This window comes from Nesoenas mayeri (assembly GCF_963082525.1).
Source record: "Nesoenas mayeri genome assembly, chromosome: 4".
Taxonomy (NCBI): Eukaryota; Metazoa; Chordata; class Aves; order Columbiformes; family Columbidae; genus Nesoenas; species Nesoenas mayeri.
Genome location: NC_137540.1, coordinates 5,773,579 through 5,917,757, shown reverse-complemented (window position 1 = coordinate 5,917,757; position 144,179 = coordinate 5,773,579). Strand labels below are relative to the sequence as shown.

At 44.0% G+C, this 144,179-nt stretch overlaps 1 protein-coding gene across 1 annotated transcript; it reads right to left on the bottom strand.

Annotated features, from left to right (window-relative positions):
* Positions 1–31,224: 31,224 nt before the first annotated feature.
* Positions 31,225–99,690, bottom strand: TET2 (tet methylcytosine dioxygenase 2; the record flags this gene model as incomplete). The annotated part of the gene is made up of 10 exons (XM_080343375.1): positions 31,225–32,636; positions 33,926–34,286; positions 35,749–35,886; positions 38,388–38,477; positions 40,605–40,755; positions 41,560–41,768; positions 42,908–43,001; positions 46,262–46,352; positions 48,532–51,906; positions 99,651–99,690. The coding sequence occupies 10 exons, from the start codon at positions 99,688–99,690 to the stop codon at positions 31,225–31,227; spliced, it is 5,961 nt and encodes a 1,986-aa protein (XP_080199501.1).
* Between the last annotated feature and the right edge of the window lie 44,489 nt (positions 99,691–144,179).

The window sequence follows — 144,179 nt, the reverse complement described above, 5'->3', positions numbered from 1 at the left end:
AAGAGGATTAGGCCGATGGGACAAGAGAAACTAGAATATGTTTTTCAGATCTTCTCAGGAAAAAACAGTCTGTGCAATAAACACATTTTTAATTTTATTTTGACTTTTTTTGCAGGCTTGGTCTTCTGTTTGGCTGCATTTATATGCCTATATTGTGTTTAAAATTGGTTTCATTGTAGTGGGAAGCTTAGCATAGCAGTGTTCACTTCTCAGTAGTTGAATGAAAACAACTCTTTTGTATCTGATACTAATACCTCCTGGAAAGAAGTCTTGAAGGGAAATAAGTTTGGGTTTTTTTTTTTAGTTTTCCATAGGAAATAAATCATCTGAACTGTATTTTCTGTGTTCAATATATATCTTTCAAGGATAACTTTAACTTTGGATCTTGATTTCCTCTTTTTGTCTGTTTTGGAGAGAAAGGAGAGGTTGCTTCTCCCTGCCCCGCCTGCTATTGTGATGGTGAAGGTTCTTTTTACATATATAAATCATTAGCTGCTGCTTAAAATAGTACATATTACTGACATAGAGTCCATACTCTAGTCCCCCTAGTCAAAAATGGGGTTTGAATTTTACTTAGGTGGAAATAATGTTTATTATTCTTTAAAGTGTGAAAATAAAAGGATTGTGAAAATAGTATGCGATTGTCACTGTCAGGATGTTATTTCATGCTGTTAGTAACAACAGACAGTCTCTGAAAACCCCTAAAAGAATAGAAAGTAATTCTGAAGTGTGTTTGGGAGAACTGTTCATAGATGTTATGCAAGGAGAGTGCCTCACCATAACTTGCCTGGGGTTGCCGCTTATTTTAACACTTGAGAGCTATGGCATGAAGTGATCCTAAACTGACCAAACTATGATTCCATGCTTCTCTTTGCTTTTACTGGGACTGAGTCTTCTAATGGGTTGTAGTTCTGTTTTAGTCCAGTTAAAAGGCAAAACCAATATGAAGTCATTGGGTTGAAAATGGTTTGGGTGGGTTTTTTTCATTAGTTTGCGGGTTGTTGCGGTTTTGTTTGTTAGTTTTCTGCCCTTGCTGTAAAGCTTAAAGTGGTTTCTTACCAGGTTTGATAACCTGGGTTCCACCCTCTGAGGACAAGAGATCTGGGATTTACAGAAGCAGAGGTGAAAAAGTTAGCTGGAAGAATGGAAGTCAGATCTAGGAGGTTCAGGCATATTAATAGTAATATTAATAGTAATAGTAATATCAATATTAATATTAATATTAATTAGCAGTGACTGAAATGCTTTAAAACAATTTTGCCTAAATACTACAGCAATATTTATTGATGCTGATTTCACATGACTGGAGAGGTCAATAGGATGCATTTGCAAGGAAGAAGATGCTGTATCTACCACACAGAAGCTGGGATTGCATCCCTGAGCTCCTGGAAGCCGCGTAATACTTTAATCTTTGGTCTCTTGTGTGGGGAAGTACAATGTAAAGCAGCAGTTATATTTATTGCTGAGTTGACTTTCTGGGTATTGTTTGGGTTGTGCAGCCACGACCTGGGTGCTCAGCAAACCTTGACTGTCTGATGCGGGCGCAGCCTTTGATGTCTTGCAGCTCCCTGTTCTGTGCAGAGGATGCTGGGTGTACACGGTGCTCTGCTGCTCCATCTACACATGGGGTCTAGAGGGTAGACCGAAAAAAGTCAAGCTCACTGCAGGAGGTTGTTGCTTTGTGATTATTTGTTGGCTTTGGCTAATTCATTCATTCATTCCTAATTCTTGCAGCAGTAGCCTTTAAGAGTTACGGGCAGAATTCAGATACTGCTGCATGTTTTCTGTCATTTATCTGATGTTACAACTGAAAGTCTTACCGGTGATTCAGTATGCTAAGTCAAATGTAAGATTTTTGTTGATGGGTTGGTCTACTGGAAGGATCAACAAAGGGTTTCCCTTTGTAAAATGCAGAAGCTAAAAAGAATTGCACTATTCTGGGCATGAAGATTATATCTTCTGTGCCAGAACACTGCTGCTCATTAGCTTTTTCCCTTGGAACATCCTCAAAGTTTTTAGATTCTTCACAGATGTCACGAAGTTTAATACTAACTTTTTTGTTTATTACCTTTGGAAGAATAATACTTGCATTATGTGGGTGTTACAGCACACATGCAAAATGTTTGTGTTTGGTTGTACTTGTGATTTGCTTCTGTATATGCATGAATGCTTGCCTGGAAATTAAGGGATTTTTTTCAGACCTGAAGATAAGGGTTTGTGTGCAGTGTTCCGTGCCAGTGGATCACTGGATGGTCACAGTATGTTCTGGATTGGAAGGGACCTCAAAAGATCATCTAGTCCAATCCCCCTGCTGGAGCAGGAACGCCTAAGTGAGGTTGCACAGGAACATGTCCAGGTGGGTCTTGAATGTCTCCAGAGAAGGAGACTCCACAACCCCCCTGGGCAGCCTGTTCCAGTGCTCTGTCACCCTTACTGAGAAGAAGTTTTTTCTCAAATTTAAGTGGAACCTCTTGTGTTCCAGCTTGATCCCATTGCCCCTTGTCCTCTAAGCTTTTCTTGTGGGATGAAGAGAGTAAATGTAGTCACTGAAATAGCTGCGCTTCATAGCCATAATTAGCTTTATGCTCATTTATTGGTTGCTTACATTAGGACAGGGATATTGGAGCGTTATGAAACTGGTTTATCAGTGTATCTGACTGCTGTCTGCTACTGTTATACCAGCTACAGAGGTTTTTCTAAAGCATCTTGTATTTCACATTTTAAATATGCTGAAGAGTAAACATCTAGCTGGTGTCAAAAGCCCTGGGTTGGAATACAAAAAATTAACTTCAAATTCTGCTTTTCTGTAGTGTACCTTGTGGACTTGGACAGACCATGTAATCTTCATGCAACCTGTAAAATGGGTAGAAAGATTTCTTCCGTGAGTAGTCTGATTTCTACCACACAGAGACCTGACACTTCCGCAACATTGAGAAGGGAACTCCTTCAGCGTTTAGGAAAACGCAGGATGCATTCAGCTTTGTGTACAGTGAGAAGGTTGGCTACACTGCCAGGCTTTCTGAAGGACTTCAGATGGAGACTGATCTGCCCGAGGGTTGTCTGATGGCGTAATTATCTTAAGAGTGAAAAGAGCATCAATGGTAGTGAAAGTGCAAGGTGTAAATTGGCATCTTTGTCCTTGTGAGTTGTGCAGGAGACTAGACTCAATTCTTAAGCAGGTCTTTAAGTGCCCTAATGGCCTGTGCGTGGTGTTTTGGGAGCACAGAAAAGACAATTTCAAGGTGTAACTTGTGACCACCTGGGAGATTTGAGCGTTTCAACTCTAAATCGTAGAAGGCCTGAGAACAAAGCTGATTTAAGAATCAAAGTGAAAATAACCTGCTAGTTCCTGCTATTCAGAAGACCTACTATGTGATAAAAAGTTGGGTTTGGCAGCCTGCTTTCCCTGGAGGTCTGGGAGCAGAGGGAAGGTGCAGTCAGGTGAGGACAAAATTCCCCTGACAGAGCTATTCACTGAAATTTACTTCTTGCATCATTATTGCCTTACTTTAATTAGATTATTTATTCCCTGGATGTGATAATTTGGGAATCAAAAATTTAGGAATTCCTAGGCCTTTACCTGGACAGTTTTCTGACTTGGACAAACCATATACATCTCTTTTTGTGTTTGTCTATAAATAGGAACAGTGTCTGTTTATGTTACAGTAATGGTGTGAGCGTTAGTTGCTTTAAAAACTTAAACATCAAGGAAGCCTTATTACTAACAGATGTTGCTCTGACCCTACAGGTTGGCAGCAGAAAGCTTCTGAGTGTTCAGATGAAGAGTTTTGGAATCCTGTCAAAGTTCCTATAGCTGTGTGAGCACGGAAGGGAAATCCTGCAAGAGAAAAGGAGTCAGGGTAAGAGCAGGGCAGCTGAGCAAGGGTCATTGTGAAGTGTATGTGAAAAGTTGTAGCTTGTCATGCAGCTGACTGGGTGAACAAGAGGAGAATGAGGGAAAGGGAAATGGCATCTTCTGTCCAAATACGAGATTTGAGATTCGTGTTTCTGTGGACCTAAGTGCCATCAGAACATCTTTGTTATCTACAAACCTTGTACAGGTGTTGCTGCCTGGTTATGACAATCTGCTTTATAAAAGTAGCTCTCTTGATTACTTAGCTGGAACTGAGCTGTCTTGAGCCGGAATGGTTTGTGGGACCTCCAACTAAAATTAAAATGCAAATTAGTTTTAGATGCCTCTTTTCAATTCACGCTTCTTGGAAGAAGTGACACAATTCTTGAAAATACCATAATGATGTTTCTGTGACGTGCAAGCTCTTGATTATATATGTAGCTCATCTGAATCATACCAGTATGCTTATGGTCTGCCTGAAAGTGTAATGTATGCAAGTTGCACAGCGGGTGATATTTGTCACTGAATGCATGATCTGGTGATCTCACATAACAAACCAGAAGTGATTTTTTCAAAGAAGGGAGAAAAATGGGGGAAGTGCCCTTTAGCAGGAAGGGACCAAGTCAACTGTAGCTATTAATGCACATCAGCTCCTGAAACTTCAGGATCTTTTTTCCTTGTCACTTTAAAGTCTGATCCCTTTCTAAATAAAGGTTTATTAAAATAAGTGTAGCAAAAATTGTTTCTTTATGATGATTAGTTGCATAGTGAATAGGAATAGCTGACTCATTTCCAGTTCTCTTTTGTAATAATTGAGTTTTACATTCTGAATGCTCCAATTGTAAATTTTTCGATTTAAAAATGCCTATTTTAAAATGCTTGATTTTGAAACAGTGTTACACTGAAGTCTTCTGACCCATTGAGCGATACAGAGTATCCATAAAAATGAAATACTCATTCCGTTTTACAACTAGGAAGCTATTTTTTCTGATTTTAAAGATGCTGTTTTCCAAAATACAAATAATGAAAAAAACAAAACAAAACAAATTTTGCAGCCATAACCATTTTATTCATCTATTAAAACTCGGAATCATGATCAGGAGCTTTGTAGTAGGTATGTTGAAATACACTTAGCACCTCAAAGAGCTGACAATCTAAACAGGAGAGACAGATAAGAGATGGGACAAGAATAAAATGCAATTCCTGTTCTGCTATAGAGAGAACTAGAGGGGAGCAATGAACATTAGTGGGTTACTTACATAGGGGCAGTGGCTGATATGTGAAGGGAGGGAACTCTACAGAGGCTTATCCTGACTCTTCAACCTCTGTACTGTAATATCACAGTGTTATTGTTTGACAAACAGCTATATATTATATGGAGCGATAATGGCTGTTTGTAACACAAAGCAGTCGCGGAAGCGGGACCAAAGTTTAAGTGATAAATGTAGCATACTCTAAATAGTAAAAATGTAGGATATTGGAACCTTAAATCCATGGTGTTGTATCTCAGTGTGTTGATGGCCTATGTACCACATGTTGCTGAGGCCCAGAAAAGGCAGCCTTGTATTCACAAAGGAGGCAAAAGTAAATGAAACATGACTCACCTTGAGGAAGTACTTTTCCCTGGACTAAAACCTGTCTATTGTGTCCTTTTGCCAACTGAATCCTAGAGCTTCCACAAATGACACCGACCAACATGTATTTCTCTAATGTGCCACCAAACTATGATGAGTTGCTGCCTTTCGGGAGTTAAGCCGGCATCACTTGGGTTGTTTTCACAAACTCTTTGAGCTGGCATTTGGAGATTACTGACCTACACTATGTTACTGCAGAACACTTCTACAGTGTTGACAGAGACCTGTCACCTCACAGCTGGTGCCAGGGACGGGAGGTTAAAATCCTTTATTACATGAAGGAACTTCTGCATCTAATGCAGACCTGCCGAGGTCTTGTCTTTCTGCTTATTTCCAATCTTGTCACTAGAGACAATGCTTTAGGCAGCATGACTGAAAGTACTTGTGATGGGACTGAGCCATTTCAGTTGAAGTATTCATACAGTCCAAATAATTAACTACATTTGTTAATAGTTTTTCATTAATAAGAAATTCTGGTTTAGGAGTGTGTGTATGTGGCTTTTAGTAAAAGTGTGGTGGTTGGACCATATGTTCAAATGTTAACATGTTTAATGCCAGCGGCAGAATATTTATGTTGAAGGATGTGGAGCCAAGTTAAACTCAATTGCAACTTCATTAACTGGATTACAGTATTATCAGCAAAACCCAGCTGTGATAATCAATTGAGTGATCTCTTGCTTTTTTTCCTCTTTAATTTTCAGAACAGGCTCAGGCAGATCTGCCCTTGTTGGGAGTTTTGATTGTATAACTGAACCAAGGGCATTTTGCTAGAAATGGCTAATGGAGGGATAACCAGAGTAAAGAAGTCAGCGGGTTTGAGGAAGTGGTAACTGAACGGTTAGTGATGGACGTGTCTTCTGCTCTCTTGCAGCCAGGAGAAGTGGTCTGTTCATAGATAGTGTCAGAACTGGGGCTGCAATGCAGGAATAAAATCTCTCTGCTTTGTTTTAAACAGTAAGAAAACAGGTTGTTCTCTAGTGGAGTCCCAGCTACTGGTAGGATGATGTGACTATGGAGCTCAGAATTTTAAGAAGTATTCATCCTTAAAAACTAAACAAAACAAAACTAACAACAATCGCAACTCTGGATGTTCATAATGCCAGTTTGGAAAGAGGATGAGAGAAGTCTTTCTTTCTACAGTTCCTCTTTCCATCTGAAAAAGAGAACCATCCGAGGAGCACAGAAAGGAGAAGTTCAACCACACTTTTATGGTTTATTTGTTGGCAAACACGAGGCCATTTTGTTCTTTATTTTTCTTTGTTTTTTTTTCCCTTTCCTCTTTCCCCTTCCGAAGTTGTTAATTCTGGTTAGGCCCATTGCAGATGATCTTGCAGAGGGCTGACAGGGAGTTATCATTATAGTATGATCCAGCCACAACCGATTTCTGCAGATGATGGACATTTGGCATCCCATGTGTATTTCGTATGCCATATGGCTGCCCTCAGAGGAGTTCTGCCTTTTTGTTGAGACAAGAAGTCAGCAGAAAGGGTGCACAGCGGAGAATGAAAAGCTGAGGAACTCAGAGGAAAAATTGATCTGCCACATGGGATTAGGCAGCAATAGAGTTGTAAAGAGTTTTCTCCTTGCTGAGGCTGGGGGGGTGGGTGTTCAGGCAAGGCGAGGGCTTGTGCACTCATTTTTGGAGAGCACAGATTTGTAGGAGTGTTGGAACTGGAGTTGTCTGGGTGTTCAAGATGAGAGGAGGTGAAATACATGGAAAGGAGAGAGAGAGAGAGAGATTAGGGTTTTAAGGAGACTATGGAGATGGAAGAAATAAGTATATTTGTTTTTGAGGGATCTTTTTTCCCACCTTGTGTATTCCTGCTCTGGTTTTATACTCATGAGTGGGAGCAAATGAAAGAGACCCCTCTTTCCCTTGTTGTTTTTTTCTTTTCTCAGTGCCCATCAGCTTTTCTGTATCACTGGGCAAAACCCGGTGACACACACTTTGACTACGGTAGCTTGTTTCTAATTCTGAGAATATGGTTGGACTGTGGCGATGCTTAGAAGGGGTTTATACAGATGGTAGCCTCAGCTTCCCCAATGACTTCTGAAAGGAGGATGAGCTTAGGGGGAACAGCTGATTCATGCACTTCTGAAAGCCATCGAGCTCTCAAGCCATCTTGTGTAATTTTCCTAGTTTTAGTGTCTTCTCAAGAAAAGATCCTGTACAATGCAGGCACTGACCCAAGAAGGAAAACAGTAGTTGGAAACGTCAGGAGGAATGGAAAGAGTACTTCCATGTTTGCAGAAACTTTAACATTTGGCCATGCATTTTCCATGGTTCTCCAAATTTTTTTGTAATTATTTTTTTCCCCCTGTATTCAGTGACTTTGTCCAATTCCTTGTATGAGTTAGAATAGACAATGTTTTTTTCGTTAAGGTGATTACATGTAGAAGTTGGTTAGAAAGCATAGTTCAGGGATGCAGGCAACCTTAAGAAAATAAGTTTGGGGGGAGAGAGCTGCATAAAGATTAAGTTAAAATGAAAACATTATCCAAAACAAACAGGGGGCTTAAGTCTGAGTTAATTTTTCCTTTTAAAGTAGTTGGAAAACTGCCTCTTGTGTTCCAGATCCCAAATGTAAAGTGCAGTCATGCTTTGTGAAACTGAAGACTTATTGCAGATGTTGATTCTATATGTGATTTAGTGGTTACGGCAAGCAGCAGACTTGCAGCATTGGGGCTTTCAAGTTTAATTGCAGACTGAATCATTTAGCGACCTTTGGGTGACTCTTGGTTAAGCACCTACATAGGGAGCTTGATCTTGAGCAGTGAGAGTCAGCTGCAGCTTCCCCAGGCGCCCCTTTGGCTTGGCCAAGACGGGCACAGCGGTGACGGGCTGGGGGTTCCTGTGACACCCCACACTTCTGCCTGCCATCAGCAGGGGTAGCTCAGCTGCTGCCTTCCTGGCGGCCCTTCTTCCTTCCCTTTCCTTCCCCTTCCTTGCCTGGCAGAAGGGGCCAAGAGAAACCACAGCGCTGGGATGGAGAAAGGGGAAGTGGTGCAGTGTGTCAGCTCAGAGGGCGGCTTTCCTGGAAGCTGCTTCCCATGGAGGGCTGTGTGTTACTGTCATCGCCTTTTCTTCCCCCACTGATGCAATAATTTTGGTTGAATGTCCCGCAATTTGCTTTCTGGATGTTGAAATGAGTTTGTGAGAAATGTTTCAATACCCTGAGTGGGGAAATGCCATTTTAATCTCTAGGAGACTTACAGGAGGTGAGGGAAGAGAGAAGGTAAGATGAGGAGGATTCACAGCTTCATCCAGACTAACTTCCAAGTTAAAACCACATGGCAGTCAGATGACTGAGCACAGCTGCATGGTCACATTATCCTCATTGTCACTAAGTAGTTTGTTGATTACTGCAGAACAACAAGTTGAGGAAGGGAAAGGCAAAGATATTCCTGGGACCCACTGTCATATGGTACAGGAGAGTCTCTGGTGTTGTGCTCCATACTGGGAGATGTGAAAACAGTGAACAGTGAAATACCTTGGTGCACAGAGCCTAATTCTGTGAAAATGCAGGCTGAGAGGGCAAAGCAGCATAAAGAATTCTTGTGCAGATGAGTAAATGCTCAAAGATTGCTAATTTCCACCTGCAGCGTTGACTTTTTTCATACAAAGGTGGTGGCAGGTCCGAGGCTGCTGGCAGACAGAGGAAGAAGCATTCAGCAGCATGGGCTGTATTTACTGTTCCCATTTCCCCCAGAGAAACAACTGCAGGCACGTCTGGTTTTAGCGCATATCTCTTCAAACTGGCTTTGCGAATTGTGCGTGGGGTGTGTGACACAGCTTGGGAAGCACTGACCTGGATGAAGGGAACTCAGCTCGTTTGAAACTGCGGTGCTAGAAGTGAATGCTGCTTCTCAAAGGAGTTGTTACCAGCAAGGTGCAGCAGGCCAGTGGTAGTGCTACTTCTCTGATTATTAGCAGTCCGTTGCTGAATCGGACCTGCTGTTTGCATTCTCTAAACTTAGTCCAACACTAAATGTAAAAACCAGATAGAGGAGGGAAAAGCAGACAGGGAGTGGCTAATTTAGTTCTGTTGCTGTGATCCTTTGGCTTCACGGAATACATCAGAAAAGGGCAGGAGGAGCACGTGTGGCTGCATGTGGTGATGGAGCAACTCCTGGAGAAAGCGTGTGAATCTCCAAGCTGTGAAGTCATTGAGACACCAGCTTCCCTTCCCAAAATTACCAGGAGATAAAACTGGAATAAGGGGTCAGACCCTGGCTAAAGGGGAGTCTGTCTTCCAGGAGGCAAAGGGGTATCCTAAAGAGATGATGAGACTGGGCAGAAGGGCAGGATGCTGCCCTAGCGTGTCGGGGTGGCTGTGGCCATGGAAGAGTGGGAGAAGTGAGTGGCTCTTTGTGACTGGCTGTGTAATATTTTTTCTGCTTTTCTTCTGGAAATGCTCCAAGACTTCAGTACCTTATGCCGAATGTATTTAAAACAGCCTTGGTTATTTCAAGAGGCTGTTATGACATGCCTACTCTGCTGTATTTCATGAAAGACTATGTTTTTGTTAGAGAGGAGTGGGATTGTATGAATTGGAGAGATCTCGAATGAGTTGATTGTGAGCTCTGCAGCTTTTTCTTCTTTTTTTCTTTAAAAAACCCAACACACACAAACGAATTAACAACAACACTCTCCCAAGTGTCCCCCCCCCAAAAAAACCCCACAAAGCACTAAACAAAACCCCTCAAAACACAAAAACCCCTAAAAACAAAGGTTTTTTTTTCATTGGGGAATTTTGAAATGTTCAAATGAAGCAGCTGTATTTTCAGCTGCTGCAGGTATTAAACGACAGCAAGAAAATCCTCAGCTATGACCTGTCACAGGAAATAATCCTTTCTTGATCATGGGGAACAGCTGGGTTCATTGCTTCTCCTGCAGTAGTAATCCTCAACTTCTCGACTTGTTACCTGCACAATGGCTCATCAAAATTTTAAGCTAATGGTATAAAAAAATGAAATAATGAAATTGCAGATGTTTAAGTACATCCTTGGGACTCATAAATTACAGAAGCTACAGTGAACTGCTATTAGGGATGAATTAGGTGTTTGGAAGTGACCTACTCTGAAGATATTTTTCCTTTTTTAAAAGCACTAAATGGTTTTGACCTTTCTCCTCATTGCAATGCAAGTGACCACCTAGTAACACCACTTCAATTTTGTTGCTTTTTTTGTGATAATAAACAACATTTACTTTTAAATGGTGATACTTGAATTATGCAAATCAAATTCTCACTAATAGCTTTTTCAAACCCCATAAATCTGTAGTGTAATTTGTTCTTTAGTAAATAGGTCGGGGAAATGCAACAATGACAAGGGTGGGTAGACGCATTTTGGATCCTCTGTTTAACTGTGTGTGTGCTGTGTAATGACTTACAAAAAAAGCCCCAACTGAACTCCAAAAAGCCCAAAAAACCGGTGGTCTGTATAAATGTTAAGAAATTGAAATAGTGATTGGCATTGCTGTATTTTGTGTTGTTATTGTCAATAAAGGGGCTGCTGCCAGTTTACTTCGCTTAACAGATACCAGTAGAACTAATCCTGAAAAATCTTACTCTGAGAATGTCCTGTAGGCTTCCTTTACTTGGAGACCAACATGTTTATTTCTGGCTTGAATCTGCTTATTGTTTAGATTAAAATCTGCTTTGCATGGTCAACATAGTTGAAAGCGAACAGATTGCCTTCTGCCTCCTACGTTATCAACACAAGAATAATTGCAGTCACAAATAAAAAGACAGGAAATAACATGCATTGCTTGAAAAGGAACACACAACTTTCATGTTCACAGATTTTTTAAGGTTAATGGTTACTTTCTCTTCTCTTTCTCCTGCTTTCAAGTCAAAACAGAACCTACCTTGAAAAACACTGAAAACTCAGGAACAAGCAAACTACCCCAAAAGCTGAGAAGCAGGTAGCTGTGATCTGTAGTCGCAGGGACAAATAAAAATGGGCTTCTGCTGTGTCATTTCTAGAACAAGATTTGAGATTGGAACTGTGATTGAATTGTTGCTGCCTTACAGAAATAAAAGCACGGGGACATACTGAGGCAGAGTTGCTAGACCAGAAACTCAGAGCACTGCAGGTACTTTTAAATTCTGTATGTCGTTTCTGGCTGATGTCTGTGCTCTCACATGCACAGCAGCGAGGCCATTCCAGCTGCCTGCTTGCACATAGTGGGAGCCTGCAAGGTGATATGAGGAGAAGTGGAGACAGCAGAGGCACGAGGAGGGGACTTGGAAAGCAAGTAGTGCTTTGCACCGTGCTATATACATAGAGTGCCAGCCATAGCCAAAAAAGGTGCATTTTAGGAGAGATGACATGTTCTCCATGCCATGTGTTAGGGAATAGGCTGCCTTATAACACCCTGTCCCTTCTCTTTACCATCCTTTCAACGTTGAAAGCTTTTATGAAGAAAATTGGGGTGTAGGAGCCTGAGACACCCTGAAGAGTCGGTAGGTGAATACCAGTTCTTTGAAGATAAGCACAGTCTCTCAGAGGACTTGTTGATTATCCAACAGCAATTTGATCTCATGCTCTGTTAGTTCGGTGATTTGACACACAGTGTTGGCATTGTTATTTAGGGCGTTTTATGTAAACCAGTATGAGCTGGTTTATCCTGTTTAGAGTGTAAGCTAGTTCTCCCATTCCCGCAACTGAATCTAACAATTCCATTACAGTGAATGCTTTCCTTATTTGTCTCTCAGCTCTTAGCTACAATCACAAACAAAACAGCTATGACCTCTGTCTTTGATGTGAGGTTGTCAGACTTCTCTTAATATCAGACAGGGATGCTGCCTCGCCTTGCTTTGAACAGCTGTTCCCCATTATCTTTGGAAATGAAATATATATTTTTAGAAGGGATGGTGGTATCTGAAGATCCTTCATTACGTTAGTGTTTGTCAGGTTATGATCTTGGGTTGCTGGTCAGCCATAAACATGGAAGGTTATCCCAGGGAAGATGCAAAGTAAACTGTGTCATGTGTCTGCTCTTACATATGTCACCTAACCAACAAAGTGGGAGGAAATGGGCAAATAGAAGTAGCAGACATTCAGAGTTTTAGCCTCATTTTTGTTTGGAAATTTTACTAAGTAAAAAGGCAACAAGAATGGCCTTGGATATTGTTTGTTTAATTTCCTGAAGAGGCAGATAGTCCTTTGATTTATTTATTTCTTGGTTGGTGGGAAGCATTGTGCTTGGGCTCTGTTCTGGTGGGACTGCTTATCGTAGACAAGAAATGCTGCCTCTCCCTGCCTCTAATTTGGAGCACTGGTGTCGCAGGCACTCGTCTGGAGGAAGGACCAGCACACCTCCCATCCCAGCCAGTCTGCAATCATCTGAGCTCAAAAACTATTTGATCCTCAGCCGCAGACGGTCCTGCTGTTGCCATTCTCAGAAGCCACCAGCCTTTTCTTCAGGGCTAAGTGGTGTGGCACAGCCACCTCTCACCTGAGCCGCGGCCAGGCTGCTCCCCCTGCAGTGCTCCATTCAGGCAGCTTTCGGACCTGTCCTTTTACAAGACGGCTCAGAGGTCAGCGTGTTCAGGCCTCTAATTTCTGAGAAAATTCAGCTGCTGTGAAGCTGAACAGATGGATCTGAGTCCCAGCAAGGAGGCAGGGAGCTGTGTTTAATTCCCACATCCTGAATTAGTGCTCTAACTGCTGAGGAAGGGCAAGGAAACTGCTGCTTCCTCTGGCCACGCTGTGCAGTAAAGATGTTGCCCTTCCTCATGAGAGCAAAGGGGCAGGCAAGGCAGAGCTCAACATGCTGAACTGCAGATGAAGAAGAGCCTAAGCCCCCCAAAGATGTTGGTGTAAGCTCCTCAATGCTCCCTGGTGCTGGTTGAAGCAGCTTACCATGCAGTGAGTTGTTTTGTGTGCACCGCGCTCTGAAGCTTCGAGCCCTTTCCTGCATGTTGCATGGGGAACCTACTTGCTGAAATCACAATTGCTTCTGCTGCAGGATCCACAGGCTGGAATAGTTGAGTGCTTTTGTGTGGCGCCACTGTGCCACAAACCTGGGTCCACAAGTAGATCAATACCTTGTTCCTTAGGGGGCATTAATACTTTTGAAGAGCACTATGTGCTTGTACTGAGTATGTGTTTGGTACTACTTTCCTCCCAAACATTCCTCCGAGCAGTCTGCATATTAAATATACATTAACCCCCCAATAACTACACAATTTCAACAGTTGAAACAGAATTAAAGGAGGTAACATAAAGGCAGAGTCTGTGTCCCATCTGCACTGCACCTGTCAGTCATGATTTGCATCTGTGCACGGGTTTCTTCCCTGAAAAAAAGCAAACCAAAAAGCAGGCTTACTTCCAGACTGCTGCCCTGATAAAGCTTATCAGTCATAGCAACAGCGAAGGCACAGCAAGGATAGCTTATAACGCTTGCATCACTTTGCTCTTGGAAGCATAGATGACACAGCACTGAAAATCAGTTCCTTGCATCTTATTGCACTTTTGCTGCGGGTGGGACATCTACCAGCAGTTACCAAAAATCCACCTGTAGCATATGCAAAGCCCGCACTGATACTTCTGTGAACCTAACAATTTCTCAGCATCCCGCTTGCATATAAAATATGTACTGAAATATTTGTACAAGAAAACAAAACAGCCCAGTTTCTCTAGAAAGCTCTAAACTGCCTGGGGTGGTTTAATGCCCAGAGTCCTGATGATGTATACATTACCGTAATTCAAGAATGGATGGCATCTTTGTATTGAATAAGCAGCATGCTTAGCAGGATAAATAAGAAAAAAAGCATCTTTTCAAATGGCCAATATAAAACATTGGCATTTTCAAAGATTTTTCTGGACTTTCAGCATTTACTCTGGTAGCCTTGAACTCTGAAGTTTCAGTATATTGCACCCATTGCTTTGGATGGATGCCAAAGCGTCTTTCTAAGCCAAGACCAAGCACTGAGGCAGTTTTAGTTTCAAGATAATAATGTCTTTAGTTAAATAAACCCAAGACTCTGCCATTTTTTAAAACGTAGCTCTAAACCATTTGTTGCAAATTATGGCTTTCTATGTTTGCACTGCTGTGACTATACTGGTTCCTCATTAATAGATTATTTCCTTGTTAGCTGTAGGTAAAGCTTTGACCTAGAGCTGATTAGGGAAAAGGACCTCTGTGTCTATTATTTTTTCTCTCTCATAATTAGTATAATTATGCTTCTGTACCCTAGACAGAAATCTCAGACAGTCTGCTGTGGAGCCACAGAAACCGTCTGGATAGCAGGAATGGGAGTTTGCTGTTGAGCAAGGAATAGCACGTTCTGGAGTGTCGGGGAAAAGCTGAATTACAGCATCACTCAGAAAGTCACCAAACCAGCAGAGAGTTCCCTTCCTCCCCACCCAATTAAATCCAATTAACTGGGAGGAATACAACAAGCAGGTTCTGTCATTTCTACTTTTTTTTTTTAAAGATAAATTGGCAAGCTTATGAGGCAGAGTCATTTAAGGGCACAGTGTTTCAATCTATAGGTGAAAATCTCAGTATTGAGGAGGAGGGTATCCAAATGAAACTGTTTTGATACAATGCTACAGCTTTGTATTAATGAGTTCACCTGCTCCCTGATGACCTGGGCTGATTGAGAGTGTTTACAGCTGTGCAGGGAGGGTGTAACTGGGACTAATGGAGGGCTGGGGTGGGGGCTGCTGTGCCCAGGTGCAGGTGGGCTTTCCCTCCCCAGGGCAGGCAAAGGCCAGCTGCCTCTGAACAGAGGCTACAGAACAAAAGCAAAGGAGAAGAGGACTCTTTTCAAGGTAGATCTGAGCAGCCTTTGGGGGAAATGAGTTAAGACGGTAAGTTTGGTTTTAGTACCTTTGGTTTTCATGAAGCTTCAATGTTTTTTAAATGCGATGCTCTGTTTCTGAGATCTCAAATAAGCCTAGTTAAAGCTAATGTTTACTTTAAAAAAGATGTGGCTAAGCTGATGGTGTGTCTGGAAAGCACTGAGCAGCTTTAACTGGCAAGAAGTCTCGAAGCTTAAACTTGAAGAAGCTGAAGTATATGTTGAAGGGCACTAACAGCTGCCTTTTTGTTGTCTTAGCCTTCCCACCACATTTGTACCTCAGAGCATGTGTTGCGTTTCCTTGTAGTGCAACTGGACTGATGTTTTTTTTACAGCCATCTCAGATATCATTGCTGTGGTGCTACAGAAGTGTAATTCCCTTGGTAAAATGGCAGCTGTACAGGGGCATTTCCCAGTTGGGCTGAGGGGTAAAGCTCAATAGGAAAAGGGAGATTATGATAGTAGGTAATGCTGAGAAGTGTAGAAAGTGTCATTTTTTTCCTTAAGCTCAGAGTTTGGAGTCCCCACCTTCTGCCTCACAATGGGGTTCTCTGGTGAGGTGGGAATGGGTTGGAGAGGAGAGGGAGGCTCTGGTGTTTCATGCTCTTCTTTATGTAGTGATCCATGCATTAGAAGCCCGTGGAAAGGAGTGGATATCTCAGCTCTGGGGTAGTGTTAGCTTAATTGTGAGGATGCTTTCTTGGGAACTAAGAATTACAAATTTGGATCTCTTCCAGAAAAAGAGGGGTTTTAAGGCTTAGTCTGCCACATCTCAAATGCCAAACTAACTCTGGTCTGAAGGAAATTAGTCTAGCACTAAGGGTAGAACTAGAGGTGCTTTAATCAGAGGATATGCATTGTGAACCAGTGATGCTCCTTCTTAATAAACCCTTGAAGGCCCTGGACAAGCTGTAAGGGCTTCTGCTGCTTGTTTACCCATGCATCTCCTCTTGAGGTACCTGCTTGTCCCTGGGCTTTGAGTAAGCTCAGTGATTGTGTTAATGCAGTCCCAAGTTCCACTCAAGGCCTGGTGATCAGTTAGATTTTGCAATGTGGAGCTGCTTGAGTCCCTGTTTGGGCTAAATTCCTTGTTGTTAGCCATCAGCCCCGCCAAGGGAGAAATCACTGAAACATGTGAAAACACTTTGTGCAATTGAGTGCCTGGCAACTGATTTGGCATAGCTGGGTGGGGTGGTTTTTTTGCTTGTTTTCACTATATAATTTATATTAAAAAAAAGGGGAGGGGGTGCAAAACATAGCTTAATTCATTAAATGAAAAAATAATCCAGTTATAAATGACAAAAGCACTCTGGGTTGTGCTGCTTCATCCTGCGGTGTAACTATCCATGTTGTTTCTGTGTTCCATGTGTGATAAAGTAACCTGGGAGAGAGCTGGGTGTCTGTAACCCCTGGCTCCCTGCCTGGGGCTGTTCTGTAAGCAAAAGCAGAGATGAGCTGTGATGTGTGTCAGGCATTAGGGTTTGATGTGAGGCTGTGATTAAGGCTCTTGTGATATGCCATGAGAAACTGAAAGGTTTGTGTGTGTTGGTGGAAGCAGAAAAACAGCTTTGTGATGTATGGAAGAGCCTGTCCCTGCATTGAATCCTGTGATTAAATGCTCTTCCAGCTAATGAATACCTGAATTTTTTAATGCAGCATTGATAGGAATGCTTTGTTAATGTAATAAATCAACACATTTTGGAAGTAAATATGTGGTTGAGCACAAGAGCTTGTATGTCCAAACTAGGTTAGTGTCTTGGGGCCCAAGAAAACAGGTAAAACCTCTTGGTTTTACCAAGATGATGCTATTTAATCGTGGGTTACCAAAGAGAAATCTGAGATAGTAAACAAAGGAGAAACTGCCTGTGTCTGGAAGCGTTTCAGGCTTCAGCTAAATTATTACTAATTTTAAGAGACTGTGTTCCAGCTAAGAAGTGTGGTTTATTAACTGGCTGTTACTGACCTTTTTCTCTGTTTACTTCTCCGGCTAATGCTTTCTGTGCATTACAGCAAGAAACCATACCTTACACTTTCTTCCTGTGCAGCTCACAAGAGTTTACTTTGCCATGTAAAACCTCTTGCTTTGGCTGATAAGGAGCAAACTGTGTCGGAAGGGCAGATATTCAGACCAAGACACAGCTCCAGTTGTGCTGGGTGGAGGCTGATTAGCAATGGTTGGGTCACCTCATGTTTCGGCAGGGCAGGTGGAGGAACTACATGTTCTTAACCTGTTTAGACAACTTAGGGACAGTTTACTAACCAAATAAATAAACTTGTGTGTTGACTGTATCCAGAATGAGTCAGGTCATTTTGCAAAGTGTCTATTTTGGTTATAGAAGCGTTTTCTTCTTGTGAAAAAGAGTAAGGCTGACTTTCTTCTAATGTGTGTGGAAGTTCTGGCATTCACTCCTGGGTTTATCTTACCTCCTGTTTGCTTGTTACCTTAAAGTAACTTTTTTCTAGACTTTCTGAATATAATTTATTAGTGATTCAGTCATCCCACCATCTTCCAGCCTAAGGGAATTAGTCATCCTCCAACTCCTTTCTTCCTTTCTCATTTTCAAGGTTCCTTAAAATCAAATATAAACCACCACAGTTTGGGTGTGGCTCCCATGTGAGGTTACTTGAAGTGATTTGTTGTTCATTGACTTTCCTTTGAAAATATCCAAAGTGAGGAGCTTTAATGTTCATATTTTTATGCTGCTTTTAAAATGAAAGGCATCATTTTGGATCCTATACAGGGCATCGTTTTGGATCCTGTTCATTGCCACTTTGTGTGAAAAACCTTTCTATTAATTTCCTTACAGGTTACAGCTATTCTCTTTATCATGCTGTTTTTTATAGGTATGGTAAACTGATTATTGAGTTGCTATGAAGGGAGGTAGAGAGGATCAAAAAAAAGGAAGGGAAATAGAGACCCTAGGTATGATTTCTGGTCTTCTGGAAACATTTTGAATCACAAGGACCAAGAGCTGCATTTCAGTGCCTGCAGAACCTGGTAGGATGTTCCCTTCTGCAGTCATGTGTGAGCTCCTGTCAGTGGCAGAGATTTTGTTGTTCACTTTCTGGAATTGGTATGGGTGTTCATAGTAATAAAGCTCCATGGCAGGAAAATATCATGAAGGCATAAGCAGGTTTTTCTTTTGACTAATGGAGTGTAGTGGACAAGTATACATAGCAAGGCTTCAAATCAATTTACTAAAATAATCTGATAAATAGGGATCATCTAATAATTCTCATAATGCCTTTAAAAAAAGCAAGCTCTCTGTACATTTGTTTGCCAGCTGATGCTGTTTAGCCCGTCAGAGTGGTGTAGCTTCACAGAAGAGTGGAGAGCTCTGGAAGGTACTACGTGTCCTGCAAAGCTGCACTCAGTGTATGGTGAGGTTTAAACTGCTGAGACTGAGTATGATTTCTTAGTAAGAAGAAGAGGTCTTGTTACTGATGCAAAGAAGTCTGGACAGTATCAACCTGGGTAATGGCACTCCCTAACTTCTAGCGTGTTGAGCAAACATTAATAGATCCCATCAGCACCTGAAGAAGGGATGCAGAGATGCAAATCTTCAAATCACTTGGAGGAATTTGGAAACTGCAGAAACTGGTGTGGCCCCAAGGGATTGAGACTCTTTGTGGTCATTATTGACATCTGGGTGCTCCCACGCTAGATGTGGTGCCAGCTCTGAGATTTGTGTTCTGGCCACCCAGATCCATTTCTCTGCCATTCCTGTGGATTCGCTTTACACCCAACCTTCTTGTGCTCCGTTCCCAGGGGCACAATCTGTAGGTAGTGTTGTCTGCTCATAGTTTGCATTCAGGTCCCAGCTTGTGGAGTGTATCAGAGGGAGCCCTATGTTATAAATGAGACCCCGGACACTCAGTAGATTCCCTTTGCTGTGTAAACGATCCGCCTTGTCTCGGCCCCACTTCCTGCAGCATTGCAACAGGCAACTGTGAAATCGCATCCACAGCAAGAAAGTGTTGCAATCTCTCTCCTCAGACAGTCCTTCCTCTCCTCGCCCCTTCTGTGTTATGCCAGGATTATGCTGATTTTTCACTATTTCACTTTTTTTTTGTCTTTTAAGGAGGAAATTGAATGAGTTTTCTCCTTTTTCTGTCTCTCAAGCCAGTCTTTCCTCTGTCATGTATGGTACATACAGAAATCCTCGGTCTGTGTCTTGCTTTGACTCGTAGCAGTTACAAGGTGGTGCTTCTTGTTCAGTATTGCTTGTGTGCGTCTTGGAGTAAAAAATGAGTCTGGCTAGAGTTCTGCAAAAAAATTACTCGGTTGTTCTATTAGTGACAAATAGGCAAGGGTGAGGGCAGCTCACTCACTTTTGGTGTCATTTCTTACACCTCCAGGGTTATTCTGTAGTGCTCTGCAGAATGGCTGCATTGTGTCGCCTTGAACTTTCCCACAAGTCCTATATCCAGTGCAACCATCGTGCTTTAAAACTTTATGAATCGCCTTTTGGGAAGGACCTTTGGAGAACTAAGCTGTTGTGAGAGTTTCTTGCATCTTGAAAAGGCAAGAGGGTCAGGGCAGCAGTGTCTTGAATAGCTCTCTCAGTCTGAGTTTAGTCTTGTAAGCCAAGGCTTTGAGAAAACCATACATTTCATAAAACATGTACTACTCGCATCCTAGGTTTTGCAGTGTGCCATAGGCTATTTTGTGAGCAATCACAAATTGTATGAACAAGGTGTACCTTTCTAAATCTGTAATTGAAGGAAGAAAAAAAATTAATAAGTATGGAATTAGATGTTTATGTAGCCTGATCTGCAGTTGGTCTATGCTCAAATAATTTTCAAAGTGGCTGGCTGAGTGTTGCATGGTTAATGTGAGACGTCAAAAAGAAGCTGAAGTAGCTGTCTGTATTCCAATATCAGGCGGCTTTAAAAGCTTTCAAGCTTTGCGCTCTGAAAGCCTCCCAAGGCTCCAAGAGCTTGTAGCATATTTAGCCGTGTACTTTCTATAGACTTCAAGACGTTGCTTCTTTATTTCCCTTAAACTATAGTGATAGTGGGGGGGAAAAAATGCCAAAACTGGGGGGTTTACTTTCCACATACATGGAGTTAAACTAAAGGAAGAGAATGTAAATATCTTTACCTCTGACCACCTTACCCCAAGAGATTAGAGAGTGGTTTTTCATCCTTGCAGATAGCCAGTACTTAACATGGTGTGATTAGAATTGAGAAATAAATCATTCTGTATGGATTTTTACTGACTTTTACAGCAGATCTGCATCACTAGGTTTTGGGGTATGTGCTGTCTTTTGGTTCTTGTTTTTTGGTTTGTTGTCGTTTTCAGACACGGCAGCGTCCTTCCCATCTCTTGATGATGCAAATAGGATTGTACGGGTCATAACAAAATATTTTATTGATCTTATGATGAAAAATCAATGAAAAAGCTTCCCTGGCTGTCAATTCCATGCTACCTACTGTATGTGCAGTGACAGGTTTGACTGCTCACCATTGTGGCTGAGAAGAGAAAACCTTGGGGTGCCCAATTACAGCAGCAGCAAGAGGAAATTCAGAAGAGTAATTCTGGCTTCCTTCATTGCCTTCATGTTGGCCTCTGAACGAGTGGCCGTTCCATCCTTTCAGATTTCACAGCAGCAAGAGCACTAATGGCTACTCTGTGCAATTTTGACTTCTCATGTCCATGAGATTGAATCAATGCTTTTCCTTCCACATTTAGTAAAACAATTTTCCACGCACGCTGAGCAGCTATTCTTGTCTATACCTGCTTTGAGATGGGCTAGATGAACTGGAAGGTTTTACAGAAAACAGTCTCTTTCATTCTTTCTTCCTTTTCCCCCCCCCTTTTATATGTTTTTTTAATAAACTGCAGATTAGCAATGGAACAGTCTTCTAAAGGAGGTATATTTAAGGTGAAAATATGGAAAAGCCAAGTGTTTTAATAGGCCCTATCTCATAAGGGGTGAAAGTTTAACGCAGGAAAGAAGAAAGTTAACGTAAGCAGGAAAAAAAAACAGTTGATCTCTCCCAGTTCAAGGATGTGTAATTCAGGTGCAGTTACCATAGTGTCCAAACACCTAAATTGTTAATGTCTTTATTGCTATAACATTCGTGTGTGGTTTGGAAGAGACTCTTTTTGCAAGGAAACTGTCACCCAGAAACACAGTAATGGGCTTCGGTGCCTAAAGCAGGTTCTAAGCACAGTTTACATGCTGAAATCCATAACTGTGGTCCCTATGTTCCTTGTTCAGTCGCTACTGAAGCGATCCATCTCCTCACCATCTGCAAACAGCTGGATTTTGCTTTCATCTCGCTGGGACGGCTCAGAATGGGAGCCCTGCAGCACAGCTCTTGGAGGAGCGTGACCTGACCCCACAGCCAAGTGTTCCTCTGCCTAAGTGCTGATCAAAGCTTAGTTATTGCTCAGGGGGGCTGAGCTCCTGACAAGCATCACGTTGCTCTTCTGGCTGTTTTTAAAGTATAACCAGGGAAGGAGAGAGCCCACTGGGGAAGGGGCTTGTCTATGAAGACGAAGGCAGGGGTCAAGTGCTGTCTCTGAGCACTGTCTTTTAATGTGCTGTTTAATATTAGCGTCACATCCATGAGCAGAAATGAGAACAGGCAGCAGAGCTCTCCATTCCTGCACTACAAAGTCATGCTTCCCCTTAGGCAGTTCTCTCCCTCTGGCCCAGCAAATACATTATTATAATTTGGGTTGAGTGGTGGGCACAATCTCCTTCCTGCAGGAGGGGACTGTCTTGGACTAACGCTCTTGCTTTCACCCCTGCACTGAAGGCTTGAGTGACTTCTGACAGTCATTTAAAAATGGTGACCATGCCTCCACACAGGAACCCAGCTGCGTTTTTGGAAGACGTTTGCATGCGTGATAGGCAAGAGATCTCTTTCCGGACGGTGTGGCAAGAGGTCATGTGTAATATATCATCTCTCTTCTTAACTGTAATTGATTGATCACGGCGAACTGAACAAGCAAGAACTTTGCTCTTTCCCAGGAGCTGTTTGGGAACACTCACTAGCAGCAGGGCCCTCCACGGATCAAAGAGTGTCTGCTTGCTGCTCCCTCTGTGCTCTAGATGCAAGTAGGCAGATGTCAAATAAGCACCAAATCTCTTTGGTTTGTTTTTATCAGCACAACACATAACCCCTCCAAAAGAGGGCAGTGGCTTTCCTAGAGCCATAGTCAATAAATTACACTGTGGAGATCTATCTGCAGAGAAATCTATCAGCTGGGTGTAACTGGTGACCATCAACCGGCAGCAAACTCTCCTTTCTTGGGAAGAGGAAGAAAACGGCTCCTAAAGCTCCCCACTGGTCAAATCTCAGCTATACCTGACTGTGTGCATACTCAGCTGTGTATATGAATAGTTTTGTAGCATCTTACTGCAAATATATGAGGAGAGCACACAGGAATACTTTCTGGATTCAAGAAACTTGTCAGGTCCTCTTCAGACTTTGTGAAGTTTTCTTCTTTCCCATGCACTTAAAATATGGGGTGGTTTTGGGTCTAAGTATGTGTAAGGAAGCTGCTTGCCTGCCTTGCCCAAAGGAGCAGCTGCTGCTGTGCAGCAATAGTGAACATGGAGGAGGAAGAGGAGGCACTGCTTTCTTCACATAACAGACACAGCAGCAGCAGCTCTGCTTGACCTGGTTTCCTTGACAGAAGCACATCTGGTTTGCAGTTTTATTTAACCTGGAAATCATGTTTCTGCCTGTGCCAGGGCTAGGTATCCTGGGTCACAAATCCTTCTGTAAAATGACAGTGTGCTGCTGCTGGGCAAATGACCGAGATACCAGATGTAAAATGTTCCCTGTGTCCTCCTGGCAGCCCAGTGAGAGAGGCTCACTTTGCCTCGTCACCTTACACGTCTGGGGTTTGCACCTGGCAATTTGAGCGGGGAAATCTCAGACCCCCTTTTCCTCTTTGTACCGCTTCAGTTTTGCCTGTCACCTCCTCACAGTGTCGTTGTCTCGATACCAGTGAGTTTTCTGAGTGCTACCGTTAAATCAGCTGTAATTATTGCCTGGGGATTTGGACAGGAGGAGGTCAAGGCGTCCTCTGCAAGGCATGTGTGCCATGCCATGGCCTTGGCCCCGGTCTTCCTTGGCACAGCTTGGCTGAGGAGTCTCTGCAGCTCGACTGAGGGTGCTGCACCACCTGGGGCAAGGCAGGAATGGGCTGCTCTCATTTGCATCCCATGCCAGACATGCTGGAGTGCTCTAAGAGCTGGGAGAATAAATGCATGCAGACAGCAGCCCTCTGATATAATGCGTGCTTGCATCTGGTGTGGAGAGTGTTAACAGCAGAGAGACGGAGGGGAGATTTGCCAGGGTTACTGCTTAGAAGACTATATAAATTCTTGAAGAGCAGGCAAGCTTGAGGTTTTAAAATTCTGCCTTATACGGTCCCTTCCAGTATCGTGTCCTTCTGCCTTAGGAGGCTGCGTGGATGCTGCAAAGGTTCAAATACAGATCTAATATAGAGTCTGGATGTCTGAAACCAGGGCCTGAACTGAAGGGCTGTCATGCAAAACAAATGTGCTGGGGGTGGTGGTGGAGGAGGGGAACAGCTAATAGATGTTTTCCCCTTGCTTGACATCTGTCACCTCCCCCCATGCCAACCCTTCCTCTGTTTATAGCAAACCGTTTGCTCCCATTAATTAGAACTGGATTCCTGCCATCCGACCAGCTTTGTGCCTGTACAAATGTCAACAGAGCCAGGACTACACAGGTGGGGAGAAGGGCTAGTCAGAGGAGATATGTTGCATCTGTTTAGGGAGGAATAGATGGGGGGAAATGCCACCCCCCCTTCCAAATTGGGCACATTAGCTACAACAATAATTGACAATACAGACTGGGAGCCCCAGGATGCCACTTTCCCCATCCCTTTTCAGAGCAGACTGCACTTTAAGCCATCCCCTCCAGTTAAATCTCTTTACCAAAGTGGTCTGTACGAAGGCTTACATACAAGAAGATAATGGTGCTGTCATTTCTACAAATAATCACAACAGGAGCAGAAAAATAAGAGGAACACGATTATGCCTGAAAATCCAATGAGGTTCCAGTTGCTAATGCAGTGGAGGCTCCAAGGAAGCTGAACTCCAGTCCCAAGCTGCTCCTGCAAGGCACCGGGCTGGCTTCTCTGCTCTGATTTAGGAGCGTACAGCTGTGTTGCCGTGACATTGGAAGGAAATGTGCTTACCCTGGGATGGTTTTCCTTGTGTAAAATACTACGAAGGCAAAATATTTGATGTGCTAGTTGAAGCAAATCATTAGCAGGAGAAACGGGTTAACCTTGATTAGCTTGGCTGGGTTGGAAAAGACAGACCTGCAAAGCCTCTCTTGGTGTGTTTCAGCAGCGAGTCCTGTGCTTCTGCTGGGACCACGAGCCAGGAGAGGGGCGTGGGTTTTACCCCATCTCAAAAGGAGGTGGGACAGCAGGCTCTCCCTCCTCCCGCTCCTTTACATAAGGATTTGAAGGGTTTTTTTAACATGATGTGGAAAGGAGTGGGGTGATTGGATGTGCCTGTGTGTACCCAAGAGTATTTTAAGCCTTTTGCATCCTGTGAGGAGGTCCTCTGAATTCCTTCAGACAAGGAGGACCTCAATGTCAAGGTTGTGAGTACTCAGACCACTGAACTAAGGGCCAGATGGTCTGGGGAAGAAAGTGTGGTGCCTTGTTCCTGCATCTGAAAGGAACGGGGCAGATGTCAAAGCTGGAAGGAAGGCAACGTTTTGAAGTCGAGAATAAGGAGATCTCTAAACTGAAAGGCTTGCCCTGGTTGTATACCATGTTGTGGGAAGTACACAATTCCCTTCCCCATGGCCTGGCATCTGGGGATCCCTCCTTTGTGTTCCCCTCAGGGACAGGGGCTGCCAGCAACGTGCAAGTCAAGTACATGGCTTCCAGCCACAGGTTTCTGTGATCAGAAGAGCAGCAGTAGATCTTTAACAGACCTTTGCCTTCTCTTTTCTGTGTTTTTTTTGTTTGTTTGTTTTTATCTTTTCTTCCCTTGAAACAGAAGGATTTTTTTTCTTTCAATCAGCAACACTTTCTGCGCTAACTTGATGCACATTAGTTATTCACTTTGCCGGTTGGAGGTGAGACAAGTAAAACATGGAGCTGATGGACTTATTTGTAAGTTCTGCATGAATTTTTCCTAGTACAGTATTTGCCGTAATGAAACTAACTTAGGGAATCATTTACAGGTCGAAGTAAAGGGATCCACTTAATACATAAACTTGGTTGAAAAATGAAATGTCTCACACACGGTTGATGGAGGAAGAGTTGCTATTGTAGCTTATGGGGTGGTGCAGGTAAAACTCAGTCCTCTGAGACAAAATGCTCATTTACCAGGTGGCTTAGAATTATTAGTTGTGTGCAATAAACTTGGCAGATGCATGTTTTTCTGAAAAAAACATGTTACTGTGTCAGTGAAGTAGCAGAGTATTAATTTACTGCTGAGGTGATGCTAGCTAGCCATTCTAATGGCGGTGCTGCTGGGCTATCAGCAAGCCTCAGTGAGGCTGATGTGACATTTGTCACCAGGTGTAGAATTAACAGTGGGTCCTGCCTGGCTCTGCTGGGGGACACAGTGCTGTGTGCTCATGGACAGCCTGCAGGCCAGAGAATGGGCATTTCTAGGGGCTGTGCTTTGCAGAGAGGGGTGAACCACAGGGTTCACATTTAAATCCAAGGTCTTGTTACCCTGCTTCAAGTTTTACTTGAGTGAAAAGATTGGAGGTTTTTAAAATAGTTCCTGATTTGTATTTGAATGTAGTGGTGAAAACGTGCATATGGAGGAACCACCATTATCCACCACCTCTGAATCTCTGCCTTCTTCCATAAGGTGTTTTACCTCTCCAAAAGAAATCCTTTTGTTTAAGTATATGGGGTTTTTGGGGTTGGTTGGTTTTTCTTTTCCCACTCTTCTATGCTGGATACTTTCCTGTATTGTTGGCCACCTGTTCCTCTTCAATGTTGCCTGGGGTTTGTTCACCCTGGCTTGGCTTGTCATCACAGGCTTTTCAGTCATTTCCATAACAAAGCTGTGTTGTCCTCTATGAGATGTCCAAGGGCAGAAGACAACAGCACAAGTGGGTAAGAGGAAAGGCACGGCATCACCTCTGGGAGCTGGATGCTCAGCTGGGCATCCCCAGTTGTAACCGGCGTATCAGGGCTGGCAGCCTGTGGTCTGGGTAGCGATGGTGAGCTGATATCAGGATTCTGTCCTGATATCCCTTGAAGTTAAAAGACAGGACCATGAAAACCAACGTTTGCCTGATGCCTGCAAGAATGTATGTCCTGGTATTGGTTCAGACACTCTTTTTGCTTCTGCTTTTGTCTAGATTACATGTGATTTGGATTATATGAGAGGTTTTAGGCTTTTATAATTTTGGTGTTTGTTTTTTTTTTTCTTAATCATGGAATCATTTAAGTTGGAAAAGACTCTTAAGGTCCTTGAGTCCAACCATTAACCTGGCACTGCCAAGTCCACCACCAAACCATGTCCCCAAGTGCCGCATCTACATGTCTTTTAAATATCTTCCCAGATGGTAACTCCAGCCTGTTCCAGTGCCTCACAGCCCTTTGGGTGAAGAATGTTTTCCTAATATCCCATCTAAACCTCCCCTAGCACAATACTGTTGGAGCATCCCACCATTTGGCAATAATTTGAAATAAACTGAAAAAACCCTGCATGAACAGGTAGAGAGAAATATCCCAAATAAACCAATGAACCCCTGGAGTCTCCCCATTGTGCTGCCTCTGCCGGGTGTGCATTTGCGGCTGCTACTCGAGCAGCAAGGAAACCCCAGCAGTGAATGTTCATGTGTGTCCACAAACACCAGTAGGAAACCAGCAGTGATGCTCTGCACCCTCTTCCTCCCTCCTTCACTGCCAAGACAGATTTTCTTGAGCAGTGGCCTGGGCTGGGTAGCTGGTGTCTCAACCTGTTACAGGCAAGAGTCCAAGCAGAGCTGGGAATATGTGCTGTCTAGAGCTCCTGTTCTGACATCCCTAGTGATGCCCTAGTTTGGGTTGTCCTGCTCTGTTGGTTGATGCTTTCAATTTCTAAGCTGCTAAAGTATGCAATGTCCTACATTTCTCATAACCCACTTGAGATTTAAGTTCTCCAGACCAGCAGTTTCCCTGGCCCTGTGGCTGTGATCTGGTTTCCCTGGGGCTCTTGACCCCACGGCTGGTACTAGAGGCCACATTTCATGGAATCACAGCATGGTTGGGGTTGGAAGGGACCTCTGGAGATCATCCAGTCCAACCCACCTGCTAGAGCAGGGTCACTAGAGCAGATCACACAGGAAGGTGTCCAGGTGGGTTTGAATCTCTCCATAGGAGACTCCACAACCTCTCTGGGCAGCCTGTTCCAGGGCTCTGGCACCTCAAAGTAAAGAAGTTTCTCCTCATCTTTAGATGGAACCTCCTGTGCTTCATTCTGTGCCCATTGCCCCCCATCCTTTTGCTGCACGCCACTGAAGAGAGTCTGGTCCCATCCTTTTGACACCCACCCTTTCACTGCTCTGGCATTGTTAGCTGATGAAAATGACAGGGAAAGACAAGTTTCTGCAAGACAGACTTAGAGTGCATTAAATAAATATAAATTTTATTAAAAACACCCACATCTCAGCGTTATCAGGAATGATATAATAATAAACAGCTTTCAAATAACCTGCATTACATTACAATACTTACAGTATTTATAACCATCCTCAGATTCTTTTTATAGACATACCAAACATTTCATGAAAATGAATGAAGCTAAAGTAAAAAAAAAAGTATAACATAAGCATAGAAAATGCACACAGAAGTTCATTACCTTAGTGTCAAACTGCTAAAGTTTCCTACACAAGTTAACCACTAGCTTTAGAAGTGAACTTTATACCACTGTGCGTCAATCAAGATGAAAAATTCATTCAAGTAAAGTTGACACCACTCAGAAGCATCTTCAAGTATGGCTATAGTCAACCTGATAATCCTATACAAGCAATCTTATGTCTGCTTTGTCATTCGTTCCAACTGAGGCAGGGTTCTGTACACCAAAAATTACACTTCAGGTATTTACAATACAAAACTGATTCACCAACAAAGCTTCCTGCTCCTGCTGCCAGCAGTTTGGCAAATGACAGTGCACGGCATATTAACCAAACATCTACTATGAATTACATGAATAATATAGGACTTAAAAAAAGAAATCATTGAAAGATGAAGATTTATAATGATTTAATTAATCTGACATATAACCATAATTTTTTCTTTTTAAAGGCAAAACTTTAGTTTCAATGCAATGGGTAAAGTCACAGACTGAGAATTCAAAACAAAATTTCCATAATAAATATTTGCCCATTAAACCCAAAGGCCTCCTTTGATTTGCTCGAGTTAGGTTGTGATTCTGTTAGATAAAATTTCTTTCGACCAAACTTAATCTTACAGTATATTGCACAAGATACATCTGGGACATGGAGGTTTGCGTGTTTAGGGAAGCCCTTGTACAGACTGTACCTTTTAATAGTTTATCTTATTCATTACAGTATCCAAGAAGCCTTGTTTAGAGAGTGACTTGAACAACTCTAGCAAACAGTCACTTGCCAAACCCCTGCCTTACGTTTTTCCCTTTAATCAGCTCAGTGCATTCTACTTTCTTTTTGTTTATTCGTTTGAAACAGGCAAAACATTCTAAATCTCTTAAACACTTTCATCACAATAAAAAGAGCTAACGAATTTACAAAATTAGTTTTAGTTACATCAATACAGGTACAAGAAAAACTTAGAGAAAGGGATTCAAAAGAAAAGCGTTAAATCCCTGAAAAGAAAACCAGAACAAAATGAAAAACCCGAGAATAAAATATTTAACCTACAACAGCTTTACATACACACAGGTGACACGTTGGCATAGGAGAACATGAGCTGAAATATCCCTGAATTTTTAGAACCAAAAAAACAACAAAGTTGCAGTTCAAGTTGTACTTGCTAAAATGTCAAGTATTGAGAGAGTTTTTTTGTTTTATTTTTCTTTTTTTTTTCTTTTTTTCTCTTTTTTTTTTTTTGAAGGCTATTGGGGGGAACAAAGATGGTATACAATATATAAGTTTTCACACTCAGTTCAATATCCTATTGCCAAACTAGTGTTGAGGTATATGACAAGTAGGAACATCACTCAAACCTTTTAATGTATTTTTTTAGCTCACATTATGATATATTTGTAGCAGGCTGAGTAGCACCATGATGTGAATTCAGCTCAAAACCCAAATATATATAGATTTAATATTTTTACAGTACTAAAATACTAAAGCATTGCGTTAAAAAAAGTTTTGTTTACAATTTAATTTACTATACAACTCTCCTGCTTTTTTTTTTCTTTTAATAGAAATTAACGATTTAAAACCACCACAGCAAGCCAGCTGCCTATTTTATTTTTAATTTTCTATTTAATCAACGGAATCACACAGAACTAACCCTGTTTCGTTCATCTCGTGTAGGCATCGGTCTGCTCAATCTTCCTGGCAAAGAGGACACTTGCACCCAGAAATGACTGACACCACATAGTATGTCATGGTGAACACAAAGCGATCTGCCATTCGGGATTCAAAGAGCGTACAGGTCTCTAAAAACAGCAGAAGCCCAAGCTAACTAGTTGTAGTCTGTCACATGCTGCTAGTTATTACCTGTGGTTAATAGAAAAGTCTTTCCTTAAAACTGTACATATTTGAGCAATGAACTTGTCATAGTAATTGTAGAAAACAGTTTACAGTATAGCTGTGTGAGATGAGCACCAGAAGAACATGTGTTTTGTGTACTAAAGTAATTCCCTTATATCCAGTAAGCCCCATTTTTACCATAGCTGACTGTATTAAAAATGGATATGTAGCCCACTAGCAGATGCATGGCTAAAACAAAAGTATTTAAAAGCTTTTTTTTTTTTAAGTTTAAAAAAATTATCTTTGCATTTTAAAATCAAAGTAAACTCTTTTTTTTCTCTTTTTTTAATGTCTTAGTACCTTAGCATTGTTCAAGTTGCCAAGCTTAGGTAGACAAAGTGCTTTTGAAACACTATTTAAAAAAAATATCTATTTTATTGTCCTTTTCTAGGACTTGACTGGATGAGCAAAATCCAGAGGTCTCTGTAATTCCCATATGTTAAAAAGTAAGCTTATTTTAACACCTGGTAAATTCAATACATACATGAATGAAAAGGTCCTCCCTGTTGTTGAAGAACATTTGACTACATCATTGACATTTTGTTATAAAGGCATTAACTGTTTGACTTAAAATAAAGACACCATTCTCTTAGATAGCACCATGGTTTTAGAATATCCAAACAAATTCAGTGTTTTGCTGTCTACTCGTTATGTTATCTACTTTGTTAAATAAAATCAAGAGACTAATAAGATTACAGTAAAAACTGCATGTTAAAAAGCCATAATTCCAGTATTTCAGTACATCATAGATTCAGCACCAGATGTTATTTTAAGATTCCTGCAGTCGTAATACTACAGTATTATTTTTGTAAGGTTTTTTTTTGCTCCTGTTCCATGACTACGCAAACTCAATGACATTAAAAGTGGCCACAGATGTGCAAAACTGTAAGGAAAAAAAATATCCATTTGCAGATTATCTCTTTCAGTAATGGAGCCAGTGTTTTCAAATGTAAATTGTGAAACACTTGTTTTGTTTTTTGTTTTTGCATAGGATGCTTTGGTCTTGTTTCCTACGTGCCATCTGTGACCACTTAAAAATCAGTGGCAAATAAGCGCGCTAGCGAGATTACCTCTTTTTGCTGGTGTGCCGAGGCTTCTTCCACTGACGAGTTTCGTTAGAACACTGTTTTCTTCTCCACCCTTGCCTTCCCCAAAACCTAAAGAACTACCCTACTGACAAGGTGTTTTTGCGAATGAGGTAACCAACAAAGGTGTGAAGTTAGATATATCGGTTGTAAGGCCCTGTAACCCGTGTAAAGGCATATGGAGATGTAGTTACTGTGGAGTCCGTGGTGACCGACAGCGTCCTTTGTGCAAGAGACTTGATGAAGCGCACGTACGTTGGCTCCGAGGGCTCGTGTGGCTCCGCAGGCTCCCGCTTGGCTTTTTTGCCGTGAGATTTCTGAGGCACGTAGTCCGGACCGTACTTCTCGCATTCCTCCTCTTTCTCTCTCGCCTTCTCAGCCATCTTCGCCTCCCACAGAGCCAGGCCGTGTTTTGGCTCGTTCATGCTCTTGTGCTGGTAAAAGACAAGGGATATTCTGGTGGGATGGTTCCTGTTGGGGTTTTTTAAGGGAGTTGTTGCGTGGAGCTCACGTTTTGCACACTCTATGAGAATTGACCCGTGAGATGGAGCAACTGCCACTCCTCCAATTTCTGGGTCCAGAAAGCTCTGCTCACTATCTGACCACACTTCATCGGGATCCTCTGCTTTTTCTGGATTCGGCACATCGGTTTTATCTAAACCACCCTGGGGAGTAGTCCTATCATGGTTTTGACCTGGAAGCATGTTAGACAGACCATTAACTCCGTGTGAAATCATTTCACTCTCCTTATTATTCTGGAGATGCAGTGAATTAGGTGGACCGCTAAACATGCTTGGAACCGAATGGTAGTCGTGCGTTAAATGTGGAGGGGGTTGCCCTTGATGGTGTTCACTGGCTTTACTGACGGAGGCATAGTCCATGCTCGGATTGCTCAGATTGGATTTTAACCTTGAGGCAACCTCCATAAAGTGGCCATCAGCCTCATGGGTGGAGTAAGAGGAAAAAGACCCTACGTGGTGTGCATTTGGTCTGATGGTGCAATTACTGAAGGAGTCTACCTGCATATTTTGGTTTCCATAATTCAAGTACTTGGGACCAAAGCTCTGGTTATTCCCAAACCTATGCTGGTATAATGTTTGAATGGGTGGTAGACTTAGCTTAGACATAGGGTCTTGGCTCTGGCAACTATACAAGTCCACGTGCTGATGCTGGGAAGGGTAGGAGCTCAAGTAAGAGGGGCAGTTGTCCACAGATACGTTTCCATTGCATTGGTAGGGTGGATATTGGTTATTTTGACTTAAGGATCCCGAATAAGGGTTCATGGGACTGGAAGAATTCAAATAAGACCCCGCAGGCTGCGATGAGGTTGTGTAGAGGTTCATGGGACTGGACCCTCCATAGGGATCTGAAGTGTATGAAGAGCTTGGATAAGCAGTGGCTGGATTAGGCAACCTTACATAGAGATTTGCAGAACCTGAACCCGAGTAAGAGTTCATAGGATTTGACTGAGGGTTGTTGGGGAGAGTGCGCTGTGGGTGTTGCTGCTGCTGTTGTTGTGTGGCTGGTCCTGAAAGGCGTAAAAGATCTGTAGATATGAAAAGAGAAAAAAAACCATACAAAACATACAAAAAATTAAACCCAACAAACCACATACTTTACAGACTTTTCTTAGAAATGTCATAAATACGCATCATGAAAAGTATCTCATATGACATGTTAACAGAGGTTCCCTTTCTTGCATCTCAAATACCGTCCTTTAAGAAGCTGAATAAATACTAAAGCTGCTCATCCTTTTTTTGGCACGTATCCAGTGAGATCAGATGCTAATGGCAATGGGGAAACGGAGGACAGTGCAATCTGTTCAGAGTCATATGCACAAAATCCAAAGAGTTGAATCATCATTTAAGTAGCCCATGAAATGGAGCATCAAAGTGCTCCGAAACAGCCGCGCACAAGGTGCCCTTCTTTTCCCCAAGAATAAATAATTCTTCTCATCTATATGAATAGAACCGTCTCAAAAAATGTCCATAACTTTATGCAAAAAAAAACCCAACCAATGGTGATATTCACTGATAGAGAGAACAGTTCAGTAACAAGTGAGATTAACTGAAGACATAAGAGCAAAACCACCATTAATTAAAGTGAAATGGGATTGTTTAATGGTTACAACCCTTGGCGAGGTCATGGGACCGCTGACTTTTACTCATGGGTATTTCAGTGACCTTCTGGGTGGCCTTGGATGTATTGCTTTACTCCTGAGGAAGCTGCTGTAACAATAAAATAGTCATGATGAACTCCTTTGCTCAGGACTCCCAGATCTACTGATGAAAACTGCCAGCAATTGTTAAGTGGATTTTTAAACTCTTACTCTGCTATGGAAAAACCTGCTCTGCTTTTGGTCTTGAAACAGAGTATAAGTAGTGGTGAAGAGGTTAAGCTTGAATTCCCTCAAATTAGGAGTTTGTCTGTTACAGCGGCACACAGTGAGTGATGCATACGTTATTCTTTCTTCGGCAGCAGCATCATACACTTTGTGGCTTCCAGCACTACAGTCTTTTAAAGGTACTTTACAACAGACTGGATGGCAAGCAGAGTTTGCAAAAGCACCAACTTCTACAGGTGTTAACTATCGAACAACAAAGAACTTCTCATACAACATCTTTTTTTTCCCTCCTTCTTCAGAGTGTACCGCAATTTGGCACTCTGTTTATAAATATACAATATTGGTATCTACTCTCAAGAATGCTATCCTTTTTACTTTAAAATGTTCTTGGGCTGAGAATAATGGTTTTCTTGAGACTTATTACAAACGGCCCTAATTTCTAGGCAGCTCACCACTGTTAATACAGATCGCAATCAGATCTATGTGTTTACCTGCTAGCTGCTTTGCATGACCCGCCGCCTCCGAATTGCCTTGCTTGTTGCGTGCTGCAGCAGACTTCTCTCTTTCAGCTTTGCTAGACCCATTCTCCAGGGACGAAAGCTTTTCCGCAGCTGCCTTCTTTGCTTCCAGCTTCCTTTGCCGACACGTCTTAGCAGGCTCTGCTAACATCCTTACTTTCCGGCGAAAGGAGGTAAGGACCTGGATGCTGCCGTTCCTCTTCTTTTCCTCCTGGCCTTCAGTGCTTCCGAACTCATCCACATCAGAGACTTTGTACAACGGGAGCACGTGGAGCTGCTCGTCTTCCGGTGTTTGGCCAATTTCGCGATTGTCTTCTCTAGTTAGTGTGCAAACCTGTCGGAAAGGTGCGTTAGAATAACCCTCTCAAACCAGTCTGAGGAGAGATCTTGTGCATTTTACCTTCCCCGGCCACCGTCGGTGTTCGTAGGACAAGGAGCAATGGATACAAACTGGAACGCAGGAGGTTCCACTTAAATATAGGAGGAAACTCCTTCCTAGTGAGGATGGCAGAGCCTGGCCCAGGGAGGTTGTGGAGTCTCCTTCTCTGCAGACATTCCAACCCGCCTGGACACCTTCCTGTGTAACCTCATCTGGGTGTTCCTGTTCCATGGGGGGATTGGACTAAATGATCTTTTGAGGTCTCTTCCAACCCCTGACATTCTATGATTTTATGATTCTATGAAACCTGGGACTTTGTGCTGAAGATTTTTGTGCTGTAATACATTAGCTAACTACCTATTAAAAATAGTGTGGAATATAACACAGCACCATTGCAATTCACACCCCTTTAGAATGGCAACTTTCAGGACTTTGCAAAGGAGCAAGTCACTGTAATGTTAATAATAACACCTAAGGAAGTTCCTGTTGTATTGTGCAGCTTACTCATTGTGTTAGCTTCAGCTAAAACAGGTATTGGGAGGATCTCAGCGGAAAAAAATATGCTGATAAAGACATATTATGTAGCAAAATCATTGCATCAGCCAGTTTTAGGAAGAAAGCTCAGCTAGGAATATATATTGTATGGGTGGTGGTTGACTTGTCAAGTCAGACCCTGGGAACAGGAAAAATTTAGTTGGCATTAAAAAGAAGTTATTCTCTTTGGTCATAATAAGAGCTGCACTGTGAATCTAGTTTCTTCAAATGACAACCATGATGATTATTCAAAACTGAAGATTATTCCTTCTCACGTTTACTCCAACTGTATTTTTACAGAAAGAGTATGTAGGGAACAGAAATTATCCAATACACATTGAAAACCAGCTTGTTTTTCTGGTACCTTCTACAGAACCTTTGCTGTACACGCTAGAGATGAGAACTGAAGAGTAAAGGGTGCGTGTACAACACAACGGATGGCAAGGCTTGCAGGCTTTCTGCCCATCCCAAGCAGGAATGAAATCTACAACTTCCAAAACGCTTCTGGAAAGAAATTGTTTCCATTTTATTAGAAGCTATAATTCAAAATTGTTAGGAAAACAAGCGTTTTGAGAGGACAAGTATAAACCGTTTTGTTCCAAGAAGGCTGAAACAGGTATTTCCACCCTGCTGGGACCGTATTCCCGTTGTCTCCACCATTTCTTTTACTAGTTCTATATTAAACCTTTCTTTAATACGCCATAAGTCTCATTCATCTGAATGAAAAATTGTGTAGGGGGTAATAACTTAGCTCAATTACTACCTCGTGTTTCTTTTCTTGGCAATCTGTGTTATGCAAGTACGAATTTGAACAGACGGGAGATAATGAATTGAATACATGAAATCAGTGCTGGAGTAAGAGGACTATGAAACAGGGACTTACCAGTGTACTCCCATTCTGCATATTGTGCAAGTCTCTGTGAGCATGAGCGCAAAAATCCAGGCAAGCAGTGACCCCTGAGAATGGGCGACCTTCTTTTAAACCCAGGCGACACTCGGGTGCTCTGTGTTCATACTCGATCTGGAAAGAGATAACAAGTATCACTGTGACTGAGCTGGGTGCTCCAGTACATGGAAATAGCACTGAACACTCCGCTGTGACCATGTGTATGTCTCCTAACATCTTGGAGGTGGCAACATACACATCTTGAAGGCAAATAAAATCAAGCAATTTGATTCAATGTTGTGTCCATACTTGATCCCTCGCTGCTTTGCTCCTTGTTACGTCCTGTCTCTGGCGTGATTGGGAAATTGGCCAATAATACTTTTCCTTGCGTGTTACTTTTGATTCTTTGCCAGTGGTTGGTGTTTTACATGACAAATGCAGTGCTGGCAATGTAAGAGTGAGATGTTTGTGTAGCCTGGAAATATACCAAGCTATTAAGGTAAAATGGCTTTAGAAAACTGACTTCAGGATGACTTAATGAAAAATAATAACTTGCTTTTTGATTTGTAATGTTTTGGCACACTCGATGTAAATTTCATTAGCTGAAGTACAACTCTAACCCCTGACCAAAAAGAGAGATAATTCAGTCAAGACAGTACTTTCTACACATGTACTCATTATTTAAGGAGCTTTACAAAGAGTTGATAATGCAACAATAAACCTTACACGAAAAGATTTTTGTAATAGAAGATCAAGCCTTAGACAAATGACAGTTTCATATTTTACTCAGGAAAAGAAACCACATTGGTAAAATGCTTTGCTGGAATTCCTGAACCTTTCAAGTGAGTGCAAGAAGTCTATGCCTAGTAGATCCCATTTTGAGTTAAGGTGAAATCACAAGTTTTGTCAAGTCTTGATCCAAGATTACCAAAAACATAGTTTGCCCGCAAACCTTTATTTTTAAAATCTGGAATACTTACTTCCCTGGAATCTGAAAATAAAAGCAAACCAAAACTTGAAATGGGTAAACTACTTTGGAATTAAATGAGAGCGATCTGAAACAATAGCCAGACTATAACTGATTAAAGTATACTGGTGCAACTGGTCTCTCAGATGTTCTGTTGGGTCTGGCTGGAAAAATAGACCCTTTCCAATTCTAGATTTTAATCCAGTAGCAATCCAGACTTAGATTAGAATAAATACAGGAATTTGGAATTTCTTTTCAGGGTTCAAAGGGGGATTGGTTTTCGAACCCTTTACAATACCATATGAATTAGGTCTCATTCATCTCTCTTTAAAGCCACTTACTGTAGCTTCATCAGGGATTCCCCACAAACACAAGCTCTGTGTGAAACTCCAAGCTATGCACACACCTTATTACACAAGGGAAAAACTGAAACTTGTAAAAGCATGTATGTGCCACAAGCGTTGGGCAGGACCGCAGCTTACACGGAGAAAAGTTCTTTTGTGAATTTTTGTGGGAAAAGAAAAGCAGCCCAAGCAAAGAACCATTTTATTGTTCACCACCCCCTCATTCTTTCTTCTTCCTCTTCCTTTCTTCTCTTGCAGAATGTCTCGCAGATATTTGGACAGATAACCACAGCTAGTGAGCACATGGCCACAGCTTCCTCCAGAATGAGTCTCCAAACATTATCTGATCAGGTAAGTGAAACTGGGTAACTCCATACTGAATCGGGTTATCCTGTCTAGTTGCTACGAAATATGCAGCATAGGAGTGAATTTTACAGCAAATAAAACCGGACAGTTTTATGACAGTTTACTGTTTCTGTTACAGTTGAAAATCTGTCTTGTGCTGGTTGCCACAGCATAGCACTGCCAACAGGGAAGATGATGTCAGAGTTTGCAGTGATGCTGATAGTTTGGAAACTCTAAGTTCTGCGTTTGTAATGGTAGTGAACCTTAGCGGTGAAAATGAAGGCCAACAGCTATGTGTTTGCAAGAGTTATGCTGTCAAATTTTGATGTAAACATCTGAAAGACATTTGATAAATGCAGATGAGAGACTAGGAGCCTCATAAAAGCTTTGAGTGTTTCTGTGAACGCTGTGTCACAAAAAGTGTGCACGCACGATCCCCTCATGCAAGAAGGCTGGTAGAGGCACTTGGGTACATATGCAACACTGTGTTCAAACATAAACTTGGCTTTAAAGGCATGTTTGTAATGGCTGTTTTGGTGAAATCTAAGTTAATCTGCCGCTTGAGAGAGCAGAACTGAAACTGTGGCTTCAGGACTCGAGTGCAATATGAGACGCTGCCTGCTGACACTGTTCCCAATCTCACACCATCTTCGTGGCTGTTTTGCTAGCTTGGCTGGTGAATCATGCTAAATCCAGACACTGCTGTTGTAGAGCTGAAGAGCTCTGCTCAACTGTGCAGTAATTTTAGTGTTGATGTAGATGGAAAGATTAGTTCTGTTTAGCAGACTAAATACTGCTAGTTTTGCTTTTGAAAGCATTTTAAGTGGAATTGTTAATTTCCATTCATCTTTACCCTGATGTGAAAGGAATGCTGGCACAAAACATACATAACAGTTTGGTGCAAGGTTGAAGTGTTGGGAAGTGTGATAAAAATCAGGTTATTTGCATGACTGCTCCAATTCCCTTTTTCCCCAGCGTACCTGGTTGTTATATGCATCAGGTGCAAGCTTCTTGTAGGTAGGTGCCATCAGGGTTGACAGGTTCTGCAAATTGGATTCTAGTTTTTCTTCCTGTTAGAAGATGAAATGACACTTCACTATTGTATGTATGGGATCTAAGAAGTTAGAGTCTTTACACAATTCTGTTTATACTGACAAGTTGTGTAAAGGCCTAGACTGTTACCATTATTGTTTAGACAACAACTGTTGTGAATCTACTTTTAATTCTGTTGTTTCACAGCCTTTAAAGTAAAGGAGTAGTAAAGTGGTGTAGTAAAGTGGTTTACACATTCTTTAACACGGAGATGTTTTAGATCCAAGTGCAATGATCCTCATTATTTTCCCCGTTGCAGTTTTGGGAAAATGAAATACTCTTCAGAAAGCTTGAGAAAAATACTAATAATATCAGAGTGGTGCATCAAGGCAATCTGGCTATTTTAAGGATTTTGCACATTGCAACGACAGTACCACAACACACTGAAATATCTTTTCGTGCAGTAACTTATTTAAATATTTCAGACTTCGAAAAGTTCCCTGTCTTCAGCAATGAGGAACTATGGGCATGTCCTGCAGTTGGTGATACAGAGGCAGGAATGACCACACTTCTTTTTTACTGTAAGGAGAGGTACACAGTCAGGAAATGAAGGGCTCTTTAAAAATGAAATACTCTAATAACACACTCCAAAGTTGTTCTCCCTCCTCTCAGGATGAGAATTCCAAATTCAAAACCTCGCTTATATGAAGCCCTTATTATTAATTTCAAGGGCATAAAGAACAGCAGCATACTGGAGTGGTGTGCTTGTTTTGGGGAGTTTGTGTATTTTAGGAATATGTGAAGAGCTGTGGAAAACCTATGGGTTTGAGAGAGGCTTGTTCGGTGCACTCAAAGTTTGTATCTCCCCTTATGGGACTATATCCTAGTTTGGGGTTCCAAAATGACATTATCAAATTGTCAAAAATATCTCGCTGTGACTGTGTGGCTGCTGCCAGAACTTTGGAGCCGTTGTATGACCTGTAGGTTATCATTTTTAATTGTTACTTCTAGTTTTTATTAGTGAGGATCCTATTTGTGTTGTCTATCAACTGTGTCTATGCTGTGCTCCTGGATGCATGCCTTGGCTGCCCTGACTTTGTGTGGGAACAAGACTGGAGGGTAAAACCATCTTCCTTGCCCAGCCCTGGCTTCCATGGGAAGTAAATCCAGGAATGCAAGTTGGAAGAGTGCCCTGGTGGGCTCTGGCCAGGTATCCAGCTTAGAAAATTTAGGGGGTTTAGGATTGCAGGCTATGATAAGGAAGGCTTTGTGCCACAACACGACTAAAGGGGAACTATTCTGTAATTCTCGGGGCTGTAGAAGAGCAGTGGGGAGGAAAAACTGTATGTTGATTATGATGATATTCTAAATGGTGTGCTACTATCAGCACAGGCTGCAGAAGTACCTGGCTCTCTGATCATGTGAAAGTAAGGCTTAGATTTGTGTAAGACACCAGAAGAGACTGAAAGTTGTCAGCCTCTGCATCAGTACACAAGCAAGAGCCTAAATTTGCATGTGCTTGCCAAAAACCAGACTTAGCCATTGGAGCCCCCCAGACACATGACTGGCTGGGGGTGTCCAGGAGTCACTGCAGTCGTGACTTCAGAGGTATCTTGTGCCCAGGTTAAGGTCAATGTTTTTATTACTCTGACTCATTTTAAATAGTTGCCAGTTTGCTGTAACACAGAGGCCGGTCTGGAAATATTCAGCAGGGTGGAACTGCATGTAGAATGGGTCTTCCTATCCTCCTCCCTTTATTGTCATCTCAGAGTCTGATCATGTGTCTTCACACAGGCTGCCACTGGTTCCCAGTTGCAACATCATGTGCCTCCAGTTGGTAAATTTCCTGCTCTGATGCTAGGGAATGCCCCATTGTGGGCCTAATACAGCCACAATTATTCAGGCTGTGCCCTCTTCTCTAATTGTAGCCTGCAAATACGGTTTCCAAGTCTCAGGGCTTTTACCAGCTGTCAGAATTTGGACAGTCAATTCAGCTGGCTCAGTGACTGGAATCAATCAGTTTTGACTGGCAGTTATTTAATTACCCTACATGTATGCCATTCAGGCAGGGCTCTGGCCCCTGGTCTCTTGGACTGTATCTCTATTTGCAGAGTGACAGAAAACATTTCCTTGCAAATGAGGCTCATTTAGAAATGAACACCAACCTCTTTTGGGTCATCCCCCATCAGCTTAAACTTTCTTGGAATCTTGCTTCTGGCAAACTTACAACCATTGTAGTACATGCTCCAGGAGCAACCAAAGGAAAATGAAGCACCACAAGTTTCAGGGTCCAGCCCTTGACATGCGCAAGTCCGCCTGAAACAATAAGAGAAGATGGCTGTTAGCTGCAGGTGGGTCACCCCACAGCAGTCCTGCTGTGGACATCAGTGTTCTGCCAGCTCTCTGGGAAATCACTGCTCTTGGATTGTCTTCCATCAGTGGATAATGAAAAAATGAAAGATGGAGGCAAACACATTATGGCAGAAGAATTTATCGTAGTGAATAGTTTCGTGGCTGCAAAGCAAGAGCTAAGGGGTATCTATGCTCCTGTAAAAAAACCTGGCTTTGCTCCAAAGAGGGTATGTGTGTGGTGCCTTGCTAGGCAGTGATGTTCGTGGGACACGAAAGGGGTACATGCCGAAAGCACTGCAAGAATGTGGGAACCCTCTGACAGGGGCTAAGCAACAATTCCTGAAATATGACTCTACTCAGGAGGCCAAAGTAATTTAGAGCGATAACTATGTTAATTTTGATCTAAATGTTCTTTGCTATCAGAAAGACATGGGAAAACAATATAGTGCAATTGCTTTAGATTCAGGCTGGCTTCTACAGGCTTATAGTATGATTTAGCGCATCTAGTTTTTATTTTAAGGTTGAGGCATCTGCTGTCCTGGGCCCTGCTGAGATCTCTTCCTTTACATATACAGAGATGCTTCACAACTCTGGGAAGATGTTTTTCCCTGATTTTTTAAGAATGTTTACTTTCCTTTTCTCACAAGGTTTGTGGGTTTTCGAACTGCCTGAAATAGTGGGAAAAGTTATGCGTATTTCAGGGCAATAGCATAAGCGAAGCTGCGAGGTCCGAGGCTGAAGGTGGGGTTGCAAGCTTGTTGCACTTACTCTTCATTGAGGGCACAGCGCCGGTTCGTGAGCGTGCCGTACTTCCGCAGGGTGTCGGTGAGCTCGGTGTAGAGCTTGTCAGCCAAGCTTGTTGGGATTCCCTCCCAGACCAGGATGAGAATCACGATCACGGCCGTCTCACACGTGTGGCCCGCTCGCTCGCGCACCAGACAGAGTAGCTTTTCCTCCTGACTGCTTCTGCGGACTACCTGCATGCACAGCAACACACACCCCCGGAGCCCCAACACAAACAGTGCATTTCTTAACATGAACAGCAAGAGAATAGGAAACCTCAGCGTTAGCACATGTGGGGAGGTTATTTCTGTCGTCTTTGTCTCTGGCAACGCGGTCCATTTTTCCCATTTAGTGATACAGACTGGGGCTACCCCTTCTGTTTAGTGAAGCTGAAGAGGCTAAGCTTGACTGATGGCACGGAAAGCCATGGTGGCAGAAAGCAGCTCTGTAAAGGTATCTCCCAGGCTCTGATTCAGCAGAAATATTCTCCTGAATCTGCGCTATGGCACAAGTGGCCCAGTTTGACTAGTGGGCAAAAAGAAGTGAGCTGTGAGATGCGTCCCTGCACAGAGCTGGATGCTGCACACCTGCTCTGAGGGTAGGAGCCATGTGGGGAAAGGCAGGCACTTAAAGAAGGGACTAAATGAATGGACACAGGAGGTCTCTCCTTTCTCTCCCAAACTTAAGGAGTTAGACTTGTAAACTTTTCACTTGCCCTTACTACATACAAGCATAACGGTGATGAGAGGAGAGGAAAGCAGTTCAAATATAAGAAAAGATGTTCAAATATAAGAGTGTCCTTGCTTGTCAGTGCTTGTGCTACTGTGGGTATGTCTGAAAAAATGGTACAGTTTGGCACAGATAAAGACTATAACCACGTACCAGTTTTTCCTCATCCCGTCTTTCCCCAGCCTACCCAAACCACTCGGTAACTTGTTCCAAAGTACGACGGTGTTTGCTAAGAGGGTATTCTAATGCCTCTCTCAAACTGGGAGTGCATTTTACAAACATCACAGCGGTGCACTTACTGGATTTATTTGTAAGCTAAAATTAAACAGCAATGAGAATGCCTGGTGTCTTAAACCGAAGTGAAATTCCCTTCTCTCTCAGGTTTTCATACCTTTAAGACACATTCTTGCTGTTCTCCACGCAAGAAGTCAATGGAGTGCGAGAGCCGGGTGGCAGCAGGCTACAGGGGTCCTGTGATACTGCTGCCATTGAGCTATTTTAAGTTTCACAGTGTCAGCTAACAGAAGGACATGTCACTTCTGTCTGCTTACAGGAACCACCATGCTGAACTAGATTAGTCTTAACATTTGTGTGCATCACTTACCCATTTAGCAATTGGACATCCTTGAGAACTTTTGCCTTCTTTCCCAGTGTAGACAACCCTCTCAATCCTTATAGCTTTACCCTTCTGTCCAAATCTTAAACAAACAAAAATATGTAAAATAAGATTTCATTTGGTTCTGCATGAACACTAAAAAAATGGAGCACATTTGTCAGTCTTATCTTAAAAAATAAACACTATTGATTACAGGGAGGGATGTGCAATGCAGTTTATCTCGCTGATTTTATTACAGTAGTGGATTGATATGTTAAGAGAGGCAAATGTCTTTAATACATCTCAGATGAGTAAAAATTATCCGTATGACATTAATATTTGCAAACCTTTTAACTGTTTCTGTAGAGAATTTGTTATACATGACATTTTGAAAAGTGGACTTGCAGGGTCTCTATTCTGGAGAGGAACTTTACGTTTTTCTTTAATTTCTGGGTTAAACTTCCACTTATTACTCTGAAATTTATGTAATTAAATTGTCATGGAACAGCTGGCATGCAGCAGTCACTCTATTAATTTTCTGCGCTTGTTTCTGGCTTAGATACAGTGTCAATCAGTTAAGTCGTGATTAACTTGCATTGTATCTGTTTAGTTTATCATCCACTCATAAATTGTTACTGATTTACTTCTGCCTGACTTCTATACTGAGTTAGAATCACAAACTTTCATCAAATGACACTGTTTGCATGTGTCTTTTTGTAATGGAGGTGGGCAAGCTCGGCTCTCGCTGAAGCATTTAATCAAAGTGATTATGCCATCAAGGCACAATCGAGCCCCAAATGCAAGTCGTGTTGTTACCCAGAGCAAAGGGGCTGCGCTTGCCACGTCCTCTGATGGACCAGGTGGAGATAATGCAGCAAACACTAAGCAAAGCAAATCTTGACCTGTAACCAAGTGTGGGGACTAAATCACAATCTCCTTGTTCCTTGCCTGTTACCTATAGAGCAATCAATATAGTTCCTTCCTGTTATGCAGCAGTTTACTGATGCCTTGAGAACTTTAGACCTTTCATCCCTCTTGTTTTTGCACTAAAATCTCGGTGAGGTATTTAAGAGCAAATATTTCTACTTAAGCTTCTGTCCTGTAAAGGAAATGAAAAATGCTTATTTTTAGATGTGATCTCATTGTGAAATTTCAGTGTCACAGGAAATTATACAAATAAAATCAAGTTGTACTACACATGTTCTGCAGGCAACTGTTGGGTCACTTTTTCCTACTTAGGCTTGGATGTTAGCATATGTCTGTTTCTTTAATTAACTACATTAAAAAAATTAAATCTTAATGGTTTCTATCAGTTCACTAATCTGGATTACAGGACAACTATGTGGATGCTGCTATAGATGTTGTACATTACACACTGGCAATGAAATGGACTTTGTCTCAAATCTTTTCAGCTGTCACAAAGGAATTTGTGCCTGATGTTTGTCACGTTTGCTTTCAGGCCAAAGCCAGCTCTGGCTTTAAAACCAGAGCAAAAACTCACTGAGCATAAAGTAGGGATTGGGAGAAAGAAGAGGTAAAATATATATACCCACCATGGATTCTGCAAGAAATTTGTTCTAGTACAGCTAAAATATTAATTGCAAGTCTGAATCCGAATGCTGGTTTGTTTGGCAGTGCCGATACCTTAGAAGTCAATCCATATTCATGGAAAGCCAGTTTAAAAGTGCTTCAGTTGTGATCAGTGTCACCAACTGCACACATGTGCTTGAGAGTAACTTTATAAGTGCTTTGTTTACTTAGAGATACAAAATTAACAAGGAGGAGTTATGGAATTCTTCAGTCAGGGAATTGCACAGCTCATACCATATGAACAGTTGAAAACTAGCCATTATTCCAGTGGTGCTGCTGCTATACTGCGCTGAACCTGGCTGAGCAGATGCATGTTATCTCTAATCTCTCAGGATTTCCTTTTGCCAACATGAAATTAAATGCCAAAAGAAAAAAACAAAAGGAAGGAAAAAAATGGTGAGGTCAATATTAAGGATGAAAAATTACATTCCAAAGGAAAGAAATAAAAAATGTTTCATCGCTCATAATTGACATCATGACAAGAATGACTTTCCAATTTTATTTATTATTTGTAAATGCTAAAGAATTACCCAGTCAATGAGGGCTCTGGAGATAACAATTTGTAAGCAGCTTCTCAGAAGGGTCAGTATTCACTCCCCCTTCACAGGAAGGAGCTGATTTATGTCGCTTGCATGCATGTGAGCTGCTCACAAGGCTGAAAACAAGTCTGGGGACAAGCCCTGCACAGAAAGGACCTGAGGGTTTGGAGGTGATGAGCACAAATGAACAGACCTCACTGAGAAATGCTGCTGCTCAGCTCAGAGCCAGCCCTGCAAGGACACCCATGTGCTTCTGGTTCTGCAACCAGCTGGAGCTTCTTTGCAGTTTTGAAGTCCAGACTTTTAAGGTATTGCCAAATCAAATCCCCATCTGTCTTTGACTTATGGGGGAGCTTTTTGCTCGCTTGTTGGTGCAGAGCAGAACTGAATCCCCAGATATCTCTAAAAATCTGTCCATTAATGCCTAAGCACACCAAAAGCTACAAGCAATGCAGCATTCACAGTGCAGAAGTCACTTCTGTCAAAGAGTTTTAAATTTAAATAGCTCAGAAAGGCTGTGGGGTTTGTGCTTACACATATTTTTAAATAGCACAGCTCATGTACCCATTCTGTGCTGTTCAAAATTCCTAGTTTGGTTGGCTTTGGTGTAATAAATATACCACAGAATGCAACACGATAGAGGGACTGTCCAGGATCAAGATAAGGCTGGTTTTGTGCAATACTCTGAGAAAAGGGGACGTTTTTTCACAGAAATACTTATCAATTCTTGGGCTGAAATCCCATCCAACAACATTGTGGCACTCCTGTATGCGACTGAGTTAGATTTAGCCCTTTTTAGGGCTAAATACTTAGTAATTTGGGGAGGGGGTTGGGAGAAGCTAATGGAGCTTCTGGAGTTGGGCATTCTGCTCTTCATTTTCCTTCTACCTCGGTGTTCTCCTCCGCAGAGGGAACGCCAGGCCCGTGCCTGCTTTTGCAGCCATTGCCAACCACCCTGCTTGGCAGGCTGGTGACTGCTTGTTCCCGCTCGGCTTTGCTGGCATCTGTCTCAAAGCGCAGAGCCCGTGCCAGCCAGCGGGCTATTAGCCCTGTCAAATATTGTGACTCTCTGGTGAATAGCACAGCGCGTAATGTTGGCAACACTGGAGTGGCTAAGCCTACAAGTAATTACTTGGTTTGCAATTGTTTATTTCTTTATGTGCAAAAGCTGGAAAAATTCTGATATCCACAAAAGGCTAAACGGTAATCTGCCCTGTGCCTTTGCGCTAATTACCTTTCTTCCATGATTTCTCTAATAGCTGCCACATTAGGACCGGCTCCTAGATGGGTATAGAAAGGACCTTCATCTTTTTCAATAATTTGCTCTGTTTAAAACAAAATAAAGGTTATTACTTCGAAGTTAAATTCTTTAATGTAAAAAGTCACATTGCAAAGCTTACATCTAGGTTGTGAGAATACTGCTGGATGGGTCTGGGGTCAGAGTTTTCAAACCCTTCTGTCTAAAACATGCCCACGCAATTTGTACAAAACATGCAAAACACGTGGCTAATCCTGCAAATAGCTGCGATACGGACTGTGTGCCATTTGCTACCACAAACAGTTGTTTCATGTCTCAGGCTCTACACTGAAATTTAAAAGGCATTTTCCTGTTATCACTGAACAATTGTTTCTCCTTCTCCCACTTCCTCCTCTCCCAGTATCTAGAAAGGAAGACAAATGGGATAACAACAGTAAATATTGATATTGGGGAGCTGTACAGTACTTGTTTTCCAGCAGACGTGTTACAGTGGAGGAATCTGCAGCTTGAAAAATTGGCCAGTAAGTTTACATAGGGAATTTCTGCCATCCTCAGAAAGATGTTGTGTAATGAAAAAAAGCAAGTTTGCTCTAAGAAATCCCACACAAGGCTTACTCAAATTACTTGTATGCTATGAATGTGGCCTCAGTTTTCCATGTGTAGGTAAGACCATGTCAGCATTCCCAATATATGCTGCATGTTTGGTTTGGTACCGGGAGGCAGGCTCCGGCAGTGCTGCTGGAACTGTGCTGACTTGTCTGAGGGTTGATTTTATGCTTTCTGCCACCTTAACTCCAAAGGCTGGATGAGGTGATGCTGCTCTTGACGTACAGCCTCCGGAAACCTGATGGAGACGTGCTATAAACCTGAACGTGTCAATGGGGGAATGGCTTCATTTCATCTTCCTAAGGACAGGTATTGGTAGGAAACAGCAATAAATCCTATCAATTATGCTCTGGCACTGGGTTCTTCAAAGACGACAGGAACTAAGTTTCATGCTCCTTTATTTCCTAGAGAGTCTGGTTGGAATGAAGAATTAAAATGCAAGCGGAGAATAAGCTATTTTACTTAGTTTGCAGTTGCAGTACTGGCTAGAAAAACAGTGAAAAGAATGAAACGATTGTCAGAAAAACTTGTGCCAACTACATTGGAGAAACCGTCTCAAGAAATAAACCCAACTTCAGTGTTTTTAAAAAAACCTACGTTTTGTAGGTTGTTTCTTAAAAAACAGCAAGGAACATGCTTCCAGTTTTCGCTTTGGAAATCCACTGCCTCTGTTTTAGTTCCCATGGATCATCTCTGAGACACAGCCCCAAGCCTTCAGAAACGCAAGAAGTTCCATTTTGCAGTTCTGGAGGAACACTGGTTTAACCTTCCTCTTTTATAGTTGGTACAAAATCCCAGTAAGTGAAACTATAACAAGGATTATTATTTTCACCCCACTCCTTCACCCCCTGTTTTTGGTGCTGAACCTTTTGCTTCAGCCTTAATAGTTTATTGAGTCTGAAAGTGCCTGTTAGAGCTGTGTGCAGTGTCAGTGCTGGATGGAGGAGGCTCGAGCTACAGGGCCACACTTGTCGCACTGCTTTGCTTCCCTCTGCTCCATTCTTCCAGCTTTTGGGGACTGGGAATGCTGTGAAGAAACACCAAGGGTCCCCCTTGCTGCCTTTTTAGTGCTGCTTGTGTAGCTTCTCTAAGAAACTGCCAATCCCTTTAGCCTTGCAGGAGGATAAACTCTTGCAACAAGCCAGGAATAATCTGTCATCCCTTCTTTGCTTGGGCTTTACTGAGGGAAGCTTCAGCAATTCCACTGTTAGGGCAGAAAGTGGTGTAAGGATCTCAAGTTTGGGACACAGGACATGTTTTGGAAATGCTATATCTAACCTTGACAAATAGATTATAAAGTTAAAACCTACTTTTTATCAGCATGTTGTCATTACATGCCTGCTGCTCAAGGAGAATGGATGTGAGGGGACACATTTCTGGCCATAAGCATTCTGACTGAAAAAGCAAATAGGTAATTGCTTTATGAAATATGGAGGAAGGGCACGTGTGTAGGGTTGGATAAGTGGAGTAGGCATACGTGTGTAAAATTGCAAGTTTATAAGTCTTTACTAATTACTGTTCTAAAAAAAGCAAACCGAAAAATCCTCCAAGAAAAACATCCATCTAACCCCGTGACCCCAACTTGAAGGCTCATTTCCTTCCTGTGAACTAGTACGTTTTTAGTACATCTCAGCACTTACCAACACAGCTGCAAGATGGAAAATCATACTGGGTTTTGGCAGGTGTGTCCAATAAATTTTTTACAGGAGTATCCAATAACTTGGAAGGTGAGTCTAAAAAATTATTGAGAACAGTTCCAGCTGTTCTTTTGGTCGGGGTTTTCTCAGCAGATAAGTTTGCTTGCTGATCTAAGGTTGAGGTCTGAGTGTCAAAATCTGCAGCACCAGTATTTCTTGACAGGATGGTAATAGGGCCTGCTGTTTCAACCTTCACATGTTTAGGTGATTTGATAGTAAAAGTCTTATGATCAAACAGTGATTTGACCTGTATCTGTTTTAGCTGCTGTTCCATTGTCTCGATGATGCTCTTTTGTTGCATGTTCGCACAGCCAAAGTGCTGATTCTCTTGTTTAATTGTTTTTTTCCACATTTTGTTTTCCAGTTGTCCAGCCGATAGACGCATGCAGACATTAGACTTTGTGCCAGCTTCAGTTTTTATGGGTTTGCGTGCTGCACTGGGACCAATCTCTGTTTTGGGTTGCTGGTATGCTTGTTGCTCCTGTTTTTGCAGGAGATGCCACCTTAGAGCAGCGTGCTTTTGAAAATCCTTCGGGGTCTGGGACTGCAAATGACAACCTCTCTGGTCTTGGGAGTGTGGGGCAGTTTGCTGGCCGTGTGGTAAGTACCGCTGAGGAATCTGTGTAGCTTGCTGGCTCGGGAGATCTTGGTTCAGGCTACCACCGTAGCACGGCGTCTGCTGGAGTGGTGGCAGCTGTATAACTGAAGCTTGTTGTGTCTGCTGCTCTTGTTCTTGAAAAGAGTGATTCACATCTTGCTTTGCAGTCAAGTTTTTTGAAAAATACTGCGCGTGCTGCAAGTCCTGCACTTTGTTGGCTACAAAGCGTTCAATATTCCCGGCGTTTTCTTTCTTCTCAGAAATGGAGTGCGTGTTGTTCGGGCAGGGATGCTGCAGATTAGCATTTGCTTTCTGGGTGTAAAGGGGAGCTTTGTTGTTTACGCTCTGTACCTGCTCCAGGCCTAGCTGAGGGTTATGCAGTGGGAATGCACTCGATTTCATGTACTTATTCCCAGTTTGAAAACACTCATCTGCTTTAAGCTGACTGAAGGATGTCCTGTCTAGCGGCTGCTCAGCATTGCTTTGGGAGTGGGAAATGGTTTGAGGCAGGTCTTTATTTTTCATCTGCAGAGCCCGTTGCTGGTTTGGGGTTAGCTGCGGATTGCACGGCAGTTGTACCTGCTGTGCCTGCTTCTGAAGCATCTGTTGCAAAATGTGTGAATGCAAGAATTGCTCGTTTTCCCCTGGCTGGGGATTCAAGTGCTGCTGTTTCAGCGGGACCCCTAAAGGCTGTTCGGCTTGTTGTTCCGGTCTTTGCTGGAAATGGAGCTGCTGCGGAGGCTGTTGCTGCACTTGGGACTTGAGCAGGGAATCCACCTTTGTGAGCTGTGGCTGTGGTGAGTGTTTCTGGAACGGCAGCTGCTGGTCAGCTGCGGGACGCGGCTGCAGCTGGGAGGTCTCGCTTTTGTACAGCGGAGGAATTTGTTCCTGTTGCATTATCTTCTGGCTCTGGGGCTGCCCTGAAGGCCCCTTTAATGCATCAGGACTTCCAGCATACTGTTTTGTATAGGCTCTTTCGGCTGTGTTTGCCCGGAACTGAAGAATTGATCGCAATAATGCTTCGCTGGGCTTTTGGGGAGGCTCTCCCTGGCGGAACTGGGTGGAAACCAGTTCTATCCAGGCTGTTTTTGAATGATGTTGAGCCTGTTGCGCAGGCTCTTTCGCTTGGTCCTTTTCTTTGTTGGGAGGAATCTCAGGTTCTCTCTGTCCTGGGAAATGCTGATAGTGTTGCTGCAACTCACCCTCGCTTCCGCGCGCTTGCGGGTTTTGGAGCGGAGGCTCTGATGCCGGCGGCGTTTCTTCGGGGTGCTGCTGAATCGAGGCGGCCACAGCAGCTTGCGGGCTGCTTTCACTGACATCTTGTTGCGACATTTGCGCCTGCTGCGGAAGTCTCTGCTGAGGGTGAAGTTGTTGTTGGCTGAGGCTGGGACTTTCTGACATTGGTCCCTGCTGTTGCCCTTCGTTCTTTATCTCCCCAGGAAGAGTTTCATCGCATCTGTTGCCAAAGGAATGGTGTCCTTCTCGCACCATGACGGGCAGTGCACTGTTCATTTCCGGAGCAGGAGGGGTGGAGGAATCTTTGTGAAACGTTGAGTTCTGTGTAAAGAAAGCACCATTTTTTTCTGCTTGCTCAGAAAACCTTTCCAGAGCGGCACTCTGAGCTTGCAGGTTACTGCTGGAACATAGAGAGAGGTCTGGGTTGGGAACCTGCCCTACACTTCCATGAACAGTACTGTTCACTGTGGCTAAGTGGTGTGGATCATAGCCTGGAATCTGTTGCTGTAGCTCTGGTTTCTGAAACGAACAGCTACCTGGCAATACAGGTGGTTTACTGGAGTCTTCTGCACTGTAGACCTCAGTAACCACTACAGCTGGCACTTGAGGCAGCTCAGAGTTTGAGGTCTGTGGGGAAGTGATCTGCCCTGAGGTATGGGATGAATGTGTTGTCTCATAGGACAACTCATTAGTAGCCTGACTGGTAATGGCATTGATATGAGATGTGTTCTTCTGCATTGCTATGGAAACATGTTCTGGATAATATTGAGACAGTGTTTTCTCCAGGAGTTCACCATGCATGCTTTCCATGGAAGAGGCAGAAACTGTAGCACCATTAGGCATTGGCACCGCCTTGTTCTTAAGTAGTAAGACAATGTCCCTGTTGTGGCAACGAACGTTTTCCCGCTCCTGCTCATCCTGGATTAGGAGGTCACGAGGGTTTTCTGAACCACCACTGTTGTATCTTGTAGGCTGTATCAAATCCGAAGCTTCATTTTCGTGTCCTGTAAAACTCTCGGGTTTCTTCTCACTATAACAATTGGAGACGCTTGGTTTTTCATTATTATCCTCTGGCTCAGCTTTTTCTCCATTTACCTCTTTGTCTTGTTTCACTTTCTTGCTCTCATGAAGTCCATACAGAGAGGGCTCACTAAAAGTGCGTTTTATCCCACCATTTTGCATATATTTGGAATAGACTTTCTTTTCATGTAAAAGGTCGGGGCTAACACAGTTGTTTGGGCTTCCCTTCAGGTGGGGCACTCCGTAGTTGCTTTTAATGAATAGCTGCTTGTGGTCTCCATTGACTTCAACTTCAGGCCTCTCTGTTGCTGGACTTCCATTCTGTAGCTTCACCGCAGAAGGCTCTGCCTGGCAAACGTGAGAAGATTGCGGTATTAGAAATGGACTCAATCTATTGCCATCAACATGGTTGGTTCTGTCCTGTTCCATCTGGCCTGCTCCGGGGCCATCCACAAGTTTACCCCCTGAATGTATCTGAAAGAGAAAAGAAACCAGAGAGAATCTAAGTCAGTTTTAGTTTCCATGGATGGACAGCCACTTACTGACAATTCCTGCAGTATTCGAGCACCCGTCACCCTGACCAGCGCGAACACACGTGAGCTTGCATGAGCACGCGAGCGGAGTTTCACTGTCCTATCACACTTTGCAGCCCCGTGTCTCCCTTTTTCTTGAAGGCTTGTTCTTCAAGGTGAAAAGAGAGTGAAAACACAGAGCAGCTCCTTACCCCCGTTTAACACACAAGCAGATATTTTACAAAAAAAATCTCTCCTAATATTGCAAAATATTCTCTGCTTTTGAATGATGTACATAGACTCCTGTGTTGTCACTTTTCTTCCCTGGTAAGGCACAAAGTCATGCCGAAACCACGGCTCCCAGACTTGGTGCTAATCCCATTATTTGATTAAGTGTGCCAAACCTCTTTTGTATGACTAGAAGGGTTATTGTCACCAAGCTTGCCAATTAGAGGGGAAAACCTCCTTTTTTCTGTCTTCAGCTGTCTGACAAGGTCTTTTAAAACTGGCGTTCCTAAAGACCACGCAAGTGGCTTGATCCTTGTGAGACAAAGCCACGCCTGACTGCTGTCCATAGGAAATCCTACAGCTCATCAACATCTTGGGGATGTTGACAGAAACAAGTTGAGAGACTTCTGAAAGGTCTGATGGAAGTCATGTTTTTACAGGTATTAATTTCCTTTCAAATGTACAATACAGACATCAAGCACGGCTTAATCTATGCATTTGGGTTTTGAACTGAGCCCCACAGCTGTGGAGCCAGGATTATTTCTTTTCTTTGTTTGGATGGAAAATCCCATTTTCTCATATACCCTTTTACATTTTATTTATAAAATGAAGTTTTTAGTTGGATAAAAGTACTGACACTGCGCAGTGAACAAATTCCATGTAATGACAAGCTAATCCTGTTCACATGGATGTTCCCAAGATTCACAGTCCCAGTTAACATAGATAAAGCCCTTGTTTGACTCTGCTTGTAATTTATTTGTTGTTGGCTTTATGGTTCTCAACCAGTCACAAATGACAGAAGACAGACCAACAGAAGTTCTTACAGATGTGAGACTGCACAGAGGAAATCTGGACTCATACGTGTCTTTCTCCTGAAGCTTTTATTTTCGGTCTGCACAAAGGGGAACCCAAAGGGTTCTCCATGCCCAGGTCACCCCTGGTTGGAATGCAAAGTCAGGAGAAACACGACACGTGGCTGGTGTTGCCACAACGTGGGAAGAACTACTATATTGAACCATTTCTCCTATCGTGGTTGCTCTGCTTATGTATTTATCCTATGCTAATATTTGTTTTTCTTTAAATGCTAAGGAACATCTAATTTATACAGTTTTCAGTGCAGTACTGCCTTACTCAGTTGAGTAATACGATTCTAAAATGCTTTTAAAAGTAATCTTAATTCATGAGATTGATTACACCCAGCTGAATCCTCTCTGCTTGCAGCTCAGTATCAGGACACTTCAAACAGATATTTTGACTGGAAAGCACCTATATGATGATTTGTATCCACTTCTTCCTTATCTCAAACCTGGTTTTAGATTTACTTTTGACCTCCTGAAGTTTTTTTAATTTCCCTTCTATACTCAATGTATGTTTTGTATGACAAGTAAAGAAGTTATCTCTGCAAGTAACAGTACTTTAAAAATAGGGAAAGCTAAGAACAGGGAGATGGAAAAGAATGCTTGTCCGTCTTACCTACTTTTTTGACAAGGTAAGGTAGATATATTTCAGTATATTTCCCAACCTAGCTTTAAAGCACCACAAGACACAAGCCTTAGCAGCTTTCCCAGAGAGACAATATTCTATGCTTAACAGAAGGCAGCATGAAAAGGATTCCTCTGATGTGTCAGTCTGGGCCAGGTGGAAGAATGATACTCCCAAAGTGTCTCAAAAATAAAATGTCAGCCTGATTTGGAAACCGTTCTTTGCCTCCACACCTTTCCTACCTAGAAACTGAAGCTGAACCACAACTCAGACATGAGTGTGTAGGCTGCTGTATTTCACAAGTATGAAATGAAGTAAAAGGCATCATAGTAATGAACACTGCGCTGTCAAGCTGCTTCTAAAGTATTTATTTATTTTAAAGAAGTTTTAGTCTGTGTGACTGAGCCACGAGAAGCTTCCCATTGTCCTCAAAGCCGCCTTGCCGCTTGTGTCCTGGTGTGCCGTGTGGGTTGCAAGCAAATTCCTTCCCAGAGTTCCCAGACAATCTTCTCGACTCCTCGCTGACAGGTGAAAACACCTTTTGTTTAGAGGTGGGGGCTGCCTGACTTCTCTAAACTTAGCTACAAACTCCTCGAATGAGCACAACTGTGCTTCAGAAAGGTCTTAGGTTCACGATGTCCTCAAAACCTGTGAGGACATGTTCACTATGTGACATGGATTATTATTCATGATATTCTCAAATACCTCATGGTATGAGTCAAACAGTTTCCCCACATTCTGATCACCTCCGGTGTAAAAGGCACTGGTGTTAGACATTGCAGAGGACAAGGGAATCATTCGTTTCTTTAAAATACAAAGCTAGGTCATTGATTACTAGTGCCAGATTTGCATTCTTTGAAATGCATCTAGGATCGTGGTGGCTTTCTGTTATACTTCTTTCTTTTCTCTCTCTGTCTACACTCAGTTATTCACAATCCTCAAGCCACACTTGAGTACAAAGCTTGCTCAAGCAGCCACAAATCACAGCAACTATTTGCAATATAGAATGGGCAAAAGACAAAAAGCAGCAATACCTTTATTACTGGTTTTAATTGGGACACCATGAAGATATTCTTGATGCTACTACTAAGCAGACCTGGTCACACCTTACAAAGTCTCTGTGTTCTTCTTTGTAATTGCTGAGGGGTGAACTGTCAGCCTCTCAAAGGAAACGTACATCTCCCTGTGTCTAGCAGTTAGCCTTTTTTCTCTTTCCCATAACTGTATTTTATCCGGACCATTTAGTAGCTCCACATATTTTTCTTCAGCTATAATTCATTAGAAATTCAAGTCACATCAGCAGCATCTGTGAAACAATTACTGCGTGTAGGACTGACTCTGCAGTCTAATCCATCATAATTATGACTGGCCTCTTTGAAGATGCCACGATGCGTGACTTAAATATAGCACATTACTGTGCAAATGGATCAGCATCTCATCCCACCAATATGCATTCAAGTAATAATTCAGTCCACCGCTGTTTGACTTTTTCAGATGCAAACAATGTATGTACATTTATTTCTTGCCATGTATGGCGCATAAATTGGAAACCAGGTATTGAAAGAGAGAGTTTGAGGGGTTTTTTTTCTGTTTTATGGTCAAGTTTGGCATATTCCTGACAACCACTATTAATATGGGAATACCAAAAGACTGTGGAAGGTGGTGTTAGGAGCACAACATTTCTGCAGCAACAGAAGTGTTCTTGGTGATGTCATTTTCTTTCATGGAAAATCTTTCTTTACTTCTAGCCGGTTCTAGCGGTTCATACCTTATTTTATATAGAACCTGTACCTGGGGAGTTTGTGAATGCAAAGCAGCTCAGATGAATGAATGGATGAATCCATCCACTGCAGGGTTATCTGCAAAGCTGGGCGAGATTCCCAGTAGAAAAAAAGGTGAGAGGATGCTGTGTTAGAGAATCTGTGGCCCTGAGAGGGCCAAAAGGTGGGATGTCAGAGAGGCTGGTTCCCCTCCTGGCGTTAGCTGGGATAGAAATGTATCTCCCTGGCAGAAATACACCTCCTCACATCATGACCTCAGCTGACTTGTGCTCAAGTGATTAGCAAGATGAGACTGAAGAAAGCAGAAGTCGGATACTTGGGAGCTTGTCAATGTTTCGCCAGGTTGTTCCTGGAGTGCTGCCACAGCCTCCGTCCTGCTGGCACCTTCTGCCACTGCCAGATGACACAGAGGTCTAAACTGCTCCCAGATAGGAAACCTCTAGCACTTTCTAGACGGCAGGTGAATTTACCTCTATGCCTTGCCAGACTTCAGTTTGGTAAGCTGTACCTTGTGCTTGCACTCTCCTGCTCCTATCGCCTGGGTACAGTAGTTGACTTCACTTCTGGCTTAATTTGCTACGTAGTGTTATGTGCTGTTGTGTAGTTGCTTCTCTTCTCTGAAGCTCATGCTGCTGGCAAAGAGCTCTAAATCCTGAACTTCCAACAAGTGAAAAAACTCCTGAAGAGAAGGGTTTGGGTTTGGTTTTATGACTCTGTGGTTATCATGGGATGTCATTTTTCTCTGGCCTAAGTATCAGTTTCTTGGGTTCAGACCTGTAAGCAATCTGCAACTGTCACCAGAGGAGAAAAGATGTGCAGTTAACTCAGTTATTGAGCCATGTAACACATCAAAGCTTATCAGTGAGACATTTCCATTGTTGCTGGGATAAGACGTTGCACACATGAAAACTGAGGTATAGTTTAAGGATTTTGTATATGTTTCACACTGAAGGTGCACTGTGTTTACACAATGAGAAACAAAACAAGCTTCCCCATGGAAACTAATGGGAGAGGTAAGCCCAGACTACACCTCCCGAACCTCTGGGTGGTTTGCCATTCACAGACCCGCCTCTTCCCAGGCCAGGCTTGCTGGTAGTAATAAATACAGTATCATCAGCAAGCAAACTCCGTTTGGGCCTGTTGTTTAAATATAGGTTTAACACGCTTTTCTGAAACCAAGCCACCCATGACAGAGAATTTTAACGCTGTTATCTAAGGGAGATTCAAAAGAGAGATTGCATTCATGTCTACGGTGATTTGAGGCTCTGAACCCCACCACCCGCCCTAGGGATCTGCTCTGCCTCCCCCCAGCATCGCTGCTGCTCTGCTGCAAGTGTGGCGGCTCAGGAAAACACAGAGAAACTTGAAGGCAGACATGAAGGAGGCCTGAGAAGGACAAGGACACTCTGTTGTTAGCCGGGCTCCGTGGCTTACAATGGGGTCCTTTTGCACCGCATTCAGCTGTCTCTTCTTTTGGATAGTGTATTTATTCAGTGCATTAGCAATGCTTTGGAAAAAACTCACATAAGGATGCTGTGCCTTCTCTGACCCTTGAAGTTTTGAAATTAAGGCTGTATTTCTTTCTAATATATATCGCTTTCTCATTGTAGCTTTAAATAGCAGTTAAGGGGTTAATCTAGAAACTACTGGATGAGACTCTGTATTCTGCAGGAGGTCATGTTACATGAATATAATTGTCTTCTCTGGCATTTAGATCTACGAATAATTTGCATCAAACAGAAGAGAAAATGTGGTATGGCTAAAATTTCTTACCTAATTTATAGCTAATTTATCCTTAATTTGCAGGGAAAATGGTGAGTAGTGAATATAGACATAAGCAGACATAAGGGAATGAAGAGCATGGGATTTGTGAAATATAAGGATTAATAATTCATTAAATCCTCCGCAAGCCGGAAGCCTCATAATTCATGCATTTTTAAATCAACTAGTGCTAACTCCCCCCCCAATTTATTGAAACCAGTTCTTGCATTTTAGTGATGCAATGATCTAATTGCAAAGCACTTGAATCAGTTTGATTTTTTTGACCTTAATACAGAGAGTAAAGCTAAACTGGTCTGCACAGTGATTTCCCCTTGCTACATTACATAAACATCAACAAGACCGGATGCTGCATAATATCTACCCAGACATGAATAACTGCACTATTTTAACAATTGCATAAAATCGAGGAGAGCCAAAATTAAGTGCCTCTACAATATAGGTGGAAAAAACCAGTTACGTGAAGGAAATAAGGAACATAAAATGCGAGTAAATAGGAATTACAATGTTCCATCATCCCGCTCTCCAGTTCCTATTTTTTTCTGATTTATGTCCTGTACAAACTTTGTGCCTAATTGTACCATGTGGCACTTCTCTAGCAGAAGAACACAACTCCTGAAGTTGCTTCTAATGCCACCATAGCATGACCAAATTAGAATTGTTTCCCAAAAGGCCGAACTTTGGAACCAGGTTGTATTTAAGAGACAAAAGGACCTTCCTGCTCAAGCGGAGTGTTCAAGATGAGGTTGGTACCTACGCTTGTTCTTGCCGCTTGTGGGCTCATTCCTGTGGTTTAGATTTGGAGTGTGGTGGATCCAGGTGGTTTACACCGCCAGACCGCCACACAGATCTGTATTGCTTCCCCATTAGCCTGTTTGACACTACCCTGGGTGTCAATATGCCGACATACTTATCTAAAACCAATATTGCTCAATTTCTTAAGCACCACCTTGACTATTAATACATCTTTCACAAATACAGGGAAGCTGAACTAGAACACCCTTTTTTGCCTTTGCTGTTTTTGAGAAACAGTGCAGTTGATAACTATAATAGGAAGGCTGTGCGGATGGAAGTGATTCTCAGACACTTGGGATGCTCAAAGAAGTGTGCACTGAGATACTTGTATGTCTGGGTATCATAAGAAACTTCTTTTGTGTGCCTGTGAAGTTTGGACTAGCAAAATTGTTTCAAATAGCCATCCACACAGGGCATCATTTGGGTAATTCACCAATGCCTGTGAATTCAACACTGGCAAACATGTTGTGTTAGGAAAGAAGAACCACGTCTCTTTTTCCTTCATCTCAGCCTGTTATCTTGCTAGGTTAGGTGTGTTGAGCAAAGGCTGGCAAGACAGGGTGGGCTCTGCTGTCAGGTGCACAACTGGTATTCAGACATATATTTGATTCTTGAGAAATGGTAGAATTTGAGGGATGATTTTCCTCTTGGTACTTCGGCTACCCCGTATGTCAAACAGTAATTATAATACTGGCCGCTGATTAAAATCAGCTACCCAAGAGCAACAGCAAACTGTTCAGGCTCTTCTGACCGAGCTCTGTGTGAGCACGCCAGAATAAGCAAGCCTTGGTGGCTGAACCGTTCTTCGAGAAACACTTGATGTTATCAACCTGCCGCTTAGGGAAGGTTACCAAGAGGTCAGTGTCATCATTATCTTCCAGTTTCTGTGATCTTTCTCCATCTGGCTTCAGACCTGGATATAGCATGGATTTCTTGGGTAGATCACTTCCCAACACCAGCTGAAGGTCGGTTATCCGTGATGATTTCATCGCAGCTGTTGGCAGAGTTAAGTAATTTGCTATTAAGTAGTACATCCTCCTCGAGAACTAGAAGCAGTGAAACAGATTCTCTTGGCTCTTTTCACTCCGTACTACAAAGAAATGGAAGAGCCAAAGGAAAAACCGCTGGCAAGCTAAAGATTTTGGCGTTTCATCATGTTGGGACAGTAACATTAGAAAATAGGAACAAAAATGGTCCTGTCTGGCAAGTGGATGGAAGAACTGATAGAAGAGAGTAAAACGTGGGCTGCAGCATCCTCAGAAAACCTATTTACACAGCTCTGCTTTCCATTATCCTTTGAACTTCAAATAGGAAATCCTGTTGGTCTCCCACCTCTGATGAAAAGAGAATTTTGGATGAAATTCAGTTATCTTAAATTTCTTCTTCAAAAGTTGAATGTGAAGGTTCTGCCAACACAGGAGTGGGGAGAATACAGAGATCAGGGATGATGACTCTGTTGCTCCTGCATGTCCAGATGATAAAGCGGAGCTTTCGGCCCCTTCGCCAGTCTCACTGTGGTCACCTTTACACCCCTGTACACATTTCTACCCCGTTTTTCTCATGGCTCTGCCACACCTAGGCTGCAATCCTGCAGTGAACTCAGCTTTTGGCTACTGGTCTTGACCATTGAGAAACGAGAGGCAGCAGAGAAAGAGCTCCCGTGCTTGGCAAACCAAACCAATCACTCATAAACACATGGGGAAAACAGGTTTGCCAGGGGCCTGAGGAGACAAGTGCCCTGTTCCTCAGTTCCAGGGCGCCACCCAGACCTGTACCAGCCCATTCCAACCTGTTTTCAAAGGTCTCTAATGATGAGGGATGCATAAGAACCCACAGTTACACGCAGCACTTCAGTAACCTCACTTACTAGAAAGCTTCTACCATTTAAAACATAACCCTAGATCATCTCTTCCCATCTACCACAGAGTAGTTGTTTTTTCTCTGTGCTATGGCTTCTTTCTCCCTGTGTAACTGAAGACTGTTATTAATGCCCTCCTCTTAGACAGAATAAACAACCCAGTTTGTGACATCCGATCTCCTCCCCGAGTGGATCTATATCCATACCATTTGTTCCCTGACCAGATGCACCAGGGTCACATAGCAAATGAAACAGTCTGTTCTTCGGAGACCTTATACACATGCCACATGCTGCTAGATTTATATACGAGCAGCTATAATATGTGCCTATATAACATTTTAAATACCTGTATGAATTAACTTGGCTTTCCCCTCAGTAACTAAAATCAGTTTTATTCCCTCAGCACAGAGAGGGAATGTATAAATTGCATTGAAATGCACGGGACAGGCTCCTTACTTCTAGCAGAGCTTTATAGAGAAGGATGTTTCCTTAAAACCTCTAACTTCAGTGTGTTAAAGTCTGTGAGCTATTGCAACAACCATCTCTTCTGACTTCCACTGTTGCTGAGGCACTACAGAAGATAAGAATCTAATGCATTTTTAGATGTCTATTAGAAGATGCCCCCTGGAGCTATGGTTGCCATTCAGCTTCTTTCTGCCTCCATGTGTGGTCTTCAGGAACAGTTTTCATGTGGGTTATTGCAATCTACATGTAACAATGGCACGGATTATCGTGTTGAAATCTACATCTGAGAAAATAGTTCCATTTGCCCCTCCAGATGTACAAGAGATGAAAGACAAGGTGTTTTTGATGACCAGAGCCAGCTGACGACCAAAGAGCAGTCAAGATCTAACCCGGATAAAAGCACAACTCTGCGAGAGAAACGAAATCGTGGGAGCGGTGCTGCCTTGCCACGGTTCTGAGCATGGGTACTGTTACCATCCCCTTCAGTTTTACGTTGGAGATGAAGACGTGGGACTACTTTTTCATTTTTGAATACTCAACAAATTGTAAGGCAAGAGACATCCAATTCGCATCATGCCAGCACCTATCAAGGAGTTACAGCCTAATTTCTTAAGGTTGGCTTGAAAAACAGATTTTTCTGTAGTCACCATCTTGGCTGCAGTAATTTTCTCCCCTTTCTAATTCTAGCTGTTCATCACTTGGCAAGAGAGTGTTAAAAGCTTATTCTTAGAAGGCCACTATTAACCCTGTTCTGAGGCTCCAGTTCATGCTTCCACACAATTGCAGCCATTTCTGAGTTCCTTCTTACCTTGTTGGAGCCTCGCTTACAGTGAATGTGGTTTGTACCTATAGCAATTTAAAATTTCCTATCATTTAAGCATCAATGGGCAGTAGACAAGGAATTTTATGTATTTTGTAGCAAGAAAAATTTAGTTAGAGAGCAATTACAGAAAGAAACTTATTACAGGGAAACAGACGTTTGTCTTTCTTTGGAATCTCCCTTTGGTGTTTCAGGGAAACTGGAAACCAAAAAAAGACTAGATTTTGCAAATGGGATGTTTGTTTAAAAACACAGCTCTAATGTGAAGGTTTCTCGCTTTAACTAAATTACAAAACTGGATAAAAACCTGGGACTGCTGTGCCGAGAGAGGGTTGGGATCCCAGAACGAGCTGGCATTCCTGCTTTAATTTCCAATAATTCAAAGCACATTCTTTCTCCTGTTTAAATTTTCCTCTTTACGGCGAGATGCAACATGAAGAGACAGAAAATGTGCTGCTGCCAAGCTAAAAGGGGTAGGAGGAGGAAGAACTGGCAGATTGTGTTTTAACTCTCGCTAAGACTTTCAGCCTCCCGCAGCTGACACTTGGAAGAGCAGCATTTGAGCAGTCCTGAAGGGAACCGCAACACTCCTCTCTCTGTCCTTCCTTTTCAAATATTTTCAAAGCTTTGAAAACAGTCGGTTGTTCTTCGTTCTGGCAACTCGCCATTCGCTGCCGGCTCACATCAGTTCATAGTTTTCTGAGGTATCCAGTGGCCCGCGTGGATTTGAGAGAGTCTGAAGCTCTAATGAAAGACCTTTGCTATTTTGCGGTATTTAAGAGACGTACAGAAATGGGTGAGTTAAAAGAGCTGTTGTCAGCTCCCGCAAAGCCCACTTCATGTTCTCAGTCACGAGATACCGTTTCACTAATTGATTATTGTCTGTCCATAACAGTCACGCTCTCGGTGCACAAAGAAGCAGTGTGGATGAAAAGCTCACCATTGTAAAGTACACACTCAACTGGATTTAGAAAGCTGGGAACTACAGACAAATCTAATATACAGGACTGCTTTGAGCGAAACTCATAAATCATAGCTGACGCTTTTTTCAGCTTAAGCAAACATCTTTACTATAGATGGTGAAATTGAATGAAAGCATTTTAAATGCCTCTCTTCACTCTTCCTTGGAAGGGTGGCAGGTGAGTTCTCCTCAAAAGGGTCAGGTGACTTTTCGTTATTTAAATCCACACCTCCAGCAACAAGGACCTGATCCCGCAAGTCCTGCAGAACTGCTCCTCGCTGGCAAAGGTATGCGAAGTGTTTGCCAGGCTAGTCCTTCAGCCAGAAGTCTAATAGCTGTGGTGGTCTTGAGCTCAGGAATGCAGGTGAAGGGATGAACGCCTCGCATTGTGCTGGTCGAGTTCCCGTAAGCTTATGTGTGTCCTTATATGTGAAGTGTGATTGCGCAGCACAGTCGCTGCTTCTCTTGCCAATACAAACCTTTACTCCGGCTTCCATCCTCCTTCCCCCAAAACACATCAGGGAGAAAACAGGGTTGGGGGAAAAGTAATAGCAATAGGCATCAAGTTCTGACATATACAACCAGTTTTTCCAGAAGAAAATGCAAAGAAAAAGGAAACTTCTGTACAGCCTTTGGAGGCAAAGAACAGCTGCTTTTCCTTGTGGAATAACGTGGGGATTGGGAGAAAAGAGGACGGCTATCGGGATACTAAATCTCTAACACAGTCATTTAACCCAACCTGCATGCCACTGTTGAATGCAGGACACTTTATCTTTGGTTTGTTAACAATGTGAGGGTCAGTCAGGTTGATTACGAGAAAATGAGCTAATAATTTTACTGTGGGAAGGGTGGGGGACAACGATGAATGGCAACGTTTACCTGCGCATTACGCTCCCCAGCAAACAACCCTTCCTAACAACATCGTCTAGCTCCTAAAAGCTTGCATGTAACTGATGTGTAATAAATCAGAAGTATGCCTCAGCCCCTCAAACCAAAATGATATTAAAAGTTTATGATAGGTATTGATGATTAAGCAAATGTCTGGAAAGATAGTTTGCACTTAAAATTAGAACTAAAAATGAGATGGGCAGAAAAAGTATTCTGGAATACCTGCAATTAACCTTGAAAAAAGCACGTAGAAGACTTAAGCGAATTGGGTGATATGTGTTCCCCTACTGCTGTGCATCAACTCTGCATCAACTCCTTCAGAGAAATCCGGGCACGAAGCTGTTGAGAGTCCATGTTCAGGGTGCTGAGGCCTCCCAGCTCATCCCATTTCCCACCTTCTCCCTTTGGCACCGTTAAGGTTCTTTCATTGGCTGATGAGATTCTTCATATGCCGCAATACAACCAAGCAGCACAAAGTCTCAGTCTATGCTTCAGTTTTTCTGGCTTCATTGAAAAAATTCTATGTCTTAAAAACAGCTGCTACTACTTAATGATCTTTTGGTAACTAAGGCTGATTTCTTCTGTTATGCGCTCTGAAGACTAAATTTTGTTCTGGAGTCTATTGCCTGAAGGAGGCTATTGTAAAGCAAGATACTCAGAAATCAGCAAAAAGAAAAACAGAAAAACCAAACAGAAAACAGAAAACCAAAACACTTTAACTCTAGTGGTGCTGCTGCCAATGAGTTTGAGAAAAGATCCTGAGACTATGCTAAAAGCAGTCAGGTATCGTGGGCTGATGGCTGAGGAACTGCTTTATAACAATGTACACAGCCTTGCAAAAGAAGAAAACTTCCACGATATGAGACGCTTCTTTGATGTTAGGGTTTAAATCCTGCTTTGATTGAACAGGCTATCTTGCAAATAACTAGATGCTAGTAGTCATCACTATTGCTTTAGATTGGGAGGAGGGAAATACACAGCTCAAGGATTTGCAGTCCCTTTTACAAGGGACCTGTTGGGGAGAGTCTGCATCTACCGAATACTGAAGAGCTCGATGAGCATTACAAAGGAAATTGCTACAGAAGATTAAAATATGTGGTCAGCAGTAATAACGCCCTCTCTGTTTGTTGCCTCAGATTGTATCTGTGTTGGAGGAAAGATTGGTGTACTCCAGATAGCAGCGAGGAAGAGGGAGAGAGATTTTCCATGGCAAGGTTAACAAGAGGAAGTGGTGGGGATGGGGGAATGCAGGAAGCTGGAGGAAGACAGAGCAGCGACTAGAGCTAAAGACTTTGAGTACAAACACTGACAGTAGCTTTTGGAGATGAAAATACTGATGTTTCCACTGGGCAGGCAGTGACCTTCGCTGGGTGTTTATTACAGAAGGTTTTCTCCCTGCTCAGGTCAGCTAGGAACTTACTGCATTGCTTCATGTTGACTGTGGAACTAAAAATTACTCTTATTCTGGCTGAAATGACTGCAGCATCATATCTTGTGTGCTGTTTGTCTGTTGCTTAGAATTATAACAGTGATTCAAGGTCCCAAAAAGGCAGGAGAATCAAGCAAATTCCTCCAGATATAGCTGACGAGAAAAGCTTTCCTTCTGAATTGGAAGTTTAGGCGCATGCTTCGCAACTATATGGCACTCATTTCCAAGTGAGTGAAATAACTTTGATGCAAATCAGTCTTTATAGGAACTGGCCCACAGGACGCCCTGTATCTCCCAGTGCAGAGCAACTCCATACATTTCCCTGATGCTGTCCACTTGCTCTGAAATCCTCTCTTCTGCTCTAGCCTGGTACCAGGAGACATGCTCATTTGACCCAAGATACCAACTGTGGGATTTCTGAAGCCCCTTCTTTGAGGTCGGCTGTCCCTGGGGAGCCCTCCTGTTTCCCGCAGTGGGTTACTGGATGATACTGGGGCTTGTGTGTGACACCACTGAGCCTTCACTTTACGTCTGGGCTGAAACAGCATCAGCCTTTGCTCATCATTTTGCTCCTATCAGTCACAACGGCAGACACAGATTCACAAGGAATTACAGTAACCAATATGTAACCATGTGCAAAACTTAGGAAACACGTTTTGTAAGCATGTTAATTACTGTTACCTCTTTCAGTTAAAGGTACAGAACATACTTCTATTATGCAGAACTGGGTTAATTAAGGCAAGTACTGCCAACGGTATCTTTTAAGAGCTGATTTGCATTTCACGCACGAAGGCATGAGGATGGTAACTAGTGCATGTGTAAAGCTGAACAGTAACCCTCCCTGTAGGATTTAGGGTGGCCAGACTGCCACCACATCCCAGACTGACGTGGCTGGGAAACCCCAGGAGCTTTTCCATCCCTGGGGAAAGCAGCTTGCAAAATGCTATTCCCACCTTTGTCTCCCCTGTGGACACCTGGTAGGCACCGTATCTGTATCTACACAGGTTTTTTCGTTTCAATATTCAGGAGGCTTAGGATCTTGCATGAGCAGTGAGAACCATCTGCCTGTTCAAATCACAGCTCGCCTGTCTGTGAAACAGTGGCCACAGGCCACTCACCTGGCACGGCAAAGGGCAGAGCACACAGGACAGGATATAGGACGGGTTTATTTTCAGAGACGAACTATTCATAGACATTGTGAAAGAAACAGCTATCCTTTTAAGTTTTAAATGAACTTTGCTAACTTGAGATTTAGCGCGTCTTCAACAGGAGCAGCAGTAACATTCGTTGTTAACTTTTGTCGTCTTTCATGGCCTTATCATCATTTAAATTTAGTTTGAGGCGCAACTACTTTAAAGTAATAAATCAATTTGCACTTATTTTTTACACTTCCATTTACATGTACTATACATGGAAAAGCAGACCATAAACTTTTGCTTCCATTGCAATGGACAGGAAAACTGGCATTGACTAGACCAGATTTTACACAGAGACTCTAGCAACTTAGAAGTGCTACTTTCAAGAACAGGAAAAGTAGTCAGTGGTGGTATTTTTTATACTGGTCATGCCTCAGTAACTCCCGCAGTGCTTTTCTTTTGTAATACCGACTCTTTCATTGCTTGACAATGTTTATTTGCATTCTTTGTAATTTTTGCTTGAAGGGAAACACTTCTGGGAGACTTCTTTTTTTTTTTTTAAAAAAAACCCCACACTTTAATTTTGAAGTCTAGTTTCTGTATTTCTCACCTTCTTAAAGGGAAAAATAGATTTATAGTATCTGAATAAAGAAAAAAATATGGATAATATTAAGTAACTGACACCACAAAGATCATCAGCTTTCTCTTTCAGTGTTACAAAGTGTATTTGACAAAGTTTTCTTGTCGAATAGATCATCTGCTGGGAAGATTTATGCAGCTCTCTCACTTGTTATCTTTTAGTCATGACACAAAGCTTAGTTAAGTCACCACAGAGGACAAATGAGTAACTGTATTTCTGCACTTGATATTAAAATGTACAAAGTAGCTGAATTAGTTTCCTGCCTGTACAATGTTGCTCCTGAATGCGTTTCCAAAATCCCACCCATCTGTGTTGCTGCATTTCTGCTTGTGACAATTTAGCATCTGAGCATTTGTGTCAAAGCCCAGGAAAGTAAAAATGACTCCACTTTGTAGCAGGCAACACAAGTGGTGTAGCAAGATTATTGTTTTTGCAAGGGTAAACTCTAGTTCTGTAGATCAGACATACAATAGGAATCTTTCTAGATCAGGAGCAAAAAGGAGTTACAGAAATGCACAATCCTTGTCACAGTTGACCTTTTCTCTCCTTGAGCTCATGGGTGTTTTCCCAAGAAGCAGAAATTCTTGTTCTTGCTGTGCATGGAGGAGATAAGGACAGTATCAGAGGGGAGGCAGTTGTGTTTTCCTAAAAGGTAAATTACTATGTAAGGAGGGAGGAAAAGAACAGACAGAAACTGCTTGGGGGGGATGTTTTGCTCAGGGGAATGAGAAAATACATAGTATCACAGCTAAGGTCAACTACACCAAAAAGACTGTAAAAAAAGAGATGGAGAAAGTGTGTGTGGGGGTCCTGAAGTTTGTAGAAGGAAAATGCACCCACCAAGGGTAGAAGGGTAGAGATCAGCGTTCAGATGCTGGTTTTTTTAGATAAAGAAAGGAAGGGATGAGGTTTATTGGGTTTTTTTCATCATCTAATGAAATGTTTATTCAACAGAGAAGAAAAATGCAAATACGGGAAATCTTCCTGTGCTTGGGTTAAAAAAACCCTCAGTCACTAGCACATTGAATAAACCCTGGTGTAGGCAGGTAGTGACTTGAAACTCCCTGCTGAAAATAAAGGTGGTTCACAACGATGCATGACAGATGCAGAAGCAATACGACTGTGAGATGGCACAGTTACTCCCGTTTCAGGGACGATGGGAGTTTATCTAAGGATAAAGGAGGAAGGGATTCCCTGTGCAAGGTCAGTGTGGGGGAGAGATCCAAGGGGAGACCAGCTGTCTGTACTTACTAACCTCTAATCCAGGAGGACGGCTTTGTTGTGCACAGATCAGGTTAGACAGAATGCCCATGACGGGTACCAGCCATCTAGGAAATCATTTTCAGTTTCACTGATTTTCGGTTCTTGCTGTTTTGTTTTCCCCTCTCTTTGTATGTAAAACAGGCGTTCAAGGAGTTCCTGAACAGAGGTCGTCCTGCCCATCTGTAATAAATGCGGCTGCTGCTGGCCCAAGGGCTGGCCAGCACTTCACAAAAAAGCCCCGATAGTACATAAATTCAGATCCTCACCAGACAGATAATTTTATGTGGCCCGCAGAAGAATAGGCCTTTGTCAGAGTGAGATGATAGCTGACTTTGTTTGGGAGGGGGAGGGGAAGGAGGGAGGGAGGGAGTTTTCTCAATTTCTGTGTATTTCTATTCAGCTGCTGCAGAAACATCCCCATCTGCTTTGAATCTACATTTCAATTCCAAACCCTAGCAAGAAATGAAGCAAGCTGGCTTGCTCTGCCTGGCAAAGCACACGCATAGCAAGTTGCTGAGCTGAAAGCTGTTCCAAAAGCCAGGAATGTAACAAACTTAAAAGCCAAGTTACCTGGCTTTGTGCTCTGTTTAATCGTACAATGATGATGATCAGAAAATGAATTTCATCAGTCTGTCCTTCAAATGTTGTCACTTACTTAAGAGTACGTGCTTGCTTTGCTATCTGCTCTGTCAGGACAATTTGGTTTAAGGAAGTGACACTGTAACTAGGAAAACGCAAACCTGCTTCATTTCTCTGGTGAAAGCAGGCAATGGAGCTTTGCCTGCTCTCCTGCCTGATTAATGGTAGTGAAACAGAGGGTGCAAATTAAATTGACGATTACCCTCATTTATAATGCCTATAATCTGAATTCATGTAGTATGACATGATTTTTGCCGCTAATAGGAGAATCTTGCGTATTTATATATAAGTATGAATGCCCAAGGGCTTATTTTAGCTTCATGATGTGCACAGTTGGAGTTTTTGCTTGCCTCTCCTAGTGTAGGAAATTTTATCCCTAACTGTCAACAGGTGTCAGAAACAGAAGCAGCTGGAGCCAGAGCTGAACAGCATTTCTGTTCTGATCTGATAAACTTGCAAATAGACCACATGTAACTTCTGTTAGGGCTGCCCAGCAAAAGCAAATCATGATGCAGACCCTAAGTTAATTTCTGTCCCTGTTTCACAAGCTGTAACGGGGGATAGTGAGTGACATATAGACTAACCCAGAGGTTGGTAAGAATCAGAACTGCCTCTTAAATCGCTCCTGGCTGAAACGCATCATAGAAATACAAGTTATTTGCATTGCATTCTAGAGAGAGTATAATTTAAGGGAAGAAAATGGACAAGTGAAACTGTTGAAGCAAACGTAAGCTGTTGTGAGAAAAGACAGAGAAGGAGAAGAGGGTTTACTGTGAGCTGAAAGGGAGAAGAATTGAAAGATGCCCATTCAAATGCTTCATCTGCCTGCTAATTTTAATTAAGATCCCTCCTTTGTAACTATGCCACACAGCCTGAGTCTTTAAAAAAAAAAATGTTGTCACTAGGCAGATTTCTGAGAGTCTCCTGATTGAATCATCATTTTAATCTCTTCACTGCCACCCCCCTCTCCTGAGCAGAAGCTACGGGCTGCATTATCTGATAATTAACATGCTGAGAAATGCTACTGCACTCCTCAGGGAGTTCCAGTGATGCAAAACACGGTTTTGCTGTGTGACAAAAATGCCAAAACCTTTAAAATATCCTGGGTGGTGAAATATCCTGAGTGGTTTTCTGAAGCCTGGAGGCACACCTTGTTTTCCCCAGGCAAAAATAATCTTCAGGAACTTTTTCTTGAGAAAAATATATTCCTTTCCTTCAGTTCCTCTCCCCCCCCACTACCCAATATCCCCTCCAAGTATGGAGAACTTGATAAATACAGTGGTCTTTGTGAAGAAATACTGGTCAGTGAAAACTGCTGGTTTGCTCAGTGTCCTTGTACTTTCTCAGATCTTTCCTCATCCCTGTCTTACTTATTCACGTTTCACCTCTCTTCCCTAACAAAGCACTAGAAACAGCTTCTTGCTCCGTGCCTGGTGGGATTGCAGCCTGTTCTGCACTGCTCTGCTCCAGTCTCACAGAAGCCAAGCCAGGTTTATCGAACTGGGTCACTGGTCCCAGTCAGACACCACCCACTGTACCAGTCTCCTCTCCTAGCAACACAAAAAGGGAAGGGAAGAGGGGGCTGGAATACAAAAAGCAAACAAATCCTTTCTGTGTCTTCTCCCCCTGCCACCTTTGTCAGCCGCAGATCAGCCCAAGCGAGGTCTGCCCACAGGGACATGCTAATTGAGATGCTGTTTGGCAGCAGACTCTGTCCTTGCACGAACGTTCACAAAATGACTAATTAAAAACAAGCCTCTTGCCCTGCTTCCTTCCCTCGACAAGTTAACATAGGCACGTTTTTCCTTTCATTATTTTATGGACAACAATAACCAACATGCTAAGGAAAGAGCACTTCAGGAACAGTTTTGTCTGAAGAAAATACCAAGGGTGGTTGTTCCTTTCTTCTCCCACACCCTGATGGGAAGGTACAAACTAGAAGGAAGTCGTGCAAGAGGGGGTGGATGGGGAAAGGTGGGTTGTTCCAGGCAATTTCTAATTATAGTGAAAAAGGAGGAAATATGCTTAGGTGTAAGACTTCTGTTTCTTTGAGTATTCAATATGAGAATAAACAGATTTTTGGTGAAGCCAAAATGTTGGGTCTCGGTGAGGAAACCCTTTGGATTCTGCTGCTCAGTCTGTCCTCCCACGGCCTTGCTTGGCAACCAGAAAGCACAAGTAGGAGTGCGGAGTGCCGCGTTACTCCAGAAAGCATGCGTGATGCCAAATGGGCAGAGCTCTTAATTACATCATAAACGTGGTGTAATCACGGAAACATGCAAGGAATGGGACTAGCTTTAATTCAGGAAAAATAGCTAACCGGGTTGTGTAATGGGGAAAACCAGCAAATGCAAGAGAAGAATGCAATGGTGAGGTGACCGCTGCAAAGCAGGCAAACAGGATGATTTCCATGTTGACTGGTGATCATGAAGAGCAGGCTGGACTTTTACGCAGCTGTTGTACGTGACTAATAGGAGTTCCATGCATACATGAAAAGCTGAGGAACTGCTTTCACTGTTACTCTGCTACATGTGCGTTCATTGTTGTCTAAACTTGGGAATAATTGCTGTGAAACTTTCAAGCGCGTAAGAGTTTTGCTGTAGGCAGGGCGGACAAATCCCCAAGAGAGAAAGGAGTTGGCTCTTTGTGAGGACCTTGATCTCTAGGCTTGGAGAGGATCAGCTCTGCTGCGCTGGAAAAAGCTGCATGTGCATCCACGTGCTTTGGAGGCAGCCTCCTCGCTGGGCTGTGGCCAGCTGCCCGATAGGAACATGCTGAGGAAGCAGCTCTCGGCTCCACGTGCAGCCCGGCTGCTGGTCGAGCGCCCGCAATGCACAGGGACACGGAGGGGAGGCCGTGTTTATTCCTGCCCGGGCTAGGAAGGGACATGGTGTGGCACAGGGCCCACCCTCCAGCTGGCTGGTGGCTGTTCTTCCCAGCAACTGCTCGGGAAACCTTAACAAAACTTGAATAGAGACTGAAGAAATGAACAAAAGGTGGGCCCAAAGGTGCAGTGGTGTTTAAGCACATAGACATGCAGATGGGCACCTCAAAGGGGTTTACAAAATAATTTTGGCAGTTAACGTAATTAGAAACTTCCTGAGAATTACAGAAGCATCCATATGACTCTCTAGACATCTAAATGCCTCCGGAGGGACAGTCCTTAGGGCCTGCTTTACCAGAACACAGGTATGCAGGTTTGGTGACCGACAGTATGCACACATCGGTTGCTTGCGAATGCAACTCCACTGCAGGGAACCTGAACTCTGCTGCGTACTGCTGGTGTTTCAGTAGCCAGCTTTCCAAAACACCTGCCTCTGGCACTTGATCAGCAGGCCCATATATAGTTTGTGGAACTGCCATCGACCTCAGCGAGATGCTGTCAATATGTGGACAGTCGCCAGAATCAGCCCCATGAAGCTGAGGTCAAAGAGTTATGCAAAAAAAAATGCAGTAGCAATTCCAGCTTGAGCCACTGGTCAGTTCCACCCTCTGCCTTAGTCCATCCTGGACCTCCCTTGCTACGCAGGTGAACTAATTCAGTTGCAAGGAAAAGTCAAATGCGCAGGAAGCAGGGCTCATTTCCATATGTAAAACCACATTCCCCTTTCGTTAACACCAAACCCTCAACATGGAAAGACTATGTAGCTTCATCTACAGGCAAAAAAAATCTGTCTTCCTCTGAAACAGTTAACTACATTTTTGCTCAGAGTAAGCAGAGGGCAGGGAGTGAAAGGAATGATCTTTACATGTTGGGTTTTTATTTATATAAACTATACAGAACACCTTGAGAATCTTTGGGATACACAGAGCTATATATAGAAATGTGCGTAACTCTATTAGTGAGCGTGATGCTGTGTGCAAGCCAGGATATTCCCAAGTGGCTTCAGCCATGTGCTTTCCTTCCCCCCTTTAGACTGCACAGATCATTCTAAATCACTTTAGCATTATGTAAAATATTTTTTCTTGCTTTTACAGTAGTTACTGCTTTATGAATACTAGTTAGTCTGAGACTTGCTCAAAACCTCCCAGTTTGTCTTGAAATTTCTACCTTTATTAGTATATTGTAAATCTCTAACTCTATCCCATTGAAGTAAGTTGTTCTGCAGTGAGCAGTTTACAGAAAAACTCATTGCTGGAGAAGTGCTGTGACATGAGAGTCAGTAGCAATAACTCCAACAGGCTGACGATTCCTCCAGAATTGGTGCATACCCTTCATTATCCAGAATTACTTACAGAGCTTTTTAGACCTGAACATTCACCTGAGAAATAACATCTTTCCAGGCCATGCAACCACACAAGGGATTTCAGTACTGTTACTTGTATTTTGAAGTTTAAGAACACAATGCTGTGAGCTAGTATTTGTTATTCCTGAGCTGAAATGCAAAACACTCAATGATTCTGACTGGAGTGGGAACTGTTCCTGATTTGGGCCTCGTGTTGTGCTTCCAAGCAGGTAGTTGTGGGAGCAGCAAGTCTCAGGAAGCCTGAGAGTCCCACTGGTTTGCTTTTCTTGGGCAACTGTGAGTTTCAGAAGCAGCTTTTCCCATGGCTGGAACATGTATAAGGGCTCTATCCCATGAGGGTTTTCTGGCGTTTAATAACATGTGAAGTCATGCATTTGCTGTTCCCCCACTTGGGATGTTTACAGGGGGTTTTTTTCTCCTTTACCCAGCTTCCGATATGCACAACAGTAGGAGCACTAAATTTACCACACATAGCTGAAACCAGCCAGTTGACTCAGACTCTCTTTGTGGGGGATGGACAGGCATGGTATCATCCTGTATTATTAATTTTGCTGGGAAACTAGTTTAATATATATTTTTCTAGTCACAAGAGGGATGTATGACAGCAGTAGCTGGTGGTAGTGAGCAGAATGGTTGCTGGTAAAAATGAGTAAGGGAAATCTATTTAAACCAAAGAGCAGAAAGCTCTCAGACATACCACCTTAGCCACAAGTCAGAGGACACCAGGGAACACTATCTGCAAGAACTGGAAGTGGAGAGAAGGCAACAGAGAAGGGTAATCCACAAGCAAGCCTGGACAGTAGTTGACTCCTGGACCCTACAAGGTCAGTGAGGATTGTGTGCAGGGCTCCTCTGGAGGCAAGTGGAATGGTTTAATGGAAGACAATCACTGTCGGAGTTCACAGAGAGAGGTGAGAAGGTGAGAAGTAAAACCAAGCATGGTTTTTTCAACAAACAGACTTACTGTAATTTGGGACTGACTAGAGGACAGTACTTTGGATTGATAGCTTTCTTGTCTTCTATGGAGAGAAGCTCGGGAACTGATGTTTTGGGGAAAGCAGATCAGAAGTGTTCGGCAGTGCACCTAGAGCAGTGTTTCTGAAAGGGGAAGGGCAGAGAGGTGGTGCAGTTTAGAAAAATTCTGGGTAGTTTGAATGCATGTTAAGTCATGCAACTGCAGGGTAGGAATTTCGTGCCAGTCAACAAGTTTTCCCAGAGAGCAATTTTACACACATTAAAGTGACACACATGTGAAAGACTGGAGAGCCTCAAAGCCAAAAGGGGCAGAAAGCTGTTAGTGTATTAGAAGTCCCTTCCTAATTTTTAATTTAGGAAGGGAACTGTTTCAGAAACGGTTGAATGTAGTTGCAAAGGTTGGTGGCAGGAACTATAGAGAGAAGTTCAAAGGATGTGAAGGGAAGCAGGGTGGTCACACAACCAGAAAATGTGTAGGTGCTTTGGGAGCAAGCAGGCTGCAAAGAATTAAGTTAGGAGAGTGCTGTATGTATCCAGATACAGACCTTGGTTAGATTAATCAGATATCTGGCCTTTGGGAAAAAAAAAAAAGCAGTCAGATTTAAAAGGAAGGATCTTAAAGGAGGGGAAGAACAGATGAGTGAGAATGTGAAATGAAGAAGGCTAGATATGAAAAAAGAGGTTCTGGATACAGTGGAAGTAAAAGCTTTCAAAAGCAAGCTTTGAAATAAAGCAGTAATGCTTTTCAGCTTGTAGAAAGAGAACAGAGCAAGCAAGAGGTGAAACAAAGTTTATACAGCCAAGAAAGGAGAGGATAAAGAAATAAGACTTTCTCTTTTCTTCCTTTTAAAGCCATGCCACCACCAAAATTTCTGTGAATGACAATTGTCAATCTCACCTACTTTCAGAGCTAGCATGGTGTGACCAAATGGTAATAGCGATGCACATGATCAGAGAAAGGTTTCTAGCAACTACATAGGCAAAAATACACATGAGGATGAATGTACCCATCTAACTAGTTCGTAATAGCTGCTATGAACATCCCATTCAAAATGATCAAATGGCTTATACGATATCTTTCCTGTGACCCATGGAACTGAATCTGTGTCACGGAGTAAGGTCACTACACTGTCAGCTGGGTGACAAACCTAGTTTGAGCATTGACTCGGGATTGCAGGCGATGGGCCTCGGGCCAAGGGATGTCGAGCGTGCCACCGAGGTGACGCGCGTCCTCCTGGCGGAAGGGTTCCAGCCGATCGGCACGCCGCCACGCCAGCTCCGCGCCAATTCATGGAAAGGCAACCGGGCCGCCTCCAAAGAGAGCGACTCGTCTGGCTGTCCAGATGGATGTGGCGCTGTGCTGGCAGCAGTGAAAACCTGGCGGAGGCGAGAAGGGAGGCTGTTGGGTAGTCGCTGGCTGTTCATCACTAGCTTTCTAGGAGACCGAACACTTGCCAAAGATGCCCTGTTTGCTTTGGCCAAAAAAATCCAGCAATTTTGCAAGACGTTGAGGAGACAAGGGCAGATATTGCACTGCGGTAGATCAGGGTAGCTCCACTGATTTCAGCAGAGCCATACTGGTTGAGTTTTGGCTCAAGGTCTGAACAATGGTGTTAACATCATGAGACTCTGTCAGCTATGCTGCTGTAAAACGGTACCGTTCCAGATATTTCTGGTATAACATAGATGTAAGCCTGTTCCCTCATGTGTTACTGCTACGATACCTTGCTGCTGAGAGTTTGTTTGGGGTTCTTGTGTCGGTTTGAACGGGTAGCAACCTCACTGCTGCAGTTTAATCCGTCAGACAGTGCCATGACAACTGTACCACATGGTGCCTGCCAGGTTCAAGCAAGGACATAGTGAAGCGCACGTCAACAGTAGAGCTGCAAATGAGGTAATGTGTTATCAGCAGACAGGTCAGGGCTCTATGTATCAACTCCTGGAGCACAGAGGGACTAAAAATAACTTTCTATTGCAAGTACCCATTTCCCGAAGAAGGAAATGCCCTTGTTTAACACCTTCCACCCCAAACAAACCAGGAGTGACTTATCGCAGCTCCTGTGCACCCAGTGGTGTAGCTGGATGACTGGCTCAAGTGCTCCGCTTTCACCTCCAGAAGGTGACCAGAAGTCAAGAGTAATATAAAGACCTGAGCAGTCCCAGCCACCTCCCCATCACCTGACTGTCACCATGGGTAATATTACAGCTATGCATCAGCCTCTCTCTCAGGAATGTGAGTGTCTGGAGCAAGCGTGGGACTGAACTACTCCTCGTGCCTTTTGAGACACACATCAGCAGATCAGGATCTAGATACCGAATAACTTCACACAGCAACTTGCCACTTGGGTCTGAACTGTGAACAGAGAAACCTGTGGCTTCTGTTATTAAGCCAGGCTTTATACCTGTATTCAGACACCGGAGAGATCCCAAGCATATAATATTTCTATTAAAAAAACAAACAAACAAACAAAACAAAAGAAAACAAAGCAAACAAAAAAACCCCACCACTACCAACAACAAAAACAACAACAACAAAAACCAACCAACCAAAAATAAAAATAAATTTTATAAAACTCCACCACCCCACTATTCATTTGTGTCTTACAGTGTGCCCTAAGAGGTTTATTTTATCCACTAAATTGTAGTGGATGTTTTGGATCTTGCCAGGTATGAAGAGCCATAGAGCACAACTCCAGTATGAAGGGTGTAAGTCTGTTCTCCGTGGCGCTGTGGAGCAGCATGGGTTCAAGCGAAGGGGAGAACTCACTGAGGTCCAGTTTCTCACGAACATTGTGCAAAAAAAGTTTCAAACTTAGGTGCTAAAATTGTATTTATGCATCTTCACAAAAAATGTATATCTGATTTCTGTTGGCAGCACGTTTTACTACCTCATCCAGCAGCTCTGATGCTTTTATGACTGGCCAGGCAATTTCTATTCCCCCTGCCCTCCTAAGTATTACTTCTGCAGATGCTTATATTAGTAAGTCATGGAATATGCTAATCCTATCTAATGAGAGTGGCAGATTTACGATTATGCCACTACAGACCAATGCAATCTTCTCTTGAAGATATTACTTCTTAAAGAACCTGCAATAGAAGGCAAAAATCCACAATAAAGAAAGAAATAAAGCACACCTCAAATGCTACTTGCATTAAGACAAAGGGAGGGATCCTCTTCAATGAAAAAGCAAAAGTGTTCTGTAAAGGCACATAACAGTAGATACGCCAGAAACAAGCTTTCTCTGAAGCAAATAATCCATGGCATATCTCCTAGTGACCGAAACCACAAGTGTTTTATTAACACACATAAGCAATGAGCTTAAGCAGGGCCTTTGGATCAGGCAGGCCAAAACTCCTCTGCATTTGCTTTAGTTGACTCAGGACCGGGCTTTTATTTCTGCCTGACTACAGACAGTGCAGAGAGTACAAAAAGGACAATTAAGCACCACTGCTGAGCATGTCTATTCTTCCCATGTTGCACACCCTGGCAACAAATCAATTTTGTCTTTTGCTGTGAGACTTTCTCTCTCTCCGCCAGCTCAAAATTACTCTCCCAGAATGCTCCAGAGCAACCTATTTTTTTCCCCTCTACGGTTCATCCTGCCAGTTGCCACTTTAGTAAATAGCATATAGCAAGCAATAACTTTATTTTTTCCATTCCCTCTAAAGGTTAACTATAGGTGAACGTTTTATTCTTTGTAACAAGTAATTGACATGCATGAGCCAACTTTCTGTTCAGAACATAATTTGTATTCTTGAGAGATCTGTGCATATTCTTGTTCATATTGCTCCTTCCCTGAAGGGATCTGGGAGGGGGAGGAGAAGGAGAAGCTTTTAAAGTTTGGCTTACAAAAGTTACAGAGAAAGATCTAGGCTTTCAGCTCCATCAGATAAATGGTAATGTAGCTGCACAATGTACAGTACAGTGTCACGTACTGATAGCAAAAGAACAGAGTAAATAAGGGGGGGGAGAAAGGGGAGAAGGGAAGTCAGCAGGCAGAGAAAAGAGAATACTCAGCATCTAAGCAAGCTCGCTGCTAAACTATAAATCATCAGACACTTTGATCCCAAAGGTTGGCGGGCTCATTAGAAACACAATTCAGGTGGGATTTTAACAGGAGTTTCTAATGAAAAGTCAATGCAGTTCTTTATATCCTTACACTTGGGCAGCATTTGCTTAATCGAACATAATGATTTGATCCCAGGATCACTGAAATCAGATTTGTTTCAGTTACTTCAGTGGTTTTAGGATTAAGTTTGGAAAAGCACCGTTTGTATGGGGGCTAGGTGGGGGCATTTAAGGAGCACACTTTTTTTTCTTTTTAATAAATCAAGAGTCTTCTCATGTGGTTACATCTTGTGAGAAGGTCTTTTCAGAATTTATGTATGAGAGTGTCAGCATATAATTCCTGTGATGTCGAACACAGGTCACGGGTTGTGGTGGGTACAGCTGTGTAATCCTTGCGATGCTGTAATCTGTCAGCTGCCACTTCAGGCCTTTAATTTTACCACATAATGGTGAATTTTTATTTTGTAGTAGATCTTCAGCCTCCTTGCATATAGCTTTTCCAAAATTAAACAAATTTAAGACCCTCTTTTAGCAAACACAGAGTGTATTACAAAGTTAACATGAAATCGCCTTTCAATAATTGATATTCACACTTCCACCTATGAAGGTAGGTCTGTTCCCTCAGAAGTAACCCCCTTAGTTTGTAACATTCAAATTCATGGTTTTAGAAGAGTGAACAGTGTATTTTTACTCAATAAAATACAATTTACAGACAGAACTGGGACAGGGTTATACATCTGGTGTATATTATCATGGCAACTTATGAAACTAAGGTTGTGGAGAGTCTTCAGGCTACTTAGGTCACAGTTTCCTTTTGTAGCCACTGACTTGCAGTTGCCCACTGCACCCACTAACAAGCATTCTCCACATACAGATCCCAACTGTCTAGTACAAAAATCAAATACCAACTAACTAAGACAACTCACCCGGACACAGCCACCTATCTTGTACAATGAAAGCCTGAAAGAGCACCACGAGGTTATTCTTTCCACTCACACTTTATTTCAAACACGTGTGCAAAGAGAATATATCAGACAGACTTAAATAGAAGGTTAAGCAGGCTGTGAATTTCCATCTACACTTGGTCTAATTGAAGCCACAAACATACTTGAGACTGAGAAATTTGTTTAGAGTAATCCCCTTATCAAAACTGTCATATGCCAGGAAATGTTAGAAGCAGAGTTTCTTATTCCGCATGTTCTTGAGTTACTGTGTCTGCCATTTAAATATCAACATTTCTCAACAGCTTTCAGTTTAACCCACAGAGGTTTTCCACTGTAACTACTGGCTGACTTATGAGCCCCTTACTCATACCGGTGATTAGTTAATTCCACAAATAGCTCCACTGACTGCAATGGGATCACATTTAATTATGACTGCATCAACGCAAAAGATTTCCAGCCCTTTAGGACTAAAACAGATAGTGCTATGAGATAATCACAACAGCAGTACTCCCAGAGGTTGTGATCACCAGACTTTTTTGCAGCTTCTGCTTGTGTGAATAAGCCACTGTGCCACAGACAAGTGGCAAAATGTTACTACTGCAAGCGTTACTAAGCCTGGGCTTGTTTTTTTCCATTGCTATCTTCCTACAAAGAGCTATCTGCCTCTTCTGACTCTTATATTCTGCCACAAAAGCAGTATTTTAATCTCTAGGGTGCAAGGATTTTCTCAACTTTATGCTGTCTCACTTGGTGGGGTCCTGACTTTTGCAGCTCTATCCAGTATTTGCACTTACAAATAATTAACAGCTTATAAAGAAAAAAAATATTTCTGTGCCAAAGCAATGTCTTCAAGCCTCAGCTGAGGTTGGGGCCTCATTCTGTTAGATACTGTAAAGATATATAATGTGCCTTTGATTCCCCTCACTGTTATCTGTTTCTTCCCAAAGGGCTATATTGTGAGTTTCTTACATGGATGCAGTTAAAACCACATGGGATCTCACTGCAGTCAATGACATTATTTGTGAGATTAACTAACCATCACTGTGGAAAAGTGCTCATGTTCAGGTTTATAGTTAATGAAGGGAAAAGGAGAAAAAGCTCTTCAGTGTGGGGACTACACTCCTACACAGATCAGCAAAGGCTGGGACTGGAAACAGGTGCTCATACATCAAGCCCTCCTGGGGCCATCAAGTGGGTCCAAGGCTAAATCTACATAGACCACAGGGCTACCCATTCCCCTAGGGCTTCTTTTGCTGGTGTCCCAGGGAGAGATTTCCCTGCTAAGCTTTCGCTTGCATGCTACAAAGCTTTCTTTTTTGAGAAGTGCTATGTAATAACCTAAAATAGCCTGTCCCATCCATCCTGAGTGCAGCTGGGCAGAGTTCCTTCATAATATCTGTCATGCCTAAAAATATTCCTGTTATGAAAATAGAGACAGAGATACTATGTCTGGTTTTGTGTGCTGTGCCTCTGTGTTAGTGTAAGTGCATTTGGAGTAAGTCTGAGGGTGAGTGTCCTCATCCATGGAGCGCCAACGCTGTACTGAAGAATTATCTAAAACAATGAGTTTCATGAATAAGGGCTTGATGTTGGTTTCAGAGTATTTGTCTATAGTTCTACTGCTGCACTATAACACTTCTAAGCCAAAGCAGACAATATGTAAAGCAGAGCAGGGAATACCTCTGACTCCTAGACTTGCTAAACTTGCAAAGCTGTGGGCACTGTTTCTCACAGTAACACTTCACAGGAGTGAGAGAGAAAAATACCACCAGGAATGCAACAGGCTGAGCAGTGAGAAGTAGGCAAGATGTACTTTGGTGTGTAGAGGATGATAGTGGTGAGGACCATAGTGACAAAGCAGAAAGGTGGGAGGTGCTTTAGATCATATGTGGTTTTCTTTCTCTGAAAGTTTTAAGTCACAGAAAAAGCCCAAATAGGAATCAGATATGACCATACAGAAAAAAGAACCAATGAAACAAATTAAGTCTCAGGGTGGAGGAAAACCCTATTAGTTGAGGGTTTCTTACAGCTTTTTTCCCCTTCTTCTTATTTAAATGATGATGTGTTCAGCTTCCTAGAAGTGGCAAACCCTGCAACTGGGCCTGCCCAGCTGAGGTGTTTTAAAGTGCAAAGGGAAGCAAAGACATGCAAACACAAACACCTGCTGAGTTTAGGAGAACAGAAAGAAACAAGAGAAAGGATGAAGCAAAGAAAATGCCCAGGTTGTCTCCAGTTCCCTCTGAACCTACTCCAACTCAGCACTGTTGCTAGCTGTACCGCAAGACAGGAGTTCCAGCAGGATGCCCACATTTTATGAAAGGATGGATATTTCTCACAAGTGCTATCTTCACTTCTGGTTACTGTTGCTTTGAAACCTCCTTTGCTTCATAATTTCTACAGTCCTACAACCAATATCTCTGTGTACTGGTCCTCTGTGACTGCTGAAAACTACTTCTTAATTCCCTGGAGAAAGAGAAACAGGCAGATGAGGCAGCACTTTCCTGCCCAGTTCTGCACAGGAGACCAGTAACCCTTCCAAAAAGGATGCCATTTACCCCCCTGAATATCCTGATTTAGTGCAAACTCATATTCATAGATATAATTAACATTTTAAAAGGATTTCTGAAGTCTGTGTCATAGCCTATAAAATTCTTTGGCACATGCAGGGGAATTTAGGTACTTTCAGGTTAAAACAGTTTTGGCAGAATAAAGAAAACTAGAAGCAGTAATAAAAAGCCCAAATCCCTGAAAGCACACAATGTGTCCTTCCCCATGCATTAGGCTGCAACAAGTGTGTTGAAAGGCCATGTTAGATATACAAGCATGAAGTAAACAAAAAGCCAGAGGATTACAAAGTAAATATTTGGGTGTATTAGCTAACTGTTTGTGGGTGTTTTGTGCTTTTAAAGTTGTTTGTATCAACGTTTGAGTCCAACTCACCTTCCAAAATGAGATAACTGAAATAATCTATCTCCTGCCCACAGTTGTCTCCTCCATCAATACTTTTGCTTATCTCTCTTCTCATGTTTCATGTTGTTTCAAGCAGCTCTTTAATGAGCCACAAAAATGTTAGCTATCCAGCTAGGTTTAAGTGGACCCCAGCTGAAGTAAATACTCCACACAAGAACAGTGTCTTTCTCTTCCATTTCTTGGTTAGTCCTCTTTGGGCCTGCTCCGTGTAGATCAGGAGCCTTTAAAATGTTTAGCGAGGAGACCACGCGTTACAGAAACTATTGCTTTCACAGTGCTGTGTCTTTATGGTAACCATCTTATTAAAGCGCTGCAGCCATCTGCTTTAAATATTAACTTCACAAGACTATCAGGACTAGCTTAGAACAATATCACATGTTCATTAAATATTAAAACTAGAAACAAAAGGAGAGAACTACAGCAGAGAGCCTCTTCTTTTCAATCTAATCTTCAAAAAAAACCCCCAACACTGGTTTGCTCTTTTTAGATAATTTAACAGTTCATGCCACTGCTCTAGAAAGAACTGTTTAAATGACCACACTAGCTGCTGGTGGCATAAACAACAACTCTCTGGATGTTTCAAAAACAAGCAAATGAAGAAGACAGCTTCTTGGGCTAGGTGGTCACTTTGTATATGTTCCTCCTAATAGGAGATTTTCTTGTCTCTGTTTTCATAGCAGTACTCTCCCAAGTCTTCAGAGGAGAGAGCACGCAAGGCAACAGCCAGCAGCAGCTGAGAAGCGCCACACTGCAGCAAACAACTATCTGTTTTTATCATAGTCTGCTAAAGGGCAGATGCCTCAGCGAAAAGGTATGAACACTCAGCAATGTGTTCAGCCAACCTCCAGCTTAGAGCCAAAACCATGAGACTTAAAGCCCCCTGTAGATTGTATCCTAAGGAGCAGGAGCCTAGACGTTTTCCTAATTCACAGAAATGCCTGCTACTTACAGAAGAACCTGCACCAGCAATAGGTTGTGACAGCAAGGTCCCTAGATTCAGCAGTTTGAAATATGTTGGCTGTTACTTCTTCAAATAATTTCTTTCTTCAAACACTCTCTTTCCTCAAACTGTGCTAGAGGGCCAAAGGTAAGCTCCTGAGAGCCCTTCTCTGCCTTTAACGTATGGTATCTAGCTCATCTTCCAACATCATTTTCACTGTGCTCTGCTTCGTGCTGCCCATTTTGAGGCCCTGACCCAGCACAGGCTGGGTCTGTATTTGAAGTCAGAATACATGGGCATGCTCCTAATTTGCAAATTTCATCTGAAAATTTCACTGGAACAAGAGGAGGAGATCTTAGTTCTTCCCATGGCAAAACCACACACCTCTCGGACTGGAGCTCAAGATAAATCTTTTTTTTTAAGTGTGTTTTGGGTTCCCTGAAACACACTTCTATCTCTCTCCACTACAGCTTAACCAAACCGCACGTACTACTAAGGTTAAGTACTATATTGCATCTGTTTTTCCCACTTCTCTTTAGTGCCACATTGAGCAAGTGACTACACTAAGCTAGTCACGATATTGTCCAGATCATCTTTGGCAGGAGAGAACTCTTTGCATTATGCATGGAACAACAGCAGTGTGCCCAGGTAACACAGATACGGTCCTTGTCCAACAAATTCACAGTCTAGTGGATCACCAGATCCTCACAAAAAAGTGTAATTACTTATTTTAGGATTCCCTCAGTATGCATTTCCTCCTCCTTGATGACACCAACTTCTCTGTTTTCACACTAGCTTTTTTCTGAAGTTCTTCTGGGGTTTCTCGCATTGGTAGCCCAAGGGCAATGTCTCAAAAGGCAGGAACAATCACTGAATGAGGAACAGCATTTCCCAGAGTTACAGTGAATATCAAGCTGAACAGCTGATGTCAATCCTTTTGAGAAAAAAAGGCAATTTTTGCACAGGCTATAGTCCTGTTTGTGTGGCTTTGTCAAGCATTAAGTTACCTTTCTCTCAGCCGGAAATCTGCCCAAAAGGAGAAAAGATGATCAAAACTCCATTTAGTATATCCTGGTGGGAATCTTCCTGGACAAGGGTGCAAGCAAATTTGCACAGGCCTTAAGGGGCTCACAAAGGGAAGACAATGACCGCTCTTCCCCCTAAAATTTAACAAACCCCAGTTTTCCACCTCAAAACTTTATGCCGGAGCACAACATTCTTTCATGTGGAGTTTCATGATATTTGCTGTTCTTGAGACATCCATTGTCTCCGCGCTTGTGGACCTATGGCAAGGAAAAATAACTAGTAAAAGAAAAAAAGCTGCCAGGATAGTGGAACATGAGTGGAAGAGAAGGCCTCACTTTGCTGTGTCTGGTATATCTCTATTGAATTCATAAATCATGGTTTCTGTGCTTTGCCTGTTAGATACTAAAGGCTATTTTATTTTGCTGATGTATAATTTAGCTTCTAGAAATGGGGGTTTCATCATCTTTTGAAGCTCTGGAGGTTGGCCCTGGCCAAAGGCAGGCTGGTGGGCAAAGCACAGGAGTGTTTGTTCTGGTACTGAAAGATGTGGGAAGAAACGTCAGCACCTCTTTGGTTTAATCCTGTGAACATGAAGAGCCATTGCTGGTATGACTCAGCCAACTCTTTTTAAACTAACTCTATAACGTAGGATTTTCTTGCCTTCTTAAAAACATCTCTGGGTGTTTTTCCACATCCATTCCCCAGGACTGTAAAAATCTAAAATACTCCTTGTTCCCTTCACTGTCTTTGTTCTCTTTTGCCACACATGGTAGTCCTTGTGACTCTTGAATTAACAGGACTTGCTTTGTCTTTAAGTAGGGTGATGGGAAGCATTTTCTGCCTGTGGTTTGTGCTGAGCAGATATTGTGCAGGCCTTTTGCATGTTCCTACCTTGCCTCTGAGTGCTGTGGACAGTTGTTAACATAACGTGTTGTCCAGCAGATGTTATGTATACTTTATTCTCTGTCCACAAAAAGAATAAGCAGTTGGTCTGTTAAGGAACCACATTCTGCTGAGAAAGCAATGAGTAAGAGAAGGGATAGAGGAACAACTTGGTCTCTGTCCACCTCCCAGGTCAGAGAGTCCTCCTGCTGCCTCATTCAGCGCTGCAAATTTTGGTAGCGCAATTCAGATCCCATTCAAGTTTCCCAGCTCCAAGAGACACCAATGAAAAATCCCTCTGGTAACCACCACTGATGCTCTTTCTTCTCCATCTCCCCTTGCTTTTGGTAGATCTGCTTTGGGAAGAAAGTGGGGGGGGCGCAACAATGACAAGTGGACTGGCAGCAAAAGCTATGGCTAAGGATAGTTGTTAACTCTGCCAAAGGATTCTTTTCCAAAAACTATGCACTGGCACGATTATTCATCAGCATATAATCTAAGAAAAATCAAAAGTCCCAAGTCTGTTCTCTGTTAGTTGGGTGCAACTCTTTAGTAAGAATTGCACCCATGCATCTGAAGACATAATTACACTTTAGGTGTGCCTTCGCTGAACTTGTTAAACAATATTTCCATTACTTTTTTACCTAGAGGACAAACCCATGACAGAGTCTGTATTTATTTTGAGATACTCATCTAAACTGACACAATGGCTGTATTCACTCTGTAGAATACAATGGTAATCTTACACTATTCACTTACATCTAGCCCCCAACTAAAAGTATTGACTAAAACAATCTTCATCATAAGCAGCATTTCTTCCCTTATATTTTCTTATTTCAGTGGCTAAAGAAGGTCTTCATATAATGTAAGAAAACATCATACATGGTAAAAATAATAAGATTCTCTGAGTCAAAGATGCACCAGACACAGAATTTATGTATCTGTATAGATCTTACACCAGTAAAATTAAATGTACTGCTAAAGCCCACAGACATCATAAATAAACCAGTCCTTGTAAACCTCAGTACTTTCTGATTCAGAGCATTGTAAAAAGTGCTTCAGGGCTTCTGAAGAAAGACTCCAGAAAATGTGCAATTATGTACCCAGGAAAAAAGCTATACAGATATAGAGAAGATTTTACAGTGAGGCTCTGGTTCTCCTTTCTCCGAGTCTGCCCATACCTGCACAGTTTCACAGCGAGGTGGATTTGCTTTCCTCAGGCAGCAGAAATGCCACAAAGAACTCTTAAAATAGGAGCACAGCAGTGACCTGTTTTCAGTACTTCCATTCTTATTTCTAGGTCTATTATATACACTGTAATGAACATTGTAATGAACTTGCAGCAGTGAAAAGACATCGAAAACTGACACAAGCACATTCGCTCATGTTCCGAATGTGACATTAGAAATCGACTACAAGACTGGACAAAACCAGCAGTGGATCAGGGGCTGACCTGCTCAGGTTGGGGCTATCTCACCATATGAAATGAGTTAGCGACCAGACCAGAGTGGACACATATTGGCTTTCTCCTGTTTTGTTTTGTTTACTCTGCAGGAGCTTTCACACCTCTAATGCAGAGCTGGATGGAAAAGGTGAAGACTATGGACTAGCTTTATACTTACTAAAAGTTTTATTCAGTAATGGGAGTGAATTGCATTGGAAAAGAGGCACAGAGAAGCTTGTAGTGTATCTTTCCTAAGGGCTTTGTCATTATGATATTGACAAACACTGAGATGTATCATAGTAACTAATATAAAATAGAACTACTATCTTTCTACCATCTTGTCCCCTCTAAAAGGTCGATCTTTCTATTTGGGAGGAGAAAAAAAAATCCTTCACCATTTAGTAGGCTTTTGTAAAGCTAGGCTTAAATTCTTTTATTCCAAAAGTAAAAACTGGAAGTGATTTATTAACAAGCATGGGTTATTTTTGCTAGTTTAGCAGCTTTTTCAAGAAAGTTCTGATTATCTTTCGCAACCAGTCACAGTTATGTAGCCTGTCTTCCTCCACATACGTGTGTTTCTGTGAAAACTGGAACAGTAGAATCTGTCAAAACCTAATTGTCTGACCACATACTTCCATTTTATAATAAGCTACTAACTTCTAGGAAGCAAACTGCTTTACAGTAACTTGGCATACAACACAAACTTCTTTGAAAAACTTCAAGGGTAAGGAAGAGATACTTTTTTTTCTTTTCTTTTTTCTTTTCTTTTTTCTTATTTTTTTTTAAGTAGACATCTACTGCATCCAAAAGTGATTTTTAAAAATTATATATGAAGATAGGATATGGACATTTGACAGCTGAGCATACAATGCCCGGTTTGCTAAAGGGGTGTTTCAGCTATGCATTTTTTTCTTTTCATACAGTGGTATTCGTATTTCGTAGATGGAGGTATGTCACTTGAAACTACTAAAGCATCCTTTTCCTAAATAGATTGTCGCAACCTGACTACAAAGTGTCCAATAGTGCCCAAGTGCAAGCGTTAATAAAAGGAACAAAAAAGGAACTGTCAATCAGGAACCACAGGATCACACAGTGTCCTTTTCTTTGAGCCAAAGTAAGCCAGCTTTGCAGTTCCTTCCTGCTTTGAAAATTTTATGTACTTTCTGACTCAGTTCAACACAGAAACACACTTATGGTGCCGAAGAACAGAGTCACTTCTATCCCCGAGTTGCTGAATCACCCGCCGCTCCTGCTGGTTAATAGTAGCTATTTTTAGTTTACGGTGGAAAACTCTCTCATGGTGGCAATGATATTTCAAAACAGTTTGGGAGCAAAAAATCATCCACTTTGAACATCGCATGTGCTCTCACAGCCTGCGTTTGGTACGAGCGCCTCGCTGTCCGCTCCCAGCGCTGGCGATCCGGGTCACCCTCGTACGCGGGGACGTGGCATTCACTGGCTCTTTCATAGCTGCCCGTTGGAGTTCTGGGGTCATGTTTGTAAACACTGCTGCCATGTGCGCGTCAGCACGTGGTGAGACACCAGCATGACCTGGAGCGCCGAGCGGAGAGGTAAACCTTGGCGGTCAACCGATGAGCGCCAGCTCTGCGGCTGGCACGTGCCCCTCGCAGCCCTGCGAAACGCTGCGGCGGGCTATTCGAAGGGTAGACGGGAACCTCTTCCCTATGCATGGCACATGTGGATGTGTGCGACTGTTGACGGTCTCCAGGCAGGTTCCTTCTCTCAGCTGTAAGCTAATGGCAGCACTGAATTGTTCTTGAGAAAAATAAACCTCATTTCTGCCCTAAGTCACTGAAATTGGAGCCAATGTGGTCCCACAACACAATGCAAAACTATGGCTATTAGGAAAAAGAATTGTATAAGGGAACGTTGCCAAAGTTTCCAAAATGACTTCAAAGACAGATAACTAAGACTTCATGTCTGTAATAGCTTTTTGCTGGCTTTGCACTGGTGAAATTAAGACCACGTTTCAGGCATTTGAGGAAGTAACTTCTAAATTATTTCTGTGTATCAGCAGAGGTTGCATAAAGCTAGATATGGCCAGTACAAACAAAAGTCACAAGTCTTTCATTTCCTCTTAATGAGAAATTAGCAGATGCAGCCACACTAAACCTACAGAAAGTTTCATCTCGCTCTAGCCACATACTTCATATGCGTCAAGAAAAAAAACACGGGAGCAGGGTAGCAGTTTGAGGTCAGAGTCCCTCCCTCCTATACGGCTCTGTTTCAAGTGCAGCTGTAAAAGTCTCATTTGCTGTGACCTTTGCTGGGAGAGCTGAGAATAGGACAAAGAGTTAAAGCGTTACTAGTCCCTGCTGAGTCTGCACTTGCGGGCCAGGCCGGCCGGGGAGGCGGCTGCGACAGGGTGTGCATGCAGCAGAGGGTGCGCGGGAGCGAGCGCCGGGAGGGAGAGTAAAACAAAAGGAGAAAAATAAACAGTGCACACCCCGAAACAAAACAGGGGAACAGGCACAGAAAAATGCTCGTCTTTTGAAGAACACGAGCTTTTCCGTTTGTTTCCCTCCGTGGAGTTATATCTTGTTATCTGAACCCAAGGTACAGTAGATACATGAGTCCTTGAACCCTGAACTCATGAGGAGAGCAGCAAAAGTAAGTCAATACAATTTTAGCTGGGCGACTGAAAAGAAGCATGCTTTGTCTTTTTGTGGCTCAGCTATGGGAGGCCATTTAATGCAGCAACACACAGCTGTTCAAACCTCTTGCTGTATGCCAATGGCCTGCTAAAACAAAGCCAAGACAAGGCAGTCTTCTTTCTCTGAGGGATAATGCAACTGTGGTTTCAAATACTAGCTGCTCCAAGCTACTCGTGTTTCATTTAAACCCATCTCTCAAACCCAGACAAAAGGTGGTCCCTGGTTTGTTAGCAGGAAATGAAAATGTGCCCATTGATTTCCACAGGTTTTCTGAAATCCTGCACTACTGTAAGTGTTACCCAATTCCCTAATAGCATCTCTGGAAAGCAGAAAAGTACGTTCCTCGCTGTTGTGCATATGTCTAGTCAGCGCTACTACTCTATCGAGCAATAAAGTTTCTATTTTTCACTCACTGTGGACGACCTTGCTCTAACCCCCTGGCCTGAATATTGCTTAAATGCAAAACAAGCAAACCCAGCCGAGGCAGCAGCCTCCGCCAGCCCGTCACAGCCCTGCCTTTGGCCGTGACTGCTACGAGCAGCCCCGGACGTGGGTGAAAAACGGGCTCGCACAGGCCACACGAAGGCAGCTTGTCCCCACAGCATGGCACCCGGGGGATGCCTGGGAGGGTGTTTGTAAACAGTGCGGCCACGTGCACCCCGGCCACGTGCACCCCGGCCACGTGTGGGCTTGGCCGCTGAACCTCCAAACCACATGGAGAGACGAGCAACTGGGGGAAGCGAGTCTGAATGCTCCCGCTCCATCTTTTTCCAAAGGGGCTTGCGGCGCTACTGGATCTGCAAACATGACAGGGTAAAATCCACCTGTCCTTCACAGTCAACTGCTTCGGTCAGCATCCAGAGACACCGCATGAGCTAAATCACCCATCGGATTTTATTTCCAAATGCATTTCATCATGGATTGTATCACGAGTCCGTGAATGTGAAGTTACTTAGGGTAGGCTCTCAGTTAAATGCACTACATTCCAAACCAGGCAGGCTGAGCTATGACTACTCACAGCAAAAGAACTCTGTAAGACCAGAGAGAGATACCATTAAAATGTACCATCTCTAGTTCAGGTCTAGGAGGTAAAAGGTGACTGTTGCACAGGTGGCTATGAATGCTGCAAAGGTTGTGTCACCTGCACGTGTTTGTGCATCCCATCTCCAGCAGAGAGATTTCTGGCAACAAATGAAAGTTGGTTTGGTTGTTGTTTTATTGTTTTGGGGTGGGTTTTTTTGTTTGTTGTTGTTCTTCCCCCCATGCTTAAGCTCCACTACCAATTATGTTGTCAGCATGAAGGCTGAGGAACCTTGACAAACACTGAACTCATAAAACAGAACAAAACAGGAGTCGTGTGGTAGGTTGGAGCTGGTGTACGGGAACAGTGTGCAGACTGTGGGAAATCTTGCCTGAATGAATAGGAGGATCAAGGGTATTAAAGGTTAATGGGAGTTACTGGAGTACCTACTTATTGAAATGACATTACACAACTTGGTTTCACGCACTGCAATTAACTGACACAACATACTATTTTTAATTACAATTAGCTCATTGTGAAATTTTGCTTATTTGTTTGGAGGTGCATGGAGACATCTGCAGTGCCAGTAAAACTGAGATAACATCCTTTCCTGCACCCTTTTTCACTGGGAGTGGAGGGTTTCAACAGCGCTGCAGTCAAAGCAGTGCACAAAAAGCTGTGCTCTTCATTGAGGAGATAAGCAACAGTATTTAGTTTGGAGGGCTTTTTTTTGGATGAGCACACTGATAGTTTAAAGGTCCAAAGGCTTATGCAGAGAAAAAAAAACAGTATGTGTTGTCAATCAACAGAAAAGGCTACTGAAAACCAACTTGTGAAAAAAAAGTGAAAAGCTACTTGTTTCTGAGTCTAGTTTCTGTTTCTTAAAATTGATACTTCTGTTATCTTAGTAAGCAGAGAAAACTATCTGTAAACCTCTGAATGAGCAGGAAGGAGGGTATCATGGGTAAAGCACTGGGGCTTAGGAGATATGGGTTCAGTTCCCAGCTATACCACAGCTTTCCTGTATGTCTTTAGGGGTAAAAGAAAAAAAAAGGCACTGAAATGAATGGTTCCAGCAGGTTTTGTACCACATTGCATGATCTCTGCTGTGTGCTTTGGCTCTCAGTTGCTGCTTGTTAATTTTGTACCCTTTCCTCTTACTCTTTGCACGTTTTGCCTGATAATTTATATTAGCATCCTAGGGAAAAGACTGCAGCTATGCTGGTTAGGAACTCCTCTGCGCGCACACACAGAGCAGGTAGCAATAGCAGCTTTGCTTTATTTACTGCAAATATTTAGTTTTTTGGAAGGGAGCTGCCTGCCTCTGCTTTGCATTATAAACAAGAGCTACTAACACTCTGGCTCCTTGTGTGCAGCCAGACCCCCTTTCTCTGAATTAAACAGCAAAATAGTACAAAAATGGCTTATGTTTGTACAGCTTCAAGCACAGTGGGATTCTGTTTTGTGGCTGGAATATGAGATGCCTCCTAACATGCAATAATTAATTTCACTCTATCCGCTCTCCTTATATTTAGAAGCAGAGTTGCCATCCTGAATTAGACTCATGCTCCAGCTTGTCCAACAAAATATCTCCAACCAGCTAGTAGCAGTTGATTCAAGAAAAAGCAGCTATTCAGTAGGTAGTTACAGACTCACTCTTCCAGAGACAAAACTTCTTTCCAATCCATAAGCTAGAGTTTATATTTTACAGTAAAAAACATGTTAACTCGCAACTGCCCTGAAGAAGGTTTTATCCCAGTTTTTAAGTAAAAATTAGTTTTTAGCTTCTATACCTGCCTATAAGTCTTTCCATTCTTTTCCTCTTTGCGGTCCATCAAAGAAAAAATACTTCCAAAAGTACTTTTCTTCAGTTGCTACAACGTATGTGACTGGCTGGGTGCCGTCCTCCTGCAAGTGTCTGTACATAGGCAGACTGTTATAGCTCTGCGAGCCCACGGAAAATGAAAAGAGCTTTGTGGAAATGGCAAGGGCTGCCATCAGTTTGCAGGATCACGAGTCAGCTAACAGCACTGGGGGGGAAAGAAAAAAAGCCACCTATAGCTAACATATTGTCAATTGCACCCAGTAGGCACAGTAGAAAAATATATAGAAATGTGTGTTTTCCTACCTGGTCTCTCACTTCTCAGGCACTACATGTAGTAACAGAGGGAAAGAAAATAGATCAGCACAATTCTTATTTTTCTTACTACTTTCTCACAGCTACAAAAAGCTGCTTCTCTGCATTAACGATTACAGGGAAGCAGAAAATAACAGGTCTAAACTCATTTAAAGAGAACAAATGTTCTGTGGAAAGTATGGAGAGCACCATAGAAACAGAGAACTGAAAGGCTGTATTTTTCTGTTTTGTGCATTTTTCCTGTTTATAAATATCACAAGTGCTCTTCTCGGTTTGGTCAATATTTTTATTTGCTTCTGAGTATGTGATGTGTACACTGGCAAACTGACTGTGTGTGGAACAGAGACTCACTACCATAGGTTTTCTTTCCCCAAAAATGTCTACTGGTTTATGAGTGTTAAAACTGACTCTTTTCAGTTGCTGAGCTTTTGTGGTTTTGATTTTTACTGTTCCCATTTTAGTAATACTTCAGGCCTTTTTGGACACACAGACTTAAACAGACAGGCAAGCAAAGAACTGCAGTGGGAAGAGAAAACTGGTCATTTGAAAATAAATTATGTGAAGGTCTGTAATACACACACACACACCCCCCCACACTTCAAATCTCAGGGAGAGGCGAGTCCAATGTATTTTCCAGCTTTCTTATGTTCTCTTTCAGGGATAAATTGCATTCTTTTTATTAAGCTATTATATACACGCACTTTAAGTTTCAAGGAAATATCTCATTTTTGTGAACTTCAGTAACTTTGGGGGAAGGGAAGCAACTCTTGTTTTACTGCAACTCCTCATTTTCCTAATTTTAACATGGGCAGGACAGTAACGCTACTTGCACACAAGAGGAAATATTCAATCGTTCTTTTCTGGTTTTTGCTTACATAAGAGCTGAAAGAGTTTTGTGTCCTTTGGCAAGTATAAAAATTGTATAACTTCAAAGTATGTGACTTCAAACACAAGTGAAGTAGCACAGAAAGAACAAATAGATTAAACAAAGATGAAAAAAAAGTATCAGGGGCATGAAATGGGGGTGAGTTCTGCACGAACAGTTGTTGTCTCTCAAGCTAAGGGACAAATATGGAAAGTTATTAAAGGACACTGAAATTGAGGGCAAAACTCTCCTGTCAGCATCAGGCCTAGGGTTAATGTTTAACCTGTGATCTCTCTAACAGCACTAAAAATGGCAAGAGAAGGAACAAATAATCAGTGCAAACTCAGAAATGCCATTGTCACATTCTCTCATATATTCTGTATTCCTGCTTGCTACCTTCTGCTACCCAGCTGCTGCAAGAGTAATGGGAACTGCAAGCCGAAAAGTAGTCAGAAAAGAAAACAAAAAGGAGTGAAGAGCTTAGTGAAAGAGAAGCAGGTTATGGTTGTGACCCAAAAAATTGTCTCTCACAAATGAGAAGACAGGTGAGAAACAAACCACTGGAGTGTAATAATAATGTTAATTAAAGTCATTGTATTTTTAACAAAAAATGGAGGCAACCAGTGTGAACATACAACTAACAGTAGAAGTCATGTGTATAACAAGACCTGCAGACTGGCCTTCATTCTCTATTGTATGATGGTAAATACTATGACTCATTTAGACAAGTTCAGAATATGGAAGAGACACTTGCACCACTGCTTCTCCTGTGATGAAAACCCACTTTTTAGGATGAATTTTGTAAAGCAATCCATGTGTTTTGCACACTGTCTTGAGTGCTTGTTGCAAAAGTACATAAGAAAGTCTGAAAAATGTGCATGGGACTGGAAAATATATATTTCTGGGTGAAGAAGAGAACCTATAATAATAAGGTCTCACAATGCACTCACAACACAGGCTTCAAGTGTCTCCAGAGACCAGAACCTGTCTGACGGCTTTGGTTTAGGTTCACGGGCATGAAACATGTTGTCAGTTGGGTGCTTCTGACAGGCTATTATGTATTTTCTTCTGTGCTTCCTGAAACCATCTTGGCAAGACACCCCCAACAATTACCACCACTTCTCCCCTCTCCTTTTATTTTTAAGCAACAGATTGGTGGCCATTATTTGTTTGGTTGAGCAAATACAGAAATCTCCACCGAGCTTCTTATGTCTAATGGAGATCCAAAACTTGCCTTGCAGTGGTATTAGCTTTCGTAACAGCAACGCCTCTTTGTGTCAACATGTCTCATTAAGTAAAGACTTTCAGCTATTTGATTTTACTTATAAAGTTAGTCGGATTCATTATTTTTTTTGTACTTTAAAAAGGGAATTGTTCTAATATTTTAACAGTCAGTGAGTCATGCCTAATTAAGGAAAAAAATATAACCATTTACAGTGGGATTCTTGTATGGTAAAGAGCTGTTTTGTCATAAAACCTTTCAGGGATTGAATTCCTTATACATTTTTTAAGAGGGAAGGGGGCAGGGAAATCATTGGAAACCTTTGCACCAATTCTGTTAACCCCCATCTATCACTTAAGGTCAGTCCGTTCCAGGGAAACTTATCAATACAACCCAGATTGCGCTTGAGTGGGGGGAAAAAAACAGCAGCATTTGACAAAGGAACCAGTGATCTAGAACGGAACACAGACGCAGAAAGCTCAGCCAAAACCCAAACTACAATATGTTTTCTTAAACTCTGTGGTTTTTATTTCTTTCCCCCTGCTCCGCTGCCCGTGAGGACTGGGGACATTCCTAGAACTCTGTCCTTGCTGGCTGCGTCAAGGCAGCTGCTGAGGGTGCTGGGACACTGTTTGTAAACACTCTAACCACGTGTGTGCAACCGCATGGGGAGTCATCCTCCTGACCTAACATCTACACGCTTCGTAAGCCGGGGTATTACTGCAATGGAGTTAAATCCTTTTCCAACACGATGCGACTTAAAGCAGCTCATGCCAGGACACTGGAAGACAAAACTTGGACTGCTTATGCATCATTAGAAAATAGATTAAGCAGAGTCGTCGTTTAAATTTTAATCACTGAAAACAAAGTTTAAGGATAGCTCATGTAGAGTATAGAATGCGGAAGTCATTATCCTCTTCGTATGTCTGTGAAAAATTCAGCTTAAACCTGGAAACTTCTCCACCCCCGTGCGTACACCTGGCAAAGCCAGTATTCATATGCTGGGAACCCACACGGAATATATTTGTTAGAGGTAATGCTGTAGAACACATGAAGATATTTCATGTTGACTAAATCACATAATAGTCATTAATCGGAAAGTGCCGAGGCTACTGCTCTGTACCCATGGAAAACACTTCCAAGGGGTACTCGGTTATTTAGCTATTCCTGGTTATCTCAGCTATCTAACCACTCACCTGCTCTCTTTGCTACTTCTATGAAACTGTCTTAAAAGATATGATGTACTTGATTAGGATTAAAACATTGAATTTTCCTTTCTTGCTGAACTTAAGCATAGAACAAGCCTATTCCTTTGCATGCTGCAATAGAAATGCTGCCTTAAAAAAATAATAAATAAATAAAGGAAAAAAACACACACACACCAAGAATTAGGTCAAACTGAAGCCTCAATACTGCAAGTCTTTCTTTATTTGTAAGAATAATCCTACTGGGGTTTCTTGCCATATGTATGCTACAAGGCAACAACACTCCAACTTGGAATCCACACCTCCACAGAGCACTTTGTTTTTGAAGGACAGCCTGAATTTTGTTCAGGTTGCTAAGATGATTCAGCTTTCTGGAAGGTGTTTGACGGAGATGAACAAGCCTGCTTGAAAAGACAGACAGGAATCTAAATATTTATGGCTTCTAATTGTTAAAGTGTTTTTCAAAACACAACATCTTTCTTTAAAATCCTTTCCTATGAACAACTCTTTCTGATCCTCTTATAAGGCAGGGTATTTTTTTTTCTTCATTTCAAGAACAGTGTGAGATACGTGGGTGAAATCAGTTGGCTGTTCTTCCTATTTCTCAAACCTTGTTTTTCTCTACCTTCCTTCCGTTACTCCCTGCTACGTAATACGAGGCACATTCCCAGTATTTTAATCCAAACAACTTTTTTTGGGCCAGTCATCAGCTGTCCTTGGGATTAGTCCAACTAATGCTGGAGGTTCAGAATTCTATTCCTTAACCCCAGCACGTCTGTCTTCTCCACCCACTGAGCAATTCCTTGGGAAAATCAGTGACGATCTTAAGAGCCTTGTCTACCCTAAGGGAAGGCAGAAGTGACTTCCATGGATGACTGAGAAGATGATTACTCATGGTACTTTCCATTTGTAATATTTTATTATCTAGGATATTGGGACGAGTTATGCAAATGGAACATGCAAGCAGTGACGATCTGAAAGTGCAACAGCCGGAACTATGGCAACTTGTTACTAGTCACTTGTTCACTGTTCAAAAGGATATTTTTTCCGGCAGAATATAATTGAATGAGTAAGACGGTATTCACTGCCTTATGGAGTATGGGATTGGAATAATGCTACAAGTGTGATTGATTCATATAATTCCCTTTTTGGCTTTCAGCCATAATGCAGTCATATGCTTTATCTCTGTTCAGACTACAGCTTTTTTTTTAATAATGAATCATAGTACATCCCACTCCATTTCAGAACCAGCACATTGCCTTTCAAAATGATGTCACAACACTTACTGCTGCTGGCTGTCTGCCTTAACAGCAATCAGAGAGCTGGACTAAATAAATACTGTATATTATTTGGCAAAATCATTTGTGGTTGTGTTCTCCAGCACAGTTTCCAAGATAACCACCAACTCTACTTGAAACTTGGCAACTTTGTTCTACCACTTTCAGGCTCCAATTGTGAAGCTGGCTTACAGATGCTGCTACCACGCTTAGAGCTACTGTGTGGTAGTCAAGCGAGAGAGGTAGAAGGGTCGCTTGCTGTGACAAGCCAAATTTGACAGCTCATCTGAAATTCCATCTTGAAGAACGGGCAATTTTTTAAAAATGCCCTTAGCTGGCTCCAGTAGAAACAAGAGACACACCTTCCACTTGGAATGAAACAGAGCAAGGGATTTAAAGGCACTGCTTAGGCACATTCTGAGAAAACCACTCTACTGCCCATGCAAGTAACTTAGAAGTGAAGCACTCCCTGTAATCCCAAACAGGGTCCGTAACATCAGCCTAACCCAAACTTCAGGTTTTTCAACACTTGAGCAGCAGATTGTTTCCAAAACACAGTAAGGTTGTTGTGTTTTGGGTTTGTTTTTTTCCTTTTTTCCTCTTTAGGGCTGTCTGGCTGTTGCTAGTGTTTAAAGGAACCGTATGGGAGATGGAGTCCCAGCAGCATCTGAAGTGCTTGGGGGAAGTGGGAACAGTCCCCTCCAACTCTGGCAGCTGAAATCCCCATTCCAGCAGCAACTACAGGGTCCCCCGATTCTGCATGCAGAAACCAAAATATTTATAACCACCTATTTCTGTTACCCAACGCAGCACTGGTGCCAACAAGAGACCTTGGAAATCTGTCCGTCATAATAACTCCTCAGTGGGTACACGTTTTTTGTTCTTTAAACAATGTTGACGTGCCAAAGTCTAGGACCATGCGCACTATATCAAAACAATACCAGTTTCCCTGGCTAAAAGCCAGGAATCAGCACAATGCCAAAGTCCTCGTTAAAAGCCTTACTACGAAGTGATAGCTCCACAAATTCAGGAGCCTCAGTGTCTTCCATTCAACCTTTTCTTCTTTTGAAGATTTGTTAATAATTAGTTCTGAAACACGCAATACAAAAACACTTTATGAGGTTCCTTGGATGCATTCACAAAGTTTTTTGATGTTGCTTCCCAAAATGAAACAAAAATCTCCACTAAAAGATGACTTTTGAGTTCTTCACGTGAACAGCAGTTTAGTCCCACCACCTAAGCACTATCATTTGTCCCCCCTCTTTTTTTCCCTCCTCCCTACACCCTGTTTGCTAGATCTAAATGTATTCTGACTTCACTGGCAGGGTTCACACTACACTTTCCATGACACTGAGGAAGAGAGACAAAATATTGCCCAGCAGTGATTTATTTACATTGGTTCAAAAGTGTTGTTTTTCTGCAAGATAAAATCCAAGATGCACACATTCTTTCAAAATGTTAACAGCAGCAGATCTGGCAGACCAAAAGTTCTTCACCTGCTAGATTTACTGATGTTTTCAAGACAAAACAGACTTAAATATAATAGAAAGAATATAATTTGGAAGCAGGAAAAGAAATATGCGAAACTGTCTTTAACACAGATGCAGCAAAATAGTATCAGTGTTTGTATTCATTTTTGAGTGTTTTGAAAAATATCAGATATTTAGCAACTGAGAAATGAAGTGTCAAAGGACAGCAGCAACCAAAGCGCCATGTGTTTGAGGGAGAAAGAGCCAAAATAAGTTCTGTTTCTGTATGATAGCCTGTTAAAAACTGTTACCTGACCATTGTTGGTCACGGATCTTTAGCAACAGTATACAAATGGTAATCTATATAGAAACTACATAGGCTTCCCTTTACTTGGAGAGGTGAGAGAAACTGATTGCAAGGTGACAAGGAAAAGAAAAAAACCTACCAAGAATTAAAGTTTGGGGAAATGTAACAATAGTTGGGGGGCAAGTGGCCCAAAGGGCTCAAAGAAATGTGCTCATTTTCCGTGGCTACTGTTAAAAGGAACTAATACATTCATCACACGCCACTTAAGGAAATTTGTCTAACTCCTAAAAGATAAGAGAAGGAATGATTTATAATCTATGGCTAGTCTGCCATGCCAAGGGCTTCTCTTAAAAAGACACTGCATGTACCGAGGTGTTGTTTTCATCACGTTTTATTCAGTCAGATCCCACTCCATGTCGAGTTTATACATGACCCTTGAACATTAACATCTCCCTATTGAATATCTTTGGCAACCACGTCCTGTTTTGCACTTTACAACCTCCAGAGAAAGTGTCATAGCAGAATACACATGCAGATACACAAGCGAATATACATGTTACTACACTTCACTCCCTGCTGCAGTAAGTCAACCTGTCATTAACATGCAAATAGAATGGCCTCATTAGCCGACAAACAACACCCTGTGACCTGCTTTCACTAGGGACAGTATCTCCCCATCTCTGAAACTCCTAAACTTCACAATCAAAGAAGGAAGAGGAAAAAAAGCTGAACTGATCTCTGCTCAAAGCCTGCACATTTGCATGCTTCTCAGCATCGAGAACAGATCTTGCCATGAGATCTTTGGTTGCAACATTTCAATGGAAGCAGGCTAGACCACAACACTTCTCCCTTCACCTCACTCTCTGAAAAGGAAAATTACTTAGCAGAAAAGGGGTCTGCTGAATCTCCAAGATTCAAACCGCGAGCCGAAAAGCCTCAATTTAACGAAGGGCAGGAAAATGCCCGTTGGTGTGTAAGGGGGTGATTAAAGCCGATACATCTCACGGTGCGAGCGCACGGAGCCGCGCGTCCGGCTCACAAACGTGCCGAGGTTGTTGCTCTTGTCTGTCATCTGGCGGGGAACAAGTCCGACCTCGCCGAAAGCGTCATTTTAGGGGAACATGCACGAGAAAGTAATTTTTTCTTTCCTTTTCTCTTTTTTTTTTTTTTCCTCCTTCCCGTGGCCACATTGTGCAAGTGGCCCCGCCGGCAGCATTTAGCAACGCGGACAAAACGCGCGTGTAGATCGCTCAGAAAAAGGAAAGGCCTCGCAGCGAGCCCCCCCCACATACCCGCACACGCTTCTCCCTTCATCCCCCAGAGCCGGGTTCCGTTCCCCCCGCCGCCGCCGCTCTCCCCAAACTCCTCACGCCCCCTCCCCTCTCCCGCTTTCCCCAGGGCTGCGCCCGCCTTTGTGTCCTCCCGCGGCCGTGGAGCGGCACAAAGCCGGGGCCCGACCCCCGGCCGCGCTGCGCGGGGCTGTGCGCGGGGCCGTGCGCGGGGCCGTGCGCGGGGCCGGCCCGGAGCGCCTGGTCCCCGCGGGGCGCTGCGGAGGGACAGCGGGGCAGCCCCGCGGCGCGGAGCCCCGGGGCTGGAAGGCGGCGGGGCGTCTCCCGCCGCTGTCCCCGTCCCCCCGCCGCCGCCGCGCAGACAAAGGCGCGGGGAGGGGCGGCGAGGCAAAGTTGGGGGCCGGCCCCGCGGGGAGGGGGCTGCGGGCCCCCCGCCGCCTCTGTCAGTCAGTCAGCCATGTTGGGGGAGCCGCGGCGGCGCCCACCCCCCCGCCGATGCCCACCGGCGCGGCGCGGCCCCGCGACACCCCCGGGGAAGCCCGTGGGGAAGGTGTCCGGCGCGGCGGACCCGCTCTGACCTCTGCCGCGTCCCTCAGCCTTGCCGACATCCAGCACGCACAGCCGGGCGCCGCGCTCCCCGCTCCTACAGGGCCGCCATCTTGCTTCCTTCTGCTCCTTGACGAAAGCGGCCGGGCCCCCGCATCAATATGCGCGCGGCGCCCTGACGTCGGCGCCCGCCCCGCGCTCCGCGCCGCCCCGCGCGCGCGGCACAGCCCCCCCCGCTCCGCGCGCCCCTCCGCGTGGCGCCCCCGTGCAGCGCGCGCGAGCGGGGCGCCCCCGTCACCGTCTCCGTCACCGACCGCGGGACCGCCGCCCCGCCCGGGGCTTTTTGTACCGGCTGATGCCGCTTTTGGCTTTTGGGGGTTTTTTCCATCCCTTTCCCCCTCTTCCTACTCCCCCCCCCCCCCCCCTTTCTTTTTGATTTCGCGCTGCGCGGGAGCTGGTGGGTCCGTGGGGTACCGCGGGACACCGCGGGGTGCGGGGCACCCCTCCCGCACGCAGCCCCTCCCCGGGCGCCGCGGCGCTTTCCCACGGCCGCCCGTCTGCCGTCCCCGCGGGGGGGCCGGGGGCAGCTGCGGGGGCTGCGGCTCGGGGGGAGGCCGGCAGCGTGAAAGAAAAGCCAAAATAAAGAAAAGAACAACATCTCCCCAGGTTTCCCCAAAAGGAAGTGCGGTGCCCACTGGCGCCAGGGCCCACGTGCTGTGCCGGGGCCCCCGCACACCCGTCCGGGCCAGAGCCGCTTCCCCGCTCCGCAAAGCCGCAGCCCCGCGGTGTGCGTGATTCCTCCCGCGTCCCCCGCGAACGGGGCCAATTACACCCCTCCCGACCCCCCTTTTTATTGCTCTCCGCAAGAGAAGCGGTTCCGTGCCCGCGGCAGCTGGAGGTTTGGCTGCCGCTCTCAGCCCCGCGGTGCGGGGTGCGGTGTCCCCCCGGCCGGCCAGCCCTCGGCAGGTTGCCGCTGCCGTCCCCTCCGCACGCCGCCCCTCCGCACGCCGGAGAAGCTGGAACCTCTCCAGCCGGGCGGCTGCGGGGAGCGGGAGCATGCGAACCCGCCTCTGTGGGAACCGGCGCTTCTCACGGCCGAAACACCGCACCGGAGCCCCGGGCACCGCGCTGAGCCGGTGCTCTCCCCTCCATGGTACCATCCCCGCAGCGAGAACTAGAGCATCCCCCAGGCTGCTCTATTCTGGCTTGTCCCGGACGCGCTGCGGGGCCGGGGTGGAATTTTAGGTGAATATTCGCTTCCCGGACACCATCTCCCACCTGCGGATGTGTCGTTCACCCCAGGGGTGACAGGAGGGATCTCCAGCCGCTGTGGTGACCAGCGGTGCCCGAGTCCCCAGCTCTCCCGTGCCCGGGGAAGTCAGGATGGTGAGAAAGGTCTTTAGCAAGATACCAAACCCGGCGCGCTCGATGCAGATCAGAGTGATTTCTAGGAAGTTCAGGTCATCACTGAGTAATTTGATTTTCACATCACAGCTTGTTCTCTGGGTTTTGGTTTTGCTTTAATTTCTGCGAAACATTTCAGAAGCAGGCTGGAGATAAAAGGTTGCCCTTTCAACTTGCTAAAATCTCTTTGCGCTGCCAGCAGGATGTCACTCCTGCACCCGTGCTTGCCCTCCACAGCCCTCAGAAAGGTGCTGGCCCAGTTAGCCCTATCCCATAGGAAAATAAGCAAGTTTTCTAGACAAAGGTCTTTGTTTTTGCTTCTGCAGAACCGACTTCAGCAGTGTTTTGTGCAGCCTAAACCTGTGCAAATAGGCTCAGTCTGTGTCTCTCTTTTGAGGAGTAAATGATGCGAAGAACGGTCAAGATCTGCCTCAATGTTGCCAGATTTGTTGTGTTTTCATGATACTTACTTGGTTTCCAGCACCTTTAGTCATTATTTCAAACACTTAAGTCTGCATATTTATTAAAGCCTAGGGTTGCTTTTTCCCCGGCTGTGGCACATCCAGCTGATATTACCAGGAGCGAGCACACTCAACCTCGTAGTGGGTGCAAAGTGCTGTCTCCTGCTGAGCCGCTCTCACAGCACCTGCAGACACCTCTGTTCTCTGCACCGTCTTGTCCTGCCTAACCAGGGCACAGCACTGACAGGGTTCAGCCAGGCCTCTCTTGCTGCTTTTCTCCAGTATTTGCATTGTGCTGGGTGAGGTGACTCCCCATTGCATGGCTCAAGTCCTCCCTGTGCCCGTCCACCCTTTGCGGCTGGCAAGAGCAGGTGTCTGGTTTTGCCAGGGCTCTGCCAGGCCAGCTACCGGGAGCACAGCCCTCTCTTCCCTTTGCATGAGCAAGCAGCTGCAAACCTGGCAAACTGGGTGGGTAAAATGAAAAAAGAAAGAAAAAAAAAACCCAATAAGCAACAAACCAACCCCAAAGCCACAAACAGGGGTTTTACACCGAGCTGGGATTCTTTCCTTTTCTGACTGTGCTCCTGTGCTGAAGATAAAGAAACAACCCGTGTATATCTGACCTGCATGTATGAATGTGAGAGAAGCATGCATTTTTTAAATGCTTCCTGTCATAGGTGTGGTTCACTTCTCTATTCTTTTCTTTACCTCTCTCTTCTTGAAAAAGAAAAAAACAAACAAAAAACCCCCAACACAACAAACAAAAAACAGACACACACAAAACCCCAAACAAAGCAAAACAAACAAAACAAACAAACAAACAACAACCCTTTACTGTCCTAATGACAGCCTGTTGTAATCACTAGCGCCAACAACGGCAGGAGCAATCCTGCTGAACCAGCAGTGCTGTTCCTGGAGCACAAGGCACATTTACCGGAGCCTCCCCTGCTCGGCTGGGTTGTGCTCAGCTTTCTTGACCTACAAGCCTCCTAATTGACCTGGTGCCCTCCCACAGCCCTGCCACATTTTGACAGACCGCAGGATCTTTTGGCTTCCAGAACAACTGCTTTCTAGTACACATGCCTCTGTCAAATGCAGCTTGCTCTTCAATGCACGTTCCTTGGTATCAGTTAGTAACCTAATGGGAAGGATATGGATCTAATCTCTTTCTTGGAGTAGCTCTTTTGGCTTCAACATATCTATTTAATGAGAAAATTTGACCCATTTTGTCTTGCCGTGTCTTTGCGTATCAAACGGGGAGAAAAAATATGCCTGAAGTTGACCGTAGTGATGTAAAAAACTCCACACCCTTTCACCCTTAAAGAGCTGGGGGGAAAAACCCCCAAACTTTTAAACTCTGGAACATGCTGTTGGAGCAACCTGGAGTTGCATGCATTTCTCAAGAGATGTACCTGCTGTGAAGAACAGATGTGCATCTTCCTCACAAATGCACTGAAACTTGCTCAGCTCAAGCAGTATTTTGGAGCAGTTTCTAAGGCTACCCCAGCCTTTATCTTCTCAGTTGGTCTTTGCATCTGCAAGCAATGAAAAGCAAAAACAAAAAGGACATTTCAACAACTGACTAAATGCACTGAGAATCCTACCAAAAAATCCTCTCCACACTATGTGTGTCCACTGCTGTCCTTGTCAGGAACAGCTTTTGCTCCTTTTGAGATCTGCTGGGAACAGAATAATCTGCTTCAATCTATCTTTCAGAGCAGAACACCCAAGAAAGCAAATATATCAACCTGGTACCATACACCAACATGTGCAGGGGGACAAGAGAGAGTGTGGGAGCTCTTCCCCCAAAATATCTGCCTCTGGGAGCAGAGGGGTGCCCAGTCTTGCTCCATCAGTCTTGCTTGCTGTGGCTGGATGCTCTCCCTCACACAAGTACCTGCTGTAGCAAAGCTCCTGCGTGCTCTCCCTGGTCTCTGCTGATGGTGGGGATGCAGGAGGATCCCTTGCATACGAGCCCTTGGTATCTGTGTGAGCAGAGCCCATGTGAAGAGGGATGGGTGTGGGGGACTTCAGCGCTCCTGTTTCTCATATGGACATGGGTAGTGCTGGCTCCAGCCAGCACCACGTTGCTCCTGGGCCCTGCCTTCTCCTTGGCTTTACCAAAAAGCATCTCAATTTAAGCAGTGGTTTGATTTCAGCGGCCACTCTGTCCTCTGTCCCTGGGCATGACTTTTCATCAATTATGGAGTAAAGAGGAATGATGGAGGGCTAAAATTCCTGCAGGTACTGGTGTCTGGGAGGTGCTCAGTGTCTCTTCTCCCTGCAAACTGACTCTGGCTTCCTCAGAAAATTGGAGTAGAAGATGAAGAAGTGATTGAGCACTTACCTCCTGCAACCACATTTTCGTATTAGGTGTCTGAAGCCAGGGTCCCTGTATCTGTAGTTAGGCACTGAGGAAAGGTGGCTTTGTTTCAGGTGAGCTTGGCATCCACTGGTGTCACTAGTGACAGTCTCAGTGAATCAGTAATAGTTACTTTTACTTCAATATTTTCCAGTATAGGGATTAAACATAAAACTTTAGATTTTGGGAATTTGGTCATTTTCTACTGTTCATCTCAAAGGTAGGAAGGAAAATTTCTTGCTGTTGACTCAGGACAAGCCAAGGAGATTTCCCACTTTTTGCATTGCAGCCTGTGATTTCCTGTCAGACGTAAAATCTGGCTCCCAAGAAAGTCCTGCAAAGGGAAAAGTGCTGAGGGAAAACCATTAGGGGCTGATGAAACAGCTGAACCAGGTGAGACACAAAGACCTGGGCTGCAGCATGGCTAATGCCAGCCCTTGGAAGGAGCCTGAGCTGCGTGCCCAGGCAGGAGCTGGGAAAGGCAGGGGCTGCATGGTCAGACAACTTGTGACAAGCTTTACCTCTTAGTTTTTAATCATCATTTGCCTATTTAACAAGCTTGGTGGGACTCAGCTTGTTTGTTTCCCTTCTCTGAGCACATCTAGATGAGGAGCCCAAACAGAATCACAGGGTTGCCATCACCTCCGTGATTCAGAAACTCTCAGCCTCTGAGCAGACGTGACAGCATCACTTTTGTTCATACCCTTAGTGCAGGCACAATTATACTGACTTAAATTCTGCTTAAATCACAGAAAAGCTACATGCAAAGCTAACTGCATTGCAGCCTGCATTTTAGCAGCTAAGTGGTGTTCAAAAGCAATGTAAATGCTTGTGTGCTTATGATCTCCTTCTAATCTAGAAGCAGTACATAAAGAAGATGGTATAGCTGTCTTTGTCTCTTGATTTCCTCCTCTGGCAGAGCAGTCCGTCTGTGGTCCAAGCTGAGCTGTCAGCTTGCTTTGATTTTTGCTTGCATGCCTGCTACTGTTTTAGGCAGAGAGTCAGCACCGTAGCTCCTTGGGGGCAAGAGGTCTGGGTTCGGACATGACCTGGCAATAGCCTGGGGTTTTGCAGCTTTGGGAAGGACCTCTGCGTTTGGTCCTGGGTTTTTTTTGTCAATGTGGGGATGTTAAATACGGTCTTCCTTCCTCCCTTCTTCATAAAGCTGTAAAAAGCTCTACTGAAAGCTGCAGACATACATCAGACACACAGTCACCACATTATATGTATTATAAGGTGCATTTTATGTCTGGAGATTTGAAGAGCAAGAAGAATAGCCTGGCAGGGCTCCACAGCTGTGAGGCACCAGCAGAAGTCCTCACTGCCCTGAGCAACCAAAAAACAATAAAATAAAATTTAAAAATCTGTCTGTTTTGGGGGGATTTGGACAGTGGGAAAATCTGTCTGCCTTTCACAGCCCATTGGCACAGTTGTTGCCCTTTCCAGCTTTTCTCTGTGGGGAAAAATGTCCCATCCCGTGCCCCTTTTTGGCAGGCGGCGGGGTGATGTGGCAGCAGGTGGGACTCAGTTTTGGTCACTGGTGTCAGCGGGTTCCTAAAGAGGGGTTGAGGTCTGGTGGCCAAAGCACAGCCCGTGTTCAGCCCTCAGTCGGCATCGTGCATCTCTGCGTGCAGCTGGTGCCTCCAATGTAATGTGCCGCTAGCTGTCAAAATGAAAAATAGCCGTGGCGCTGCTCGGTGGTGACAACCTGCCCTGTCTTCTCCTTCCCTTAATGGGGTGTTGAGAGATAATGAAAAAATGCTGGTAAAAAGTAATAAATAAATAAATATATATATAATAGCTGCTGGGACAATCTGTGCCTTGTTAATTCCATCACTGAAAAAAGATGCATTAAAAAGCGATCGCTGTGAGAGAAGGAGATTGTCTGTGGCCGCAGACTCTGATGGCCACATAGTCTGCGCTGCATTTGTTTTATTTCCATCCAGAAAAAAAGCCGTGGATGAGCTCCCCACCTGTGTGACAGCATCCTGGGTTTTCTGCAGTGCCAAGGAAGTGGGGGTGCCACTAATTGGAGGTCCCTAAAGAGAAGCGGTTTAAGGGGCATGACTTTAAGAGGATAGTTATTTGGTGTTTTCAGAAAATTCAACATCTCAAATTAGGGACCTGCTTTACGAGATTTTTACTTCCAGTCCCACTTAGCCTTGCTTTTCCATTTGTAAATAAGACCACTAATACCCTTATCAGCAGAGGGATCTAGCAAAGATAAACAGATTTGTTTTTAATTCCTTCAGAAATCGTGCCAGAATTACAGAAAATAAACAGGAAATATTTGGAGACTCAGCACAGAAGCAAACCGAGATTTAAAAGGCACCACAGAGACTCTGGAGGACAGGCCACAGCTTGGGAAGACAGACAAGAAAGGGCATGGCAGATGTAAGAAAACTAAGCAGAGAAAACAGGGGTTAAATTTTGCAGCAAACACCAAGAAAGGCTGTTTTTCATCTGACGTTTGGGAGGAAGCAAGAGGAAGATTTATTGAAGGATTTTGGAGACAGATAAAGAGGGAAAAGAGAAGAGTGGCAAGAGGAGGGTTGTTACAGCCCAGTTGATCAGAAGGGAGATTTTGGGGTGTTACCACATAAGCAGCTCCTAAGCGGTCACCCACTGGTGATGAAGGATTTCACCTACCCCCTACCTCATGGGGACAGTCCCTGAGAGGGGCACAGGCTTTTTGTGCCTGGGGACACCAGGGATGTACAGCAGAAAAGGCTCCAAAGGTGGGTGCTGCTCTGGGACCAGCAGCCACAGTGCTGTCCAAGGGCAAACTGCACCCCACGGTGAATTTGTCATGGGGAAATCTCTGCTGTTCACTGCTTGGTGAGGCTTCAGGTGGAGAAATGCAGCCAGGTGGAGAGAGAGCTGTGCTTCCAGCAATATATCAGACCAGGGAGATCAGAGATGGTCTGTGGGAATGACAGCTTATACAGTGAAGCTCTCCCCCGAGCAGAAAGGCTTGGGGCAGCTGAATCGGGGTTTGGGCAGATGTAAGGACGTGGTCAATTATCTGCTCCGTGTTAAATTCTGTTCAAAAGCTGAGCATCACATCCGCTGGAAATAAAGCAAGAAAAACCTGGGGTAATTGGCAGCAAGACACATCTCTTGCCAAGACAATAATTTCTGACTGTAAAGGTAGTTCTGTGCTGAAACAAGTTGCCTAGAGAAGATATTGCAGTGGAGACTCAGCAGGACAGAGCTTGTCAGGATACGTCCACCCACGCAGGCTAAGGGTGGACCAGGAAACCACCTGCAGACCTTCTCAGAGCCACGTTTCCATCACAATGTGAAAATTATGGACTTTTTTAAAGAGCCCCGGGAAGAACCACAGCATCTCAGTTGGAAGACCATATGGAAAATAAAATCTGTAAGAAAAGTAGTGGAGATGTGTATTTCCTGGGCTATTCTCACTTGTAGAGTTACTGGCCACGTGGTCAGGGATGAAGAAAGGGTCACAATTTACATCACTTTTTTTTTCTGAAATGCTGAGGAGTGGACTGAACCTGAAATATTAAAATATGCTTTGAAAAAATATGACAAGTAAACTGAGGAGTGACATGGATGGAAGACATTCTTTGTTTTCTAGAGATCGCAGTCCAAGAAAGCCAAGCTTCAGAAACCGTGTAAATGTGAACTGAAATTAAGGAAATAGAATTCTAGTGGGAAATACAGAGGGAAGCAAGAACATTCAAAGTAATTACTGAAAGGTTATACCCGTTTGGGAGTGGGACATGCATCCAAATGATGCTGACAGGTTGGAAAGGCTTTGGAGGGGACCTGCCAGCTTGCCATCAGTTCCTGACCTTTTTTCTGAGGTCAGAAATACTTGTCTCCCTCTGAGAGATGTAAAGAAGTTCAACCTACTTATTTTAAGAAAGGCAAGGTTAAGATCACAGTCTTCAAATGTCTACAAAGGGAAAAGTTCTCAGTAGCTGCCAGTTCTTTAATCAGGCAGAGAAAGGCAAAACAAAACACCGTGGGCAGGGGCTAAATCGAGACAAATTCAGTCCAAAAGGTTCTTCTTTTTAAGAGCAATATTATTTTCCTAAATTGTGCAACAATTTAGCAGGGGAAGTGGCAGAGCCTTCCCATCAAGGTTTTGTCCAAAATACATGTCATGGCTTGCTTTAGCTGGTTACCTAAAGGTTACCTGTGTGAGAGGTCAGGCAAGATGATTAGTGGGGTCTAATCTAGTCCGTGGATCACCATTTTGTGTCTTTGTGACTGTGACTAAAGAGCAATGTGAGCGGCTAACCTGAAGATATGTGCGCTGGAGGCCTATTCGGTGAGCAGATACCTGGCATTCGAGAGATAAAGTGCAAGACACTCCATGCAAAAGAATTGTAAAGGTATTAATTGCACAGTCCTTCAAGGACTTTTGAAGCCAGGGACTGCCAAAGGAGTCAAGAAAGCAGCTGCTGGCTCACTTTGAGCCCCTGAAGCTCCCACTCGTAAAGCTTGGTAAAGAGACTTTGTGCTGCTGTGGGACTAATGGATTTGGTGGCTCCAGCTGGTTGTCCCTCCCTGACAGAGCTCTTCTTAGTTTTCAAGCAACAAAAAAAAGGATTCTCCATCTGAGGGAGGTCAAGAGAGCAACAAGTTTATGAAAAGGGCAGGACTCAAATTAATAAATGCGGGTGGGATGGAGATAGTGAGGTGCGTTTGCCTTTCACATCTAGTCACCCATGTTAATCTGTTCTAATTGCATTAGGGGGAATGAACAAGCGACAGAGCTGGTGTTTGCTGGGGCTGGTTGCTTGTAGCAGCTCGGAGGGTCTGCTGGGAGATTTTGCTGGGTCAGCTGCACCAAAGGTAAAGATGCTTCTCTCAAGTGAAAGTAGGTGCCATCTATGTACATATGTACATACTAGACTGGATATCTACATATGTGACGAGGATATCTACATATACATATGCATAAATGTTTTCTTCTCAGGAAAGACATTTTAGCCTAGAAGTTTTCAGCTGATGAAATGTATACTGTTTCACTCCAAGCTTAGGTGAGACTCACATTTTCCACGTTGGAAAACAAGCTCTTAATTTGTTTTCCTCCTCTGACCTTTCAAATGCAATGTTTTCCTGGCAGATAGCACTCATCAGGGCCCCCAGTGCTGCTGCTTTTTTCATCCAGATCTTCTACAGCAAAGCTCTTGTGTTTTGTCAATGGGGGTTTCAATATGGATCAGAGTCCTTAAGGCTCACTGAGGACAAGCTTTGCCAAGGTGAGGAGGGAAGGATTCGGTCTTGGAGCTGAACATCATCAAGAACAGATTTTTTTTCATTTCAGTCTATTTAAACTCATTGGTATTTTTCTCCCCACTCCATTTTTGCTACATTTAAATCAGTGGCAATGGAGGAGGCAAAAATCCCTTTCTGAAGCCTCCTCGTGCCACCGCTGTACCTGACATGTGCATCACCTGATGTCCAGAGGGGACAGCCTGATTTCGTGATGTCTTTGGACCCTTTTGGGTCATGCACATCTGCAGCAGTATCTGGTGGGGGGTGAATAGAGCAGAGCCACATGGCATGGCTTGCTCCTGTTTCATATTTGCCCAGCATTTGAAGGGAAGCACCGGTGATGTCCTCACCCCTCTGGGCCTGGCAGTATTGCTTTCCCACTCCGGGGGGTTTCCCCATCCCCATGGATGGCCTCATGTGTGTCCCTTGTGGGGCCATCCATAGGAGAAACCATGGGGCAGAGAACCCACCAGCTGCCTGGGGCGTGATATATCTGCTCTGGAAGGGTTTTTAGTAGCCTTGTCAAAAAGGATGTTGTTTTCCTCCTGACCATGATGGATTGCAGCACAGGAATGTGCCAGTGTGCTCTCAAGTATTAAAACAAAAAGTACAGAACCCCATGATCTGATCAGCCCAGACCTTTTAAGGGGTCCCAAATTTTGACCGGCCCAAGCATGGGGCAAGTGGGACGCTATCGGTGCTACCACTCAGTGAGGGGAGAAGAAACAGACCAGGTGCCCTAAGTGGGATGCTGCAGGCTCCCAAGGGGCTGGGGTTGTCCCTCCTAATAGATTTATTGCTTGCTGTGTTGTTTTCCAGGTTGTTTGGTTTATTTATTTATTTATCTATTTATTTATTTATTCATTTATTTATTTATTCCTTTATTTTTTCCCACTTAAATTTTAGGCTTTCGTTCCCCTAGTGGATTTTGAAAATACACTTGCAGTATGCCAGGCTTCATCCCAAGGGAAGTGCTAAACGGGAATTACGAATCAACATCTATTTCCAAGCCCCCCCTGCCAAAAAAAAGGTGTTGACACTCTTCCTGCTGTTAGGAGCTCAACAATAGGTGCTGAGCTGTCATTATTTACCTCATGCACACTAATTAGCCTCATATATGTGGCTGGGAGTGTGCACCCACAGGGTGGCCATCTCCATGTGCCCGCTGTGATCAGGGATGCTTCTCCCAAGGTGAGGGATGGGGACCTCTTCCCAAAGTGCCTCTCTGCTCATAAAAGATGAACCATAAGAGCAAAGTGTCCTTCAGGGCAGGTGTCCTGAGGAGGAACGGGCTCTGACTGGCATGAGTAGCAAAACTCACATCCTAAGCACAGAGAAATGGCTTTTAATATACAGGCTCTTAAAGTCAGAGGGGAAATCTCTGAGAGCAACAGTGTGGTCCAACACATCTGGGCTTTAACCCATCTAAATCCTCTTAAATGCTCATCATTGCAGGAGTGGGGATTTAGAGAGGGGTTTCCCCACAGAGAGACGTAGCTTTGCACAACTGAAACAACTTCTCTTCTTTGGGTGCTTTTTGCTGGATTTCGATGGCACTAAATCCTGTGGAGTCCTGCAGGTGTGTTCCATCTCCCGAGGTAATGCTGCTGGCTAGGAAATGGCCTATAAAATGCCCATCCTTTCAGCGTGCAATCTGGAGACTTGGCTTTTTTGTTGGCTTTTTTAGGGGTTTTGTTCATTTCCTCCACATATTTATTTAACAATAAGGTGTTGAAAATATATATTTATGAGAAAGCAGCCATCAGATAGTACAGAACCCTGATGGCCTCTCCCAGTTTTAAACAGAAAGTGTTGCTCTCTGAGTATCGAAGCCAACACAAATCAGCACAAACAATCGTTAAGTCATTAGCAAAGGCTGTGAATGCCAGTAGTGCTAATATTAAGCCTTCTGGTGCTCTCCCTGGAATTGTCTGACTCAATTGCATCCTGTTACACTCACAATCTGCTTTCTGCTATCAGCAGATAGGCTCGCGGCCGTTTAAATTCTAATTTAGAAAAATCCAGGAGTACTTGGGTTGGGGCTTATTTTTTGTTCTCCTTTTTCTGGCTTTTTTCCCTGCTCCCATGAGAACATTGCGGCTCACAGAGGTCAGCCCGGGGAAGAGCTTGATCTCCCATGGGGCTGAGCACCAGGAGCCCGTTTTTGGGGTGGTGTAGCCTGCAGCAAGGGCAGCCCGAGAGGGAGGGTGGCTCTTGCTGTGTGGGAGGATCAAAGTAGGTTTGCTCTTTTAGCTCAAGAAAAATCAGTTGGAGTGGCAGGGGACGGGGAGGCCAGTCCCCCCTGGAAGGAGCAGAGACCCCCCATCTTCATGTGGATGGGACTACGTTGCTTTAGTCCAAAGCAGATGCTGACATGAGATGTGGACATCCCCTTCCCCATGTGCTCTCATACCGACAAGCCCGCCAAGGAAGAAACACTTGCTATTCTTAGGAAGGCTGTTATTTGCAGTGTAGGGGGGCATGGAACTGAAAAGGAAAAGCTGCAGAAGTTAGATGACTTTACTTCAGGAAAGCAACAAAGAACAACATAATGTGGGAAAGAGGTAGCAAAACCCCCTTTGCCGTCAGGACTGTGGTGTCCCAGTGCCAGCAGGAGGGGTGTGAGCCCGGGATGTGCTCCAGAGAGGGGCTCTCTGTCCTTGCCCTTACCATAGTTTTACACCCCTTTGCTCGAGGACATTAGCAGTGACAACATCACCTGCTTGTCCGCTCTGCACCAGCTTGTTTGGGAGGAGAAGGTGATGGAGCCATCAGGAGGGAAGGGTTGAGTGCCTGGGGCCTTGGCCATGGGAAACCTGGAGGTAGCTGAAGCAAGAATGGCATATAAAGATGTGATTAAGGGAGTGGAGCATCTCCCTTATGAGGAAAGGCTGAGGGAGCTGTGTCTGTTTAGTTTGGAGGAGACTGAGGGGTGACCTCATTAATGTTTATAAATATATAAAGGGTGAGTGTCAGGAGGATGGAGCCAGGCTCTTCTCGGTGACAACTAATGATAAGACAAGGGGTAATGGGTGCAAACTGGAACACAAGAGGTTCCACTTAAATATGAGAAGAAATAACTTCTCAGTGAGGGGGACGGACACTGTCCCAGGCTGCCCAGGGGGTTGTGGAGTCTCCTTCTCTGCAGACATTCAAACCCACCTGGACACCTTCCTGTGTAACCTCATCTGGCTGTTCCTGCTCCATGGGGGGATTGCACTGGATGAGCTTTCCAGGGCACTTCTGATCCCTGACATTCTGTGACTCTGTGAAAAAAAACCATACATGTGTGTCAGTGCATGATTTTATCTGGAACAACCAGTCCAGGGGTTTGCCACCTGAAGCCCCGCTCAGCGTTTCCCTTTCACTGCTCCCTGGGCTTCCTCCCCCTGCCCTGCGAGGGACCAGACAGAAGGAGCATCCCCTGCACCTCTCTCCCCCTCCTTTCCCATCACCTTGTGCTTTTGCTGGGGGCAGAGAAGTGCTGATGGTGCCCCCCCCCACCACAGCTGAGCTTCAAGCTTGGAGCTGTCGCACCTGTGGCTGTTCCTAGAGGCCAGGTTTGTTCCTCACAGCACCTATTTGGGGAGGAAATGGCCCCCACCACAGAAAGAGCCCTGCCTCCCGGAGGAAGGGGCTTCACCTCGCTGCCACTTCCCCTCTGAGGAAGCGAAACCTCAGGAGCACCACAAAATGCTGATGGTGAAATAAATCCCCTGTGCAGAGACACCACAGGGAAGGGGTGGCTGGACCAGGCTGCTGAGGATGGACCAAGAGCTCCTGGGTAGGTGTGGGATGGGAAGGGGGTGGCATGGGGTACAGGCAGCCCTTTGCTTGAAGCCCACTGATGATGACACGTGGGTTTGGTTCATTTTGTGGTACCCTCTTTTGGTAAAGATGTTAATTTTACTAGAGAAAAATTATTTCCAGCGGGAGTATCCCTTTACCACCACAGGCAGCTGCCAGAGCTTCATCTGTTCTTGGAGAGCAGCATAAAGCCACTTACCTGCCTCTGAGGGAAAACTCCATTCCCTCTTCCTGGTGACAGGTTTGTGACATGCACCTTAAAGATGCTCACAAGTCACAAATGGCAATCAGTGCAAATAACTGCCAAACTATGCGTGCTTCCTCTGGGTATATGTATGACTATACAGGCAGTCACACAAATATGTTCATACATTCATGTATATGTACATATATACACACACATGTGTATATATAGCACGTGCACCGGTGAATGGGGTCTGGCTCAGTGACACAGAGATGAAGCGGATCACATCCCCTGCCATCCCTGTGTCCCTCCCCCCGTTCCTCTGAGGGGTTTAGCGTGGTCTGGTCGGTGTGCGGGCACAGGGGCTCAGCAGCGCTGCTGTCGGCACCAGCTGCTTCCCGTGACACGCGGCTGTCACTCCTCTGAGTCAGTGCAGGTGGCAGATGATTCATCTCTGGCATCAGCACGGTGCTCATCTGCACAGTCTCAGGTTAGATTTTTTATTTCAATGCCCAGATGAATCATCTCCTCGTGTTGGTGCTTCAAATGCTCAGTCCCAGGGGCACCGTCTCCTCTAGTCGGTCTTCTAGGAAAGTTGTGCCACTGCTTCCCTCCCTCCCTCCTGAGCAGCACCGTCTGGGTTTTTTGTACTCTCTGCTCTTTGCTTTCTTATTTCCTGAGAGTTGGGGTTATGCGGCATCCAGACAGTATCAGTTATCTGGGGGCAACAGTTTTCCTTGACGTCTCATCCCTTGTATTTTAGGAGGGCAGTGATTACCATGGCATCTTCCAGACGTGCTCCTACAGGACTTGGCTGAAGGTGGTGAGATGGTTTGGCTGAAAACATGTCACGCTAGCAGAAGGGTCTTCCCTGGAGCGAGCGGGCACATTCCCCCTTGAAGAAAACCAAAATAAAGCCCATACTCAGCTTTTCAGAGTGCTGAGGTGAAACCCTTTCAGCTGACAGCAATGAATCTAGTTAGATAGCGGTCCTCTGATGTACTTGGTGGTCCATGAGGTGGGGAGAAAGAGCTGCTGAAGATAACAAGGGTGAGGGGCATGGGGGCTTTAAACTGGGTGTTTGCCAGCACCAGCTGGAGATGATGGGAGATGGAAGAAGGGCGGGTAGAGGTCGAAGAGCCATGGGATTAGTGCAGAGAGAGGACTTTGAAGATAAAGAAATATCCAGAGGAAGGAAATATCAAGGAAATATCCTTCCTTTGAGGAAGGAAATATCTAAACGTTGGGTTTTCTCCCTTGCCATCCCCATTTCCCACGGATGTAGGGAATGGGGAGAATGAGGGAGAGGAGGGAAAGTCCACAGGCCCTGACATGGATGTGGCAGAAACCATGTGGGCTCGTGGCTTAGATTTTAAGTGTTTTTTGTCAAATAGTAATAGTTTTTCAGGCTACCCTAGCAAGCGTGAAATGTGTCCTTGCCACAGATGTGTTTTCACTGCTTGTGGGTGCCCCCTCTGAAAAGCAGAGGGCTGTAAAAAGCCTGCCTTTCTAATTGTGTGTATGTGTAGACAGTGAAAGTGCAATCTAAGATAATTAATGCTAATTAATTATTACATGGTCAAATGAGCAGGAAATGCACATGGAAACAAAAAAAAAATTAATTATATGAAAATAGGATAATCAGTGTGTTCAGATACACATTTATCTGAGCAAGCATATACTCTGAATTTTAAAAGGGTTACTGTAGGGGAGAAAAAAAAAAGCTATGAAGAGGAAACATTTCCTAAAACACCCTGTCCTGCATGTTAAAAGAAAAAGCTAGTAAAAATAGATGAAGTTAAGAAAGAGAGGTTAGTTTCAGTATCACTCACCCTCAAAGGGGAAAACATTGACATCATACAGCCTTCTGCACTCTCGCCATAGAAATACACCTGGCCTGTGACTTTAGTCATTATTAAAGCAAAACAGAAAGGGCTAAATTTTGCTAACTGTCCTCCCAGTGTGCAGTGTTTTGTTTTGCAAGCCATTGCAGCGAGGCTGGAGAAAGCAATGTGAGAAGGCGGGCGGGCAAGTGACCGAAACCCGTGGGATGGGAGCGTGCAGAGGCAAACTGATGGGTTTTACATCTGCCGCAACTGGGCCTGAATAACCATTACAGCTGCATGCAGACAGAAGCTGGTTTCCTTATAAATATAAAAATACTTGCTTAGAAAGTCTCCAGAGCTGTCAGGATCCAGGTTTTCTTTCTATATGGCTTTTCCCCTGTCGGCTCCCCGGTCACAGTGTGTGATGAAATGCTCCTCCTCAGCAGCTGAAGCCAGAGCTTGTTGCTGGTGGGGAGCAGGGGAGATGGTGACTGTGTTCTGGGAAACCCTGAGGTTCCTCAAACCGACCTGTGGGGTTCATCTCCGTGGTCTCCACGTGCTGCTGTGCAGCGGGTGTGCTGTGTTGCATTGCTAAGCAGGTGTACCACCTCCTTCAGGTACCACCCCTGGGGTTACTGGTGGGATGTGTGGGACACTCCAGCATGGAAAATGCAGAAATATGTCTGTCCGGGGAGCCTGAGGTGGAGGGGGAAAGGCACTGGAGAAAGGAATTCCATCTCCTGTGAAAGAGATTTAAAATATAAAACTTTATAGCCAAAATTTCTCAGTTTCTCCCTCCTCCTCATCCAAGGATTCTGATGTAAGGTGTTGAATGAAAAAGCAAGCTTTCCAAGTGGCTGCAAAAACATTGCTTAGCGGAAAAATCTAATTTTATCCCAAAACTGTGTTTGACTGAGAAATGCATCTTAACCCTGCTCTGAAGATTCGCCGTACCAAGTCACATGTATTTATCTGCTTACACTTTTCCTCTGAGAAACAAGCAGGAGAAAGATGAACAGAGCCTGGACCTTTCTCCAGGGAAGAACACCACAGTTTGCTGTTGATGCACATCAGTACAGACTTCGCCTGCCTTTGGGGAAGAAGGAAGAAAGATGGAAACTACCCTTGGAAACAGATAATGATCTGAGTGTTTCCTGGGACCTGCTCTTGCACAGGGGGCTGGAGAATGAGCCTAAGGGCATCATCAAGTCCTCAGAAACATGTAACAGCTAAATTCTCCTCTCTGAAAGGCGGCAGCAACGCTGATTTGGGATTCATCGAATATTTTATCCAGGCACAGGCAGGTTGACCTCAAGGAAGTGGGTGGATGGAAGTGTGAGGGGGAATGTGTGATTTGTATTAAATTAGAAATAATCAGTTAAGCCAACAGCAGTTGCGGAGAGCCACAGCAGACCATTTTCAGTAATTGATTTTTTGGGAGCCCTGCGGATAGAGCTTTTCTTTTTTTGTGTCTGTGTAATGGATCTGTCCCCTGATGATTAACTAAGAAATTCCTCTAGCAATTACATCCTCTCCAAAATGACAGTTTCATGGCTCAGAAGTTACTGGGAGCAGCTCTGATCCCCACCTCTGTGCCTTTTACCCCTCCTGCAGGGAGGTGCTGGCAGAGGTGGGGGTGGCCGCTGGGCACTGGAGTTGGGGCACAGACGTCTCATTTCTCACCCAGGATCTTGCTGTTTGCTGGCACTGGAGGTTCAGCAACGCTGTGCAGAAGCTCAGGTAGGAGTGACGTGTCTTCTCTCAGCAGCTGTAGGGTCATGTGTGTCTGCAGTTGGAGGTGCAAGGACTCATGGAGGATGGGGCAGGTGCCATCAAGGTGTCCGGATCTCAATGTTATACATTGTCCATCCTGCTCTGTTCAAATATGTGTTTTGGACATACCTAGGACACAGCAGACAGATTTCTTCGATTCACTTTAAAATTACCTCCCTAAACTCTAATATGCTTAGCGAAGCATGATTAACTGCTCTCGTCTTTGAGTGGGAGCTGCACAAGCACAGCTTTTCCCAACAAAAAGCTGTAAACTTGAGGGCGTACGATGGAGACAAGTCCTTGTGGCCACTGGCCAACGGCAAATGATTACAAACTACAGGGGCACCCACTTCCTTCAGCTTCATATAAACCAGATAATTACACTTTGGCTTTGATGCTGGTATCATCAGTGCAACGTCTTGTCGAGTTGGCAGGAGCCCATGCGGTCTTAGCAACAGGAAGCTTCTTCTGCAAATACTTAAAACTTTAATAATTATTTATTGAATAGGTAGGATGAGAGCCAGGACATAGCAGAAACATGAGGAGTTTCTCAGGAGACCTTCCAGCCTTTGAGATACTAGCAGGTCCAGCTGTAAAGTTATTAAAAGAGAATATTCTCTGAAGAACTTCTGACTGTTTTTCTTGCTCTTTTTCCCCTCCCTTATTTACCTGGCAAAATCTCTCCAATCTGCCTTTATTTAGTAAAGTTAAGGAAACCATTTTCTTTTATAAACGGAATCCTTCCTGAGTGATCTTGGTGGAAGAGATAGAAGAAGAGAATACAAATCACAACTCCAAATTTATTCCTAACAAAGGGAGCTGTTGCTGCTAGTCCCGAGACAAACAGATAAGTCCAGTAATTATAGATAAGTACTTTTGTTTGATCTGTATAACAGTTTCTGCATTTTCAGGTAATTTCCCGTAGGCATTCACAAGCAGGTGGGAAGCTATTCTTATACAGGCTGTATTTTCATTTATTTTCCACTGACTTCTTGACAAGCAAACAAACAACTTTCTTCCATTTTTAGGACTAAACCTGTTCCTGAGACTTTGTATGGGCTTTAATATTATACGTTCTGATTTGTGCCCTTTTGCCAAAGTAAGTCAGCAATTAAAATACCCTGTTGCTTCATTCTTGATTTTCTCCTCTAAAAAGAACTTCAAAATGCCCTAGCATCTTACAAGGCCTTATTACAAGGTAGGGGCCAACAGTGTTGGCCAAGATTTATCATAACTCTGCTAGATGCTATATAAACTTCTCCAGATACATGAGAATAGTGTGCCAATAACTCAAACTCTTCAGTTTCCCAGCCTTCAGATTCCTATGAAAGCCCACTGGGCTGTTTTCCAGAGGTATAAACAGAGACACAGATGCCTCGCTAAACCCCATGCACCCCATGTGCTTAGCAAGCTAACACGCAACCGGGACTTGAAGGCTGCTCGCAGGAACATTCCCCTGGCCAGGATGTTCAAAAGTAAATGCAAGCCAAAGTCAGCTCCATAACTAACTGATGAAGTCAAGCATTTGATATCCCAGCTTCAGCTCCCTGAAACAAAGTCAAAATCATGGGGCAGGTTGCTAAGCTAGTGTGTCCCACACAGTGTTTCAGAAAATGCTCCTCTGGCTGAAATCTCCCCACTGTATTGGTGTTTCTAGATGACTGTGAGAAATTTCAGAGGTTTCTGCTAGGGAAAGATATATTTTTTAATGTGCAAAGTGAGCACAACAGAAGGCTGCTTGACTGAATTCTTCTTCTAGTGGTGAGAGAGCAGCTATTTGAGAAGGCCTAAAGCAAATCACACATGTGGAGCTTTGTATCTTGCTCTTTCTCTCCTTCTCTACTCTTTCTGGTTCCAAGAGCTGTAGCCTTGCTCCAGTCCAACAGCATTCACTGCTCCTACCTCCAGGCTCAGTTTGGCCCTGACAGCAAGCCCAAAAGGGGGGATCAGTCAGTCTGGCTGAAGATGAGGGTGGGTGGCTGCTCTACCTTTTTTTGGGGGGATGCTGATACTGGGGGTGAGGGAGGGCTGAATGGTGGTGCAGAGAGGCAATAAGAACATGGCTCAAGAAATGTGCTTACCCCGAGCAGTCCTTAGTGGCCTTGTGGTAGCTGCCACTTGATGAGGGGTGGTGACCCTTTGGCAATGCAAGACTTCTTGTGGTCGAAGAAAATCTCAGTCTTGGCAGTAATGTGACCGAAAGCTACGTCTGAATCGGGTGCAGCTCTGCTTCTTGCAATGAAGCTTCAAAGATATTTCAATGAAGTTTCTAGAGCCTGATGAGCCCTAGAGTTTCTTAAGTATCTGGGCTCTGTTTGGGACACAGCTGCCACCTTAATGAAAAGGTTGATGTTGAAGTGGATGAAGGAAGGTCTGCATAAGACAATGGTTTTGGGTTCCTCTGGGCATACCTAAGCCACTGTGATGGCTTTCCCTCAGATTTTCTCTGGTTTTCTTCTTCCTTGGACAGTTTCTGGGACCAGAAAAATGGAGGATGACACATCTCCCACTTAGGAGCAAGGAATAGGTGGTGGGATCATGTTTGACAGCACGATTGTGCTGGCAGTGAGAGAGCATTGGTGTTTAATTGTGGGCCATGTTAGTGTCAGCCAGGTGTAGAGGAAGCGTGTGCCTAATGAGTATTTGACACAGTTCATTATCAGTCACGGTAGATTAAACAACAAGACATACATTAACTCATTTAATAATTAGCTACCATCATATCAACTTGATAAAAGAGTACTATTAAGTAAGTCTGACATTGTATTAATACAGTCTTTAATTTTTAACATGGAAGATTAAGATAAAGCAACTGCCATTGTAACACCTTTTCCAGCTACCTTGGGGTAAACATCTTTTTGACAATGTTAAAGCTTCCTGGGAGCAGTTAATGTTAACTCTCATGTCTGGTATTTTTCTGAAAACTTGAGTGTTTGTATTAATTGCTTCGTTGCCTCCTGTTCCTTTGGGAAAGAGCAAACTAGGGGTGGACACCTGCTGCAGCAGAGCAGGTGAGGAAAGGTGAGGATGTGGTGGAACCATGCAGAGCAGGGACCGTCCCACAGGGGAACACGAGGAGGAAGGATGGATGGATGACCCGGATAATGTCTGTCACAGGCTTTCTCTGTGGTGCCTGAGCTCTCTTTGCTTATCTGTGTAAAAATAGTAATATTGATCTTCTTTTTTTCCATATTGTTTCATTTGCTATGTCACTGCTAGCGCTGACGTACCACGTGTAGGGTTAACCACATTTCCTGGGCTGGTTCAGGAGGGACCAAGAGCGTAATAGCTGCTGTGTGTGCTGCCCCGTGTGCATTTCTGTTGACCACATGGAAAGTCCACGTTTACGCTAATGTGACAATAAAAGCAACGTGTGGTTTGCGAGTGGCTTAACTTGGTTACCTCTAGCAGACAGCATCCTCATAGTGAAATACTAGTAGGAAGTGGGATGAGAAACAATTGCTAAGCGGCCACACCGTAGAGAGATTGCAGAGGTCTTTACAAAAGGGGCTTAAATACTGTTAGACTGGTACATTCCTTATTAAATACTGCAGGAACACCGCTGGCCAATATGTTAAAAAAATATGATAGGCTCAGAAAAAACAGAAGTCAGCCCAAAATCATAAGAATGAAAGGAATACATATACATCTTTAGTTCTTATTTACCTTCTGTTTTTTGAGACTGCTGTTTGTGCTTGCAAGGGCTTTCCTACGCTCATAAGCTATATCAACGATTTTTGCTACATTTAAAACCAGACTCCTGTGATATTACTGTGTTGAAGGGCCAAGGCTTAAAGAAAAGCAAATATGACAAGATGCTTGATAAAATAATGGAATATGGCAATCTACTGTGGCTGCTTAAAGCATCTTTTCTAGTGAAGTGAGTTGACTAGACAGCTGGGGGAGGAAACAGGTAGATTTATTCTGAAAAATCACATTAACAGTGTTCATGCAGGAAAATGAGCTCTTCGTGGGAAGTGCTAATAGTTATTAATTAAACAACTTACAGATTATATGATTAGTATTGACCCACAATATTAAAACAGTAAATTACTTATAGAGTGGGCAAGACTACAATATGGGAAATTGAATAAGTTAATAAATCAAAATTAATGGGTGTCTGGAACAATTAGAGTCATTAGTGGAACTACAGTCACTTTAAATATGTAAAGGGAGGTCCATAAAAGCTGACAACGTTACCATGGAAAGGGATTTCTTGGGACAAAACAGAGAGGAAGGCCACCCCCAACCCTGCGTTAGGTACTGAATGGGTGTTTCAAATGGAGCTGCATCTGTGGACAGGAGAGGCATTGCTTCTCTATGGCTTTCTCGATGCTGCTGGGAGAAACCACTTCCAAGCCGTATACGATGTGCAGCTCTCCGCTGAAGCCAGTGAAAATTAATGACTCTAAATACCTCTAAAGATCAGACTTTGATGTGATGTCCTCCCAGATATTTACAAAATACAAATAGCACTTCATTTAATAAATCCAAACCCTGCTCCACACTCATAAGGGCTTTTAAAAGTGCCCTGAAACTCAAATAATCACTAATGATTTAGAAGAAAAACCACCACTCGGGGGCTGCTGCTGGGATCCTGGGCTGCTAGTCTCCCATGTTGCTTTTGCTTTCTTATCAAACTGCATTATACAGCTGCTTCACTCCAGCTCAGAGCCCTGGCCTCGGTCCATAAACCTTCCTTCCCCCTCCCTTCAGCCACAGCAGCTGTCTGCATGGACAAACTATCATCTTCTGCATCGTAAAAACGTTTCGCTGCCCATCACGAGAGAGGCTTCTCCTGGCAGGTACGATCTGTCGGGCATAGGAACAGGCTGCCCAGGGCAGTGGTGGAGTCACCATCCCTGGAGGGGTTTAAAAGGCATTTAGACTGATGTTCTCAGGGACATGGTTTAGTGCTGGAGTTTGGTTGGGTTATGGTTGGACTCGATGATCCTGAGGGTCTCTTCCAAATGAAACATTACATAATTCTATGATTCTATCTGGGAGAGGGCTGCCATGTGTGTGAAGCCCTTGACTACAGCTAGAAGACAAGCTCTGGGAGCTCAGGTACCACAGATGGTGTCTAGGGATGTCCATGCAGGTCGTGTCATCTCCTACACAAAACGAGCGTGCATATCGGCAAGCTGGTTCCTGCAAAACTCCCTTTTGAAAGTACAGTTGCAGCTACTTAGTGCATCAAACGTCATGCATGGCAGGATGTGTTACCCAGCCCTTCTCGCCACAGCCTAAAATAGAAGATTCAATGGCAATGCTTTCATTGACTTGAACTGAACGACATGCTTGGTCTGAAACTATGAAATCTCATGTATGCCTGTGAAAGGGAGAAGAGCTTGCACTTGTGGGATGAGCTATTTCCACCACTAAGAACACAAGCCCTTGTGTTCAAAGAAGATTATCTTCTTGCTTTTCAAAGTGAAGCTGTGGGTCCTGGTCAAGTCTGGAAACCATGGCCACTGGCTTTTGACACACAGGGCAACTTGTGAGAAGAGAGAGGGACAGGAATGCACTCTGAACCCATGGTAGGGCAAAAGAATAGCATGCTATGGATCTGATCTCCCTTATTCGTGTTAGCTTATGTGAAAATGCAGCAAATACTTAACACCCAGGCGTCAGGAAACTGAAGATCTCCAGCCATTTTGTATCCAGAAGCAAAGTTGTACTCTGTTACTGAGGCAGATTTAATCAACAGGAACCAGTGCTGGAGGGCAGTAACAGATAAGCAGAGAAATTAGTCCCAGAGTCATTGTAATTAAAAACATCTGGGTGATGTCAGCCAGCCTAAAAGGCCATTTTCATGAAGAGTTTGTGAGCACTCCTAAAATCCTCACACTAACCGGCATGAGCAAGCCTTTCCATTACATGCCACACTTTTTTTCTATGAGTGTGTGTGCATGTCTGTGCAATATTTATAGATTTGGATATTCCCACAAATGCTGCTTCCCTTTTTTCAGTGCTGGAAAACCAATGCCACTTAGGAATTTACAAGGACAAATCAATGGCCAGATTCCTCAGCAGATGAAAATGTTTAAAATATTTCTATCTCCATTAGAGCAACTTGCCAGAGATGTATCTTACCTGTAGACTTCAGCCAAGAGGAGGTGCTCTTTTTTTATATGAGACTTTTCACTGACACTGAGCAGAAGCAAAGAAGATGTGCTTCTCACCCAGGCGGAGCAGAGTTGGCTCTGATGGACACAACTCAGATGGAAAATGGGCAGAGTTTAACTTTCCTTCTTGGAATGTATGCCAAGACATTGCTATCCTTCAACAGGAGGATATGCCCTTCTCCGTATTAAATACGGTGAAGACAAATATCCTACCTCAGGGCCAGGGCTGGAGTGGAAGCGAACTTTCCATCAGGATGCTGAGAAGGTTGAGCCAGGTGCTGGGCATGGGAAGAGACGTCGAGCCGGTGCTGATGGGAACTGAGCACCCCTTTGCGTTTCTCCAAGATGGGAAAGAGAGGGGTGGCCAAACTCTGCACCCTCCCTGCCTCTCTCCTGCATCCAGATCTCCATCTGTCATCCTGAGGGGTGAATGTAATGCAGTCTTCTACATTTCTTGCTTTGCAGCTTTATTCCTCACCTCTGCCTTAGTCTTTAGGCGGCACTAAAAGTCCCATCTGCACGTCCTTGTGTTGGAGCTGCCTTTCCATGGATGGGCAGCTCAGGGATGTGCTGAAGAATTCCCCACCAGAGAAATCAGCCGAAGCAGGAATAGCCACAGGATATTTTCCCTTTCTGAAGGTCATTACGACTTTCTGATGAGGAAGCACTAATATCCGTAATGGCCAAAAGGGCTTTTTATTTTTTATTATAAAGTTTAATTGACAGCTGACCATGATGTTTATTGTTTGTAGGACTTGCGTTACTCCTGCCAATAGCTAAACTTCACAGATTATTGATTTGTTTTACAGTCTGAGTGAGAGCCATCCTCATTAATGTTAATGTGATACTGTCAAATGAAAGAGCTCAGCGCTTTTTCAGATGCTCTCCTTGTTATTTTATGGGATTCAATGGAAGGGAATGGATGCTTTGATGCAAACTTGCTGCTGCTCCGTGGTCTGGTATGAGAGGGGTTGGCAAGGGTCACTGTGAGTTATTGCAAGACATGCTGTACAGTAAAATGTCACTGACATCTCCATTAATGGACTGCTGTAGGAAATTTTAACTGCACTAAAATTAACCTGGGGTATTGTTTAAGCATTTTATCAGATGGATGTAATCTGCTTTTCCAGGTGTTTATAACATAACCATAGTTGTGGTATTTTTGCATGCTACGGAACTCTGAAACTCTGCAGATGTTTTATGCTAGAGACAGAGTTTTCTCTGTGGAGCAGAGAGGTCTTGTCTTGTCTTTGCTCTATAAAAGAGCATAAAGGCTTTTTTTAGAGTGAGGCCACTATGATACATCCCAAGCTCATTGCAACTGACTTTATGGTTCTCTGCAGTGGAGAACCTCACTCCTTTAGTCCCAGACTTTCAGAACCAGCACCCAACATGCAGAGCTGTGTGCATTTGGGACAGTCATTCTGGTGTCAGCTGGCAGAGGTGCGGAGCTGTGGCTGCCCCAGGCCCCCATGGGATCCTCTGCAGCTCCAAAACAAGCCCACTGGCTGAGCAGGCCACAACCAACATGTGAAAACAATAGCAGCCACTTTGGAGATGTTTTAAACAAAAGGGAAGAAAGAGCCACATACCCTGACCTCTTTGTTGCAATGTGCTCACCCATTTTGTTTCTCCTGGCCCAAAGGGGGCTGTGTTTTATAAAGTGCACAAACAGCTCTCCCAGTAGCTGCAGCTATTTTATAGACACTTTTTTATTTTGTTTTATATTTTTTTTTGGCATGCAGTGTCTTGAAAATATTTCAAGCTTTTGCTAAATAGAAAATAGTTTTTCTTAAAGAGATCTGTATCATAGGAAAACACACAGAGGGAAATCTAGCCAGGCATTAAAAAATATCCAACTAAACAACTTCAGTTTGTATCAAAGCACGGCATCAATACCAGGAAAGCAACAGGCTGCGTTTGAGTGAAGTCAGACATGCTACCTTTCAACTAAACTTCAAGAAAAGCCACATCGTGGCAAAGTTCACCTATGCAAACCCTTAAAAGCAAAGAGATGGCTGGTCAGAGGAGGGCTTGCTGTCAGCCCTGCTGCCTGGTCCAGCTCTTCCTTCCCTTGCAGCCCTGAAAGCTCCGCTATGGATGGGATGGGGTGAGGGCGTCCTGGGGCAGTGCTGTGTGGCCGGGATGGAGCAAGATTGTTGTCTGCCCTGCCCTCCCAGAGCTAATTCCCATTCCAGGTCCCTGGACCGACTGCAATGCATCCCAAAAAAAGGTGAAGACCAAAGGATGCCCCTAGGACAGGTGGGGAGGGCTCACCCGGCTGCGTTTGCTGCTGCGCTCCCTCCCAAGCCGGCGGTGGATGAGAGGCACAGGCGCCTAACTTTTGTCCGGCTCCAAAGCCTTGTAAAACATAATAGAGCAGATCAAAGCACTCAGAAGCCTAATAGCTACCTCCCTCCTTCCCTGATAGCTTTTTGCTAAGGCGGTACTGGGAGCGCCAACCTGAACCAACAGGTCGAGACCGAGATCACATGTTTTCATGGGGAACCGCGTTTGCGCTTCAACGAGACCGACAATTCGCTGAGCCTAACATCTGACTAGTTCTTAGGCATGTACAAACCTGAGGAAACGGCTGCTCCTGCAGCCTCGTGCTTGGCTGGAAGCGGGCAGGGGAGCTGGCGAGGCTTTCGCTGCCCTTTGCATCGCTCACTGGCCTCAACCTTCCCCGCTTCAGTGGTGCAAACCGGTGGTACCTGCTCCGGTGGGATTCGGGATCTGCCGCTTCTAACAGCAAAGCGCTGCAGGGGCTGGCGGTGATGCACTGGAGGGAAAAGCGATGGAACTGCACGTTCTCCTTGGTGGATTAACCAGAAGTGTCTGTGCTGGTGCATGTGAGGCAGGGGATCTCTGACAGGCGCATCGCTTGATGAAGTGCTGTTGCAAGCGCAGAGCGTGGATCCCGGGAGCGATGCTGGTCTCACACCTCACTGTTTTTCCTGCTCCCATGCTCTGTAGAGTTATTTCCAAATAACCCAGCCCATTTACCAGTGGGAGTCAATTGCCATGCAGCTTGTTGATCATAATGGCTGATGCAGACGCTGTTGAAACTATGAAGTTTTAAACTTTGAAATGTCATCAGCATTTCCAGTTTTCTTGTCAGGATGGGCTGCACTGGAAACAATGAGTGAAACTCTTAAAAAAGTACTGAATTCTCACTCAAAATAAAAGCATGGGGTGGCTTAGTCCTTGTCACCTGCAGTGCAAGGTAACAAATCACTATCAGATGAACAAGATCAAGATTTATGCCAATACTTGCTCCATAACAAGCATGTAAATATGGCGTGATGCTTCCCTTGAATATTTATTCCCATTTTAAAAGCGACTTGGCATCAGCCACTCTGGGGCAGTAAATGTCTCTAGGGACATTATAAGCAGGTTACCTGCTTATAGATCCTGGCTAATTGGTTGGTCTCGAATTTTCTAAAAGCAAAATTCGCCTTGCAATGAGTTTTCCGAGTAAGCCATTTTTTGGACAGAGATGGGTACAATGAACAGTGCCCGCGCAGTCCATAGAGTAAAAGGCAGGGGAAGATCCCACTGGTTGCAATAGCCCTTGGCTATTTCAGCAACATTGTTCCTGACTTTGGTCCTCAGAGGCACAGCTGGAGTAAACACTGAGGTTGCTGCTGTGATTGCCCTATAGCCTCCCCCTGGCCACATACCTGTACACATACCCACAATATATCACTACGATTGCAAGCTCTGGCAGAGTGCAGGTAGTTTTGGAGCTACCATTTCGTGGGCTGGGTCTATAGAGGAGCTTAACATGAGGCCAAGGGGCCAGCAGCTGCGAGCAAGATGTATGAAGCCCTTCCAAAAAAATGGCTTTGCCAGAAGCATCTCACCACCAGGTATTGCCCCACCATGGCCACCTTCAACCAAAGGATACCACCTATAAAAAAGACACCTCCATAGAAACCTGGTCAACTTTGTGCCCCTACGGCTTGTGATGGGGCCAGCAGGAAGGGGATGACGATGTCCTGGTGGTGCTGGTGCATCTGTGTGCCAGCGCCTCGTGCCCCACGAAGTTCCCTTCATCAGCCTGGCATGGCACAAGAGCCAGCCCCATGAAAGCTGTGGGCTGTGGGGAAGGCTTTTTACCATATCAGTGAAAAGAACTGAGGATGATCCAAATTGTGGCTGCTACTGTCTTTCTAAATTTGGAAGGAAGTTATCTTGATATCAGGTGTTTCACAACATGCCTCAAACACCCTCTGATTTTTTTCAAATTTAATGCAACAAAGCTTTTTTCCAAGTATGGACATCAGAGTTTAGACTGGTAACTGTGCTTGGTTAGGACTGTGTCCAGATATTGTGCTCAAGCCGAATAATACCCCCTGGCTAGGCAGCGCCTTTGCTCCTGATATCCAGGGGTATTGTGCAAATGCAGACACACAACCCAGACCAAACAGCTGTCTCTGGAGGAGGCTGGTTGCCACCACACAGATGCGCACATCCAGCCCACATGTGCTGTAGGAAGGATGTCTCTGTCGCTCCAGAAAAACTGGAGATCTTTAAAAGCTACAAGTGCTGACCGTCCTCCTGAGGCCCCACCTGGCTCCCCTCCCCACTCCCCCCGAGCTGCCTGGCAGGCGGTGACAGCTCTGGGAATATGCTGGGTCTAAACACTTCCAGGCTGCAGTTTAGATCGTTAAAAGCCTTTTTGCTTTGGGGCAGAGGAAGGGGGCCAGGCAGCAAACAAGAGAGCTCCTGCAAAGCTTTCCAGCTCAGCTGCAGGTGGACCAGTTACAGAAATCACCTCTGGCGGTTTCTGAGATGCCTTCAGGAGTCGGAATTGACGAGCTGTTTCTTCTTCCAGCCCACAAAATAAGGGGCAGCTCATGAGAGAGGCCTGAGCCCGCTCCCAGCTAACTCCACCGCAAAGTAGCTATCCCACCTGCCCTTCCTATATGTCATGAGTAGGGACTCTGCACAGCAGGGTGACCTGCCCCAAACAGGCCCTTGTGCCAGCCCTCTGCACCCTCCTGCATTGTGCTCCATGCCAGCAGAAGCCAAAAAGCCTGTCCCCCCGCCTGCAGTTCTGCAGGCACACTCTGCCGCTGGATGCTGCAATGTTGCTCCTGGGAATGGTCCCCGCTCTGCGGCTGCTGCTCCTGCTCCCTCCACAGGCTCTGCAGGACAGAGGCAGCTGGAGAGAGACGAGGCTGAATTGCTGGGACTGTAGTTGTGCATTTGGGGAGGGCAACAGGTTGCTTGGGTGCTCATGCTGTTATTAACCAGCTTGTTCTAGGATTTGCTGCCTTAGCTTGTTCCTGTGCAGCATGCCTACACACAACCCAGTCAGACAGGACAAAACACAGCACAGCTCCTTAGGACAGAATCACAGAATGTCAGGGATTGGAAGGGACCTCAAAAGCTCATTCAGTGCAATCCCCCCATGGAGCAGGAACACCCAGATGAGGTTACACAGGAAGGTGTCCAGGTGGGTTTGAATGTCTGCAGAGAAGGAGACTCCACAACCCCCTGGGCAGCCTGTTCCAGGGTTCTGTTACACTCACTGAGAAGAAGTTTCTTCTCAAATTTAAGTGGAATCTCTTGTGTTCCAATTTGAACCCATTACCCCTTGTCCTATCATTGGTTGTCACCCAGAAGAGCCTGGCTCCATCCTTGTGACACTCACTCTTTATATATTTGTAACCATTAATGAGGTCACCCCTCAGTCTCCTCTTCTCCAAGCTAAAGAGACCCAGCTCCCTCAGCCTTTCCTAATAAGGGAGATGCTCCACTCCACCATCCAGTTCCCTGTCCTTCTGGAACTGAGGGGCCCAGAACTGGACACAATATTCCAGATGTGGTCTCACCAGGGCAGAGTAGAGGGGAAGCAGAACCTCTCTGACCTACTGACCACCCCCCTTCTGATACACCCCAGGATGCCATTTGCCTTCCTGGCCACAAGGGCCCAGAACTGGCTCATGGTCATCCTGTTGTCCACCAGGACCCCTAGGTCCCTTTCCCCTACACTGCTCTCTAACAGGTCATTCCCCAACTTAGACATCCCCACAATTTGTTTTCTAGGGGTATCACTGTAGGTTGGTTATTTAGGTTGCTTTTTCTCAACCTTTATAGCATTAATAAAGAACATTTTGTAGGGCTCAGCTTTTAAAAGAAAACCAAAGCAACTTTGCAGGGTGTTGCCAGCCCTACCCACTCAACTACGTTTACCTTTAAAAGACCTTATCAGGTTGAACGCAACTGACAGGTTGTATTTTGAGGAAGCGAGCCAAAAATGTTTTCACTATTTCGTTGGGTAAATTTGAGTGCTGAGCAGTTTAACCCCCAAAGCGCCCTCCTCATCAACTCCCTATGTGCCTTTTAGAATTGGTTTTGTGAAGGACAAAACATAGCTTGGCTATTTGTGCACTGAAACGTGAGTAAAATGCCATGTTTTCCACAGCATTATAAATAGACAGAAGACCATTTGGTAAAAGGTAACTGGGGGGGGGGAAAGAGGGGAAAAAAGCCCCCTGAAGGTGATTTCCATCAGTGTTTCCAGGCTCTACTTCCACTGTTGTGCAATTAAGTCCAATTCAGTTGATACATTGGTTATCCAAAATGGAAAGACAAAAGGTTTATATTGCTTTCCATTATTACGGGTATGATGAAAGTACCACAGGCCTCCATCCCTGATAGAGACCTCTATTGTCTGAGACACAAAGCTGAGTAATAAACACAGTCCCTGGAGAAGATTCTCAGCTGGTGTAAATTACCACAGCAATTAATGTGCTATTTTGTAAGTATGACAATTTACACCAGATGATAATCTTCCTCCTGGCCTGGAAGAATTACTGATTTTAGCATATGTTTTGATAAAGCCAGCTACAACCACAAACCGCCACGATTTACATGCTCTGCTAAAAACTTCTCTGCTATATTGCTCTGAATTAAGAGGATTAAGGGAAAGGTGTAGGTTCTCCCTTTTCCTTACAGCACACACCTGTTGAGCATCCACATCCCAGGGGCAGCTGGTGGTTTTTAAGCATTGGTCTTCTCTTGGAGAACCTTCTCAGGCTGAAGGCAGCCTGGGGTGCTCTGGAGACCTCACCTTCCTCGTGCTGTCTCACTGCTGGTGTTGAGGGGGGTCACCCCGAATGGATCTTTGGAATGGGGATGGACATGCAGACTTGGTAAAGCAGCAGGCAAAGGGGGTGTGTTTCTGCAGCTGTGTTGTGGCCTGAGTGATGAGGTTAGTGGGGAACCCTTCCTGAGCCCCCTCCTTGGCACAGTAGCTGCCTCTATGAGCTTTTCTTTGAGACAAGCTGCCAAACACCCTGCAGGGCTCTAGGGCTCTTCCCATGCAATGCCTTAGGGCACATGAGCATTTATCTGCTATTACTTTTGTTGCACCCTTTGGGCTTTGGTGCATGTAGGACAGAAATGTGATCTATTCTGCTATGGCTGGAGTGCTCCTGCTTCTCCAACTCAGACAGGAAGGCTCTTAGGGAGCTGTAAGTGTTTTAAAAAGAGATGCACGTAGAGTTTCCACAACAACTAAAGGAGGCAATTCAGGATCTTGCTGTGGATTTATGCACCTAAATGGACTAAATCCCTCTCTAATAAAGTGATTGTTTGGGGTTTTTTTCCTTTGTGGGGGCGGGTGGGGTGCTGTTGTTTCTTCTGTATACACTTATATTTAAAATTATGAATTACACTATGAGAGCTCACAAATGAGGACCACTCACGTGTACTTTACATCTAGCACGGATACACACTAGGTTGAATCCTGGCCTGATTTTTAGCCTGGAGATGTTCCAGATGCTGCTACAGTTAAACATGTGCAATGGAAACAGGATTTCTTTAGCTGGTTAAGCACTTTTGGATCCTGGAGGATGTAGACATCACTGTTGTAATAATGGTTATGGTAATTTCCAAGGTAGACGATAAATCTATCGCTTAATCCATCTCTTCCTTAATTAGACAGCAAGCGTAACGTCACTATCTGGAATAGAAGAAAACTCATGTGAGATCAGTGTTTAAAACATAACATTCAAATTATTCTTTCCTTTGTGAAAATGGGGAGGGAGAGCATCCTGTTTAAAAATAACTAACTTCAGCGATTTATGTGAGATCCTCTTGTCTTATCAAAAAACACAGACTCAAACTGCAGAAGCTTTAGTGGACCCAGTGGAGAAAAGCCTTAAGTTTAATCCTACCAGGCACTTTAAAACCATGAGGTGATACAGAGCACAGATTTTGAAAGGCAAAATGAAGTGCTTAATCTTCATCAGTTAAAAAAAGGCCACTCCAATAACACAGAAGATAACTTAGCTTTAGGGAGAAGGTTTAAGTGGCTAGTGCAACCTCACTAAACCGGGATGATGAGAGCTGAGAACAGGAGACATGAGTGGAGGCTTTAGGTTTGACTCAATGTTGGGGGATCAGTGCCTGTGAAATCTAGACCTGAACATGTAAGCTGAGATCCTGGCTCCCTCAGGGCCATCTTACATGGGAACATCCCAAAGTGCTTCAATAACTGGAAAGGTGCAGGATGGGCTGTGTGCATCCCTGTGATGCTGAAGCAGGAGCCAAGGTGGTGCGGGGAGGTGGCCTGGCCAACACAGCTTGTATGGTGATGGATTGAGGTCGTGCTCTGTGTTTCTGTTGCATTGCCTTTGTTTTAATTTGCTGAAAGTAGTTCTTTTTGTAAAGGTTTTGCCGCTGGTTTTCCTGGTGCAGGAAGCTTTTCAGGTGCTGGCTTAGTGGTCTCCTGACCATGAGCTGGGGCCCTTGTAAAGAGCTCTGCAGTCTTCCCTACAGCTTCTGGATTATTATTGTTATAACTGTGCACTTGTCATTGAACCCACATGATCTGCTTTCTCAAAAAAGCTTATAATAGAGAATGACTTTCAGTTTTTGCAGGAGAAAAAAAAAAACAAGAGAAAGCAAATGAGTTTAAAATTTCACCCAGCGCTAGCTGTGTAACTTTTTATTCCACGAGCTTTGAACAGGATGTGTTTGAAGCTGGGCCGTGGCTGCAGTTCATCCTTTCCTCTCTTATTTTTCACTGCTGTAAACTTTTTCTTTCAATTAAAAAAAGGAAAAAAAAGTCCTTTCTACACCTAAACCAGAGTGTTTGAGTGCCTCTGATGCAACAGGTGGGTTTAAGAAGAAAGATGTTTGCATTTAGGGTGTTTTCAGCTGATTTGCAACATGACAAGCAGTTTATGTCTGTGGCCTTAAATATAAGGGGTAGGGGCTTGTCACTCATAAAGCCTTATCTGATACAGAAGATTTCCTCCATCTGGAGCTTCTCTGTTCTGCCAAATTTTATCCTACTGTGGAGAAGTTGTAAGGGTTGGATCGTTAATTAATAATATCCTAAGGATACTGTCTTAAGCCAATGCAGTAAATTAAGCACTGATTTATTAAGTTGTTTTGTTTTTTTCTGCCTTAAAATACTTAACAAAAAAAAACCCCAAACCAACCACTAGAAACTCACAAAAAACCCCCCACCCTGCCACCAAAAGGTTTGTTGTAGTGGTAAAATCTAGACATAGTGAAACTGCTGTATGTGCTGGAGGGTGGAGGAAGAGGGGGAGGAAAATCCTGACTTGCTTCTCCCTCTGCCAAGAACAGGGTGTGTGTGTAACAGCAAAGCTTGTTTACCAAAAATAAATGGCAAACCATGCTGAGAGCAGCACCCAGCGCTGCCTTAACACCGGTCCCCAGGTTGTCCTATGTGGCTTTGGTGGGATGGACGTGTCCAGGCAGGGTTGGTCTCTGCAGAATCACTGCTTTCAGAGATGGGCAGGTTAATACCAGCCACGAACCTCCTGCCCAGTCACCACTTACTCTTTTTAAGGGAGCTACTTTTAATTTATATCGGCTTAACTCAGATCAAAACCAGGACTGGTATGTCAATAAACCCACAGACCCCTGTCCTGATGGGGTGTAAATTGGTGCCCTTTTACTTAGACCTGCTTGCATTCATTTCATATACCAACATAATCATCTGGCATTAGCATCCAGATGAGGGTATTAAAAGAGGAAAATTAATGTGACATATCAGAGGTGACATTCAAATACAAAGTCCCCATCATTTTCTTGACTCAAATTCTACAATTACAAAAAAACCGAGCCCATTACGTGCTGGGAGTCCTTTCAAGCCGCAGGGCAGCCTTGCAGGCGGGAGCGTGGCAATAACACAAGCCGTACTTTGTGTTCAAACAGTGTTTGACAGCATTAAATGTAACACAGGCTCATCTAACCTTCACGTCTCCATTCAGGTGCCTGACAACGGCAGTGGTGTTGTTTTATTATAGGTGGAAGAGCTTTTCCTTTTTCCTTTGGCTTTTCTTTCCCCTTCAGAGCACACTAGTGAGATCTAGGCATGTGTTTTTTCGTGTATCAAGACAGCTGGGGGGTATATTCTTATCACTCTTGTCTTTCCCATGGTGTGAGATGTTCCCTGCACCAGCTGTGGGGGCTCAGCATCTCTGTGGCCGCATCAGGGGCTGAGCCCCCTGCTCCCATTTTGAGGGTGGTGTTGAGTATTTGGTGAGCGGGTGCTTGGAGGGGATGAGAAATGAAGGTACAACAGATCTGCCGCAGTGGTGCTATTTGGCTTCTCATGCAACCAGCAGTAGTGTGGAAGGGAGGGAGGAGAGGATCCGGGGGCTGTGGGTTAATCTATCCTGACAGCAGAGCTGTCAAGGTATCTTTGCTTAATGGGACCTGGAGATAATTGGATTTAGCAGTTGGGGCCAAGCTGTGAACCCTGGGGTGAAGGAGCTGGTAACTGGGATTTACCCCCTGTGGGGGGGTTGGGGTGGTGCCTGGCTGGGAGGTGACTGGGGAGAAGTCCTTGCTACAGCCCCTCTGCTTTTTGCAGAGCTTGGGATAACAAGCCAGAACCTGCATCTCCCTCCTCAGGGTGAAATCCCTTTTGGCATCACCACCTTTTGCTCCCCCTCATCTCAGCAGACTTTCCCTTTCTTCCCATAATGGTTAATCTCAAAGATTTTTAAGAAAAAAAACCACATTGCTACAAAATTGGGGTTTTTTTTCCTTTTAAATTGTAGTCGTACGTAGCGTTTTGAGACATCCTTCAGCAATAATAATAATAGAAGTTACAGAAGTCAGAGTGAAAAGAAAGATGAATCACAATTATGCCAAAAAGTAATTTAAAATGCAAATTTACTGGAGAAACTGCAAACCCCTAATTGCAGCTGTTCTCTCTTGGTCGCTTCAAAAGCTCTGCGTGCTACCTTCTTCCCTCTGGGAAGGGCCTGTGCTGCCACACTCTGACCTCTCCAGCGAAATACGGGTGACCCGAAATAAAACCAGGAGGTGAGAGGGAAAGGAGGGGACCGGGGCACCTTGATCCCTTGAAACTCAACACTCCATGGCTGGGAGTATCTGCCCCGTTGACAGGGGTGGGAGTATCTGGAGAATGCTAACTTGCTGTGTGCACTTTCTTATAGGTCTTTAATGGTAAAAAATGTAACTGCACTTCAAAATAACGTTTAGTTGAGAAATTTGAAAAGACTCCATCTGTTGAGACACCTTTGCACGGAGCCTGGTAAGCAAAGACCTAAGAATATATTTAGCTGTCGAACAAAACATTTGGAGCTCTGGAAAGATGTCCTTAGGGGCTGAAATTCCTGGCTGGGCTGTGTAGTGGGCAGCACTGATGTGATGGATGGGACCACCGTGGCCTCCTGGCCAGCACCTGTGCCCTCTGCTCAGTGCAGCTGGGGGCAGAGGGGCCTCTCTGGTGTCCTGTCCCCCAGTGTGACACACGGCTGCTGTCAAGTGTTGTGGTAGAGATGCCAGTCTCTGCCAGCTAGATCGTGAATGTGTGGCTACTGTCTGGCCACCAAAGATGGCCAATTACACCCCATGGTCTCAGGCAGGCTAGCTTGTCATGAACGCACCTAAGTGCCTTCTGCAGCCATTTGTACTTTAACCTTTGCAATAACCTTGTGCAATTAGTCTCTGTGGATTTACTCTGATTTCTTGGGCGGCCTTGGAGGGCTTCGCAACCTCTGTGCTGGCTCTTATGGGATAGATTTGCAACTGGAACGCACTGGGATGCTCTGATACGGTGAGGAATTCGGGTTCCTTGGGGTGGCTGCTGGCGTCTCATCTGGGCTTGCATGTGCTAGGGGACACTTGCAGCACAGCCAGTCCCATGCTACTTCGGTCAGCGGTCAAGAGGGGACACGGTTTTGCAGGCAAGCTGGCATGTGTGTTGCTGTCTAGGTTGCTTTGGGTAAAATTACTGTTGCTTGGCACATCCAGCTTCATTTAACAGCTTGCGCGGCAGGTACGGAGCCAGCTGGACGCATGGTCACAAATGCAAGCGCCAAGGAAGGTGTGTTCACAGAATCTGAGAATCAAAACCTGACTCTAAAAGGCCAGAGTGTGTTGTTTTTCTTGAGCTATGTGTTAGGATCTTGAATTATTAATCCAGCCTTATGCTGGAGACATATATTAGATGTGGAAACTTCTGGTGTTAACACCTCTTGGTGACCTTTTTGAGTTGGATTTTGCCAATCTGATTGACTTGATCAGTACTTTATTAGGCTCATATTTTCTCTAGAAATACTTATATAGCACTACTTACTTCATGGCCTAATTGGCATGGTTTAATTAGGTAGGTTATTATTGCTACTGTTAGTGTTCCTAAAGCACTGCTGTGTTGCCTGGAGCCCTCGCTGTGCAAGGACCATGCGGGATGCCAAGAGGACAGGAGCAACAGCTGACTAAAGGAGCTTAAAGCAGCAAATTGAAAGTTTCAAAATGAGCTTCCAAATATTATTCCTGCCTCGAGCCTGGACTGAATGTTGCACCCATTCAAACACATCACCCTGCTCCTGAAAGCGTCTGATGGCTTTCATCCAAAGGTCTTGGAAAGCTAACCACAATGCATGAACACTACTTAAAAAGCTGTTTATAAAGCCAAAATGTGGGACACCCTTAGTTCATATAGATGGGTGAAGGCAGAAGGTGCTCACTTCGATGCTAGCAATATGACTCTCAGTTTTGGAGCTGGAGGTTGGCTGCTTACATGCAGTCAAGGTGGCTGCAGCCATCAGTTGTGGCTTGAGAGCAGCAGAACTGAGCAAAGAGTGTTTATTTCCATGTAGCAGAAGCACAATGAAAAGCTTCTTGCCTCAGACAGTTGTGATGCTCACCTGGCTCCTTGTGCTCTGATGGATGGGAAAGCAAATGAGGTTTTACTTGCCTGTGGAAAAAAATACCTGCAAAGAAGAACTCACCTCATTGGAAAGGCTGTCAGGGACTTTTAAAGCCATTTTTGGGGGTAGGGCTGTAGTGAAGTAATTACTATCTCAATGCATGCATACAGTAAAATGTGTATGCTTTCTAAATGGTGTCTTTTAGAGCAAAACTGAGTAGTAAGTAGGAATGCTTCCCTGCAGGCTGGCAGAAGGACGCAGTTGGTATCACACGTTTTAGCAGCTGGCATGTTAATGAGGCCATTTTTATTGAAATGAGCTAAATACTATTAACATTTGTGGACTCCCAACTGATTTCTGAAGCATTTATTGAACTTCAAAAAGTGCTTCAAGAATCAATTAAAAATATTTTTTTTAGATTTGATAGAAAGAAGACCAAAGAAAATTGTGCCGTCGCGTTTATGTTTATCTGAACAGATCTTACCTTTGTGTCACTGACTTTAAACAGTTTCCTCTCTTTTTCCTTTCTGTGCTCTAAATAACACTGAAAAATATCTCTTTTAAGAAAGTAATAGGGTAGTTTGTAGCCAAGATTGTTTTGCTGGTGCGACCCTTTGGCTGCTGCCCTCCGCTACACCAGAGCTGCAGCCAACCAATATTTAAAGCGTTGTGACAAGCTCTAGTATCTTCAAGACAGAGTCAATTATTCGGTGCTAAGGTGAGGGGCTTGTTGGTAAAGACAAATGTTTAAAGGAAAAATCAAGCCATGTTCTTGAAAGCGACATTAATCTAAGCAGCGTGTCAGCCCGCAGATGCTGGCGGAGTCATTATCCCAAGCTGAAACAACAACCTATGCAATTTTATTTCCCTCGTTTCGTATTTTTTGTCCCAGCAGGTATTTGTTGCTTGCAAATACATGTAGTGTTCATCAAAGACAGTCAAAGGCTGGCCTGAGCTTTGATGGCGCATTAGGGTGCCAGGAATGCCACAGCAGCCGAGGGCACACTCCAAGTGATGGGCTAACAGTGCCCTGTGCTGCCACTGCCCGGGGGGGAGAATTCAGAAAAAGGGATGACCGACTGGTTTGTTGAAATGGGCCCCTCAGTTCCAGACGGGCAGGGAACTGCTGGAGAGAGTCCAGTGCAGAGCAATGAAGATGGAGTGGAGCATCTCCCGTGTGAGGAAAGGCTGAGGAAGCTGGGGCTCTTCAGCTTGGAGAAGAGGAGACTGAGGGGTGACCTCGTTAATGGTTATAAATATGTAAAGGATGGGTGTCAGGAGGATGGAGCCAGGCTCTTCTCGGTGACAACCAATGATAGGACAAGAGGCAATGGGTACAAACTGGAACACAGGAGGTTCCATTTACATTTGAGAAGAAACTTCTTCTCAGTGAGGGTGGCAGAGCCTCGAACAGGCTGCCCAGGGAGGTTGTGGAGTCTCCTACTCTGGAGACATTCCAACCCGCCTGGACACCTTCCTGTGTAACCTCATCTGGGTGTTCCTGCTCCAGCAGTGGGGGTTGGACTGGATGAGCTTTTGAGGTCCCTTCCGATCCCTGACATTCTGTGATTCTGTGAAATAAATCTGAATAAGGATGGCCGGGCCATTCTCTGGCCTCCCCTGGGGTCTAAAGGGATGTAGGTGCTTGCTCTCAGTTGAGCTTTATAGTCGGAGCAGAAAACCTGCTCATCAGCAAGACTCCCAGGAAAGCAAGTTTGTGCACTGAGCACTGCTGGAGGGACTGACACTAAAAAGCTGGAGTGGGATTTCTTAGTCTTCACCCCAAGTGCATCTTGCTTATTCACTTATGAAGCCAGCCTGTGGCAGAGAAATGCTGTTGGCTCTATTTAGCAGCTTTGGGGAGGAACGCAGAGCATTAGAGTATAATGTACAGTCATCTACCAAAAATACGGGCTGCTAGGTCTGTGTGCAGCCTACGAGGCCACAGTGCATCACAAATGTGCAACCGTGCAGTAGCTAAAAACGGGCAGAGTTTTTGTTCCCATTCCAAAAAGTTGTATCACTGCTTCTAGTTCTACCTCATATCTAACCTGACAATTACTGGCCACTAGCATGATGATATTTTTCATTGCTTTCCTTTGAAAGGACAACAAAACAAAACTTCAAAACAAACAGAAAGATTCCATGATGCACATGCAAAAATAAACCAGTAGGAAAAAAAAGACTACTTATTGTATAAATATGCCTAGCAGTGGTTGTTTTTTCTTTCTCATTTGACTTGAATCCTTTCCCATACTTTAAAAATAGCCTGAATGGAAGGAAGAAGGAAACCAGAAGAAACAGCCTGTTGCTCTGCTGCCTTTAATAGCAAACCTGCGCTTCCCCAAGCAGCCAGGCAGCCAGCATGTATGTGGTGCGAGTGTGACACGCAAGCGAATGAGGCCAGAGCTCAGAAGGCAGTGAAGGAAGGAGTTTCTCCCACCTTTAAATGCTGGAGTTGAGACACAGAAGCCTGGCAGGCTGGGATGGTGTGGAAGAGGGGAGAGGAGGAGCTGAGTGGCTACAATGGGTCAGTGGCATGGGGAGGTGTGGTCTTGTCCCACCAGCAGAGAGTGACATCCCCCACCTCCTTCCTTCACCCTTCCTCGCTGACAGCATCCCCTGCATGCTCGTATTTTTGGCCATGGGGTAGTGGTGTGAGACTGGTACAAGCTTGGTGAACTCTGTGGGGAGGTTTTGGGGACCCAGATCAGAGCTGACAAAGTCAGCAAACTATAGCTGATGTAGGAGAGATTGTTCTGCTTATGTTTCTTTGCTCCTTGGAGTCCAGCTTTGTCATATGAAAAAGAAACATGGATGATGCAGTTGCTTAAGTTAATTGCTAAACATTTTCTTTATTTAGCCCTGTGGCAAAACCTGGTTTACCCACTCAGTGTTTCTGAGGCTACGCACTTGACTCAAGCTTCATCCAGGGAGAACCTTATCCTTTTACCATTATGAAAATAATGTCCCGTTGTTCAGCATGTGAGACAGCATCCTGCCTGAAGTGCAATTTCTATTGGGTGCAAACACACATGGGAACACCCAAGGCACACTTCAGTTCCTCACTGATACCCGCTCTGCAAATGATCTCTATATTTGTATTTTGCATTTATTTACAGAGTCCAGCTTGGTGTAATTTGACCTCTTTTCATTAATATTGGTGTCATTGTGGTGATAAAGCATGGTTGTGGATCTTGATCATTCTCTTCAAAACACAGATACAAATTGATCTTAAAATATTTTACAAGTACTTTCTGAATAACCCAAAACCGTCTTCCACCTTCTTTTTGCTGAGGTTCACATTACTCACTTAATTTTCAGAACAGGGGCAGCACATAGGTAAGCCTGCTAAATGAGGGCCATGACCATCACCATGGCAGAAATCAATCCAAGATGTGCTTGTGGCTGTGTGCAGTTTCAACGCACAAGTAATTAACACATTTAAATAAAAAGCCCAGCTGAGGTGTTTGGTGATAAAGGCAACTTTCAAAAGCTCTGTAAATTAATCCCTGGGTAGGGCTGGGGCTGGGCAGGGGTAAGGGCTGGCTCCAGCCCTGGCATCGTGCAGCCAGGCACAAATCCAGCCAATTAATGTTAGTTGGTTTTAATATGGCTAAGATGACTTGCCTAGGTCTTTTCAGATGCTAAATGGTTCTATGGCAGCTGCTGCCTGGAAAGCCTCATGTGCCAGGGCCCTAATCCTGAAGTAGTCATTTAGGTGATAACTACTACTAAGTTCAATAGCTCCTTTCGGCTGGGATGGGGTTGTTCTCAGTAGGTGACTGTGCAAGAGTTTACAGGAGGATGATGCAGCTGAAGATCTGAAGTCAGCAAGAGAATGTGATAACTGATAGATGTTAGAGGAGGCAGAAAGGGTAACTGAGACAACAGCACCCGTGAGAAAACATTTCAGTTTAATTCTTCTTATAGCTCCTCTCCTATAGTTTATTCTTGGTCCTATTTCTGCTTTGTTCTTTCTATAAGTCTCCTTTTTCACCTGTTATTTCTCAGGGAAATCCACCTCATACAGCCCCCGGCTATCTCAGTGCCCAGTTTGGCCACGAGGAGCACTGGCAGTGCCTCCATGGGAAACTTTGCAGTTTGGATGCTCCTTATTATTTTGTTTTTAAATGAAAACATGTACGAGCGGTGGGTACCTTGCCCACAGGACCCCAATATGCCAGAATGAGTGGAGCCAAATGGTGCTGGCTGCAGCTCCCTGTCCGCACCCGCTGCCAGATCCAAGCTGGGCTTGCTGAGGCTGGGCAAGCGCTGGGTGGGATCGCTGGTTCTTCTGTGACATGGTGAGAAATGTTAAATAGCAGGGCTGGCTCTTGCCTACAGAGAAAGTAGGTGGCTGCTGATGAGCAGCAAAAAATGTAATTGCTATTTATTGCCTGAGAGGACAAATAGCGCCTTTCTCTGGCAAATGGGAGCTCAGATTTGGCATGGGTAAAGATTATCTTTCCCTGCTGCCTCCTGTGTGTGAGACTCGGGAGGAGCACGGAAGGTTCGCTGTATAGGGACTTGAGATGGGAGATCCCCGAACAAACCCCTCTTGCCTGGGCTTGACTTTGCCTCCCTGTTTGCTGGGAAGGTGCCCACCTTACCCAGGTGTGTGATGAGGATGAGCTGCAAAGAGCTACCGAGATGTCACCTCCCCAAACACAACTACTCACCAGGTGAAAGCACCAGCATCAGCTGCTTCATGCAGCCCAGAGGCTTTAGCTCAAGGAGACTTATTCAGGAAATAACATTCAGGAGAGCTGGGGGCTCTCCTGCAGATGACGGGGGAGGTGACAGGCATTTTGGAGAGACTCACCCAAAACCAAGCAGGTTTCTTGTTATGATGCTAGTGGAGTTGGCGTCACCGCACACCTGAGACCCTGCTTTATCCAGTTGCACTTGATTGTGTGCAGAAGGCACCTCTGCCTCTCTAAAACACAAACAAAACGAGATGGAGAAAGGGTGTTCTGAAGAAACAAGTCGAACAGAAGTGTTTTTATCTGAGCTCTGTTCTCTAATGTCACAGTGTGGTCAAAGCAAAGAAGCAAAAGGTTGGATTTTTTAAGGCTTAATTATTTTTTAACACAAACAAGGTGTGAAGGCCAACATGAGACAAAACCTAACACTGCCTCAATGGTAGCGGATAACATTAGATGTGTAAAACCAGGACTCTTTGAGGAACTAATAATGGTCTGTTTACAGTAAAGCTGGACGTACAAATCAGTGCAATTAGTAACAACGCCTCTTTTCGCAAGTTCAGCCTTTTTGCAAAAACTGCCTGTATCTTCACCTCCCTACTCATAATGAGGAACACAAGGGACCTTGATTTGAACTACCTAACTCTATTTCATTTCTATCTAAACACCTTGGAATCACATGCTGGTGCCATAGCCTTCTCCAGAGAAATGCTGCTTTAAACAGAAATCTCTCTGCCTGTGGAACTATAAAAAATGTATGAGACTGTAAACATGGACTAAAAGGGCTGAATTTATCCTTCCTGTAACTTCGATAAAGCTGATGCTATGGTCTGTGTCTGTACGAATGAAACCAGTTTGAATGGCAAGGGAGCCGAATTTATACTGGATTATCGCAAATGTTTGCAGATGCTCTGCTTTGCTACCAAAAGCACATTGCTGTCGTGCAAATTTTAAGTACCATGTATCACATAAAACCAGAAATAGGAAGCTCTGTTTTGTCAGATGGCTGCGTATCAAGTATTTATTATAAACACCCAGCTTTGTGAGACATTGGGAAACTGCTATCACTTAAATTTTAAGAGCTCACTTGCAGACCAGCAGCCTCCAGGAAAACAGAGTTTGAACCTTGATTTTGCAATGGGGTGGTTTGTATGTTTAGTTCTGGTGCTTATCTGCTGTTCTGGATTTTAAGCAAAGTTATTGTTCTGCTGCTGTCTCTTCAGGAATGGTGCTGCTATTTTTTACTTCCCTGTGAATGGCAAAAACATCAAGCAAGCTGGCATCAAGGATTGTGCTTTATAAGAAAGGAAAGATAAAATGGCTACATATGGCAATATGGACAGTTTCCAACTTAATGGAAATAAAAGAGTCTGATTTTTGCAGCATGTACCAAGAACTGAACTGTATTTTTATGCAAATGCTATAGAAAATGCAGCTCAGCAAAGGCTGTTTTCCTAACATTGGCTGGAAAGCATTTTGAGCACCTAGACTTACATCTTCCACCAGAACTCAGTGAGAAAGAATATAAATGGGTAATAAAGCATCTAAAAACATTATGCCTACCGCAGGTTTTGGTTTTTCTTAATCCAAGTTTTATCTCAAGAATCAGCTAAGAGGACAAAACTCTACTGAGCCTTTAACAATCCTAAACAGTGATTATTCCTTTCTATTTATATCTATATATTACTGCAGGTCAAGAGCAATTTGTTCATGGACTAAACCACCAGAAAAACAGTGTACATCTGCACAGCATGATCCAGCCCTGAGGGCAGCCACCAGAGATACTTTATGTGTAATACAGCTTTGATAGCGTGAAGTTTTATGTATCAGAGGGGAAAGACAATGAAAAGCAGCACAGCACTGGTGCACAGCACTAATTCATCTCTGCTACTGGGAAGACCCAGCCTCATCCAGGTACCTCGGTGTCCAATGACATTGTGCCCCATCAACTGAAAAGCTCATTGCATGTGATGAATAAGATGGTACTGCTGTCAGAGGGAGCCCCATAACCTAGAAATCCTTTGGGATGGGGTAGTTGGGACACACCTTGGGGTATGGATGAGGGTGGCTCAGAATGAGGATGCTCCTTAGAGAAAGAGCTGAAAGACCTGAACTCCTTTATGAGCGTGGGTGGGACGGGCTGACTTCCCATGTATTCTGTTAATGTGAAAAATAAATCACGCAGCATTAAGCCTGGGAGTCTGTGCAGGGTATCCCAGGGAGCCTGAAGAAGATGAACTTGCTGTCATGATGTCCCAGAAAGGAGAAATAGGAGTTCTAGGCTGTTTGCCTGTCACAGTAACTTCTCTGTATACCTATTTCCATTAGACTTAATTGTGACTGAAGGAGCCCGTGTCCTGCTGATAGGCAGAAAGTGGCAATATATAAGTGTAAACTACACCAAAGAGCAGCATGCTAGAGACCTGCCAGGGAGGGGGAGACAACAGGTAAAATATAGAGCTGTACTTAGGACAGACATTGGTCTTACAAGCAGCATGACAGGGAGGCTGGAAGGAGTGGGTGTTGTTGGTGCCATTTGGGTACAGGAGCGTGGCTGTGGAGGGTGGTTGGATGGACTGGAACAGCAGGGTATAATTTCACCTGTGGATGCCAGTGCAGGGGCTGGACCAGCCATATGTGCTCCCAAGACCCATGATGGGGGAACTATTTGTGGGAATTATAAAGTCATGGTAAAACCTCAGCTGTAAATGGATCAATACCCAATTCCTATTGCATAAGATGAATTCACACAAGTTTTGAGAAGGGGAGAATTTGCATCTCCAGGTTTGTCCTGGGTCTTCCAAAAGGATCTGATGGTGAATGTACCCGAGGGGCGATTTACAAACATGACATTAACCCTCAGAGTGGCCAGTCCCTCTGCCACAGAATGGGGGGATAAGACCTGTCTTTTTTGGGGAATGTATAAATGAATGGGGTGAGCTCAGAGGAACACTTTTAAAAGGTGGTGGAGATGCTAAAGAGATTGCAAATATATGGCTTTACTATTAACAGAAGTAAGAGCATTTTGCTTCACCAGACTTACTTGGAGGGCTGTAGAGGTGCAGAAGCAATCTGTTTATTAAAAGGGAAAATAAAAACAGGCAAAAATGTACCAGTACCACAGAATACCACTTCTGGTCACATTGAACTGTTGTAGCTTGAAGATGTGCTCCAAATACATTAGCTTTGCTCAACTTGATGTCTGGTTTTGTTGTTGCTTGGTGTGTTTTTTCTTATTTGGCTGAGGGTGGGTTGGTTGGTTGGTTTTTGTTTGATTTTTTTGTTTGTTTGTTTGGGTTTGGTTTGTTTTTTGTGGGGTTGGTTTGTTTGTGTGTGTTCGTTTGTTTGTTTTAAAGCTTCATTCAAGAGTGAAATTATATACTCTGCAAATCACATAGCTTGAGCCCTTTGATACGTTTTGTTCTTTAGCATTAATGTTACTACCTCTACTAGAAGGGCTGGTTCC